General features: G+C 45.5%; 6 protein-coding genes across 11 annotated transcripts; 5 read left to right on the top strand and 1 right to left on the bottom strand.

The window, feature by feature from the left end:
- Positions 1-423: 423 nt before the first annotated feature.
- On the bottom strand, positions 424-13,404 carry LOC118085939 (uncharacterized). The gene is made up of 8 exons (XM_035117073.3): positions 13,170-13,404; positions 12,112-12,278; positions 10,536-10,633; positions 9,330-9,495; positions 8,314-8,437; positions 6,116-6,191; positions 2,921-3,917; positions 424-1,046 (listed from the first exon to the last, which is right to left on the bottom strand). Exons 1-8 carry the CDS (start codon positions 13,397-13,399, stop codon positions 877-879), a joined length of 2,028 nt encoding a protein of 675 aa, XP_034972964.2. The 5' UTR covers positions 13,400-13,404; the 3' UTR covers positions 424-876.
- Positions 13,405-21,028: 7,624 nt separating this feature from the next.
- On the top strand, positions 21,029-37,835 carry LOC118087558 (guanylate-binding protein 1-like). Its single transcript, XM_035120324.3, has 11 exons — positions 21,029-21,415; positions 22,509-22,734; positions 22,926-23,053; positions 23,571-23,680; positions 24,371-24,570; positions 24,721-24,954; positions 26,905-27,185; positions 28,351-28,563; positions 29,687-29,789; positions 30,573-30,766; positions 37,240-37,835. Exons 2-11 carry the CDS (start codon positions 22,560-22,562, stop codon positions 37,363-37,365), a joined length of 1,764 nt encoding a protein of 587 aa, XP_034976215.1. The 5' UTR covers positions 21,029-21,415; positions 22,509-22,559; the 3' UTR covers positions 37,366-37,835.
- Positions 37,836-41,793: 3,958 nt separating this feature from the next.
- Positions 41,794-56,080, top strand: LOC118087597 (guanylate-binding protein 1-like). 2 transcript variants are annotated; one of them, XM_088672599.1, is made up of 12 exons: positions 41,794-42,049; positions 45,378-45,611; positions 45,770-45,897; positions 48,160-48,269; positions 48,546-48,754; positions 50,197-50,430; positions 50,689-50,969; positions 52,491-52,703; positions 53,046-53,148; positions 53,565-53,758; positions 55,254-55,429; positions 55,939-56,080. In XM_088672599.1, the coding sequence occupies exons 2-11, from the start codon at positions 45,407-45,409 to the stop codon at positions 55,389-55,391; spliced, it is 1,815 nt and encodes a 604-aa protein (XP_088528725.1). In that variant the 5' UTR covers positions 41,794-42,049; positions 45,378-45,406; the 3' UTR covers positions 55,392-55,429; positions 55,939-56,080. The 2 variants fall into 2 exon arrangements, with proteins under 2 accessions (XP_088528725.1, XP_034976287.3); XM_035120396.3 differs by lacking the exon at positions 41,794-42,049 and adding an exon at positions 42,133-42,151 and having other exon boundaries at positions 55,254-56,080.
- Positions 56,081-59,133: 3,053 nt separating this feature from the next.
- Positions 59,134-73,541, top strand: LOC118087430 (guanylate-binding protein 7-like). Its single transcript, XM_088672598.1, has 11 exons — positions 59,134-59,355; positions 60,773-61,018; positions 62,705-62,832; positions 64,026-64,135; positions 65,890-66,095; positions 66,697-66,940; positions 68,046-68,316; positions 69,179-69,391; positions 69,892-69,994; positions 71,812-72,005; positions 73,279-73,541. Exons 2-11 carry the CDS (start codon positions 60,841-60,843, stop codon positions 73,411-73,413), a joined length of 1,782 nt encoding a protein of 593 aa, XP_088528724.1. The 5' UTR covers positions 59,134-59,355; positions 60,773-60,840; the 3' UTR covers positions 73,414-73,541.
- A 4,845-nt stretch (positions 73,542-78,386) lies between these two features.
- Positions 78,387-94,461, top strand: LOC118087049 (guanylate-binding protein 3). Of its 4 annotated transcripts, none has more exons than XM_035119318.3 (11): positions 78,387-79,129; positions 81,806-82,014; positions 83,031-83,158; positions 84,757-84,866; positions 86,144-86,346; positions 88,163-88,405; positions 88,627-88,907; positions 89,217-89,429; positions 91,198-91,300; positions 92,824-93,017; positions 93,459-94,461. In XM_035119318.3, the coding sequence occupies exons 1-11, from the start codon at positions 78,996-78,998 to the stop codon at positions 93,672-93,674; spliced, it is 2,034 nt and encodes a 677-aa protein (XP_034975209.2). In that variant the 5' UTR covers positions 78,387-78,995; the 3' UTR covers positions 93,675-94,461. The 4 variants fall into 4 exon arrangements, with proteins under 4 accessions (XP_034975209.2, XP_034975212.2, XP_034975210.2 ...); XM_035119321.3 differs by having other exon boundaries at positions 78,538-78,758; XM_035119319.3 differs by having other exon boundaries at positions 78,540-78,758; positions 81,741-82,014.
- Positions 94,462-115,711: 21,250 nt separating this feature from the next.
- Positions 115,712-127,983, top strand: LOC118087552 (guanylate-binding protein 1). Of its 2 annotated transcripts, XM_088672597.1 has the most exons (12): positions 115,712-115,988; positions 117,522-117,736; positions 118,405-118,532; positions 118,988-119,097; positions 120,769-120,968; positions 121,346-121,588; positions 122,820-123,100; positions 123,710-123,922; positions 124,507-124,605; positions 125,755-125,758; positions 126,125-126,318; positions 127,284-127,971. In XM_088672597.1, the coding sequence occupies exons 2-12, from the start codon at positions 117,538-117,540 to the stop codon at positions 127,353-127,355; spliced, it is 1,743 nt and encodes a 580-aa protein (XP_088528723.1). In that variant the 5' UTR covers positions 115,712-115,988; positions 117,522-117,537; the 3' UTR covers positions 127,356-127,971. The 2 variants fall into 2 exon arrangements, 1 of the variants encoding a protein (XP_088528723.1); XR_015950690.1 differs by lacking the exon at positions 125,755-125,758 and having other exon boundaries at positions 127,284-127,983.
- Positions 127,984-128,905: the final 922 nt, after the last annotated feature.

Genomic DNA, 128,905 nt, shown 5'->3' with positions numbered 1-128,905 from the left:
ACAGCTGCTTGATATTTGCTGCAGAGGCTCTCTGTTACTGTATATTTATATGGGAATATGTACATGTACACATCACAGAATTTTGAGAACTTTTTTGTTTAAGAAATACTTACAGTTCTTGTTGTGGATATAAGTTTGAAAATATATAGAAGTGTTTGTAAAAGAATTCAGCATGCAAAGGAGAAATTATCTGTGACACATGGTTTTCTCATCTTACCTTGTGGTTTTCACTCCTGGTGTTCTTGCATACCCTCAAAAACCAACATAAGCTTACAAATGCAACCCCATTAATATATTCTGAGTGCAGAATTTCAGTATAGCTCTGATTTAGAAAACTTGAATCCTTCTTGAAATAGCACTAGATAAAGCAAAGTGAAAAATCTTTCAAACTTCAGCCTGGGGATAAAAACCAAAACAACTGCTGCTGTGTCTCAACATTTTATTGGCAGCAGTCGGGAACGTAACACATGTCTTGTTCATTAATCATTTCAGTGTGATTTATTTTTAAATGGTAGAAATCCATTACAATACCCCATTTCTTCAAGAAGGAACATTAACTGCTTACACTATTTGTTAGAAAGCTACTCCAACATGCTATTTAAAAATCGTAACATTTTCTCAAAACCCTTTCAAAAACTGCCTGTTGCCTGGCACTGAACTAGTTAAAATGAATTGAATGTGTTAAGTGATGCTGACTTTGTCTTGCCACAATAAAGTGGTTGCAATAACTCAGCTGGGAATCTGAAGGAAAGAAATGCAAAGGCTGTGCCCCTAGCCATGCCCTGTTAAAAGATCAGGAGAGAAGGGCTTTACCCAACTGTAGCCCTTCTTTTCACAAAGTATTATATATCCAGGCACCCTCCCACTGTCAGAAGCCTAGGTGGGGAGCGAGATGGAGCCCATCTGGCCAATGCTTAGGGAAACAGAGGGGGAGGTGTTGGCCTGGTGGAGGTGGCTCGGCTGTTGTTGGCTTGGTGAGGCTTGCTGAACAGACTGGCTGCATGCTTGCTTAGATGCGAGGAAGTCAGGCGCTGCTTCTGTAGAACCTACACAGAACAGAGAAATCCTGTTAGATCTCTAACACTGCAGCTCAGTGGATTCTTTCCCTATTCCTACCTATAAAGTAGTGCCTCGACTTACGAATTTAATCCGTTCTGAAGGCACCTTCATAGGTCGAAAAATTTGTAAGTCGAAAAGCGCCATTGGAAACGCGGTTTCCCATAGGAATACAGTGGAAACGGAAAAATTCATAAGTCGAAGCAACCCTATCTAAAAATTCGTAAGTAGAAAAATCCCTATCTAAAACCGCTGCGGTTTCCTTTCGGATGTCGAGACATTCGTAAGCGCGTGGCATTTGCCCCATTCGTAAGTCGAAAAATTCGGTTGTCTAGTTGTTTGTAAGTCGAGGAACCACTGTAGAAATCACACTGATCTTGTGACAGCCATTCAGACAGGCCTCCCGCAGGGTATCAGCCTGCTATTTGTAAATACCATGTGGCTGACCTGGGTTTGTTCCAGGTCAGCTAGAAGGTAACATGATTGGAATTGCATTGCCTTCTGCCTGATCCGGTGTGAACCCAGGTCATCTACAAGCAGTAAGTTGACACACTGCAGGAGCCCTGTATGAATAGTTCCTAAGTGGCAACACCGTAATTGCCCCTTCTGAATTCTTTCTCTCAGACACTCTGGGTACTCTGCACATCATTATGACCATGATCCTTAAATCCCATGATTCTCAAGTTGACTGCAATACGACTAATCCAGAATAAGTGATTTGAATATTTCTGTCTGTGTTCTGAGGAGCCCAGCTGTATGACCTCCTGTGTAACCTCTTGATACAAAGGTGATGGTGTTTAAACAAAGGAGTTCCAGAAGCTATATGAGATGTCCAGAGCAGGTTTCTTATTTGCACCATTGACACTGCCACTTGGTACTTCCTTGTATATGGGAAGAGCAGCAGAAGATTCTCAGTTTAGGAGAAAAGCAATATGGGTGTAGGTATGTCTTGGTCACTGAAATCAGGTTTCCTGATAAAGGAGAAACCTGCTGAAGCTAGTTTGCGTTCATTCCTAACAATTTCTCTGCAAGGACTGTTCTTGCTAACGGTAGGAATGTTCCTATACATCAACAGTTCAAATCCTTTTTTAAAAAAACCACAAGATCCCAGCATTAATATCTACAAAGAGAATTAAAGATCCCCTCGTTCCAGATTCCATGTCTGTCTGTACATGTGCTTAACATTTTGTGCAAATTCCTATGAAAGCAAATAAATTGCTACAGGTAGCAGTGCTGCATCATGGAAGGGCATTTCCAAAATTTAAAATACTTCAGTTTTGTATAGTGAGTTTTTCTAAAAGCTCAAATGCACATATTTGCGTACATTCTTTCAATAACCCTTACAACAGCCCTGAAACGTTTACCAATATTATTATCAAAACTGTTATCCTCTAGGAAAACAGTTTTTCAGATACAGTGTACTGTATCTGAAGAAGTGTGCATGTACACGAAAGCTCATACCAAAATAAAAACTTAGTTGGTCTTTAAAAGGTGCTACTGAATGAATTTTTTTATTTTGCTCTAGGAAAAAAAACTAATGATTTTTTTTTAAAAAAAGTCTAGTGGTTATCACAACATTCTGCAGTCAATTCCATGTTGATTGTGCAGTGTGAAGTATTTTTGTTGTTACCGTAGTCCTGATCCTACTGCCAATCACTTTCCTTAAGCTAGTGTGTTGTGTATGAGGGGAAAAAAAATCAAAACTCTATATTCCTTTTCTATATATAGCCCACAGTTAGATTTTGGGTACAGGGGTGCTTTCTGCACATGTCATTGCTCTTTCGGAGACACTGTTTTCAAAAACAGTTGATAACACATATTAGTCATTCTGGTATCGATTGCAGCTGCATTGTCTATAGTGTACCTTCTGGATCCTTGCTCCCTGGCACATTGTGGCTTCTGCCATGTTCTTCTCCTTCCTGTCCCGTATTTGAATGCTTTCCTTCTTGGCTCTGCTGCTGATGGCATTGTTTTGATTTCTGCCCTGGGGGGGAAACTGGCTCTGGGAAACCTTCCTGAGCTATAATGTAGGGCGTAGGATTCAACAGTGACAGCCTGGGAAGCATGTGCAGTTCCATCCCAAATGGAGTGCATGGGATGCCAGTTTGTAGGGGCACTGAAGTGACAGAGACATCCATTGGTGGGACACAGAAGGGCAGAATTTGAGGGCCACTGTGAGTGGAGCCAGATGGAGCAAGGACTTCAACATTTGTCTCTGAAATCCAACCACTGTCTACGGTTTGTGGCATGCAGATGGTATGTGGCATGGAGCCTGAGGCTGTGTGGTAGGCTGCCAAATTTGGGGCAAAATGGTGGTGGCTGACACTGGAAGTCCCTCTGAGGCTGGGTTTGACAGCTTGGATGCTGGAAACCATTACAGAAGTAGCCACTTGGGGTGCCCGGGATGGAGCAATTGAGAATAGATGGACATTTTTGTACTGCTGGGGAAGAGCACTTCCATGGAGTAAAGGAAGGAAAAGAGGCCCTGGGGCCTGTTCTCCATGAGCACTAACTGACTCTGGGGACGGCTGGGTTCCTTTCAAAGCTATGTCCTTGGAAGCCTTTACAGGCTGAATGTCACATGGAGGCATGAAGTATGAGGGATGCTGCTGGAAGGGACTGGCCACCCCAGGATTGTGAAACGTTGCTGAGGGGCGTGTGAAAGCTGATGAGGCCAACAGAGCAGGTGCAGAGCTGGGAGGGGGCAGAAGACTGGAAGTGGCCAAAATGGGACCTGGCTGGGGAGCATTTCTCAGCACCATCAGGGCTTCAGCAGCCTCTTTCTGCAGCTGTTGTTCAGAAAGGGGGGAGAAGATAAACCCCCTGGTGGGCCAGACCGAAACATGAGCAGAAGAGGTTGGCTGAAGAGAGAGGGGGAGAGACTATTAACCTCATGATTAACAAACAGACATGAACTAGATTAATGAAATGTACAGATTCTGCTTGTTCCTTTTGCAGAGCTTGTGAAACAGAATACCGTGTTTCTCATAAAATAAGACGTACCTATAAAATAAGCCATGGCAGGATTTTCATGCGTTGACAAAATAGAAGACATACCCCGAAAATAAGCCGTAGTGCTAGGTGCAGTTCTGGAGGGCGCCAAGGAAGAGGAAGAGACCTGTCGGGTTGGGGCCTGGAACCGGATGCTGCCACTGCTGCAGCCCCGCCCAAACACCCAAGCGCATGCCGAGTGGAGCCCCGAGCCAGCGGGACCCAGTAACGTGCCCCGCTGAAGCGCCCAGCAGCGCCACGCGGAGTGCCCCGAGCCAGCGGGACCCAGCAGTGCTCTGTAGCACTTTGAATCCTCCTCCTGCTGCAGCTCGGGGTGCTCTGCGCGGCGCTGCTGGGCGCTTTGTCGGCACTTCAGCTGGGTCCCGCTGGCTCGGGGCTCCACGTGGCGCGCGCTGCTGGGTGCTTTGTCGGCGCTGCAGCAGCAACAACCAGTTCCGGGCGCTGAGCCGCAGCAGGAAGAGGAGGATTCAAAGTGCTACAGAGCACTGCTGAGTCCCGCTGGCTCGGGGTGCTCCGCTGCTGGGTGCTTCAGCGGGGTGCGTTGCTGGAACAAGACCGCCGAGTGACCCGAGCCAGTGGGACCCTGCTGCTGAAGTGCCGACAAAGTGCCTAGCAGCGCCGCGCGGAGTGCTCAGAGCCTCCCGGAGCCAGCAGGAGGAGGAGGACGCCTGCCGGGTCGGCGCCCAGCAGCGGAGCACCCCGAGCCTCCGGGAGCTGGCAGGAGGAGGAGGAGGCCTGCCGGGTCGGCGCCCGGCAGCACCACGCGCCCCGAGCCAGCGGGACCCAGCAGCAGCAACGCCGGCCGCCACAGGAGGAGGCAGGCACCCAGAACCATATGGTACGCATCGGTAATTAAAATAAATATAAGACAGTGTCTTATTTTAGGAGAAACACGGGTAAGAGCAGGGTAAATCTTGCATCTTTCTTTGCTGGTGGGAAAGAACAAAGAGACCTGCAACACCTTAAAAGACTTAACCATTGTATTATAGTATAAGCTTTTGTTGGTTACATCCACTTCATCAGAAGCATGAAGTGTTACTCTGATGAGAAGGTGCTAGCTGAAGCTTCACCCATGCAGGTAACCAGCTCATAGCTCTCCTTTTCCTCGCCAGAATTAAGAAGAAAAAAAGAAAAGTGGTAGCAGCAATAAGAATGACACACAACCGGCCTCTGCTGCAAGACAGTTGTAGATCCTCAATTTTAATCTAGCCCCAGGTTGGCTTGTGGTATGGGCACTTGCAACATGGAATATTTTAATAAAGGTTTCCAATTAGAATAGGGTGGAGATGCAACTCTGGCTGCTTTCCACGTATACAGAGTGAAACATAGACCAGTTATTAGTCATTTTACCAATTGCCTGTGCCAAATAACGATTCTTTGATTGAATGGATATCATTTAGCCTTGCCAATCATTGCTTGTGTTCTCCCCAGCTGTGCATTCTACTTAGTCCAATTTAAAGGGCCGGAAAGGAATAGGAGTTGTTTCACTTTCCAAGGGATAATGTTTACTGTTTCCAAAGCAGTTCCTCTTTTGCAGCTAAAGCTCTGGCATTTCATAACACAACATTAGACCAAAGAGGATGACTGGCTGACTGTCCCACTTTTACCCTCTCCCACTAAACCACTGGACCAGCCCATGAAAGCCCCCCACCAATATAAGGTTCTGGCAAGTTGGGGCCTTCTTATGGCAGAGAAGCAATCACCTACAAAATGGATCGTGGGACTTTTATAGGGGAAACATAAGTTCTACTATTAGTAAAGAGGTTGCCCATTCCAAGACCCTGAACTACTCTCCATTTCTCTGTGACAAGCTAACACACCTGTGAGCCACCAACTGGAGAGACATCAGGAGAGAATCCTTACCATACATTGGCATGTGTGTATTCACCCTCCCACAGAACAGGGCAGACTAAATAATTCCAACTGCCAGCTTCGCTACCTCCTGCAACATCACTGAAATGTGTGTTCCCATCTTTCAGGAAGGAGGGAGAAGAAGGTAATTCCAGCTCATGGGCAATTTTTGTGCAAGACACAAGGACCAAAATACCTGACCTCCCAAAGGTGCAGCCTTTGGACGTCTGCTGAAATCCATGTTGCCACTCAGGGGATTCAGGGCCATGCGGCTGGAAGAGGGTGGATGGGAGGGAGAAGAGAGAGAAAGACAGAGAGCACATTCAATCCTGTTTATAAAGTTCCTTACTGGCAGCTTGTCTCCCACTCGCCTTCTGTCCTTGCTAAACCACAAACTGTTGAGGGGGAAGAGGGGCTTCTGCATCTGCCATTCTCCCAAGTTCACTTTACATTTCCACCCACAACTTGCTGTTTGCAGTAAATGTTTGTTAGTATAGACAGCTGTTGCTGTCCCAGTGCCAGAAAATAAAAGATAAATAATAGATTAGGTAGTGTCTTCCACTGGAGCAATTTCTGATTATTCATTATACAGGACCTGAAGTTACATGGAACTGTTAAAATTGTTCTTTAAATAATTTGTGCAAATACATTATTCTAGCAGTAAAGGCATATGCCACCCTTTGGTTTCACTCATAACAAGACAATTATTATAGCACTGTCTTTGCTATGTCTGCTTCATATCTGTGACTTTGTGCTTCCACTAGATTCTTCTGGATCAGGGATAGGAATGTTTTTCAGCCTGAGGGCCACTTTCCCTTGTGAATAACTATCTGGGGGGCGCATGTATGTCCAAAAGTGGGTGGAGCAATGGATGTGATGCTTACTTTGTAATAGGCCAAGCAAAAGTCAGATGTTTCCCCTCTCCACCCTCTATCCAGGCAAGGAAAGAACATATTCCAACCAAACAAAAAATCTTGGGTGCAGAACAGGGCTAATGAGGTGTGTTGCCTGGGGAGAATTCTGAGGGCCACATTCAGTCCCTGAGTCTGAAGTTCCCCACTTCTGCTCTAGATTAAGACTTTTGTGTAACTGGAAAGTTTGATTATTTCTTTTAGCAACATAAATTGGCCAAAAGGGTCATCAGCTTATCTGCTTTGTATCTCATAAATTTCTATAGCAAACTCTACCTTTTATACTTCCTTTTGACTTCACTGTAATTACTTTAGTAACTTTACCTTCTACTTAAAATATATTTTACACAGAGAAGTAGATCACTTAATAACTAACCCATCTTAAATCATGGGCATTGTGTCTAGTGGAGACTTATTCCTCAACAGCCCTGACATTAGCTGGATTAGCCCTTTCTTGGGATTAGTGAGCTAATATACACCCTGATACTGTAAATATTGTGGCAGAAGTCAGTCCTATTGACATTAATTGAACATTTATGCTAAGTGCACTTAGGATCGTAGCCAAAAGGCATGTTCATTCCCACATGTGGGAAGCACTACCTGATGGCTAAATTAACCATGTGATCTGGGTATTAGAGGTACCATTACAAACTGTTTGCTCTCTGTCTTGTCCTGGCTTCTCGTTTTTGAATCCTCAGCAGAGCAGGGAGATGGAACATTACAGCAGCCATACTTTCTTTAGGGTGTTTACCCAACTGCCATGTGCATAAACATTTTGGACAAGAAAATATTTCAGAGAGCAAAAATTTCATCATATAGTATGGGCAAAATGTGAGTGGACAGGTGGTAGAATTGCCAGCTCAAAAGTTCAAACTTACTCTGGAGCTATGTTACTTTTTACAGACCTCATCCAACATGTTATGCTTGGCAATATGATATGACCAGGGCCACCTCTTTAAAGATCAAGCAACTCTAGTGAATGTCCACATTCTTTTTACTATATAACTGCAAGGACTCCTGATCATTGTGATAGGATTCCCTTATTTTCACCATAAATGTGTTCTCATATGCAAAATAAGCAGTCATTAAATTTATTTTGCATATGGAAATATTCATACTGACCTATATTAATTTTTTACAACTATAATAACCAAAGATTTCAGTCACCCACAGTTAGTCTTCATGGCTGATCCCTAGATTAGCTGTTATAGAGACATATTCCTGTTTTTAAATTTTCAGGCACAGACCATTAAAAGGTAAAGGTACCCCTGACCGTTAGGTCCAGTCACAGACGACTCTGGGGTTGCACGCTCATCTCGCTCTATAGGCCAAGGGAGCTGGCGTTTGTCCACAGACAGCTTCTGGGTCATGTGGCCAGCATGACGAAGCCGCTTCTGGCGAACCAGAGCAGCGCATGGAAATGCATGGAAACCATTACTTAGCTTTAAATATTCCCGATGCTGGAACGCCATACATAAAATACCTGGGCAGATCGGCAGGTGAAGGTACCGGTAAGCACCAGGAAGTGCCAGGGGTCTGGTGAAACATCTGTCCTGGAGGTGTCATATAACTATCTGGCATGTATAATGCTTCATTACCATTACAACCTGCAGGGGGTGGAAAACAAGCTCAGTGATCAGACCCTGAAAACGGAGGCCAACATCTGAATACGGAGGCCAACATGGTGTTTACAATATAAGAAACCAGAACTAGGGCTAGCCTTTCTGAAGCAACAACTCGTTCCTCAGAACAAAGAACACAAGGATGCTGGAAAGGTCACATTAAGTTCTTATATAATTGCTGCTATTATAGTATAAGACAGGCATGTCCAAAGTCCATTTTGGGGGCCTAATCTGGCCCGCCGGTCAGTTTAATCCGGCCCCTGTGGCAGTGTTTATTTCCTGGGGTAAAATCCTTAAAAAAAATCTGAACAACTTCAATCCTAAAAAAAGGTTAACAACTTTGGTCAGCCCTCACGGCCCTTCACTTCATCAAATCTGGCCCTCTTTGAAAAAAGTTTGGAACCACTGGTATAAGAAGTGCAATATATATTTCATAGCATGTGCTATGATCATGTAGGTTTTCTTAATTACATGCAACTAAAATATTAGCCATCAAATCAAAGGGTCAGATCTGTGGGGTCAGAGTGGGGCCCTCTTGTATGAGAGACAGAGGGGGACTGCGTGGGCTTCTATATGTGAAAGAGGGAGTAGGAACTCTTTCTAAGACCGTTGGTTGTCTAAAACGTTTGACTATCTTGTGTTTATTTTTTACCATGGTATTTGGTTTTTGTAGTTTTGCTTTTTTTCCTTGTGACAGAATTGTTGTCGGGTTGTTGTTTTTTATAATTTTTGTATGCTGTTGTTTTTACTTTGTTTAATTTTATTAGTTGTTCCCTGCTCTGTGACTGAAAATGTTCAATGAAGAGCAGACTACTAAATGCAACAAAATAAATAAATAGATTTGTTACTAGAGAAATTGGTCACCCACCTACCATACCTTGAAATTGAAAAGAATGTTCCTGAGGCAAGAATGGGCAGAAGGGTGCAGGGGGCATAGGAAGCGGAGGTGGGAACCAAGCAGTATGAGGTGGTTGATGTCCTCTAAGGGTCCACGGCAGTTCTCTCACTTTAGAGCAGTGAGGGAGAGGCAACCAAGAACATTCCTAGAGAACAATGCACAATGCAAATGCAATACAAATACAGCTTATAAATATTGCAAACATCATATAAATTATTTCATCATACAAAAGAAGCAATTTTTTAAAAGTTTCTGCTCAAATCATCAATTGACATGAAACATATTAATTATCTATGGGAAATGCTCATAGCATCATAGGGGACATTCTCTGTGAGGTTATAGCCAGAGAATCAGTCAAGTCTCCTAGATCTTAAATGAGTGAAGGAAACAAAGGGAGACATCACAGGCTACACCTAGATTCCAGAGCAGTTTTGCCAGGGAGGACACCTTTCCACTCTCTGGCACTGCCCACGCCTGCCAAGCCTACTGTTGCAGGGAGTTCCACAGGCTCAGGTTGGATATATAAGGGGAAGCAGCCATTACCAAAAAAACACCCCTAAATGCTAATAGTGACTCCAGTGTTATGCTGGCAAACGTATATGTGGCTGGCTACTTTATGTTTAAATTGATGAATAATAATAATAATAATAATAATATATTATTATTATTATTATTTATACCCCGCCCATCTGGCTGGGTTTCCCCAGCCACTCTGGGCGGCTTACAACAGAAGATAAAAAACACAATAATCTACTAAACATTAAAAGCCTCCCTAAACAGGGCTGCCTTCAGATGTCTTCTAAAAATCTGATAGCTGTTTTTCTCTTTGACATCTGATGGGAGGGCGTTCCACAGGACAGGCGCCACCACCGAGAAGGCCCTCTGCTTGGTTCCCTGCAACTTGGCTTCTCGCAACGAGGGAACCGTCAGAAGGCCCTCGGTACTGGACCTCAGTGTCCGGGCAGAACGATGGGGGTGGAGACGCTCCTTCAGGTATACTGGACCGAGGCCATTTAGGGCTTTAAAGGTCAGCACCAAGACTTTGAACTGTGCTTCCAGCTTTATTTCATTTCTCATTTCCTGGCCATTTGCTAACAACTCTATGACAACAAAGCTGAGTTTAGCTTTGGAAAAGGCATATTGTTGCCAGTATAAAGAGAAGACCGGAAATCTCTTTTTCCTCACCTTCCTGGCTGCTCTTCGCCTTTGTCGTCGTAGGAGTCCTGGAACCCCTCTGAGTCCATCCTCTGAATCTTTCAAGGGTTCTTCATTCTCTTTCCTGCCTGTACAACAAAAGAGAAGAAGCTTGTGGGTCACTTTGCTGTGAACTGGAATGTTGCCTGAATTTTGAAAAAGTCATGTAATGGTAGTTCATTTGGTGTCTGTCATGCTGCACAGCAAAGGGAAGCAGGGCTATTTCATTGCAGGCCCATGCAGAGCTTGTCTGAAACTCAGGGCCTGAGGCTTGTTCTTGGCATGACAGCATAGGTAAAGCAGGCCCCTGGCAGGGCACCCTGGCTATCTTAGCCTTCCAAGGTCTGTGGCAAGTGTACCCGGCTGCTCCCCACTCTACAAAGGCCTGCTCTTAACACCTTCGACCCTCCCTGAGCTGTCCCCTAGCAGCACTGTTCCATCAGATTATTTTAAATTGGTTGTTTAAGAACTGAAACTTTAAGAACTGATGCCTGAGTTTGCTTCCCATCTCCCTCCCCACTTTCCCCTTGTTTGCCACAACATTTAGATTGTAAGCTTGAGGGCAAAGACCGTCTTACAAAAATAGTAAGAGGCTCCAAGAGCCTTTTCAGTGAAAAATAATGAGAGTAAAAATACTTAAAATAAATAATTGTATTTATTACTTAAAATCTGGCAAGCAGCCAATTTACCTCCTATGATACGGTATTTATTTATTTAAGACATTTTTACTCAGTCTTCAGCCAAAAAAGATTCCTAGAGCGACTTACAAATGTCAGTAGTGCAACAGTCCCTGCCCACAGTCTTGCAACCTACAAGACATGACAAACAAAAGAAAAAAGGAAATGGGAAGAAGAATTTAAAAAAGCAAACACAGACACAGAATTCTTCTAAATACCAGCCTGAATGGATTTTTTTCAAGGAGAGAAAGAGCCAAAGGTTGCTGGACTTGCTGCAGTCCTTGAGCCCCTGATCCTAAGGACAAAACTACATACACATTTTAATAATCCCACAAACAGGTTTTTTTTTGGGGGGGGAGAAATGCAGTTTCAGGAGGAGAATTTTGGAGCATGAAAAACTGTGGGGAGAACACACTTAACTCTCTTAACACTCGTTAGTTTTTGTGTGTACTCCTAATAATCTTTTCCCTCTAAGTTCAAAGCATCTGTTTGCAAGGGCTCATGGAGCTGAATTTGCAAAAATCATTCTTTGCCAGCATGAATCCTCATTTATTTCATGGCAGCCATTCATATCAGACATATATTTTCTGCTCCCCTATTGTTTGGCAGCCTGTGTTATTATTGTTATATATTTATTTATTTATACCCCACCTTTTTCTGACGGGGCTCTTTTGTTTTAGAACTCAGAGGCAATTGAGAAAGTCAGTTGCTCCTATATAAACTGATGGGATTGTATATACATATAATTAATGCCAAATGCTATAATCCTAAACACATTTAGGACTGGAAGCAAATTCAGATCAATGAGGAGTACGGTTCAGCCCTTTGCATTTTTATTTATTTATATAATTCAATGTAGGTTTTCCTGTTCTCATAGCATAGCAACTTACCTATGTCTCCCCTGCATGGTTTGATCCCTTTTGGTTGTTTGGGCGCGTGGAGAGAGCTTGATGTAGGGCTGTCCTGAAGCTGCAGCAAACCACTGGTCAGCTTCCTCAGCTCCATCTCCTGCTGCCTGCGCAAGGCCACCTGGGCAGCCATGACCCGGCGTCTCTGCCTGGGAGGAGAAACCATTAAATAAATAAAGAATTAAAGTGGTAGAGTGGGTAGATACAAATCACACACAAACAAAGAGTTATTGGCCTTTTCCCTATGATGTAAAAAAAAAAACCCTGCTTTTCTCCCTTTGCAGCCCTTGGCAACATTTGACACCCCCCACTCCCGGGCTAGGCTTTGGGAAGAAGGTGTGAGGGCTCTCTGGCAGGGTCCTAAGGTCCTACCGCCTCCTCCTTCCCAAAGCCTAGTTAGTGCTTCCTCAGCTTTGGGAAGGGAGTGAGAGGGATCTAGAACCCTGCTGGAGCCTAGCACCTCCTTCCTAAACATGGCACCTCGCTAGCCAGCTTTGGAAAGGCAGTGCTAAGGTTTGGGGTGGGGGCATCAAGTCTTGGCCTTGCTTTCCTCCTCCCATGTGACAAGGCAGTGTGTAGCCTGTGGGCTCCATGTTGAAGTACTCTTGCGGCCTACTTGGTATGAAAACTTGGACGGCCCGGCTTTGGGTTTCAGATGCATATTTAACCTTCCTGGTTCTCTAGTCGTACCCTCCCAAGATGGCATTTTTCCAGTTTTCTAAGCCATCCATGCACATTTGCATACAACACACAGATTCTTCCTTTAGGATACCGAGCAGGGAGCTGCAAGGAGTGTGCTTTAAAAAGAAAAACATTGTGCCGTACATCACTGGAAGTATTAATGGGCGTGCTGCGGAGCTAGCAAGCCTCAAGCAAAGCACAAAGGGGAGAGGTAGTGCTTGCAGCTTAATATGACGAAGGCCTTATTCATAAGGGAACAGTGCCACCTACTGAGACCAGCACCGTGCTACGTTCAACACAAATCCCCACAATGTCAGGGGCCAGCACCCACTTCCATCTTGCTTTCCCACAAGACGTACAGGATAAGGATACATTTTTCACACTGGCACCCCTGGAACTGGCAAGTGTTCTTGTGGCCTTTCAGTGGGACCCGGATGCCATGATTGCGGCAGCGGGCACAGGTTGGAGAGCGTACGATGGCGGGGAGCGCATAATCATCTTGGGTGCTGCTGTCGTCTGTGGTGGAGTCTGAGGGGGAGCACTGCATGCTTGGTGCTGCAGCAGCGTCAGGATCCTCATTGTCTCCCATGGTGTGGGAACCTGAAAGGGAGGGGAGAAACATCATGTCTCCTCAAGGGAATGTGAGGCCATTTCCTTGATTCAAACAGAGCCGCCCATCCTAAATGTTGACTAGAACCAGCTTTGAAGAATTCCTGATGCACACCTTGACCACTTCAAATGTATACCCGCCCGTCTCAATCTTGCAATATACCTGAAAAGATACATTATCTTGGCCTCTAAAATGGCATATTTCCCATTTTAGATAGTTGCACCCTGCTGCTGGTGGAGCAGGATTACCCAGAGGGTAATAAATGTGTGAGGTCAAAGGTGTGATTGCCTGTGCTGGCCTTTGACGTCTTTGCTCCCAGTATGAAAATTGAAAATGACCCTAAGGCAATTGGCTGATTTTATTTTATGTTATTTTATTTTGGATTGCAGCCACAGAGATGAAGATTAGAGGCGGGAAAATGGCAACCCCTCTGAAATTTGATGCACAAAACAACTGCTTCATGCGAAGGCCTGCTCTGGTTACTGTCACCTGGACCACCCAAATTACCATTTGCTTCTGGAGAAATATGAAACAGACCCTTGGAGGAGATTATGCTGCTTTTAAAATGCTGGGGTGTGTTTGAAGCCAGGTTGCTGTTGGGGAAGTATTGGAAGGGCACTTCATGCACGGTGTCCAAATGAAGTGAAGTTAAGGCACAGCAGTTGTGGGAAAGCCAGGACACTGTGGGTTTATGAGGGAATCGTGTCACTAGATAGCCAAGTTAATTAACTGAGTGTGACTACAGTACAGGTAACAGTGAAACCATCTTGTTTTTGACAGGATGGCGGGATCTTTTGGGATGGTTGCTAGTGATGCCCTCACAATGAAGGTGTGTCAATACTATGAAAAAATTGTTGGGCGAGGAGAATGCAGATTTTATTTCCGAAGGTTAATTAAGCTTCTGAGGCAACATTTTTATAGCATTACCATGTCACTTTGAAACAGATATATATACTTTTGTGGACCGGCGTGACAATAAAAAAGGAGAACTGAAGAGTATTTCAGAACGCTATAAAAGGCAAGCAAGCATTCATGCACATAAAACGGTTCCTAGAGCACTCGCTTTAACTCCGACATCAAACAACCAATCACAGCAATCCTATCATTCGCTGCTTGGACGGCGAGCCAATGAAGAGTGGCCTTTTATTACTCCCTTAGCCCCCGTGACAAGACAAAAATCATTCGTTCGCCCCCGCTCTTCGTCAGGTTGCTACTTTGCATGCTTTCTGCTAAACTGTCGCTCTTCGCTCCCAACTGCAAAAAAAGAGAGAGCCAATGAGCGACGAGAGCGTCTCGGGCTCGAGCGGTGTGGGGTGATAGTTAGGGGAAGTCCGCTCAAACTATTGAGGGGGAGGAAGCTGGCAACAGTTGGGCTGAACCATTGTGGGGGAAATAGGGGGAGAAGGGGAGAATCACTGTGTTTCCAAAACAGTGCTGGTGAAAAAAGTTGGCAAAGGGATGCCTTAAAAAGCAGAATAATATGCTCGGGGCAGATCAGTGGAAGATACAGTGCCCACAGAATGCTCTGGTTCCCTCCAAAATTTTGGGTGGTTTGGCCTGAACCAATGAGTAATGAAGAATATACTGTACATATATAGATAAGATAGAATGAGCAAGAAAGGGATCCAGCCCCTCAGCTAAACCTGGCTTGTCTTGACTTGGATGGAATAAAGGCCATTACAACAAAAATGAAAAACCCAATGGCAATAATGATGGTTTTTAAAAGTGCATCAGCCACCAAAAGGCCTCTTTTTCCTCAGTGTGATAGTATTGTAAGCCAACTACCACAATAGGAGTCTTTTTGAAACAAAGTTACAATTATTATTTTTTGCTTGTTTGTTAGCTTATTAAATTAAATGCAGCTTGAATCAGTACTGGTAGCTGGGATTTGTGCACCTCTGTGCTGCAAAATAAAGGGCATCATCCCAAACTGAATTGTCACTGCATTTATGTTCCATCTTCCCTTCAAAGAAGTTAGCGTGCCATGCATCTTTTTCTCTTCATCCATTTTACCCTCAGAACAACCCTGTGAGGTAAATTACACAGAGATGGCCCAAGGTCACTCAGCACGTGCTTCATGGCTGACGGGATTTCAAAGTACTCTGCTCTTGTTATTTATTTTATTTACTTATTTACATTCATCAGGTCTATCAACCAAATATTTTTTTTATCATGATAGAGCTAAAACCAAAATTTAAAATACCAGGATTTCTCCAACATTGTTCTAATCACATTTACAATTTCTCTTCTTTTTTTGCCTGTCAGTTAGCTACCAAAATAAACTTGAGATTGATAGATATGAAAGAGGGACATGGAATAAAAATGCAATTATATTCTTTAGTACAAGCTTGTAAATAAATCCACACAAGTTACTAGCCTGCAATGCTATTAAAATAGCCCACTAAGAATTATACATTTCCTTGCTAGTTACAGAGGAGGCAAACCATAGAAATGCAGGCTGTTAATGCCGATTTCAAGCTATTCCACTGAAAGGGCAGTGGGAGCTGCAGAGAGACTTAGGGGCTAGTTGATTATGTATTAGTCATACTGTTTCAGGGCAAATCTGCTGTCTCACTAGTACCATTAATTACTGGTGAGTCGGGTTGAAGAAAGAGTCCAAAGGTTTATTCACTGCAGTAAATAGGTTCAGCGCGGTCACTTCCACAAAGGCTGAATGTGGGGGAGGGTGTTACCCCCCTGGACCATTTACAGTAGTACCTTTATTCTCAAACTTAATCTGTTCCAAAAGTCTGTTCCAAAACCAAAATCAAAAACCAAGCTGTGCTTTCCCATAGAAAGTAATGCAAAATGGATTAATATATTCCACTTTTAAAAACAACCCCTAAAACAGCAATTTAACATGAATTTTACTATCGAATGAGACCATTGCTCCATAAAATGAAAGCAATAAACAATGTACTGCAGTCACACAATCAATCAATCAATCAATCAGTAGCTGAACTGGGTTCCACACAGCCGCAAAAACAAACAAAAACGCAAAATAAATAGCAAAAACAGACAGACCTCAGCGTAACACTCAAATTGGAAGCATGGCACTCAAAACGGAGCATGTTCGGCTTTCGGAAAAAGTTCGCAAACTGGAACACTTACTTCCAAGTTTGCAGTATTTGGGTTCCAAGTTGTTTGAGAACCAAGGTACCACTGTATAGGTTTTAGAGATAACATCCAATCAAAATGCTGTAGACATTTGCAGAAGGTAGCTGGCAGAACACTCATTGGATACAACCTTCTAGATGTCCAGCCTGCAACTTGACGTGTGTCGAGCCCTTCTAGGGCCCCTTGCTTCTAAAGTTTTGAAGCCTACATAGATACAAGCCTACACACTAAAGAAAGGAGAATTGTAGTCTGAGATTTATGTTTACCTAAATAACAAGCCTACATAAGGGGAATCATCCTTGGTAAGCTAGCACAGCCAGACTCCCATAATTTTACTCTTCAGAAGTTCACTCCCCAAATGCCTTATTTTTGGAATTTTCAGCAACTGGGCTAATGTGTCTTTTATAAACAAAAGGAAACTATAATGAACCAAGGATTTTAACAGAACTCCAATATAATAATAATAATAATAATAATAATAATAATAATAATAATAAATTTTTATTTATACCCCGCCCTCCCCAGTCAAAAACCGGGCTCAGGGCGGCTGACACCAACAGAACCACAATAAAACATAAAAACAATTAATTAAAATACAGATTAAAATACAGTATTAAAATTTAAAGTGCAGCCTCATTTCAAGTAGGCCATAAATCCAAGCCATGAGGGAGAAAAACACAGGGGTCAGGCTGAGTGTAACCCAAAGGCCATGCGGAACAGCTCTGTCTTGCAGGCCCTGCGGAAAGATGACAAATCCCGCAGGGCCCTGGTCTCCTGGGAAAGAGCGTTCCACCAGGTTGGGGCCAGTACTGAAAAGGCCCTGGCTCTAGTAGAGGCCAATCTAGCCATCTTATGACTCGGGATCTCCAGAATATTATTATTTGTGGACCTTAAGGTCCTCTGCGGGGCATACCAGGAGAGGCGGTCCCGTAGGTACGAGGGTCCCAAGTCGCATAGGGCTTTAAAGGTCAAAACCAGCACCTTAAACCTGATCCTGTACTCCACCGGGAGCCAGTGCAGCTGGTAAAGCACTGGATGAATGTGATCCCGCGGCCGGGACCCTGTAAGGAGCCTCGCCGCGGCATTCTGCACCCGCTGGAGTTTCTGGGTCAGCTTTAAGGGCAACCCTGCGTAGAGCGAGTTACAATAGTCAAGCCTGGAGGTGATCGTCGCATGGATCACTGTGGCCAGATCGGGGCGAGAGAGGTAAGGGACCAACTGCTTGATGCGGCGGAGATGGAAAAATGCCACCTTTGCTGTGGATGCAACCTGCGCCTCCATGGAAAGGGAGGCGTCAAAGGTTACACCCAAACTCTTGACAGAAGGCGCTGGTACCAATTGAGCCCCTGCAAAAGATGGGAGTTGGCCCCCCAACCCCATGTCGCCCCGACCTAGCCAGAGGACCTCTGTCTTCGAAGGATTTAGCTTCAGTCGGCTCCCACGTAGCCATCCAGCCACAGCTTCCAAGCACCTGGTGAGTGTGTCCGGGGCCGAGGCAGGGCAGCCGTCCATCAACAGATAGATCTGGGTGTCATCAGCATATTGATGACAACCCAGCCCAAAACTCCGGACAATCTGGGCAAGGGGGCGCATAAAGATATTTAAAAGCATTGGGGAAAGGATTGCGCCTTGCGGGACTCCACACACCAAGGGGTGCCACGGCGACAACTCCCTCCCTAGCGCCACTCTCTGTCCCCGACCTGAGATGAAGGAACGCAGCCATTGTTGGACTGTGCCCTGAATCCCCACGTCGGCAAGGCGGTGGTCTAAAAGTTCATGATCGACCATATCGAAGGCTGCTGACAGATCTAAAAGAATCAGCAGTCCCGACCCACCTCGATCCAGCTGTCTACGGAGATCATCTGTTAAGGCGACCAGAGCTGTCTCGGTCCCATGACCAGGGCGAAAGCCGGACTGAAATGGATCTAGAGCCGATGTTTCATCCAGAAACCTACCAAGCTGTTCGGCAACCACTCTCTCAATTATCTTACCCAGGTACGGAAGATTCGAAACCGGGCGATAATTGGATAGATCTAAAGGATCTAGAGATGTTTTCTTTAAGAGTGGACGCACCACTGCCTCCTTCAACTCCTCTGGGAAAGTTGGGGCTTTTTAAAGGTTTCTCACACAAAACATATTTTGGGGGCCCTTGGGGTCCCCCCACAATACCATCGGCCAATGCTACCAGTTAAGAATGAAGACAGGAATGGATATTTTTGTGTAAGCTCATGGTTATTTTGATGGGGCCTGATTTCAACATACCTTTCTGATATGCCTAATGTTGGGGTGGGAATTAATTGCATATAGAAGTTAATTTGTCTCACTGATGGTTTTACCTTCGTGGATGCGTACGTCAGGGGTGGGTCTGATCTGATCAGAGCATCAGTCCCCTCTGTCATCCACCAAAAGCAACACCAACAACTTGACAAGGATAAACGTCTGGAGGAATAATCTACTACTGACAGACTATCACAACACGCAATAACAAGGGCTCATTTGCTTCCTCGTCTTCCAGTTGTCACTTGCCAGCAATGGCCTTCTGCTTTCTATAAGCGACAAACAGACCAGTCCCTGAGAGTAAATCAGTGAAGGGAAACCCTCAGCTCACAGGCCAAATTAGGCCCACCAGGGATCCTAATTTCAGAAATGAGGCCATTTCACTCAAACCATGTCCACCTGCTCCACATCTGGCTTTGTATGTGACACCTGGTGTGGGTCAGATAAAGATGCATCTGCAAAGGGACAATCGGAATAGATAAAGTGTGTGCCTGATTGCTCTTTGATTAGCAAGGTTGACATGGCTGGGGAGGAGGGAGCTTGCAATAGCAGGGCTGAACCGCTGTGAAAAATAGATGCAGAATGATAAATAGAATGAAAGGGCAGAAATCACTGTGTTAAAAGCAGAGCAGAGAGAAAAGGATGGGTAGAGGATTCCTTTAAAAGTGGAGTAAAGAATGAAGTATAAATGATATTTTTGGTATGTTCCTGAACGGAGGAGTGGAGCCATATATATTTATTTTGATTCCTCAGATTCCCCCAAAACCAGAAAACAGCACAAACAAACAACATTAAATTTTTTTGTGCTTATGCACACTTCCTGGGCAGGGGAATTAAAACAGGACAAAACAAGAAAACAAGAATGAGGTGCACCTGCAAAAATATGCTTATGTGCCCTACCAGTACATAACTGGTGTAACAGAATTAATAAATTAGAAGGTGGGGACAAACATAAAAGGCAACACCTACTGGTATGAATTGTAAATTACTCCCCAGATACAAATTCAAATACATATGGGTCTCAACTAGTCTAATTCAATTTGAATGGTGGGGTGGGGAGTAGATTAACAGCTAAACAATGCTTACATGTGGACAAGCCTTATGAGAACACCTTCTCACAGACCATCCTGCCTGCACCTTAAGGTCAGTGAATGAGGCCTGACTGGTGGTCCCTGTGCAGGATGAAGTCCATACCTCTGGGACCAACTGAAGGGCCTTTTTAGTGGTGGCTCCATGTCTCTGGAATGTTCTCACTAAGGTGTGCCTAGCCACATTATCATTTTGTTTTAGAAAGTGGGTGAAGGCACACCTATTCCAGCAGGTTTCTGGACAAGGGGAATTGTGACTGAAGTAATTTGAAAATAGTTGGATGCTGTTGCTTTTGTTTGCAAGTTCTTGTGTGGCTTATTCTTATGTTCTGGTTACAGGTAGGTAGCCGTGTTGGTCTGGATCGAAGTAAAATAAAAAAATTCCTTCAGTAGCACCTTAAAGACCAACTAAGTTTTTATTTTGGTATGAGCTTTCGTGTGCATGCACACTTCTTCAGATACAGTATCTGTATCTGAAGAAGTGTGCATGCACACGAAAGCTCATACCAAAATAAAAACTTAGTTGGTCTTTAAGGTGCTACTGAAGGAATTTTTTTATTATTCTTATGTTGTTGTTGTAAAGCACCATGTGGCCTGTTGGCAACATTTATTTTTAAGCACAAGGACAAATCAGCATCTGTGTTGGCTACCCCTTGTCATAGACTGTGCTTTTTGTATTGCATTGCCATTTGAAAAAAAATGTGGGGCAACTGATCTGTTTCAGACCAGAATTCCTCCAGTCCCATCCCCACCTGGAGACTGAACCTGGGACCTTCTGCATGCAAAACAGATGCTGTACCACTGAGCTGCATTCCTTTCTTCTCGTACATCTCTATCTTTGGAAATTGCTACCCTATTTTCCAGGAACTGCTGATGCTCATTCTGAGAAAGAGGCATAAGAGCAACATTGTTTTGGAGAACACAGGCAGAAGTCTTTCATTGTGGAAACATCAGTTAGTGCCAGCACTGAAAAAGCTTTCTGTGCTGAATTAGCAAAGATCAAGGTGTCAAAAACAGTGTTCCCATTGTGGGTTTATGGGTTCCACTTTCTTCCCTCCTCACAGCACCAAGAATTTCATATTGACTTAAGCACTGACGTTGACCGGAAATGCCGTTGCTGTGGGCTGAGTCACCAAGTGCTGGGAGCCAAGCAGCTACAGGGCAGCACATCACGTTTCAAATTTAGGGCTTTGTGAAGGGATTGTGCAGTTTGCCCTGCTCAAACAGTGGGATCTTCCAGCCTCCAGCACCTTCCCTCACCCCTCCTTCTATGGTCAGCTGAGAACAAGCAGTCCTGCTGGCTGGTTAAGACAGGAAACCAAAAGGGAAACTGAAACCTTTCCTTAAGCAATTCTACAATTCCAGTCAAAGCATCTAGTGAGGGGAAGTCATGTGAGCCCTACCATAAACAGCCACTGGAGTTTGCAGTCAGAGCAGAAGTGCTGTGAACTGCCCCAAGCATTCATCCTTTCCTCGACTGCTGCCAAGCCAGACCAGCCAGAAAATTCACTATGTGAGTACCACTTTTTCTCTCCACAGTCCTGCCCAGCTGTTAGCTTGAGAGAAACAGCCACAAGCCCTGGATTTCAGACTTTCAGGCTGGGGAAGGAATGCCTTGGGCCAAATCAAGGCAGGACTGGCAGGATACATCTTGCTGAGTATGGTGAAGCAGCAAATGCTTTCCATTCCTACCCCTTCTTGCTGGCTATGTAAGGGATTGAGCAAGTAGTCAAGTGATTCTGGCACCTGAGGCAGAAAATCCCAGAAAATGTCTGTTTTCCTCCCTGGCAGTGAAAACACAGTAAGAATAAATAAAAAATTTGCAGCCTTTTCCTGATGCACAAAAACAGCTGCCCTCCCCTCTACCTAATGATAGGGCTCATCCTGGAGTGAATGAATAGTTTCATAGTTCTTGAAGAAAAGCATTCAAAGATCCTATGGGCAGCCCTTCCTTTATCTAGCTAAAGGATGGGGAATCTCGGGTTCAGGTGCCAATGTTACCCTGTAGGCCAGGGGTCAGCAAACCTTTTCAGCAGGGGGCCGGTCTACTGTCCCTCAGATCTTGTGAGGGGCCGGACTATATTTTGAAAAAAATATCTGAACGAATTCCTATGCCCCACAAATAACCCAGAGATGCATTTTAAATAAAAGGACACATTCTACTCATGTAAAAACACCATGCAGGCCCCACAAATAACCCAGAGATGCATTTTAAATAAAAGGACACATTCTACTCATGTAAAAACATGCTGATTCCTGGGCCATCCGCGGGCCAGATTTAGAAGGCGATTAGGCCGCATCCGGCCCCCGGGCCTTGGTTTGGGGACCCTGCAGTAGGCCTTGGGACCACACCTCCTCTCCCCATGTTACACCTCTCACCAGCCCTGCTCTGCACTCTCCTCAAGATATTTTGCCTAACTGAAATATGTCCTTTCATTTTGATATTTTAAAATGGTAGGAGTCACTCACATTCACTGCTCCGGACCAGAAGCTTGCCCAAGAGGAAATGCCCTTGGGGAAAATGTTTCCCAACCTTGACCCAGCCTTTCCAGGGGAAATAACCTGAGTGCAGAAGCAGAGCTTGGAATTTCATTTTGTCTGTTTAGATTCCTCAGCTTCTTTCCTGGGCTGCCTTCTGAACTGCTCAGCCAAGCATCATGGAAGAGCCAATGTGCCTGATCGAGAACAACCCCAATGAAGAGCTGCGGGTCAACCAGGAAGCCCTGAAGATCTTGCAGAGCATCCAGCAGCCCGTGGTGGTGGTGGCCATTGTGGGACTGTACCGCACTGGCAAGTCCTACCTCATGAACAAGCTGGCAGAAAAGAAGAAAGGTGAGTCTGCAGAAGGAATAGGTGTTGGTGGGTAGAGACTTCGGGCTGGATGGGGCAAGCAAGGTACATTCAGATGTTACTTCATTTAGGTAACTGCTTTTTCAGATATTGGAGAATTCCACACTAAGAGGACCAGATTCTGAGGTTACTGCTGATCCCCTCCTTATTCCTGTCTCATTTGATCCCTATAGGCTTCTCTCTGGGGGCCACGATACAAGCACAAACCATGGGCATCTGGATGTGGTGTCTTCCTCACCCCAAAAAGCCTGACCACACCTTGGTGCTTTTGGACACAGAGGGGCTAGGCGATGTGGAGAAGGTAAGTTGGAGACACAGAGCAGCTATTGTATGGGGAAAGGGCCCTAGCTTAGTGCTAGGGCAGCTGCCTTGCATGCAGAAGGTCCTAAGTTCAATCCCTGATATCTCCAGGTAGGGCTTGCCGTTTGTGCCTCACACCTTCATTGTATACCTTTAGGTACCAGGCAAAAACATTCCTTTTCAACTAGGCTTTGGCTGATTAATATTCTACAGCCTTTTAAAAGTGTTTGGGGGTATTGTTTTGTTCTCTTTAACTATTTACTTTTGTTTTTACCTTTTATCCTAAGATCTTGTGATGAAGGGTGGTATATAAATCTTAATTAACAACAACAACTATACGACAGGAGAACAAGGCTAATCAGGAGCACTTTAACAGCTCTCAGGTGAGGAAGGTGAGGTAGTGCGAGCAGAAAGGGATCAGCCAGGCAGAGTTATTTACTGTGTGTGGGGATGCAGCCTAGGTGCAGATAAAGTGTGTAACAGGATTCTGCACTAATTACTTATATCCCACCCTACAGAGCAATACTGCGAATGACTCCTGGATTTTTGCTTTGTCCATTCTGTTAAGCAGCACCTTTGTATACAACAGCATGGGCACCATTGACCAATATGCTCTGGAGAAACTGCAGTATCCTTTGTACAAATGGTGTCAGGAAGTTCACTGCCAGTTTTCCTGCTTTGCAGTCAGAATAGATGGTGTAGATGCTTTTGGTAGCAATGTAGCTGTGTGTGCACACTGGGAAATGCCTCTTTGTACAGTACATACATTTATTTTCACAATACTGGATGGCGCAATGTAGGTCACAGTTAGTGGGGACACTGCACTGGTTTCCAGGAAGCACGAATGGACAAATTCAAACGAAGATGAACGAAAATGTGATAATAAATAAGACAGCAATTTTTAATCAGTTAGCTGGTTAGATTTCTTTGGGAGGGAAACAGCACTAAAAAAGACACCTCTCCAATCAGGCAGCAAAAATCTGTTAATTCATTTAAATGCAAGTCCTATTGATTTTTATCAATAGAGGGCAACTGCCTTCTTAAGAGAGTCATTCTGCCTTCTCGCACAAGGAATGCCTCTTCTAGTACTGTGTCTGCTATGTCGCATGCATACATCATCTGAAAATGAAGGAATTGTGCTTTTTGATTTGGATCTACTGTTTTTATCTAGAAGCAAGATTTATTTAACTGGGTGACATTTCTAATAAGGGGCTTAGGAATAGTGAGGAGGGATAGAGGAGGAAAGGTGAGAGGTGTTTGAGAGATTACTGCCCTGTGAAGTGGAAGAGGCATTGTAATTTCCTTAGTGTGATCCCAGGTATGTGACAGAGCTGACTAAGCGCATTAAGGTGAAGAGCACACCTGCAAAGGAGGGTGAAGAGGAAGATTCAGGTGACTTTCTCAGGTTCTTCCCAGCTTTCATCTGGGCTGTGCGTGACTTTTCGTTACTGCTGAAGCTGAATGGGAAACCTATCACCGAAGACGAATATCTGGAGAATGCCCTGAAGAGGAAGAAAGGTACTGAGAGTTGGAGGGCTCCTAGCCTGGATGAGTGCCGTATTTAGGACAGTGTGGGACGTTCCCCCTCACAGGGTGCCAAGCCAAGGGGGCACTAAATAATAGCAGCAGCAACAACAATAATCTTATCTGTGATTCTCTCTGTCTTAGACAACCCAGAGAAGTTGGACCTTGCCAAGAAATGCATACGCCAGTATTTCCCCAGCCGCAAGTGCTTTGTCTTTGACCGCCCGGCTTCAAGGCGAGATTTAGAGGAATTGGAGGACCTACCTGAATCTAAACTGAATCCTGACTTTCTGGTGCAGGTTCAGCATTTCTGCCGCTATATTCATGAGCAAGCTCAGGCAAAAGTCATCCAGGGAGGGCACACAGTGACAGGGACATGTGAGTAGAGGCAAAGGGCGTGGGTTGAGTGGCTCATGGGGAACCCTGGGTGGAGAGGATGGGGTTTCACCATGAACTTCAGTATGCAGCAGAAGGGTTTATGGACTGGAATACATTTTTGTTTATGGACCAGAATACTTTTTACCGTGTTTCCCCTTTTTTAAGACACCGTCTTATTACTTTTTTTTCTCAAAAAACCACAGGGTGGCTTATTTTTGGTGGGATGTCTTACTGGTATTTATTATGAGTGAGGGACGGGAGGTGTGTGCGTCCCTGGCCCAGCCCTCTCTCCCCAGCACTGGGATGTTCGCAAAGGGCTGCTCTCTCTCTCCTCTGATGTGGGGACTCACTTAATAGCAATTTGCTACACTGGAGCTTCTTAAATCTAAACCAGTATAATGGAATCTATCTGTGTGATACAGTCCTAGCAGTAGCCTATACGTAAAAGCAAATAAGGATCTCTACTAGCCAGCTGCCCAAGACTTAAGTTCCAACAGTCTGAAGTTCCAACAATGTACATAGCTGCCAAGTTATCCCTTTTTTAAAGGGATTTTCCCTTATGCTGAATAGGCTTCCTCGCGAGAAAAGGGAAAACTTGGCAGCTATGACAATGTAACACTTTGTAGTGCTATCACTGATAGCAAAGAAGGTACCTGCTGAGAACAAAGAAGCCAGCTAAACAGCAATTAAGATTGCTGACTTGGTAAATGGTAGCAATTAAGAAGCAATTGAGCTAGCGAGGTGAGTTAAATTTTTGTGGGTAAAGGAAGCTAGGACCGGCAGTTTAACTTTTGTGCTCGCAAACAGCAAGACGGAAAAAGTCCTTGATTTAAAAAAAAAGTCCCCAAGGCAAGGACTGCGATCCAGACTACTTACAAATCCTTAAAGGGGCAGCTCCACAGACAAGCAAGCATAAGGTAGAAAGGAAGGCTGCTTTATTCCATTCGGTAAAAGCAAGGAGACAACAATCAGACACAGGAGACTGCCGTCAAGAGGAAATCAACAGGCAACTCATGGGTGGGCGCATAGAATGGAAGGGAAAGGTGGAGGGAAGCGAGAGGTGGGTTCTGTGTGTGTGTGTGTGTGTGTGTGTGTGAGAGAGAGAGAGAGAGAGAGAGAGAGAGAGAGAGAGAGAGAGAGAGAGAGAGAGAGAGACACGCACACACACGGAGATCGTCCTTAAAGGGAAAACAGCCTTTGCATTCGCGAGGCAGCGGCTTCAAAAGCTCCTCTCCCGTCAAGAGGAAATCAACAGCCAACTCATGGGTGGGCGCATAGAATGGAAGGGAAAGGTGGGGGGAAGTGAGAGGTGGGCTCTGTGTGTGTGTGTGAGAGAGAGAGAGAGAGAGAGAGAGAGACGCGGGGGTGTGTGTGGAGAGACAGAGAGACGCTCACACGTAGATCTCTTCCTTAAAGGGAAACAGCCTCTGCATTCACGAGGCAACGGCTTCAATCGCCCCTCTTTTCTTCCTCGTGCCTTCATCTCCTCCCCACCCCACTTTTCTCCTCTTCACCAAGTACAGCTTACACAGGGGGTTATTGCTACTGGGTGAAGGGTCTATCAGTATGTCTTATTTTCGGGGTATGGCTTGTATCGCGCAATTGCTTAGAAATCCTGCTATGGCTTATATAATGACTACGTCTTAAAATAGGGGAAAGACGGTAGTTGTTTTTTCTACAAGAGACTAAGGGTCTGTCCACACTTCCACTTGCCCCAGACTTTTGTACAATTTGTGCTGGACCATTACCACTTATCTGAGAGCTTTTTCATATATCCTGAACTATCTCTTAATTATAATAATAAATAATATTTATACCCAGACCTTCAGGCTATGTTTCCCCAGACACTCTGGGCCATTAGTTCATCATTTATCCAGTTTTACTCATATCATATTCAATCACATTAATACCTTATTAAACCATATTTCTCTCCCTTCCTACCCCTTGCAGCATTGGGGCACCTGGTGGTGACCTATGTGGACGCCATCTGCAGTGGGTCCATACCCTGCATAGAGAACGCGGTGGTAGCCTTGGCGCAGATTGAGAACACAGCTGCTGTGCACGAAGCCATTACATACTATGAAGCTGAGATGGAGAAACAGTTGAAGCTGCCCACTGAGACTATTGAGGAGCTGCTGGAAGTGCATGCCCAATATGAGAAGGAGGCTATTAAAGTGTTCTTGGCACGAGCCTTCAAGGATGTCAATCATGAGTACCAGAAAGAACTTGGGGTATGGGGATAAACTCACCAGTGGGCATGAGATAAGGGGCTCTCCATATCTGATATGGGGAAAACAAGAAGGATTTTGTGTTGGTTGGAAAGTTGGATACTCAGAAATGGGAGGTTCCTTTCTACAGGGCAGTGTATTCATTCCTGTCCTAGTTCAGAGACTGAGTAGCCAAGATGTCAAGGGATGAGATCCAGCTCCTTAGCACGGTTGTGTTGGCCATTGATTGGAGCTAGTTGAGTTGAGCTAAGATGCCCTCAGGAACACTGAACATCTGGCAGCCACTTGGTTTTGTTGGAATGAAAAAGTAACCCTGTTGCCAAGGGAGGTGCTTAGAATGAGGAACTAACTGTGGGAGAACCAGTTTGAGGAGAGGACAGAGGGTAGTAGAAGGGCCACCTTTTTCAGGCAAAGTAGACTTGCAGCAGGTCCTGTTATTTGAGGCCTTATCCACACACCTTTTGCCCTGCTCTTTCTGAGCTTTAAAGCACTGATTGTGCCTGGAAAGAGCAGAGGAAAGGTAAATGTGAATAACCCCTGGGTATTTTAGCCCTTCCATGCATCACTTCTCCTTCTGGGTTGACAAATGGGAAGCCAGCTGGCACTCAGCAGATTGGACTTTCTGATCTGTATCTAAGAGTCAGTTTTTCTCATGGATTTCAAGGGCATTGCAGCCTTCCTCCTGGGTCTCCACGTGCAAGATGCAAGCTTCTTTCTACCTTCCCCCGCCCAGTGGTATTTATGATAAGTCTAAAAAGCAGAACAAAAATAATAATAAAAATCCTTCCAGTAGCACCTTAGAGACCAACTAAGTTTGTCATAGGTATGAGCTTTTGTGTGCATGCACACTTCTTCAGATACTGGGGATATTCGGCATTCTGGGGGCTAACTTGCTTATTTGGTTGATGGGGCTGGGAGAGTAAGTAGAGCAACAGCCAACTTTTGGAATAAAGTCATTTTATTTCATACACTGACACACTTTGGAACCATGTTATCCGTTGCTTTCCCTTTGCACTGGTGCACTGGGGCTAGTGCCTGCAACAAGAGGGAACCCTGAAATCCCTGTAATAGGGAATATAGGACTGTTCTCCATTAGGAAGCACCATTTGCATCTCACCCTGTGTCCCCTTCTCTCTTCCCCTCCACTCTTCCCTCTGGTTTCTTTCAGACCCAGCTGCATGCCAAGCTTCTAGAGTTCTGTTCTCACAATGAGCAGGCCTCATCAGATCGCTGCCAGGCTGTGCTTACACAGCTGTTCGAGGACCTGGAAGAGGAGATTTGCAAGGGGAGCTATTCTGTGGCTGGGGGCTACCAGCACTTTCTGGATGACCAGAAGGAAAAGGTGGATCAGTATTACCTGGTGCCTGGGAAAGGACTCATGGTGAGTCAGACTTGTAGGCACAGGGATAAGAGGACATGCAACACACCCACAAACCACGTTTAGCTTCCCCCAGGGATAAATCCTCTCCTTATAACTATTTCACTGTTCCTTTGCTATAATAGGTTTCTCCAGAGCTGTCGCTCCATCCCAGTCAGCATCACTGTAAGAGCCACTGTGGTGCAATGGTTAGAGTGCTGATCTAGGATCTGGGAGACCAGGGTTCATAGCCCTACAAACCCGCTGGGTGATCCTGGCCCAGTCACTGCTCCCTTGCTATCTTGCCTCACAGCTTTGTTGCAAGCATAAAATAGGGAGGGCGAGAGCCAAGTACGTCACCTTCAGCTCTATGGAGGAAAGGTGGGATATAAATGTAACCCCTGCCTCACTCCCCTGCCTTGCCTGCACTTTGCTCAGCACAATAACCACATTTCTCCCAGCACAGCTCTGATCCTGAAGTGAGTCAGGGTGGGAGAGGATTGCTTAAAAGGACAGTATGCCTTGGGGTAAAGCAGAGGAGGAAATGTCTTTTTTTGGATAAATTACATCTTGCTTTAATTGATTAATGAATATCCTGCCTTTTCTTCAAGGAACACAAGGCAGTGTGAGTTGTGTTCCCCCTACCTTTTTCTTACAGCAACCCTGTGGGATAGGCTGCTAGGGAGAGAAAGAGAGAGAGACTCCAAGATCGCTTCATGGCTGTGTGGGGGACCTGGACCTGGACCTCCACAGTCTTAGTTATACACTTGAAGTAATACACCTCACTGTCTCTCACAGACCCAGCTTAGCTCCAGATGTGATTGGGCCATTAATCTAGATAAAGTACAAATGGCTACCCTGCCATATCTAGTCTGGCCTTCAGATTTTTGCAGTGTCTTCTTTACTGTAAAAATAAAATAAAATCCTTACAGTAGCACCTTAAAGACCAACTAAGTTTGTCATTGGTATGAGCTATGACAGACTTGGTTGGTCTCTAAGGTGCTACTGGAAGGAATTTTTTAATTTTGTTTCGACTACGGCAGACCACCACGGCTACCTACCTGTAACTAATTCTTTACTGCATATAGCTTTGCATGAAAGCACAAAGCCAAACAATGCCTCAATCTACCCCTCTTCTCCTCTTTAGGCTTCCCAGGCCCTGCAAGACTTCCTGAAATCCAAGGAGGCAGCAGCCCAATCCATTTTGCAGGCTGACCGGACCCTCACAGACAAACAGAAGGAGGTTGAAGGTGAGCCCCAGTTCAGAGACCGTACAGACCCATAACAATCTTGGCTGGGATAGTTTTAGCCTCCTCCGTCTGAGGTGGGAGTCCCCACTTCCTATTACTTTTGTTAGTTCCTGATTCCTACCAATTCCCAGACCTCAGAATGAAAGCCAAACTAGGAACATATTGGAGGGTACAATGATCAGACCTGCCATTTAACAAAACAAAAAAAAATTGTAGTGGCCATTGTGGAGGGGTGACTTTGACCGAGACCACAGGATGGAAGAGGAAAATGTTGCTGGGAAGATTCTTGTCATCTGATCAAGGGAAGTGGGAAAGGCCCACTAGACTGAAGTTCATTAAAATAACGATGTGACTTTCAATGATATGATAATTTGTAAAAGCTGGTTTTTTTAATATAAAAAAGCCCTGATACTGAGCTCTCACAGTAGCCCAGCTGAAATGTGATGCAGCCAAAAAAAAAGAACTGATGGTGCTGTATACTGTTAAGTACACAACACCAATAATAATAATAATAATAATAATAATAATAATAATAATGCTACATGCATACCACTCGTAAAGCACATTCCCTTCCCTAAGAATCTTGGGAACTTAGTTTGTTAAAGGCGCTGGGAATTGTAGGTCTGTGAAGGGTAAACTAAAGTTCCCAGAATTATTTAGAGGAAGCTGTGTTTTTAAATTTGATTTCAATGTATGTACACAGCCTCCAAATACGCTAATGCAGCCTTTGCCAACCTGTGTCTTAATGTACAATTCACATTCACCATCTCTCTTTCCCTCTAGTGGAGCGAGTCAAGGCTGAAGCCTCTGCCCGGGAAGCAGAGTTGCACGAGAAGATGAAAGATGAGGCTGTCCGGAGGGCCCAGCAGCAGGAAAAGAGTTTCGAGGAGCACAAAAGGCAGCTAGAAACAAAAATGGTGGAGGACAGGAGGAAGCTACTGGCAGAGCATGAGACGGTGATGAATGCAAAGCTCCAGGTAACAATATCCATAGTATTGTAAGCCTGATCATTTGTGCAGTCTTGCCGATCAGAAGGTCGGTGGTTCGAATCTCCACGACGGGGTGAGCTCCCGTTGCTCGGTCCAAGCTCCTGCCAACCTAGCAGTTCAAAAGCACATCAAAGTGCAAGTAGATAAATAGGTACCGCGACAGCGGGAAGATAAACAGCGTTTCCGTGTGCTGCCCTGGTTCGCCAGAAGTGGCTTTGTCATGCTGGCCACATGACCTGGAAGCTGTACACCAGCTCCCTCGGCCAATAATGCGAGATGAGTGCCGCAACCCCAGAGTCGGTCACGACTGGACCTCATGGTCAGGGGTACCTTTACCTTTTACCAGCTTTCACTAAAGAGGCCAGAGTCCCATAAGACACTATCTATGCATGCAATTTCTATGCATGTATTTTTACCCCACTCTTTAGCCAAAGAATGCCTCCTGAGCAGCTCACAACAATCAGTAATACAGGTGAAACCTGGAAAATTAGAATATCGTCAAAAAGTGCATTTATTTCAGTAATGCAACTTATTATTTTTTATTTCTATATTTATTTTTACAAATGCTTTCTTTTGGAAATTCCACAGTAATAAAACAAATAGTTACAATAATACAAAAATAAACATCACTATTACATTTCATTAATTACATTCCATTTATAATTGACCCGCCTAACGACAAATAATTACAATCACAACAAATAAAGGCTTGACATATCTTGCTTTGCATGTCATGCATCTATCTCATATATTGGTTTCACCTTTTAAGTTGCATTACTTAAATAAATGCACTTTTCGATAATATTCTAATCTTCTGAGTTTCACCTGTAAGCATTCAGGCTTACAATCTAAAAGATACAGCACAAAAAGAAAAGGGATTGGGAGGGAAGACAAAAAAAAGCAACCCCAGGCACTACTACTTACTCACAACGTTCTTTTGAGTCTTCTTTCTGGCAGAGAAGAAGGAAGGAAGCTTGCTGCTGCTGCTACTGCTACTGCTACTGTCTCTTTGGATGGTGGATGGGGTCTGGTTTGTCTCTCTTGCCATGGTTATTTTTTCTGGAGACATGTGACCATTGGGGAGCTCTATAACATACAGTGGTACCTCGGTTTACAAACACAATTGGTTCCGGAAGTATGTACTTAACCAGATGCGTACTTAATCTGAAGCGAACCTTGTTAGGGTTAAAAGCAAAGTCAGCAGAAACTGGTTGAGAAACTTACACATAGAGACCAAGGCTTAAACAAATGCTTGGTTTAATGGAGAAAGAAAAATAACAAAAATTAAATTAGGCTTGCACAAAATACCCACACAACCAAACCACCCACCAAGAGCACACTGGGAAAACGCCCAGCACAGAGGCAACACACAACACCCCTGATATACCCTGCATCATCAGCTTCACAGCAACACCTGTAGAGCTGCTCCACAGCTGCAGAGCCCCAGTCATTAAATCTTTCCTGACTCTTAAAGGTACAGTGAAACAATAATGACACTTTTACACAATCATTCAACATATCCCCTGCAGTTCATTATTGTGAAACAGAGACAAACTTTGTACATGTCTTTCATGCGCAACTTTTGGAAGTGCTTTAGTAAAGATGTCTGCAACTTGTCTGTCACCGGGGACATATTCAAAAACAATTGTTTTGTCAGCAATCAAATTCTTTACAAATTGTAAACGTAATCTCAACACTCTAGTGCGCTGTGTGTTGGTTTCTGAGCACAGGATAGCAAGTCCACTCTGGGAATCGAGATAAACTTTTACTGGGAGTGATGCTGGCATCTTTAAGTCTTCAAATATTTGTAAATACCACTCTATATCACGAATGGCCTGAGTACAGGCATATAACTCACTTTCAGTTGAAGAAAGACAATTAATCGTTTGATTCTGTGCTTTCCATTCAAAAGGACACCCATTATAAAAATAAACCATACCAGATGTACCTTTGTAATTATTTTGCTCTACAGCATGAGATGCATCACAATATATTTCAAAACCTTTGTCAATAGATGGTGTAAATTCCAACCTATAATGTTTTGTGTGTTTGAGGTACATCACCACTCTCTTAAGAGCTTTGAAGCATTGGGTAGTGGGTTTTTCTACAAATTCTGCCAGAAAATGAAAAGCATAAGTTACATCTGGCCTTGAAACTCTTTGAATAAAATTGAGCTTGCCTATGGCAGAGCGATACAAAGTTTTGTCAGAGAACGTGTTATTGCCATCTGTAAAAGTGAAACCACATACCATAGGCGTTTCTTTCCCATTTGCATTCTTTAAACATAACATTTCAACAAGATCATCTATTTTTGCATTTTGATGAATCAGATAAGAACCATTTTTGCCTTCTTCAATTTGCATGGATATATAGTTTTTAGCTTTGCCTAATTCTACCACATCAAATTTTTCTTGTAACAGTGACACTATCTGTGTATATTCATGTTTAGTTCTTGTAGAAATTAATATATCATCTACAAACACACATAATTTGGTCACAGAATTTCCATTTTCTTTTGTAAATACACAGTTATCTGCCTTGCCTTGTGTAAAACCAAAATTCAGCAATTCCTTCACTAAAGTCTGATGCCAGTTTTTACCACTCTGATGCAAACCATAAAGAGATTTATTTAGTTTGCACACTACTCCTTTAGTGGTGATTACGCCATCAGGGACACGCATAAAAATTTGTTCTTCTAAATCTGCAAACAAATAGGCAGTTTTTATATCTACATGATAGACAGAATGTCCACGCTGGGATGCATCTTTTAACAAAAGCTTAACAGATTCATATTTTACGCTCGGTGAGTAACACAAATCATAGTCTTCACCTGGGATTTGCTGGAAACCTCTGGCTACTAACCTAGCCTTGTACCTTACAACTTCGTTTTTATCATTCATTTTCACTTTATAAACCCATTTTGAATCAATAACTCTCATGTCTGGAGTTTGTGGTACAAGAGACCAAGTGTTATGCTCTTTTAAAGAAGCTATTTCAGCATCCATAGCTTTGTACCAATTTACAGCTTCATGCAAAGGTAATTTTTGAACATCGTTGTAGCATTTTGGCTCAAAAACTGCTTTATTGGCATACACAGTATATAACTGCTCTTTTGAAAACCGTCTTGGTTCCTGTCTCTTTCTGTCTGAACGTCTTAGTCCTGAAGAAGAGCTAGGCCCTTCAGAATCAGTAGAACTATTTGGACTTCTAGCTTCAGACTGTAAATTGCTATCATCAGACTGTTGAGACTCTTGTGGGCTTTTCTTACTCTCAGAAAACTCAGAAGAACTTAACCTTTCTTTAGGTGTCTGTGTCTTTAAATTTTCAAACAAATCACCAGACACAACAGGCTTTTCGTCTTCAGATTCACTAGTATCCCCTGCTCCAGCTTCTCCCTCTTCTACTTCTACTTCCTCCTCATCAGCATTATCTAAACCATCACTATCTTGAAAAATAGCAACTCTATTCCAATTTACAGTTTCAATCATGCTTCTGGTAATATGAAATTTGCCAGTTGCTGGTACATAAACTCTGTACGCCCCCTGCTGGTAGCCCATAAACTTTCCTTGAACACTACGCTCATCCAACTTGTGTCTAGCAGGGTAGTGAATAATAACGTCTGAACCCCAAATTCGCAGGTATTTCAAATTAGGGCGTTTTTTAAACAACATTTCATAGGGTGTAACATTTAAACTAGAATGATAGGATCTGTTTTTAACAAAAAGATAGGCATGAAGAGATTCCGCCCAATATTCTTTCCCCAAATTAGCATCATGCAAGTAAGTTTTAACACCTGCCTGCAAATCACGTTGCACTACTTCTACAATCCCATTCTGCCAAGGACTTCTAGGGCAGGACAACTCGTGAACAGTCCCCTGCGCTTCCAGGAAATGTGAAAATTCCTCAGAAACAAACTCTCCCCCCCTGTCAGAAAACAAATGCTTTATAGGTTTGTTAAAGTGGGTTTTTACCCAGTTGCAAAAAATCTTGTACTTCTCAAGTGCTTGTGACTTTTCAGCAATGGTGTAAACAAAACAATATCTGCTGTACTGATCAATAAGAGTAAGCCAATATTTTGAATTTCCTAAAGAAGGAGGGAGTGGCCCTACTAAATCACAATGCACGCGTTCAAATGGCTCTGTTACTTTCCTGCCTGAGCATTTACCCTTTCTTGCAACTTTTATCTTATTCTTACAACAAGATACACATTGCATATAGTATTTACATGGCTTTAAGTTTAGTCCATCAACAATCTTCTCTGTCTTTATCACATCTGTGAAATTTAAATGTCCCAAAAGTCTATGCGCCTCATGAATACATCCGGAGTGAGGCTTTACATTTCTCAGCCCCTGACTTGGCTGGGTTACTCTACAGTTCACAGGTGGCTGTGAATGCTTTTTAAAATATAGTCTATATAAACCTTCAGACTCTCTGGCATACAATACACGTTTTCCCCCTTTGTAGAACTCACATAGTGATTTTGTGAAGCACACAGTTACTCCTTGGCGTGCAAAGCAACTTACTGATAATAAATTGTCCACTGATGGGCAGTAAGTGCAATTTGCTATTGTGATGTTCAAGGAGTCAAGTTTCACAGTACCTCTGCCAAGCGACTGTAGAACGTCGGAGTTGGCCAGATGAATGGTGCCAATTTCCTCTTCGAAAGAAACAAACAGACTTCGGTCGTTACAAAGATGAATTGACGCCCCGGAATCTACTACAAACGATTTCCACGTGTCATCTTTAATTACTTTACGACCTAATTCACGAACATGGAATGCTCGCGGCTCACGTCCATCTTTACGATGTGCTGCCGACTGCTGGGTTGCTGTCTGTGATTTACGAAATGGAACAGACCCTGAAGCATTTTGCTTTTTAAATCTGCAGTCCCTCGCAAGGTGCCCCTGCTTTTTACAAAACCAGCAATGCTTGGAAGTTTTGAAAGCAGATGAATCACCACAGACTTGCATACGGCGTTCCTCATTATTTTTAGAAATAGGAGTGCTAATCCCACAAGCCTCCCTTCTGTCCAGCTCGCCCATCAATCTTGCTGTTACCCCTTCCACAGTTAATTTTGCTGGAGGTACAGCAGATATCTGACTAGCTATGGCATCATAGTCTTCACCAAGAGAACAAAGAATAATAAACACATATTGAATGTCAGTTATATCTACGTCTCTTTGAATTAGTTCGCCGCGTATCGCCTCCAGATGTCTTAAATGTGCTGCCAGGTCGCCTCCAGGCTGCAGCCTTGTCTGGTACAGGCGTTTAAAAAATGTTAGAGCAGACGCTGACTCCTTTCTAATGTGCACTGCCGTAAGACTGTCCCACATTTCTTTGGCAGTCTTCTTATTTCTTATATACACAACTTGCTGATCACTAACAGACAAGTTAATTAATGCCCTTGCTTTAGCATCACCTTTCGACCAGGCATCGGTCACAGGAGCAGGAGGGTCCTCGGTCACGTACTTCCACACATCACGGGAAGTTAGAAGTGCTTCCATGCGAAAGGACCATAAACTGTAGTTCTCGGCCGTTAGTTGCGGGAATGTTAAAGCCTTCTCAGCCTCAGCAACACGGTCTGCCATGCTGGAACTTTTCAACCACCAGCCCACAAAACCGTTGCAGCAAAAAGAAGGAAAACACCTTTCTAAACCTTTCTCCAAAAACTAACATGTGCAGTTCCACGCTCAACCACTGGGCCCATAACCAAGATGTTAGGGTTAAAAGCAAAGTCAGCAGAAACTGGTTGAGAAACTTACACATAGAGACCAAGGCTTAAACAAATGCTTGGTTTAATGGAGAAAGAAAAATAACAAAAATTAAATTAGGCTTGCACAAAATACCCACACAACCAAAACACCCACCAAGAGCACACTGGGAAAACGCCCAGCACAGAGGCAACACACAACACCCCTGATATACCCTGCATCATCAGCTTCACAGCAACACCTGTAGAGCTGCTCCACAGCTGCAGAGCCCCAGTCATTAAATCTTTCCTGACTCTTAAAGGTACAGTGAAACAATAATGACACTTTTACACAATCATTCAACAAACCTTCCCATTGAAAGTAATGGAAAGTGGATTTATCCGTTCCAGACGGTTCGTGGAGTACTTAAACTGAAAATACTCAAACCGAGGCGTACTTAAACCGAGGTATGACTGTACATCCTTCAGGAATCACAGGGCCAGTTTGTGCAAGATGGCAGTCATGGCCCCATTCTAGTTGACTGAGGATGCCTGTGTCATCTTGAGAGAGTCTTCAGGGACCTAACATTAGGGGAAAGAAGCAGTTGGATTGGGGGCATATGGAGAAGGGAGGAGGAAGCAATTGCTCACCTGTCTCAATTCACCACCTGAATTGGCCTAGCTCTGTCCCCATCTCTTCTATTGCAGTCTCCATCTTTGCTCTGTGGTGAACTGGCATTGACTTTATTCTTTATCCCTGCCATTTCCTTAGGAGCAGAGGCGGCTTCAGGAAGAAGGGTTCCAGCGAGAAGTCAACAGGCTTCAGGGCGAGATCCAGCGCTTGAACTCTGTGATGAGACAACAGTCGAGTGGGGGCTCTGGATGTGTGATCCTTTGAAGCTGCTGGGATTTCCAAAAGGCCCTAAATGGATGAGGGATGGGATGGAGAGGAGAGATCTACTTTGTATCTGGGCTCACTGAGTACGTAGGTGTTTTTGGTGTGACTTTTTTGTGTGCAAATGAGAAAAATGATGGCATTTAAAGACAAAATGGGTGAAATTTAACAAGAAGGAAAATCTGATAGTTGATTGTATTTCATTGGTATAATAGGGTTCATGCCTGGTAACCTTGTCTTAACTGTTATGTTTATGTTACAAATGGTTCTAGCTGCTGCCTTCCAAGCATTTGCATACCTGTGGATTATTTATTTTGATTTTATTTTACGTCTGTATTTCTTCGACAGTGATTTATGATTGTATATGGACCATGTATATTGCCACTAGATCCTGTTTAATAACAGTGCATTTTGCAGCACCTTATATAGCACTTTTTGGAAAATTAATAAAAAATATGAAAAATAAATCAGAATCGGCCTTGGGTGGAGGCTTCTCTGTAAAGGTAAAGTGTCTCAGCTTGAAACAATCTAAAGACAAGACAGTGTGTGGAAATTTTATTGGGCTTGGATGTGGGGAAATCGTGTTCAGGCTATGAAGCTCCCATGGATGGGTTTTAGGAAGTGTGGAGGGAATCGCCCCCATATACATTTCAGATGACATTATTCACTAGAAGCACCTTTATTTCAGGCAAATCTGCTGCATCTTTGCATTGACTGGCTGTTGTGAACAATTCCTCCAAAGTTCTTGATTGCCATTAGTCATAGGCAAACCACACCAAGTATGGACATCATATTTTCCCCAGGGGAATCAGACTTCTGCCGCTTCTCTCTCATACACAAACACACCTTTGCTGCTGGAGAGCACACTTCAGCTGTGGATATTTGCAGGCATAGCTGCTTCCCATCATCTCACTGACTGCTAAAAAGGTGATCTGTTCATTGTTTTTCAGACAATTAACACTTCCACACTAAGGTCTGCCAGTGCTGTCCAGACATGGGTATTCCACGGTCAGGTAGAAGCAGAATTATAAATGTCCTCATAATCAAATTGACCCCAAATTATGACCCCCAAGGCCTCAGTCCTGGTCTGTCGTTGCCAGTTTTGACCCCATGAATTTTGACCCCATTTTATATGTGAAATGAAGAGGGCTTTTTTGTCCCAACGTGAATAATTTTACACTTGAATTGCATTTGCCATTCCACCACCTCACTTTGAAGAGGTCCTTTTGGAACTCTTTTGTTCAGATTTGTTGAAACAAAAAAAGATTGCAATGATGTATCATCAGCAAACTTGGCCACCTCATTGTTTACCTCTTAACTCTAGATAATTTATGAACAAGTTAAAAAGCACAATCTTTGGGATAATATCAATCTTTGGGAGACTCCCATTTTCTTCTCCATTTGGAGAACTGTCCACTTATTCCTACCCTTTGCTTCAATGAACTTAACCAATTCCTGATCCACAAGAGGACCTCGTATGTTTATTCCTTGACTCCTAATAGCTCAGGAGTCTTTGGTTAGCCCCCAAAATCTAGCAGCTTATTGGATGACCTTGAGCAAATAATGTGCCCATTCTCAGCCCCTGTCAGCTCTGTGTGAGTATGAGAGAGAGAGAGAGAGGCCAGGCAGGCAGGCACCTTTTATCCATACCCCACTCCTCTGCTTTTGTATTCAAGCTGGTCCAACCCAGAGAACACAATCATCAGGTGAAGTGGAGAGGATCAGGAAGATCTCTCCTCTTCAGGGAGGGGAGACTTTGCGGGCGGGACCCGCTCTACGTGCCAAGCAGGGGGGGGGCGTGTCCGGCCCCCTGCTTCACCTCTACCTGCTGCTGCGCTCTCAGGCCCCTGGCTGGCCAATAGGGCCGGCCCGTGGGCGGGGTTTACCTGCTTTAAAACAGCGCGGCAGTATCCGAATCCCCCTTCTGCTGCTGCTCCTCAACGGATCTCCCGCCCACCCTCCCTTTAGGTCTTCCCTTAGTGTGTTTGCTTTGACCCTGCTATGGACTTCGGTTGGTCTCCTTTGGTTGCCCAAGGGGCCTGGTAGGAGTTTTTTTATCCAATTGGCTAATTGGCACCGGCCTCTTGGTTTTCTCGCCTACCTCGTAGTAATTCGTCACAACTTGTTTCGGTATTTGGTGGTAGGCATTGGAATATGGAGTTGTCTGGTGTGTTCGAGGACTGGTTGTGGCCATCATCCAACCCTCCTCTTATAGGGGTATCCCCTTAAGGGATCCGGCGGTCGTGGATCCTGTCCGATGCCCTGCTGGGGGCTAGGGCCATGGCAAGACCCCGGTGACACCAGGGGGAGCTTTCAGTTGTATTTGCATCAACAGGCTCCTACCTCAGGGTGTTAACCTGATATGACCCCCCGCGGAGCAGGGTTGAGTCATGCTTGCTAGGGTGTCCAATGCCTAAGCCAATACCTCTCACTTGCTCTAACCAATAAAGTTGTGGCCTTATTTTACCCATTAACCCAAATACCATGTGTCCCTGTGTCTTTATTTCTCGCGGGGGGCGGGTCCTCGAACCGCAAGTAGCAGAGCTCCACTCACACTTCTCTAAATTCAGGTTGCTCTTTTGTTAGCCTACTCTTTCTCTTCAAATCGGGTGGCGGTACTATGCATGGTGAATCCAGCTGAATCTATTCTTGTGATGCACAGGATCTGGCTGCTCCTGGGACAAGCCCTGTTGGAACAGACTAATGGCCCACGTAGCCCAATATTCTGGTCTCACTGTGGCCCAGCAGATGACTTTGAGAAGCCCACAAGCAGGACTTGAGCACAACAGCATTCTCCCCTCCTGTGGTTTCCAGCAACCGGTGTTCAGAAGCCATAAATTTGTCCAGTCCTCTTTTAGAACTATCCAAGTTGGTGGCCATCGCTACCTCTTGTTGGAGCGAGTTCCATAGCTCAACTACGAGCTGCGCTGAATCTTCCAATATTCAGCTTCAGTGGGTGCCTCTGAGTTCTAGTGTTATGAGAAAAGGAGAAATTATGCACACACTAGTGGGGACATTATAAAGTGTATAAATTATGCATACTTTTCTACACCTTTATAGTAGGGTTGGTGTATTTCAAAAAGTAAAAACCAGGACGCCCTGAGAGTTGTAGAGCTTTTTTTTTTAGGAAGACCCCAAGGACTGATTTTTTGATGGACTTGTCTAACATCTAGGACAAATCCCCCTCCCCCCGGACGTCGATTCTGCCTTTGAAATCCCAGTAATATCCAGGAAAATTGGGATGTATGGTAGCCTTACTTTATAGTGTTTCCACTTACTTGCCTTTTTATTGGGGTTTTTTTATTTGAAATTTTTTTTTATTAAAAATTCTTGGTTTACAAAAGTATGTGCAATGTCTCTTTTTTCAAGCTGTGTTTTCTACAGATCAGTTTCATTTGTTGTGAGACATTAGTGTTACATTAGGAAGTAAAGGGGAATGGTAACTGGGGTGGGGTCAGGTGTTACTTGTCTTTTTTTCTAAGCTACAAAGACTCAAACATAATATTTCCTCATAGGGACACTTGATCATGTTGCATTTGCTTACATTGCATCACATTTGCCATTTTGCTGTCCGTTTGTCCAGTTGGGATAAATTGTTTTGCAGCTTCTCAAAATCCTTGCTTCTTTTAGCAACCTCTGGGAGTATAGAACACCAGTCCTAAAATATCTACATTGGCTCCCAGTACATTTCCAAACACAATTCAGAGTGTTGGTGCTGACCTTTAAAGCCCTAAATGGCTTTCACACTGTATACCTGAAGGAGAGTCTCCACCCCCATCGTTCTGCCCGGACACAGAGGTCCAGCTCCGAGAGCCTTCTGGCAGTTCCCTCACTGTGAGAAGTGAGGTTACAGGGAACCAGGCAGAGGGCCTTCTCGGTAGTGGAAACCCTCCCAGCAGATGTCAAAAAGATAAATAATTAGGTGACTTTTAAAAGGCATCTGTAAGCAACCCTGTTCAGGGAAGTTTTTAGTGCCTGATGCTACATTGTGTTAGACTTCCCCCAGTCTAACACACAACATCTGGTTGTGAACTAGAAGTTTGGTGGTTCAAAGATTGTGGGAAGTATTCCTGCATTGCAGGGGGTTGGACTAGATGAGCCTTGGTGCCCCCTCCAACTCCACAATTCTATGATTCTTTGATTCTATGGCTCACCACCACCACCACCACCACCTTGGAAATTGAGCCATGTCTCTTCTGCAGGCTTTTGTCGCAAACAGAGCCTTGAAGCAGAAGAAACAACCCGAATTACAGTTACTGAGGAGGATTCATGAGCCGGGAGTGAGCGAATTACACAACTCAAGCCTGTTGCCTGCAGAGCAATAATCCCACTTCTCCTAATCACCCACCCTCTGCTTCCAAGGCTGCAAGAGTTGTTTGTTCAAAGGACAAAGGCAGTTTCCTTGAAAGGAAAAAGTGAAACTAGAAGTAGACATTTCTCATGCAATGCTGAAAGAAGGAAGATTCCAGGCAAGGAAATCCCCAGGGTCAGCAGGGAAATCCAGGAAGCATCCACCGCACCGCCATAAAAAACCAGGCGAAGTTCAGTGAAAGGAGAAGAGGTGTGCATGGCTCCAGGAAGAGAAGAACCACAGCAACCTCTTGCCTTTGGCAGAAGCTCTGTCCACAGGCAGTGAGACTCAGCAGCAACCCAGAGCATCAGCTGCTGCTCCCAGCAAATTAACTCTGTAAGTACCATTCTCCTTCCTCCTGTCCCTCCTGTTGGCTTGAGAGAGACAGGCATAAGCTTCGGAGGCCAGACTTCTCAGAGCAGGGAAGGGACTGCTTGGGTGAGTGGAAGGATACTGGCAGCTAGGGATGGAAGCAGCCACCAATTTTAGCTCTCTCAGCTTCTCTTTCTTCCAGTCTTAAATTTGATTATTTTCATTTCTGCAGCAATCTGCAGTCCCCCTAAAATCTGCCACCTGAGGCAGCTGCCTCACTCTGTCTGATGGAAGGACCGGTGCTGCATTTGTCTGCGGTTTGCTTGCTTGCTTGCTTTAATGGTTGTGTCGTTCTCACTGTTACGATATATTGGATTTTCGTTGTCATTGTACACACATACATACTCTGGGATCTGCTTGGATGTTTCTGACCTTTTTAATAATGATAATGATAATGATAATGATAATGATAATAATAAATTAGTTCCTCAGATCTTACAGAAAAGAGTCTGAAGAAGCCACAGGCAGGCTTTTCAAAGAATGGTTCTCATTTTCCCTTACTCGTGCCTCAGCCGATGACAGCCAATTAATTGCTTGTCCCTGAGCTTGCCTTGCTCAGTAGGCAGAAAATACAGAGATAATTCAAATAGGCAGAGAATACAGAGATAATTCAAACTAGAGAGAAATTCAGAAATTCAAGTAGGCAGAGAATACAGAGATAATTCAAACTAGAGAGGGTAGGATGGAATGGAGCTATCCTGGAAAAGGGCACAAGTGGCTGGCTAGCACTATAGAGCACACTGCACAGCGTTTTGTTGCAGTTTTCACTTGTGGGACTAGAGATTTCTCTGGAAGTTGATCTTCAAGCAATTAAGCAGTGGATCCAGACTTATTACAGGTAGGTAGCCGTGTTGGTCTGACATAGTCGAAACAAAAAATAAAAAAAATTCCTTCCAGTAGCACCTTAGAGACCAACTAAGTTTGTCATAGGTATGAGCTTTCGTGTGCATGCACACTTAGTTAGACTTAGAGTAGACCCATCAGGTAAATGGGACAATCTCATTGCTTGCAATGGATCTGCACACCATACAGAGAAAGCACATTCCCGCCCCCTAAGAATCCTGGGAGCTGTGGTTTATGCCTCACAGATCTACAATTTCAGCACCTTTTACAAACTACAATTCCCAGGATTCTTTGGGGGGAGGTTTGCTTTAAATATATGTGGCGTGCACAACCCAAATGTGAACCCAACCCTTACACTCTGCTCAGATTCATCAGCTGTGCATGTTTGGGCTACAAAGAGGCAAAGTTTCAGACGCTGCAAACAACTGTGGCTTGGAACAGCTGGACACAGAACCAACTAAAGGGGAGGTGACCTTGGTCATAGTCCTGTTTGGTACTGTGCCCTATAACTGACCAGGAACACTGACCACAGTGCTATCAAATCCATTAACTTGGGGTCCTTTCCAACTCTAAGATTCTATGAACTATCTAAACAGTTGCGGGGAAAGTCCAGCTCTTGATTTCAAAAGAGGAAATTCTTTTAAAAACAAGGGAGTTCTGGTAAAAAAAAAAGAGAGGAGGAAGCTGAAAAAAGAGCATTTCCAGAAACAGCTTGAAAGCAAAGCGGACAGTGAGTTTCATAATGCTTTTACGAATACCCTTTAGCAGTGCAGAAATAAAAGGGGCCAGGCTATCTGTTTGTGCATCAAACTTGGATGTCTGCAAAAGAGGTGCATATGTTTGAGAAGGTACATCTGCATAAGCCCTCTTCGCAATTCAGTATCTGTACTTTCTAGGGTCCTGATACCATGGAACACCTGAAACCTTTGTTGATGTGCAGAATAGTAGTGAAATACGACATCTACTCTTAGGAAAACGGAGCAGCTATTCTGCTGAGTTTTTAAAAAGCCAGATTTTCTGAACTTGGGGTGGGTGGGGGAGCATAGGACGTAGAAGATGAACAGGGAAAACAAGAGGGGGGGATGTGTTGTTCATGACATTGTTGAGATAACTTTGTAAAATGTAAACAAACATAGTATAGCTATTCCACAGTAAAAGCCCAGTGCCCTCGTTTGCACATCACAAAAAGCTACTGTTTGTTATAAACCATGGCTTAATCATAAATGTGTCCCCTGGGTCCCCACCCACTATCCAGTTCTCTGCACAGCTCCTCTCCCATGCATGCCATCCATGTGGCTTACTACATTAGGTGTTTTTGTGTTTTTACATTGAAACCTCCCCTGTGATTCTCAGATGAAGAGATGGCAAAGAAATGTAACTAACTAACCAAGTGATAAAACTATACTATGGTTTGTTTGTTTCAAACAAACCATGAGCACCAGATCAAAAACAAGCTGAGAACAAACCTTGGCTTATGTTTGACTTACCACTTGAGGGTTGTTTGTTTAGTTTTTATGTTTGTTTTTAAACGAAGAAGCCACTATCTGGGTTCAGCCAACTTGCCAAGAAGTACCAGGGGTTTTATGTATGCGACGACTACCCCACAGATGTTGCTAGCTCGGAAATAGAAAGAAGACAAAGTCCCTACCAGGGAGGAATGACAAACTAAGCTATTGGACTATGCCAAAATGGCAAAACTGACTGGAAAGCTCAGGAACTAAGAAGACAAAAATGCATAATTTATTTAGGAGACCACTGTAAGCAGATGAAAACATTAGCAGGATTCTAATAACACTTGTCATGTAGCAAATATCATGGAAAGTATTGAAAGATACAAAATATGGATTATGAAATAATATGCAGTCAAAAAAGTTGACAATAGGACCCATGGAAAGGATGGTGGGAAGTCTGGAGATTCAGAGAAATCTCTAGATATGGATATGTATCTTGTATTGTTAGGGACACGGGTGGCGCTGTGGTCAAAACCACGGAGCCTTGGGCTTGCCGATCAGAAGGTCGGCGGTTCGAATCCCCGCGACGGGGTGAGCTCCCATTGCTCTGTCCCTGCTCCTGCCAACCTAGCAGTTCGAAAGCACGTCAAAGTGCAAGTAGATAAATCGGTACCATTCCGGCGGGAAGGTAAACGGCGTTTCCGTGTGCTGCTCTGGTTTGCCAGAAGCTGCTTAGTCATGCTGGCCACATGACCCGGAAGCTGTACACTGGCTCCCTCGGCCAGTAAAGCGAGATGAGCGCCGCAATCCCAGAGTCGTCCATGAATGAACGTAACGGTCAGGGGTCCATTTATCTATCTTGTATTGTTATAACTCTACACTTGTAAAATCAGATAAAAATTATTTCAATAAGAGAGAGAAGTACCTGGGTTTTTCTTTTCACCAGCAATATAGTGAGAGCAGAACTGGATAGTGCAGTACTTTACTTTTTCTCCCAGGAGGTTCTTCGTCCTGATCCGTCCCTCTCATGGGCTCTCCGCGGCCTCCGTCGGTGAACATGGAAGGGCCAATGTGCCTGATCGAGAACAACCCCAATGAACAGCTGCGGGTCAACCAGGAAGCCCTGAAGATCTTGCAGAGCATCCAACAGCCAGTGGTGGTGGTGGCCATTGTGGGACTGTACCGCACTGGCAAGTCCTACCTCATGAACAAGTTGGCAGGAAAGAAGAAAGGTGAGTCTGCAGGAAGAATCTGTTTGCAAAAGGTGGAAGCCCTTCATTTTAAGAATTGGAGTGAGTACTATTGAGAGTTGGAAAACAGCGCCTCCGCCCACAACAAACACACAGGTGATCCCCTCAAACCTGATCTCTTTCCACTTTGTACCCTACAGGCTTCTCTCTGGGTGCCACCATACAAGCAGAGACCATGGGTATCTGGATGTGGTGCCTTCCTCACCCTGAAAATCCTGACCACACCTTGGTGCTTTTGGACACGGAAGGACTGGATGATGTGGAGAAGGTAACCTGGAGGTCAGGGCTGGAACCAGTGTGATGCAGGGGTTAGGATGTTGGGCTGAGACTTGGGAGGCCAGGGTTCGAATCCCCACTCAGCCACAAAGCTTGCTGGGTGGCCTTGGGTCAGTCACTGCCTTTCAGCCTAATATACCTCACAGGGTTGTTGTGGGGAGAAATGTGTCACACTTATTAAGATCCCCATGACATCATCATCATCATCAACAACATCATTTATTATTTATAACCCACCCATCTGGCTGGGTTTCCCCAGGCACTCTGGGCGGCTTCCAACAGAACATTAAAATACAATAATCTATTAAATATTAAAAGTTTCCCTAAACAGGGCTGCCTTCATATGTCTCCTAAACGTCTGGTAGTTGTTGTTCCTCTTTGACATCTGGTGGGAGGGCATTCCACAGGGTGGGTGCCACTACTGAGAAAGCCCTCTGCCTGGTTCTCTGTAACTTCGCTTCCCCCAGCAAGGGAACTGCCAGAAGGCCCTCGGCACTAGACCTCAGTGTCCGGGCAGAATGATGGGGGTGGAGACGCTCCTTCAGGTATACTAGGTCTCAGGTTTTGACCTTGAAATCTCAGGGTCTGGGATGCTCCTGAGCTGGCAGTCCTAAGAGCTGGGCTTATCTGGAGCACTCCCAAAGCTTTTGGACATGGATTGGCTGGGCGATGTGCAAACATTTGGAAGCAGGGAGTTGATGCTTTGGAGAGTTTCCTTTTTTAAAATAATAATTTTTTATTCATTTTTAGCTTTAACAATTAGCGTCACACATAAATCATAATCATATACATATAGGATTCTCTGAATCCTTGGAATTCCCTTCACCCTTCCATGGTTTCCATAGTTATTCTTTTCCAACTGCATCATATAATGTTCTCCATATTTTCTTTAACCTCAGTTCTCACCATAGTTCTCGTTACATTGCAAGTGGGTTTTTTTTTTAAAATCCTGCCAATGTTTTTAATTGTTTGCAGTGTTATTTTAAGTAACTTATAAATTTCCCCCATTCTTTATCAAATTTATTATCCTCTTGAACTCTGATCTTCCTGGTCATTTTTGCCATTTCCACATAGTCCATCATTTTTGTCAGCCATTCTTCTCTTGTAGGTACTTTATCTTCCTTCCATCTTTAGGATAATAACATCCGTGCAGCTGCCATAGCATACATAAACAGTCTTTTCCTCTCCATTGGTATATCTGGACCTAGAATTCCTAATAAAAAAGTTGCTGGTTTTTTAACAAAAGTTATTTTAAACATTTTTTCCAACTCATTATAAATCATTTGCCTTAGACGGTTTTCTACAAAGTCCTTATGCACAACAGGAAAACTAGACTAAGACCAGCCCCAGAGCTCTTGAAAGTCACCACAGTGTGAGGCAGTGGGAACAGAAAATACCCACCAAAGCAGTGTCCCTAACTCTAGTGAGTGCAACAACTCGGGAAGGCACCATCATTGTACAATTTCCTGAAAGAAATTAAAACTTTTTAAGGTAAACCTAGCAAATATGTTGATATGCTTTTAATCTCTCTTACTGTAGATTTTCTTAAATTAAAAAATTGCATTGCCGGGGGTTGGACTAGATGACCCCTGGGGTACCTTCCAACTCTTTGTTGTTGTTTAGTCGTTTAGTCATGTCCGACTCTTCGTGACCCCATGGACCAGAGCACACCAGGCACTCCTGTCTTCCACTGCCTCCCGCAGTTTGGTCAAACTCATGTTCGTAGCTTCGAGAACACTGTCCAACCATCTCATCCTCTTCTCCTAGTGCCCTCAATTTTCCCCAACATCAGGATCTTTTCCAGGGAGTCTTCTCTTCTCATGAGGTGGCCAAAGTATTGGAGCCTCAGCTTCAGGATCTGTCCTTCCAGTGAGCACTCAGGGCTGATTTCCTTCAGAATGGATAGGTTTGATCTTCTTGCAGTCCATGGGACTCTCAAGAGTCTCCTCCAGCACCATAATTCAAAAGCATCAATTCTTCGGCGATCAGCCTTCTTTATGGTCCAGCTCTCACTTCCATACATCACTACTGGGAAAACCATAGCTTTAACTATACAGACCTTTGTTGGCTATTCTATGTTTTCCAATGTTTTCAGCTTTTTTATTGATTTTTTTTAAACAAATTTATTGCAAACTGCTTACAGGCTTTGCCGCAATTGAGCGGTCTAGAAATGGCGTCAGATGCAAATAAATAAAACAGGTGGAAGCCCAGTGTGTGAGGGTTTCGTGCCAATTATTCCTATCCCTCCCTACAGAGCAACATCGAGAACGACGCGTGGATCTTTGCCTTGTCCATTCTGCTTAGCAGCACCTTGGTCTACAACAGCATGGGTACCATCGACCAGTTTGCCTTGGAAAAACAGCAGTATCCTTCCATGCAAACTCCATTTCACCTCCAGCTCCCTGATTTGCAGCCAGAGTAGATGGGGCAGGGACTTTGGTTTGTGTGGTATCTCCATGAACATTATGGGATATCCCCCATGCAATTCTTTGCAGGATACTAGATGGCGCCCGCAAGCCTACAGCACCACCTTTCTCTCTGGACTCTTGTGTTATTTAAGTTATTTAAGGGTCACTTGAGAGATTGTTGCCTCACTAGGCTACAAGAGTCATCTCCATAAATTCCTTAGTGTAATCCCAGGTATGTGACAGAGCTGACTAAGCGAATCAAGGTAAAAGCCACAACCACAAAGACCTCTGAGGATGGAGAGGAGGAAAACAGTGACGAATTTCTCAGGTTCTTTCCAGCCTTCGTTTGGGCTGTGCGTGATTTCACGCTACAGCTGAAGCTGAACGGAAGCCCTATCTCTTCTGACAAATATCTGGAGAATGCCTTGAGGAGGAAGAAAGGTACAGCAAAGGGGGCTGATGGGATCCCACCCAGGCATAGGGTTGGGTCTTGCGTCACCGATTTGAGGCTGTGGCAAGGACTGACTCTATCAGGGGTGGGGAACCTTTATAATTCAAGGGGCCGCATTCCCTTCTGAGCAAACTTATGGGGGCCACAGGGCATCTGTAGAATTGACCTTAGTACGGCAGGTTGTCATATTTTCCACCCACACAAGCAAAAAGCCTTATTGGAGGTCAGGGACACAGTTCAGCTGGGCAAAAGCTCTCAAGGAGGCTGCAAGGCAGAGCCATTGAGAGCCAGTGTGGTGTAGTGGGTAAGCGGTAGACTCGTAATCTGGGGAACCGGGTTCGCGTCTCCGCTCCTCCACATGCAGCTGCTGGGTGACCTTGGGCTAGTCACACTTCTCTGAAGTCTCTCAGCCCCACTCACCTCACAGGGTGTCTGTTGTGGGGGAGAAAAGGAAAGGAGAATGTTAGCCGCTTTGAGACTCCTTAGGGTAGTGATAAAGCGGGATATCAAATCCAAACTCTTCTTCTTCTTCTTCTTCTTCTTCTTCTTCTTCTTCTTCTTCTTCTTCTTCTTCTTCTTCTTCTTCTTCTTCTTCTTCTTCCCTGAAGAGAAGGGGTATGGACTGGGGAGTCCTGAGGGCCACCCAGAGAGACCTGCAGGGCTGTTTTTGGCCCACAGGCCTGAGATTCCCCCATCCCTGAATGACATTCTTGTTAGCTTTTTATAACATCTGCGTCAGTGGGAAGTCGAAATTCTATAGACATGATGAAAAATGGGAGAGTCTTTCTGTGAAATGGGGCCTTTGAACAGAAGAACCCCAAAAGAGCCCTGCTGGCAGGCAAGAACTGTATGGCCCCCAATTCTGTCATTTTACTCCACAATTTTCTGGGTTAATGGGGTTGCAAACAGATGTTTGTTTCTGGAAGCAATTAACGTGGAATTGAGTGCTAAACCTCCTCTGTATTCTGCTAGATTTCTGGAGGTAATAATAATAATAATAATAAGTATTAGTATTATTTCCCCAGCCACTCTAGGCAGCTCCAAACAAAATATTAAAAACACAGTAAAACACCAAACATTAATAACTTCCCTAAACAGGGCTGCCTTCATATATCTTCTAAAAGTCAGATAGTTATTATTATCCTTGACAGAATCCGCTGGCAAAACGAACAGGAAAACAGGATGAGCTAGAATTTTCCTCCCTGGTTCATCAGCTTTCTGCAGGTGGGAAGATTTTGGCATAGGGGTGTTTTCACAGAAGCCATGACAAATGTGCATTCCAAAATGGTAGAGTTGACATGAAGGATTGCACCTCTTGGCCAGCTGAATTTGAGCTGAGGCAGGCATGACGTCTGGAGCAAAGATGGAATGCAGCAGCCCAGGTACCGGTAGACTGATGGCTTTGAATTTTCTTGCAATTCTCCCTCTCCAGGACAACCTGAGAAGCTGGATCTTGCCAAGAAATGCATCCGCCAATACTTCCCCAGCCGCAAGTGCTTTGTCTTTGACTGCCCAGCCAGAAGCCATGACTTATCGGAACTGGACGACCTGTCTGAAAAGATGCTAAGCCCCAACTTTGTGGTGCAAGCACACCGTTTCCGCCAGCACATATATGAGAGCGCTCAGCCCAAAATGATCCAAGGAGGACACCTGGTGACCGGGACATGTGAGTAGAAGGGAAGGGACCAGAAAAAATGGATGTGTTAACCAAGTCACTTAAGTAACACAGACGGAGTCCAGAGGGAGAAAAGGAATCGTCGTAATGCTTCACAGGAGAGAGGGGAAAGTCCCATTGCGCAAGTGGTAACCCCTGGCAGATACCCACAACTTAATATAATTGAAATAGGAATACAGCATGTGTCACCATAGAAATCCAACTAGCTAGCTAAAATAAATAAACTGGCTTTCTTCCCTCCCTTTGCAGTGCTGGGTCACCTGGTGGTGACCTACGTGGATACAATCTCCAGTGGGTCCATACCCTGCATAGAGAACGCGGTGGTAGCCTTGGCGCAGATTGAGAACACAGCTGCAGTGCACGATGCCATTACACACTATGAAGCGGAGATAGAGAAACAGTTGAAGCTGCCCACCGAGACTATTGAGGAGCTGCTGAAAGTGCACGCCCAATATGAGAAGGAGGCCATTAAAGTGTTCTTGGCTCGGGCCTTCAAGGATGACGATCACGACTATCAGAAAGAACTTGGGGTATGGGGATTAACTCACTGGTGGGCATGAGATATGGGGCTCTCTATATCTGATATGGGGAAAACTAGAAGGATTTTGTGTTGGATGGAAAATTGGCTACTCAGAAATGGGAGGTTCCTTTCAATGGGGCAATGTATTCATTCCTGTCCTAGTTCAGAGACTGAGTAGCCAAGATGTCAAGGGATGAGATCCAGCTCCTTAGCAAGGTTGTGTTGGCCATTGATTGGATGCCATTGGAGCTAGTTGAGTTGAGCTAAGATGCCCCTAGGAACACGGAACATCTGGCAGCCACTTGGTTTTGTTGGGATGAAAAAGTGACCCTGTTGCCAAGGGAGGTGCTTAGAATGAGGAACTAACTGTGGGAGGACCAGTTTGAGGTGAGGACAGAGGGTAGTAGACGGGCCTCCTTTTTCAGGCAAAGTAGACTTGCAGCAGGTCCTCTTATTTGAGGCCTTATCCACACACCTTTTGCCCTGCTCTTTCTGAGCTTCCCCACTCAAGCAAGTGGCCATTCCTATACTGGGAAAACTGAAGATTTGTTGTTGGATGGAACGTTTGAGACTCAAAAGTGTTTCTTTCCTTTTCCACAGAGGGTAGCAGGTTGATTCTTGCCCTAGTTCAGGGACTGACTGGCCAGGATGTCGAGGAATGACACCTGGATTCTTGGCATGTGCCATGAATACATCGGCTCTCAGGGAAGAAGTGCAGGCAGAGGGAGAGGGCAGACAAGAAGAGAGAAGGTTAAACACAGAGCAATCCGCACAGGCAGGAGTACGCTTAGGAAGGGGAGGGAGTTGACCCCATTAGCCCCATTGTGCAGGGACAAGAAGTTGATCCGGTTCCCAGGGAGGTGTTTCGAGTAAGCAACTAATAGTGGGAGTACCATTTTTTGGAGTGGAACAGAGGTTTGTGGACCAGCTGATCTCTTCTTCAGGCAAAGTGGACTAGCAGCAGTCCTGTTATCCAAGTCCGCTAGTTCTTCTATGCATTTCTTCTCCCTCTCAGTTGGCAAATGGGAAGCCAACTGATGACAACCAGATTTGGTTCTGGGGTTCCCAGTTGTTGATCTGTGGCTAAAACCACTTCTCACATCAAGGGCACCTCGGTCACCCCCCTGGGTCCCCAAATGTGCTTTTTGCACTAGCCCACCTGGTTTTATACACAAATGGACAAGAAGGTTGAATTAGGGGACCTCCAGCCTCTTACTCCAAATAAGCTAATCTTACATTGCATGTTTGAGTTACATCCTGCTCTCCTTTGTTGATATTGCTGGGAGGGGTGGCCCAATGAAAGTTTGTGCTTTCCTGGAGACACAATGAATCTTTTGACTCTAGTGATCCCATTGTTTTCCTTTTCCTTTGGCCTTCCGCCTGGGAAAAGAGTGAACCGTGCCAACAGATTTGTCCTTGTTTTTAGGATGCTTAGAGTTTCCAGACTCTCTGGAATGGGGAATATAGGACCATCCTCTACTGCTGAGCATCTGTTCCCATCTGACGCTATCTGTTTCTTGCCCAACCCCAGGAACGGCTGCAATCCAAACTTTCCGAGTTGTGTTCTCGCAATGAGCAGGCGTCGTCAGATCGTTGCCAGGCGGTGCTCCTGGAGCTATTCCAGGACCTGGAGGAGAAGTTCAGCAAGGGGAGCTACTCTGTGGCTGGTGGTTACCTGAAGTTCCTGGATGACCAGAAGGAAAAATTGGAACAGTATCACCTACTGCCTGGGAAAGGGATCATGGTGAGTCAGACTCAGTGGGAGAGCAATTGGGGGGGGCAAGGGCCAGAAGGATACCCCTGAGAAAAATAACTCCCCCTTTAGCAGCCTCAGAATGTTATTATTAGTTATATAATGCCAGATATGTACACAGGGCTGTATCCAACAAAGTGATAATGTAAGATCCCATTTGTGCAAGGATTATTGATAGCACAGTGGGGCTCAATGACCCCCATCTCCTTCCCCTGCATCCCCCCTAAATCTAGGGGTCCCTCTGATCCTTTGGAGTAAATTTGGGGAGAGTGTGGGATGTGTAGGGGGGGGGGAGTTGAATAGAAACAAACAAATGACTCCACTCTTTCTCAGGCTTCCAAGGCCCTGGAAGAATTCTTGAAATCCAAGGAGGCAGCAGCACAGTCCATTCTGCAGGCTGACCGGACCCTCACAGAAAAAGAAAAGGAGCTTGAAGGTGAATCTGTTCAGGGACAGCTTGTTACGACTCACAGACACTTAGGCTGCTTCCACACTGGCCATTTAATGTGGAATCGCCACTTTTTGCTCACAGCCTTTTTATGAGATCTCTGCAGGTGGTCACGAAGAAAACATCCCCCTCTCATGCCTTTCTGGTTTATCGTCAGTTCTTTTCTGCCCTCCCCCCCCCCACACACCAGAAAAAGATAAGAGAATCTACAGAAGAAGAGCTGTGTTATTTCCTATCCCCATGTAATGAATGTGGGGTGCCCCTGCAGGGCAGATTCATGACATCTCCTCTGGAGTCCTCCCAGTAGATGGTGACTGGAGGTAGACTGGAATAAATCTGCAGCTTCTTTTGGAAATTAAAAAAAAATACCGGCATGAACTCACTGCTTGTCTCTTTCTGTGCAGCGGAGCGAGCCCGGGCCGAGGCTTCTGCACGAGAAGCTAAGCTGCAGGAACAAAGGAAAGAGGAGGCCATCAAGATGGCCCAGGAGAAAGAGCGGAGTTATAAGCAGCATGAAGCACAGTTAGTGGCCAAGATGGAAGAAGACAGGAAGAAGATGCAGGCTGAGCATGAGATGATGATGAACAGGAAGCTTGAGGTAATCGAACAGCGCCCTCTATGGGCAGCCTTGGTCATCTACACCAGCGGTGGGGAGACTTAGGCCTTGGGGGACAGGTGTGGCCCCCAAGGCTCTCAGGCTCTTTGGAATCACCTCAGGCCTCTGTAGCTACATTTTTTTTTTCATTTCACTTTTAATTTGTATACCACCTTTCTATATTACTATGCACAAGGCGGTTTACAGCAACAAAACATACAAAAAAGAACACGGGCCTTGTAATAATCTGATCCAATACAACATATCTTTAAAATGGAACGGCTTATATCAAATGAAGCAATATCCAGTAATCTAGTAGAATGTAATAGTACACAATGAAATCAACTCTCAAAATATCAGCAAATAATAATTGGCAATTACAATAAAAAAATTACTAAACTATGACCAATAAAAATAACTGCAGGCCACAATGCATAAAATGCCACAATACATACCAAACCATGTAAAAGGATCAAATTGAGAAACAAAGGACACACCACTGATAACATTACTATTATTTAAATCCCTAAATTCCTCTCCTCCCTTCCTACCTGTTACGGACCCTGCATTGCATTCCCCCCTTGAGGGTTTTTGCCTGACTAGAATGTGCCCTTGAACTCTGATGACGCCACTTGCATAAGATTTCCATATGTTAATTTACACGGACAGCACCACGTTTAGAAATAACAACTGCAGTAGAAATACAATACATCTTGCTCCAGTGAGCACATAGCACATAACAAATAATAATAGTTGTTATTATTATTATTATTATTATTATTATTATTATTATTATTATTATTACCCCGCACATCTGGCTGAGTTTCCCCAGCCACTCTGTGTGGCTCCCAACAGATTGTTATTATTATTAGTGATAAAACATCAAATATTAAAAACTTCCCTAAACAGGGCTGCCTTCAGACATCTTCTAAAAGTCAGATAGTTGTTTATTTCCTTGACATCTGATGGGAGGGTATTCCACAGGGCGGGTGCCACTACCGAGAAGGCCCTCTGCCTGTTTCCCTGTAACCTCGCTTCTCACTGTGAGGGAACCGCCAGAAGGCCCTCGGAGCTGGACCTCAGTGTCCGGGCTGAACGATGGGGGTGGAGACTCTCCTTCAGGTATACCTGCTAATCTCCATGACCACTCTTTTGCCTAAACTTCACCCTTCCATTATATAGTTCCATGTTTCAGACATCATGATATATCACTATATCCCAGTGTTTATCTGGGGATACCTCGCAATGTCGAAAACCAGATATCACCCAGCCCTTCAGCCCAGGTGTTGCTGATGAGCCTCTGCTCTCCCTTCTTAGGGTTCTTTATCTTCCCAATGGATTTGCACTGGGCAGCCTTTAAACAGAGGACTATCCTCTCTATAGCATAACACACATGGGCACTCTAGACAGCCCTTTGTCCTTTTATTCATTCCTCTCATTCCACCTGCTTTGTGAGGAACTGGGGCTGACTTCCATCTTCATCCTTGCCACTTCCTAGGAGCAGAAGCGCCTTCAGAAGGAAGGGTTTGAGCAAGAAGTCGCAAAGCTTCAACTTCAGATCCAGGCACTGCAGGAGACGGTGGAGATGCAGAGAACTACGTGTGGCCCCCCGCATCATCGTTGTGTAATTCAATGAAAACAGCATCCCTGGAAGTGTCGATGGGTTGAATAAAGGTGTCTAGATTGGCCTCAGGACCGTGGATGGGAGTGCAGCTAGGAAGCCAGGGGATGAACGGAGATCTACCTTATGTTACCATTTAGTTGGTGTTTGCAGTCTGTTTGCGCACAAAGGAACCCACAAGTCTATTTCTAAGGGGTCATCTACACTTCCACTTGATCTGTGCCTCTAAAGTACAGGTCTGAGTGGTTTTCCATTTGCCCCACTCCTTTCCCAAGGAAAACCTGCTCTTTAGTTCTCAACTGAAGCAAACAAACCCGAATTGCTGTTTGCACCGATCGAGCACTAAAGAGCAGTTTTCCCCTGCCCCCAGGACAAGGTGAAGTGTGGATAAGCCCTAACAGAAGAGCAACATGAAACAGACTGTGACATGAAGACTCAGCCTTGGGCCAGTCAGTCAGTCAGCCTAACCCCAAGAGCGTAGCCAGGATTTTTGCTGGGGGGGGGGCAGGACCAACATGATTGGTCTGGTAGTTAAGTATTTCTACTCTTTTACTTGTTCTAGGGCGAGGGGCAGCTGCCTCCCTTCCCCCCTTGGATATGCCCCTGGCCTAACCTACATCACAGGGTTGTCATGAAGATTAAATCCGGATGCTACCATGAAGGAAAAGTGGGAAATTAATGCAATATATATCATCATCTATTTTTTTTAAAATAAATGCATATTATTGGTTTTCCAGTGAAGTTGTACAGTTGAAAAAAGGAAGAAATAAATAAACTACAGTTGAACAAAAAGAGATATCACATCGTTTTTCCTGTGGAGTAAGATATGGGGAGAGAGGGTATAAAGCCAGTATAGATAATACGGAGCAATAAAAACAGCAGCCATTCATGTTAATTCACAGAGCCAACCCCCCCCCCCCCCAAAGCCAATGTATGGAACAGAGGGCTTTAAATGTTTTGGAGGTGGAATTAATAAGAGTCAGAAATGGAAACCACACGTCTGCAAGTGCCTCTGTTTTAGCTCACTTGCCCTTTGGTTGGCCTCAAATTATGATAAAGCTTCTCCATCAAAGCCAGATGCCAGGTATTATGACTGTACCATATTATGACTGTACCAGTTTTCAGTGGAGAAGTCTAAGGGTGTTTTCCTCCCTCCTGCTACTGCCCCCCCAATAAAGCTAATGAGATCCCTGTGAAATAGTTTAGGACCAACAAAAGATGAAATGAGAGTTAGTGAGGGAGACTTTGGGGCTGGGTACTTTTAGAGACATGGTTAAATACAAGGCCCCCAAACCCAGCCACGTGAAGTCAATGCTGCTACTACAGTGGTACCTCTGGATAAGAACTTACGGTAATTCATTCTGGAGGTCTGTTCTTAACCTGAAACTGTTCTTAACCTGAAGCACCACTTTAGCTAATGGGGGCCCCCACTGCCGCCGTGCCGACGCTGTTCTCATCCTGAAGCAAAGTTCTTAACCCGAGGTACTATTTCTGGGTTAGCAGAGTTTGTAACCTGAAGCGTTTGTAACCTGAAGCGTTTGTAACCCGAGGTACCACAATAGATAATAAAGTTGGAGCCCTGAATGGACCACCCACTCCAGCAATTAGGGGAGAAAGTGGGGCTCATATAGCTCATGGATATCATCTTCTTGATACAATTGGAATGCAACTCTGCGTGGTGTGGCAGTTTTGGGTTTAAATGCGGGGAAGCTGAGCTGCAAATGCATGCTCCACTGCGAAGCTCCCTTGAACAGGTTTAAGAGATGGTGGTGTAACAGGGAGTCCTTGGAGCACTCCACAATCGCCTAACCTTGACTCCCATAGGTTCAGGTCGGGGTCACAAGCAAGAGACTTCAGCCTGGAGATAGAAGCAAAACAGCAGCCACTTGGCCTGATCTTTAGTGTTGCAACAAGACTTCCCGCTACCACGAAGATGAAGCAGCCAGAAGCCCTGGTCGATGGTTACATCTGTATTTTAAAGTTTCCCAAAGTTTCCCATAATACAACTCGGGATGCATCATCAAGATATCATAGATATGTCACAGAAAAGGTGTGATCTCAGGCATGCCCCTGTCAATCAAATATAGTTCTTTCACACTTACCCCATCACAATACAAATAAAGGTACCGTATTTTCATTATTGTCATTGCCATGATCCTACACTTTGTTGAAGTGAAACTCCCCTCTGGAGTAGAAATCATATATCAAAGAAATGGAAAGCTCTTTTATCTGAGTAGGCTGAAAGCAAAGAGTAAGGTTACTGTAACTTCTGTCACAGAGCTTCAGTATGCTGATGACAACATTGGGTGGGCACACTCAGAGGATGACCTCCAAACCATCCTAAATATCTTCGCAGAAGCTTATGAAAAGCTTGGCCTATTGTTCAACATCCAAAAAACCAAAGTGCTGCACCAACAAGCACAAAACAACCCATCTGTAGCGCCACAAATCCAACTCATTGGTGTAATGTTGGAAAATGTTGATCACTTCTCCTACCTGGGAAGTTATCTTTCCACAAGGGCCAACACTGATGCCGAAATCCAGTATCGCCTGAACTCTGCGAGTGCAGCTTTCTCCCGATTGAAGTGCAGTGTTTGAGGACTATATAAGGGTCTGGTGACTTCTGTTTCAGTGTATCTGAAGAAGTGTGCATGCACATGAAAGCTCATACCAATGACAAACTTAGTTGGGCTCTAGGGTGCTACTGAAAGGAATTTTTTTATTTTGTTTCGACTACAGCAGACCAACGCGGCTCCCTACCTGTAATGAGGATTGGGACATTCGCAGGGAAACCAAAATGCTTGTTTACAAAGCTATTGTACTACCAATGTTACTGTATGCTTGTGAAACTTAGAACTGAGAAGATTGATAAAATGAGTGATTTCTGATGACTTTATAAAGTTTCCCCATTGAGCCAGTACATAGATACGTTTAACAGTGAATTGCTACATTTGGTATTGACACTTTCCCTGTTTTCCTTTGTTGGAGACCTGGGTTTCAGAGAGGAGTCGTCAGCTCCTGAGCTGAGCTTCCCTTGCAGATGCAATGCCTTTGCAGATATGTTGCTGTTATTTTCTCTTGACACTAGAAGATTTGTTTTGAAGGGTGAAAAGGCAGCGAAATACCTCTGCGTAGTATGTGTGCGATTGAATGGTTTGGTAATGTGCAGCGGAGACTCTTTGGCTTTGCCTCGTAGTGTGGACAGGCAAGACTCACGGTGGTGGTGGGGAGGTCTCTCACCCCCCCTTCCAATTTCCCGGTAGCAGTGGGTGCAGACGTTTCACTGCGCACACGTGTAGGCAGCAGGTGGAGCCTGTTGCCCCGCCCCTCCTACAGTTCCTAGAGAACGTCTGGAAGCCCTGCAGGTTCCACTCGGATGTGTGGCGCGCTCAGATTTCCACGTCACTTATTCCCATCACCGCTTTCCTCCGAGGAGCAAGAGGCGGCGGCAGACCCGGGTCTTCCTCGCCCGTTTCATCCTCACAGCCCTGTGAGATCCAGCGCCTTTTCCCATGGGGGAAAAGCTGAGGGTGGACGAGAGAGATACAGAGGCCAAAAAAAAAGCCGTCTAGGATAATGACTCGGGAAAGCTGATCTGGCCTTTCCCACGACCGTGGCAGTGGCAAGAGGAGGACCAGGCAGGCTCCAGAGATGGGAATTTCCCCCTGAGAGGGCGAGGCGAGATCGCGTCCCGTAAAAAAACGCCCCTCCCAGCAGCAAGCGAAACCGAAAGGACAGCTGCGTGTCGGCGAAGCTTGAGAGACAGGGTCTTTAGGCGGCAGCTCTTTCGTTGGGTTGTTTCCTCGTCTTCCTGGGGAAAATCCTACGGCTCCCTTGCGCTGCTTTCCGCACCAGGACGCGCCTGCGGCGCGCGCCGGATCATCGTCCCACGACCAGGATTGCGTGCCGGGTTCCCCCACTTTCTCTCCTCCCTAAACTTCCAAGAAAGGATTGTGTAGCGGCCGGGACGGAGGAAGGGGTGAGTTTGCGCGGAGGAGTGAAGGGGGCTGGGGAGGGAGTCTTTTTTCTATTCTTTAAAAAAAAACTTTTTAAACAAATAAAACAACACACTGCAACAACCAATAACGATAAACCACCATCTCTTCTATAATGCATTTGTATCCGGAGAGGGGGTGGTCAAAGTATTTGGAAAACCAAGCAAGCTATGATCCAGCCAGTCCCTCCCAAACAAAGCCAGGCACAGAGCTGTTTGTTATTGTAGCGAAATGTTTTGGGAGGCAGCCAACGTTTATTTTTAGTTCTGTTCTGCAGGTCCTCTGCTGGGAGCTGTAGTTCTCTGAGGAGGAAAGGAGTCTTCTAACAGAAGCCAGCCCCCTCTCTCTAACAGGCTACAGCTGTTTGGGAAGTCGTGACTGTTCAAAAGTGCTTTCATGTATGGTGTAGGAGTGGTGTCCAAACTTTTTTCAAAGGGGGCCAGATTTCATGAAGTGAAGGACACTGAGGGCCAACCAAAGTTGTTAACCTTTTTTTTAGGATTGAAGCTGTTAAGCTTATTTTAGGTACAGTAGAGCCCTTAATTGGCCCCAAAGCAGTGTGGTATACCATTTGCACTTGGGGAAATGGCACAGCTATTCCACCAAATGAAGGAAGGCAGGTTTTCTGAGCCCTGAAAGAATAAAAGGTAGCTGATCAGGGAAAACAAGAGAGGGAGATGTGTTGCTCTATGAAGTACAGATGCCCCTTGAACAGTGAGTAAAATATGGCTGTTTCACAGCGAATGTCCAGTGTGGAAGTGGAATGTATTAACCTTGAAAATGCCCCAACCTCTAAACAGCTACCTGGAGTCCTGGACCATCACTCCAGCCATCTTTGGCAGCAGCATCTTGAAGTATTCTCCTTCCTGTTCTTGACATTCAGTCCCCCGTGCTAGAGTTTGGGAGCGGAAATCCCTGATCAGGACCTTGTGCAGAGTAGGAATCAACAAGGTCTCCACAACAAGAAAGCGTTCCAAAGTTCTACTGCAGACAGTCTCTAAACTTGTTACAAAAAAGTTTCAAATATAAATCAACACATTGCTCTTAAACAACTAGTAATGCAGTCCTTTTTTTTAGGTTCTTACTTGTTAATACAGTTAAAGAACTACGTATTCTCTCTCTTGTCCCAGAGAGAGATTCAGATAAGCAAGTTGCTTCTCAATAAGCTGGCAGTTTCTGAGAGAGATCCAGACTCCCAGGGATGAGTCGCCAATTAAAATAAACACTGAAAATAATTTTCCATCCCCTTGTTGCAGCTTTAGCTGCAAAAACACTTATTTTCATCGCACTTGTACAATTCTCTGCAAAACAAACATCCTGCAAATGCAGACCACTAAGTTTCATACGCAATGCACAAAACATAGCATCTTGTGAGTGTTAAACTTAGTATATCCTTTGCAGCATACAGATTCCTCAGTGTCCCCAGTCTCCTTCCTGGCCTGGTTTTGACCAGAGCTCACCCAAGCATCATGGAAGAGCCAATGTGCCTGATCGAGAACAACCCCAATGAACAGCTGCAGGTCAACCAGGAAGCCCTGAAGATCTTGCAGAGCATCCAGCAGCCCGTGGTGGTGGTGGCCATCGTGGGACTGTACCGCACTGGCAAGTCCTACCTCATGAACAAGCTGGCAGGAAAGGACAAAGGAGGTAGGAACGTAAGACATACTTTTGTGGGGCTGGCCTGCGGCATTTTGCTGCCTGAGTCGGTAAAGCAAATGGTTCCCCACCCCACCCCCAAGTTAAATTATGTAATGCTCAAGTCTAGTCAAGTGATTTTGGTATTTGAAGCAGATACTCCTCAAAGCACATCTCCCCTTCTCTGGAAGTAAGAATACAACAAAATCAAGCTGAGTAGCAGGAACCACTGCCTGTTCATGACACCCAAAATCTGCTGCCCAAGGTGACGTTCTCTACCTAACAGTAGGACTGGCCTGTATATTTGCTCTGTGAGCTGGCACTCAGGTCCTCCTTGCAGACTAGCAGGAGAGTTGCTCTTGTGCTTGGGTCCTGCTCAGGGGCTTAGGAAGGAAGGGGCGATGGGGGCGCTCTGTTCCAGGCAGCGCGATCCCGAGGGTGCCCTGCCTGCACTGGGTGCCCCGCCCCCAGAACGTGCACCACGCCCCCAGAACGTGCGCCAGAGCATGAAGCTCCACCAGTGGTCCTGCTTGCAGGTTTCTAACAGGTATCTGGTTGACCAATGTGAGACTAGAATGCTGGACTAAATGGGCCAGGCTTTCCTTGTGTTATTCAGTGTGAAGCCTCTCCCAGTGACTCTCATCTTTCTTTTATTCTCAGTGCAGGAGGAGCTCACACTCTTGACCGATTATTTATTTTATTTCAGCCATTTGTATGCCACTTAGCATGGTAGTTTGTAAGCGGTGTAGAAGGGATGTTACAAAAAGATACAATCAAATCAGTTTAAAATAACCCCAGATCATTCTGCTGGAATAAGAGGCATTGTCACCGAGTGCCAGAAGTTCAACAGGGAGGGGGGATTGTCTGCCCTCAGCCTGAAGGAAGTTCCATATAACTGAGCCAATGATACTGAACACACAGTTCCCAGCGGATAGGAGCAGTGTGTCTGAGCCATTGGGGGAACCACTCACAGTAAGTCCAGCAAAGATCTCAATGATCAGGCAGGGATATAAGGAATTGCGTGGTCATTAAGGGATTCTGGAGCATGTTACCATAATTGAGTCTTGTGCCACCACCGAGAAGGCCCTCTGCCTGGTTCCCTGTAGCTTCACTTCTCGCAGGGAGGGAACCACCAGAAGGCCCTCGGAGCTGGACCTCAGTGTCTAGGCAGAATGATGGGGGTGGAGATGCTCCTTCAGGTATACTGGGCCGAGGCCGTTTAGGGCTTTAAAGGTCAGCACCAACACTTTTGAATTGTGCTTGGCAATATGCTTTGCTTTGAAGACGGACATCTATGTGTGAGCAGATACTCCTGTTTTCTGTACTACTAGGATTCCCGTGCTATCTGGGCTTGTGATGTCACCTATACCCTCAGTGCATGTGTGGACATCCCTGATTGGGTTTGTGCACTGTGGGCTCTGGGACCAAGAGGCATCGTATTGCTCTGACCTCCACATCCTCGTCTATAGGCATGGAAGACTGCTCTAAAAAGGCCTTAAAAGTGTACCCGAAACAGTTAAGGCAATTTCACGCCACCCAGAAACCTGAGACTTGATACGCACAATGCCTAAGACACCTTGATTTACCAGCAGGTCAGAAGTGTTGACATTGTATGTTTTCATTGGCAGCAGTTGAGAAATTGCCGAGCTGCATTTCTTACCACTTCCGCCCTTCCCATTTCTACGCTGCCCACTACAGGTTTCTCTCTGGGACCCACAGTGCAAGCAGCCACCAGAGGTATCTGGATGTGGTGTTGCTCGCATCCCCTGAAGCCTGACCACACCCTGGTGCTATTGGACACGGAAGGGCTGGGTGATGTCGAGAAGGTGAGCTGGGGGTGGGGGCAGCCAGGATAGATCACCATGGAGCCTTTATCTGCAAGAGAACTTCAGAGATCAGGGCCACTCCCTAGGCAGCAGGAGGCACGCTAGGATGCAGTGGGGGAAGGAAGGCCCCCCGGCCCCCCCCAAAGGCGGAGAGATTTCCAACAGATCTGAGATTTCAGACAAAAAAATTGCCAATGTTCGCATTCTACCTGAAGGAGCGTCTCCACCCCCATCGTTCTGCCCGGACACTGAGGTCCAGCTCCGAGGGCCTTCTGGCGGTTCCCTCACTACGAGAAGCCAAGTTACAGGGAACCAGGCAGAGGGCCTTCTCGGTAGTGGCACCCACCCTGTGGAATGCCCTCCCACTAGAGGTCAAAGAGAACAACAATTACCAGACCTTTAGAAGGCATCTCAAGGCAGCCCTGTTTAGGGAAGCTTTTAATGTTTGATGGATTTCTGTATTTTAATGTTTGATGGATTTCTGTATTTTAGAATTTCTGTTTTGTTGGAAGCCGCCCAGAGTGGCTGGGGGAACCCGGCCAGATGGGCGGGGTATAAATAATAAATTATTATTATTATTCTTGTCCCATGCCAGGAGTGGAAATCAGTGGATATGACCCATATTGAAATGAATGGGGTGCGATAACATAGTGACAATGCAACTTACTTGACGCAATTTCCATAATCAAGCACATAAATTGTGTAAGTTGCGGAATTTTGCTGCAGCAGACAGCCAGACAAATACAGTGGTGCCTTGACTTATGAATTTAATCCGTTCCGAAGGTACCTTCGTAAGTCGAAAAATTCGTATGTCGAAGAACGCCATTGGAAACGCGATTTCCCATAGGAATGCATTGAAAACAGAAAAATTCATAAGTCGAAGCAACCCTATCAAAAAATTTGTAAATTGAAAAATCCTTATCTAAAACCGCCGCGGTTTTCCCCCCGGATGTCGAGACATTCATAAGCGCGTGGCCATTACCCCCATTCGTAAGTCGAAAAATTCGGTTGTCAAGTCATTCGTAAGTCGAGGTACCACTGTAACAGTGTTTGGCAAAAGATGAACCGCAGTGGAATGGAAACAGTGCTGCGTATGACATGTATCATTTATGATGCCATCTTACACCCCTAGTGGAGACCTCAGTCCAATTCTTATTGCCCCAGAGTTTTATGCTCCCCATCCTCCTTTGCAGAGCAACCCTGAGAACGATGCATGGATATTTGCCCTCTCCATTCTGCTTAGCAGCACCTTTGTCTACAACAGTATGCACACCATCGACCAGTATGCTCTGGAGAAACTGCAGTATCTTTTTGTAAGAGTGCTCCCTGGCAGAAACACGTGTTAGTGAACTGTGTGGGAATCCTAATGCTGTGATGTCTCACCAGGCCCTTGGCAGGTGTGACAGTGAGGGCTCCAGGGTCCTTAAATGAGGGGCAGGAATATTTTTAAGTGAAGTCTGAAAGGGCTTCAAATGAAGGAGCTGGAGGGGAAGAGAGCAGACTTCTCAGAATGAAGCAGTACCTTGTAGAGGGGCATTTGTAGAATAAGAATTTGTTGAGCTTTATGGAATTGGGAATGTCTGTTAGAGGGATTAAGAGACTCTTAAATTATACCAGTTCTGTTTGTACAGCCAGTGTGGTGTAGTGCTTAAGAGCAGTAGACTCATAATCTGGGGAACTGGTTTCGGGTCTCCGCTCCTCCACATGCAGCTGCTGGGTGACCTTGGGCTAGTCACACTTCTCTGAAGTCTCTCAGCCCCACTCACCTCATGTGAGTGTTTGTTGTGGGGGAGGAAGGGAAAGAAGAATGTTAGCTGCTCTGAGACTCCTTAGGGTAGTGATAAAGCGGGATATGAAATCCAAACTCCTCCTCCTCCTCCTCCTCTTCCTCCTCCTCCTCCTCCTCTTCTTCTTCTTCTTCTTCTTCTTCTTCTTCTTCTTCTTCTTCTCCTTCTCCTTCTCCTTCTCCTTCCTTCCTTCCTTCCTTCCTTCCTTCCTTCCTTCCTTCCTTCCTTCCTTCCTTCCTTCCTTCCTTCCTCTCCAGTTTGCCAAGCAACTTTATGTAAGGTGTAGCAGTAAGTTAATAACCATTCTTAAAATATGGGAGAAATGGAAAAATGAGATATAGGAAAGATCCATCAAAAGGAAAAAAGACTGGGGTCCTATTTTGCTGCATGTTTTGATGGTGTGAGGATTCCTTGCATACCCACTTTAGCATTTTTATTTTTTAATTTAGCATTTTTTAAAACAAAACACGTAGGGAATTGGGAAGCTTAGTGTGGTAAGTGAAAATGCAAAGCCATTCCAAGTCAGGGTGATTTCAATTTCTATGAGGGCAAATCCAAGTTTAAAAGAAAGGCACATTTCACTGCACAACTAAATGAGAAGTAAAATGACTTGCACCAGAGAACCCTGGGAAATGTAGTTTGGTGTGTGTGGGGGAATTAGACTTCTCCCTTGACACAGGCTTGGCCAGCCTGTGGTCCTCTAGATGTGGCTGGACTACAACTCCCACATCTCTGACCACTGGCCTGAATCCCCATCCCTGAATAAAAACCGAAAGAGAGAGAGTCAGCTGAGATTCTCAAGGAAGGACGTTACACAGCCTTGGTGCTGCTACTGAGAAGGCCCTGTCTGGTGCCCCAGTCCATTGTGTCTCTGAAGGGCAAGGGAAACAGAACCTGACTTCTGGTGAGGGTCACAAAAAGGTAGGCAGAGGATACCAGTACAGTCATACCTTGGTTTGCAACCGCATCCGTTTGCAACCAATCGGTTAGCGACCGCTGCAGACCCAGAAGTGTTTACATCTGGGTTCCGCGGCACGCAGATGTGCAGAAGCGATCTGTGCAGCACGCACATGTGCAGAAGAGCCCCTCAGTTTACGAGGAACTTGGGGAGCGGTCGGCTCCCTGGAACGAATTGCAGTCGCAAACCGAGGTATGACTGTATAGATATCACAGACCTAAAACATTGTAAGGAGGGACTGTTGGGAAACTATTATTCTATTCTGGGGTGGGGGTGGGCAAACATGACTCATTTCCTTAACTCAGTCCCCAGCTACGTGTCTGAATTAACTGAGCATATCAAGGTGAAAACATCGGCCGGGCAGAGCAGTAACAGATATTATGGGATGCCTGATGACTTCGCCTTCTTCTTCCCAACCTTCGTCTGGACTGTGCGGGATTTCACACTGCAGCTGGAGCTGGATGGGTGCCCTATTTCAGAGGACGAGTATCTGGAGCACGCCTTGAAGATGAAGAAAGGTGCTGTGGGGAGCTGGTGGGATTCCTTGCTGGAAAAGATTGGGCCTTGCTGCTTTTGAAGCGGAGGCCTAGTATATACAGCTTGCTTGTAAAAACAAAACCTGAAAGTGGTTTACAAAAAGAATGAAACAGTGACATTACCAGTACAATTAAGGTAAACAATTTAAAGCTGTATTGCAGGCGGTTGAACTAGATGCCTTCCAATTCTATGATTCTAAAACAGTTTCCTCATATGTTTTTTTTAAGTATTTAAAATCCACGATAAGATAAAAACCAGATCTTTTTTTTAAATGTCAACGTTCTGCAGGTCTGGGTAGGCTAGTCCAAGGAAAAAATGTTTTTTAGCAGGTGCCGAAGAGAGTGTAGGGAAGGCAATTATCTGATGTCAGTAAGCAAGGAGTTTCAAAGTATGGGTTCTGCCAAACTAAGAGTGATTTCTTGCAAATGCGGACTTGGCATTACATGGCAGCTGTGCCAGTTATGCAGATCGAAGCAGTCAAGTGAGCAAATATATGGGGTAAGGCAGCCTTGCAGGCAAATGGTCCCAAGCTGTTGAAACACTTTATACTAATAGTATTATGTGTATTTGATTCTATATTAGATGCCCCCGAAAAGCAAGATCTTCCTAAGAAATTCCTGCGGCAGTATTTCCCCAACCGCAAGTGCTTTGCCTTTGAATGCCCAGCCTCGCGGAAAGACTTGGCCGTCTTGGAGGACCTCCCGGAATCGAGACTGAGCGCAGAGTTCGTGAAGCAAACACACTGCTTCTGCAGCTACATTTATGAGAACGCCCAGGCCAAAGTGATCCAGGGAGGGCACTTGGTGACTGGGACATGTGAGTGGAAGCCGGGGGGGGGGGAATATACTGAAAAGGCTCCTGGAATACTCCAGATGGGGCAGGGGTTGGGCATCGAAGGCCCATCAGGTTCCATTTTTTCCAAAAACCATAACCACCTGTCTATATCAGCTAATATCGGTCCAATGCATGTGTGACATCAGCTGTTGGGGGGGGGCAATTCTATGTTGGCTGCTCATACTAGTTCTCCACACAACAACAACAACAACAACAACAACAACAGCTGGCCCACGCAGCCAGTGAAGCAGGATTAGGGCTAATCCTGCTCCGTTTTTCTCTGGGGAACTCACACATGTAGCCAGAGCAAGGAGGATTTTACCCCCATTGATCAGGGGATGAGTGGGGAGTTAAATCCTGCTCGGTTTGGCAGGATGACAGCTTCCATTAAAACAAAGTCCCCCTGTCCCCTCGTTTTAGCAGTGCCTTTCTTCCCACAATACCCTGTTTCTCATATTTTAAGACGTACGCATAAAATAAGCCATAGCAGGATTTTTAAGCATTCAAGGAATATAAGCCATACCCCGAAAATAAGACATAGTGATAGGTGCAGCAGCAATGCCGGCCGCAGCAGGAGAAGGAAGAAAAAAATAAGACATCCCTTGAAAATAAGCCATAGTGTGTTTTTTTGAGGAAAAAATAAATATAAGACATGTCTTATAATATGAGAAACACGGTACACTTTGAAGTCTGAACTTCAGAGCACCAAATCGACTGATGTTATTGTGACGCCAGGTGATGGTCGAGTGGGTTGTCCTGACCACTTCTCACATTTGATACCAGAGGTCAGTCCTCATAAGAACCTGGCCCATGAAGCCAAACAAAATTCCCAGTCCAAATACAGGTCTACTCAGAAGCAAGTCCCATTAGATTTGAGGGAATTACTCTCAAGTATATAGAGGATTTTTAAAAACCTTTTTATTTAGTGCAAAATTTAGACATTAGTTCTTTGGAGAAGAGTCTGATGTTCTGTTAAAAAAAAACACCTCTGGATTTTATGAAATAAAACAGTTCCCTGGATGAAGAAAGACAGAAAGTTAATGAAATAAAATAGACAACTGAGTTAGCCTGCCCTCCTCTTCCTCTCCCTTTTGGAGCCTAGTGGAGACTTATGTGGACTCCATCCGCAACGGATGCATGCCTTGCATCGAGAATGCTGTGGTTGCCTTGGCTCAGATCGAGAACCAGGCTGCCATGAAGGATGCTCTGAACCGCTATGAGGCAATGGTGGACCTCATGTTGATGCCTCCCACTGAGGACGTCGCAGAGGTTCTGAAAGTGCACGCTGTTTGCGAAGAGGAGGCCATTCGAGTGTTCCTGGCCCGTGCCTTCAAGGACGAAGACCAAGCGCACCAGAGAGAACTAGGGGTACAGGATTCTATGTCTCTCGTGAGAATAGGATGTTGGCCCTATTGGTTGGTTTCCTAAGTTCAAAGAGCCCTTTCCATCTGCTGCAGAACTCCTGTGCATCCCAGCAAATCCTGGAGCACGTTCTAAGGCAAGGACAGCCAATGTGGTAGCCTTCAGATATTTTGGACTCTTAGTTCCCACCATTCCTGACCATCTCCCATGCTGGCTAAGGATGATGGTAGGTTTGGAGTCCAGCAACATCTGGAAGGAAGCATATTGGCTGTCCTGGTTCTAAGCATAGGATGCTGCTCAGGCCTTTTGGACCACATCCTTGCCCTGAGTAAACGGAGGGGGTATCTTGGACAACACTGAAAACTCTTCTGTGACTTCAAGTTACAGGGGAAGATTGGCAGTGGTGGAGAAGCAGTATTTTAGGGAAGCTTGTCCCCCCATTGATCTTTTTAAAAATAAAATAAAATACTTTTTTGATATTTCCCCCATTTTTAACAAAAGGAGAAATAGTATCCTAATCCGATTTGTCAGTTGTTCGTTTTCCCAATCTTAAATGGGAAAATCTCATTGAGTTTCGAAGGAACAGCAGGGTTGCCCGGAATATCATCTGAAATTACTCCAATTAATATCTGAGCCCAATTCAGAAAGATTGGTTGGAGATTTTTGCCCAAGTTTAGGATGAACTAGCTTAGATGGCAGACGATGAAGTTCTGGGTTGTTGGAAGGAGTGGATAACCTATGAACTGCCTTGGTCAGCTGGACCAGCAAAGAGGCTCAGGGTTGGAGAACTCCTGGAACAGAGGATAACAGGCCTTTCTTTATTAGGGAACATCTGCTTTATCTGACTCTGCCCACCTCTCTCCTCCAGAGGCAACTGCAAGAAAAACTTCAAGAGTTGTGCACTCGCAACGAGCAGGCATCATCAGACCGATGCCTGGCTGTGCTTCTGGAGCTATTCCAAGAAATGGAGGAGAGGATTAGCAATGGGGGATATGCAGTGCCTGGTGGCTATCAAAGGTTCCTCGAGGACCAGAAGAAAGTAGTGGAGAAATATCACCTGGCGCCTGAGAAGGGAGTAATGGTATGTTGGTCAGCAACCTTGGCTTCTTGGGTTAAAGTCAGACCCTGCTCTTGCATGGCGATTCCTATTTTCAGTGGGTGCTTCCAGATGGGAACTTAATATTACAAGTGGGTCATTTGGATATTGCAAACAAGTCACTGGCAATAGGATTTTAGTTAAGTTTTGCTTATGGTAAATCCAGATTAAGGGGGTAGGGGGGTATGGACTTGCTTTTTGATGGCAGTAACACCAGTCACGTGACCTGCCCCATATATTTAAAGCGCCCAGCTTCATCCAAGGAATCATAGGGATTGCAGTAATACAGTTCCCAGGATTCCTTGGGGAAAGCTGTGTGGTTTAAATGTGTGGTGTGGATCATGTGACTTGTGAGGTCACTGCGGAAATTGTGTATGCATGAGGATTACCAGTTCACAATAGATACCCATCTGGAAATGCCCAGAGCTGTCTTTTGTGATTCTTCTCCAAGTTTCAAATGAGCCACCTCACACTCTCCTCTTTAGGCTTCCCAGGCCCTGCAAGATTTCCTGGAATCCAAGGAGACAGCAGCCCAGTCCATTCTGCAGGCTGACCAGACCCTGACGGACAAACAGAAGGAGCTTGAAGGTGAGCTCCTGTCCAGTAGGCTTTGCTTGCCTTGAAGACATACTGGCCCCAACAGGCCATTGTAGCTGCGAAAATATGATAACACAGTAAACAATGGATTGTATCTAATGCTGGTCCTACAGAGTGCACCCAGTGAAGTTAATGAACCTAAGTTAGTCATGTCTGTTAAGTTCATTTGGTCTACTCTGAGTAGGACCAGCATTGGACACAACCCACTAAGACTCTGTGTAGGCATGGTGGTAGGTGCTCATTATCCCAGACATTCTTGTCCTAAGAAGTTGTGTGAAACAACCTGTGTTGCTGTATCAAGCATCTCCCCAATAGTCTGTCGCCTCTTGAGTCGTTCCACCTCAGGTGATGCCAGTGCTGCATTTTTGGACTACACCAGCCCTGAATGCAACTGCCCTGAATTCGCAGCTACTCCTCCTACTGTGCTGTTCTCCATCTGGGAGCAGGTTCTGCACCTGGCAAAAGTGCAAACTGCAAGGCTCCACCCCCTTGAGGTGCAAAAGACAGCAGGACTCCTGCACCGTAGGCAGTTCTGCAGAACCTGCTCTCAGGTGGAGAACAGAGCGGTTAGAGGCATAGCTGGGAACCTCCGCTGGCAGAGGCAATATGTTTCTGAATACCAGCTGTTGGGGATCACAGGTCGGGAAAGTGCTGTTGCAGTCAAACCCTGCTTGTGGGCTTTGTATAAGCATCTGGCTGGCCCTCGTGAAAAGAGTTTGCTGGACTAGGTGGGCCACTGACCTAAAAGAGTTTGCTGGACTAGGTGGGCCACTGACCTGGCTGAAGCACCCTGCAGAGTTGGAGGAGGGCTCCCAGGCTCGGGCATGCAGGAATTCCAAAGAAAGATGCCCAAACCATCAGAAGGATCAGGTGTAACAATTTATTAAAGAAGGGTTCAAACCTATAGCAAACATCTGACAGCTCTCTCCTTTCCCCTGCTCACATCATTCCATGGGATGGACTGCAGCAAGGAGATGGCTTGTCCACACCCAAGTAAAGATACACACAATCTTCATGGGCTCATGGGCTCAGTGGTCTAAACCACTGAGCCTCTTGGGCTTGCTGATTGGAAGGTTGGCAGTTCGAATCCCAGTGACGGAGTGAGCTCCCGTTGCTCTGTCCCAACTCCTGCCAACCTAGCAGTTTGAAAGCACATCAGTGCAAGTAGATAAATAGGCACCACTGTGGCAGGAAGGTAAGCAGCGTTTCCGTGCATTCTGGTTTCTGTCACGGTGTCCCGTTGCGCCAGAAGCGGTTTAGTCATGCTGGCCACATGACCCGGAAAGCTGTCTGGAGACAAACTCCCTCGGCCTGAAAGTGAGATGAGCGCCACAACACCATAGTCGCCTTTGACTGGACTTAACCATCCAGGGGTCCTTTACCGTTTACCTTTACATCACATGGAACACAGGTGGCTGGTATTAACCATTACCTCCCCCTCTAGCTATGCCTGGGGCCTGTGGATACATCAAAGCATGTAAAGCGCACATGAGCTCAGTGCTGCAGCTGCTATCGATTAGGCAGGGGTTATCTTGACCATCAGTATGCTAAGTTTCCAGACCAGCTTGCCTTTCAGTTCAACACACCAGGCCTGATCCAGGAGGCTCATTGCAGGGCAGGGAATGGGATGGCTGTGACCACCTGGAGGTAGCTGGACTGCATCTCCCATCCCTCACTAAAGGTCTCACGTTGGCTGAGACATGCTGAAGACCCAACAATATCTGAAAGGCCTGCTCTATTCTACAACTCAAAAAACACCACCGGTGGGAGGAGACATTTCTTCTGATAGTGTTCCTCCCCCGCTATAGTGGAGAAAGCCCGGGCTGAGGCCGCCAGGCGGGAAGCTGAGGTCCAAAGACGGATGCAAGAACAGGCCGAGCAGATGATGCGGGAAAAGGATCGGAGCTATGAGGAGCACAAGCGCCAGTTGTTGGCCAAGATGGATGAAGACAGGAGGGCCCTCCTGGCTGCAAATGAGAGGTTGTTGAACCAGAAGCTCCAGGTAACAGCCCTTCTCTGCTCCCATATTGTTTGCTTTTCTTAAAAAAGATGTTTCAATACATGCAGTTCCTTATGTGTAGGTCTCAAGATCAGCAAGGGCACACCAATAAGTGGAGCTTAAGGGGCCTTCCAGAACTGGTGTTTCATTGTATTCTGCAACATGTTATTGGCACAATGGTTAGTGCACTAGGAATGGGTATATTATTGTACAGGCCACATTCACACCATACATCGAAAGCCTCTGTGATACCACTTTGAACAGCTGCGGAGCTGTCGTTTGGTTAAGGATGCTGAGAGTTCTTTTGGAGGCCCCCTATTCCCCACCCCAGAGCTATAATACTCAAAAGTTCCCTGTGAAAGGGATGATTGTTGAACCCCTCTGGAACCACCCTTCCTCTTGCTTCCTTGGAGGGAGGCTAGAGAGTGGAGCATGTGTAGAAGCTAGCCTATGGTCAGGCGCAGGTCTCCATTGTCGGTGAAGTTGATTCTTTCTTCAAGGAAACAAGCATGCAACTTGGCCTTGTTGTCTCAGCAACACTCCCCAGTAGGTCTTGCCCCATGGAAGGATTGCCAGGACTGAAGGTCCCTGTCTTCCACCCTCTCTAAGGCTCCTCCTCCTCCCAGGTGTTTCCCAAGCAGTCTCAAAATGCATTGGCATGTCTCTGGCCTCTGCTTAGCCCATCTCGGAGACCACTGGTTCAGAGGCAAGTGGAGAGGCGAGTTTGAGGGAGACTTCCTGGGTTGTTAAGCAGTCCCTTGACCTGCTTAACAACCTGAAGCTCCTCTGCTTCAGGTTGACCTGAACTTGACCTGAAGCTCCTCTGCTTCATCCTCAGAGTCTGAACTGCTCCCTGTCAGGTTCTTCCTGCTCACTAAATCCTGTGCCCCTTCAGCTTCTGACACCTTCTCCTGTCCCGCCAGTCCCTGACACCAACTATACAAGGCTACAAAATTTACATGAATTGCTCCAACCACTTTTGCTTCTTCCCCCTCCCATCAATGACATGCGCTCTCTGGAAGATGGTCCAGAAGGAAATGTGGCACATTTTTGTTTGTTCCTTGAAAACTTCCATGGATCCTGGGATCTGCTGGGAGCTGGCAGCTCTGGGTTCTGTTGTAGCCCAGTTCCATCTGTTTTGTGATCATCTATGCTTCCTTCTCTCTCTCTCTCACACACACACACACTCACACACACACACACTCACACACAAAATGTGTTACAATTAACGGATGCTGACTTTATTATGCATCTCTCCACCCCCTTCCTCTAACAGGAGCAGAGGCGTCTTCAGCAAGAAGGGTACCAGCAGGAATTCTCAAAGCTTCAGTCTCAGGTCCAGAGCTTGGAGTCTCAGATACAGCAACAGAGGAGCCAGAGAAGAAGCTCTAGAGGATGTGTGATCGCTTGAGGACTGCATCTCTGAACAGCCCCGATGGACTGAGTGAACGAAGGGGAATTCTGGCCTGGCCTCAGGGCTGTGGATGAGGTTCAGCTGGATGGGAAAAGGAGAGAGCTCTACTTTGTACCACTTTTTTTTTTAAATTTTAATTAAATTTTCCGAATTAACAATTCAATCAAATCACATTAAATACTCCAAATTATACATATACATATCCAAATATTCTGCCAAATTATATATTTTTTCTTCTCGGAACTCCCCACGCGTCAAGGTTTGGAATCACTGCATTTTCTGATTCACCAATGTCGCTCTATTTCATTCTGTTGTTCTCCTCCATTCTTTCACAGCCTCTGAGTTGTTTCCACAAACGAGTTGAAGCCAATAATATGTTTCTCTGAGTATTTTATATCAATCTGAGTCCCTTCCATAAATTTGCAGTATCTTTCCACACACCAGTATTTCTGCCGCATCAGTCTTTTCATTGTTGGCAGCCGCCATCTTACATAGTTCCAATAACTCCAATCTAAGCATCTGCTCCATAATTTCTCTGAGCCGGTTACATCAAACATTAGCCTTTCCAGGGGAGATTTGCCAAATCACGTAAGGGTATAGGTATAATCACATATTATACTTTGTACCACTTTTAATAGATGTTTGCAGTATGCCTATGTACGTGTACATGGTAAAAAAATGCTGCATTTTCAAAAGAGCCGGGATAGGTCCCGGAATGGAGGTTTCTGTGCAAAGATTAAGAGTACAGCAGTACCTCTGGTTACGAACTTAATTCGTTCTGGAGGTCTGTTCTTAATCTGAAACAGTTCTTAACCTGAGGTACCACTTTAGCTAATGGGGCCTCCCACTACCACCACCGCGCGATTTCTGTTCTCATCCTGAGGTAAAGTTCTTAACCTGAAGTACTACTTCCGGGTTAGCAGAGTCTGCAACCCGAAGTGTTTGTAAACCTAAAGTGTTTGTAACCCGAGGTACCACTGTATTGCATCCAGGCTTACAATGCAGTCCTAATCATATTTACTCCAAAGTAAGTCCTGTTGCATTTAGTGGGGCTTCCTCCAAAGCAGTTAGGATTGAAGTCTGAGACATGTTTAGAGTAGGTGAAGCCAGTGGGACTTAGACTAACATGATTTCAACAAGTTTACTCTAAGGCTCTAGTTGTAATCTCATTGACTTTAAAAGGACCTGCTTTTGAGTAGGCCTAGTTAGGGTTGCATCCTAAGCTAGGCTCTAACCCAAAGTTTTCAGCTTAAAATTATCTGAAGGCAAGTTAAGTGTGTGGAAAACTTATTTGGTTTAGATGTTAGGAGCTGAGCACTGATTTTTCCATCTGTCCATGAAACTCAGATGGATGGGTTTTAGGGAATGGGAAATAGGGGTCATCCACCACCATCCCACTCGTTTATTTCAGTATGTGTGCCATTATTCCTGAAGGGCATCCTTTATCTCGCGCAAATTCACTGCACCTGTGTACTGACTTCTGTTCTAAACAATTACCTGTGTCCATGTTGAATGAATCTTCAGGGGGTGTTTACAGTGTTGCCTATGGTTGTACACTTAACTGCATTTTGATATGGATGGTGCTAATATAAAACCAGATGGTTGGATCCATCTCTTAGGAAGAAGGTAGGAAGCTGCCTGATAGTCAGATCACTGGTCCATTTGATTTTGTCTGCACTGACTGGCAGCAGCTCTCTGGGGTTTCAGATAGGGACATTCCCAGCCCTATCTGGAGATGCTAGGAATTGAACCAGCGACCTTCTGCATGCTAAGCAGCTCCTATATCACTGAGCTGCTTTGCCTGCCCCTCTCCCACGTTGCTAATAACACTCAGAATCAGCTGTGTGATGGGGCTGTTGCTGCCCAGTCCACATGTACGAAGCAGCTAAGGTGGAGAAATCCCTCATATTTGTCTCGTGGTGCTGTGTGCTATGAACTGGTCTGCAGCCAAAGATGGGTAAATGTGTAGCTGCTGTGCTTTTGCAACCTCTGAATTCCTCACCCCCAAACCCAGATTCCTGGCATCCCTCCACCCACCAGTGATCTGCACTATTGACAAGGGAAGGAATCTATTCAGTTGCAGTCAGTTTGCTCGTCTCGGGCTGCTGCCATGTCTTTTGAGCTGAACCCCCTCTCCCCTTGTGCAGAATAATTGGGGGGGGGGTCTTATTCATGCTTATTCTCAAAGTATTGCAATGTTACAATGAAAATTGTAATGAAAGTGCATGAAGTGCTTGTGTGTTTCAGTATTTGTTTAAATAAAAAATAAAAGCTGTCTTTGAGTACGCCTGCTTTATTTCTAGTCTCTTCAACTAACAACTTCTTTTTTAAATGTTTTTATTTTGGAGAGCTGTTGTACCAGCTAGCGTTGCCAATTCTATCCCATTCCAGGAAATTGGGCAATCGACACTCTTGCTAAGGGAAGAGGGGGAAAGAGTCCAGTGATCTCAGTAATGCTGACAGGTTTTGTGTAGGGAGCCATTATTTCCCAAGGTTAGGATACCATGTTAAATCTTAAAACTAAGACTAGGAACTAGTCGGTTCTCAATATGACAGTTGAGCAAGCAGACACAATTGCCTTATTTGTTTGTGAAGCAATTTCTCCCTTGAGAAAGACTTGCGGTCACAGCTAATTGCAGCTAAAAGGTCACCTTTTTGGGTCTACTCAGTTTGGACTGTCATGGCTTTCCCCATCAAATGCAGGCCCTGAAATTTGCTTACAGAGTCAAGTTAATGGAAGGTGGGAAGTTACAAGTATGGTTGGATGGGGAAATAGTAAAAAAAGTAAGGTCAGAAAGAAATGAAATGCAGAAATGTACAGGATTGCGACAATTCCGAGGACGCAAGGCAAGAGACAGGCAGAGGGGTGCAAAAAGGCAAGGGGGAAATGGGTGGCTGCTGGTAGCTGCCCCATCAGGGCAACATTTGTGGAGCAGACGTCCAGGGCTCCCAGGGCCAGGCTCGCTACTGCAAAAGACCCAGGGTGTGTGTTCGCATTACTGCCTCAAAGTGTAGTGAAGTTGTTGAGGGATTTTTGTGTGTGTGCATTTCTCATCTCTCTCTCCCCCTGCTCCTTTTCAGGGGCGTACCCAGGATCAAAACTAGGGGCAAGGGGGGCAAGGGGCAGGGCCAAGGCACAGGAGGGAAGGGAAGGGAGGAAGCGCGCACGGCAGGGCGGGGGAGGAGCCGGAGTGCAGTGGCTGCCGGGCGAGGGGGTCGCCGGTGGCAGCAGCAGGATCGGCGGCAGCGGGGGAGTCTCCAGAGGCAGGCGGCGGAGGAGAAGCACAGCCCAGTGGAGCGTGAGTTCGGCGTTCCCGCCCGTCGTGCCACACCCTCCAGCTTCCCGTCGCACTCTCTGGTTCCCCGCTGCACTCGGCCTTGCCGGAGGGCGCGACGGGGAGCTGAAGGGAGGGCGCGGCGCGGTGGGTGGGTGGGAACGCCGAACTCTCGCTCTGCCGGGCTGTGCTCCGCCTCCACCTCTGCCCATCGGCTCCGCCGGCAGTGCCGCTCTTCTGCGCCAGCCCTGCTTCTAGGGGGGCAGCTGCCCTCCCGCCCCGCGCTGGGTACGCCCATGCTCCTTTTTACCCATAAAAGAAAATAACAAGCATTTGAAACATTCAGAAATAATAGTTAAAATCAACCATAATCTAAAACCAGATTAAAACATGACAGGTTGAATATTCGATGTGTTCGTAGGCCCCCTTCCCAGGTTGGTCACCCCTGCTGTTGCATGACACCTCAATCTGAGGTGCAGGGTTCAATTTCTATGGAATGAGGGTCAGTGGTGACTGTGGTGTCTTTATGATATATGGTTTACTTGCATACAGTATATAAGGTAAAGGACCCCTGGACAGTTAAGTCCAGTCAAAGGTGACTATGGGGTTGGGACGACGGTCATCTTGCTTTCAGGCAGAGGGAGCTGGCGTTTGTCCACAGGCAGCTTTCCGGGTCATGTGGCCAACACGACTAAACCACTTCTGGTGCAACGGGGCGATATGACAGAAACCGGAGCGTACGGAAATGCCGCTTCCCTTCCCTTCACCTTCCCTTCTACTTGCACTTGCTTTCGAACTGCTAGGTTGGCAGGAGCTGGTACAGAGCAACGGGAGCTCACCCTGTCATGGGGATTCGAACCGCCAACCTTCCAATCAGCAAGCCCAAGAGGCTCGGTGGTTTAACTTTAGACCACAACGCCATCCCTATTTGCATATTTACCTATTTGCACACACACACACCCTGACAACAGAAATCAAGCACGGCTCTCGTTCCCTGACTTCTACCTGAAGGCTGCTTCAAACTCTCTCACATAACTCTGCTGCCCCTACCAGCCAGGTGAGGGAGGGGGGGAGTACCCATTTGGCTCAAAGCTACTTCCCTTTTGTTATACTCAAGCCCAGTAAGTCACCAAGAAGATGGCCTGGTTAGTTCATACCAGATTTTAACCTTTGCTGTGGGTCTAGGTGCTCAGGAATTGGGACTTGGGCATTATACAGACTACTAGGTAAAGGTAAAGGGACCCCTGACCATTAGGTCCAGTCATGACCGAGTCGACTCTGGGATTGCGGTGCTCATCTCTGTTATTGGCTGAGGGAGCCAATGTACAGCTTCCAGGTCATGTTCCCGCCGGAGCAGTACCTATTTATCTACTGGCACTTTGACGTGCTTTCGAACTGCTAGGTTGGCAGGAGCTGGGACCGAGCAACGGGAGCTCACCCCGTCGCGGGGATTCTGATCGACAAGCCCTAGGCCAGGCATCACCAAACTTTGGCCCTCCAGATGTTTTGGACTACAATTCCCATCTTCCCGGACCACTGATCCTGTTAGCTAGGGATCATGGGAGTTGTAGGCCAAAACATCTGGAGGGCCAGTTTGGGGGTGCCTGCCCTAGGCTCTGTGGTTTAACCCACAGCACCACCCGCGTCCCATATACTCTCCCCCCCAAAAAAAATCACAACACTAAAATCCCACTGAAGCTAGGCATATTTATCAAGTTCATAAGTAGCCGAAGTCCACAACAAACTGGTGTTAGGCAATAGTATTAATAAAATAATACTGAACATACGTCCATAAAAGGGCATGCATAACTGGTTACAGTTCAGAAACGCCCAGATCCGTGCGTGAAGGCAGATAAAAACTCAGAAATGGAGGAGCGGGTGGCGCTGCCGCGAACTCTCAGCTCTTCCCGGAATCCTGCGCTTACAATCAGGGGCCGCTTTCACTTTCACTTCCTCGTCGCGAACAAAAGTCCAGCTGAGCAGGCAAGGAGCCGAAGTTAGTGCGGTCAGCAGGAGAGCGTGCGGGAAGACTGGGAGCCGGAGGCCGCCGCTGCTGCTGCCGGGACGGTAAGGAGAGCGCCCTTGCCATGTTTTGGGCGGACCCCGCCGCGATCGGCAGTTGCGCCGCGATCCCCGTTGCTGAACAGCCGCGGAGGCGGAGCTTGGAGAGCCTCCTCCTCGTTTGCCTGCTGCGAGAATCCACACGTGCAATCCCAGCCCTCTTTTCCCTGGAGTCATCCTCGCGGCATAGGTGCCAACTCCCTGGGGCCCTGGCTGGGTGCGCCATCGCCCACAAAATTCCCCATGAAGGGAGCCGGGCGGGGCACCCACAAATTTCGGTGCCAGGGCCATGCACGCTGCGTGGCACCCACGGCCCCGGACAGGCGGACACCCACGGTCACGGGGCCAAGTTGGCACTCCTGCCCCGTGCGGTTAAAGTAAGGCTTACTTCTGTGTAGACGTTGCACTGGAAAGTTGGGAACAGCCGCGCTCCTGCGAGAGAGGGGTGGGGCCGAGGGGGAGGAGCCGGCGCCGTCTGGTTTACTACCAAGTAGACGCGCGGAGGATCGGCTTGCAGGTGCACATGCGAAAGGAGAGCAGCGGCGTTCACGGGGCAGCAAAAGGCCGGTTGTTTATTCTTGGATCCCCACCCGAGCTAGTTTTAGCCAAGTACTGTATTTGGAGCGGCACCGCAGCGAAGCTCTTTTTGCTTACGAGCTGCTGCCAAATGTCCCCGCGCGTCTGAAGCTGGTTTAGCGCCAACCCGGGGGGGGGGGCGATGAGCTAAGGGAAGAGGTTCTAGCCAGGGGTGTCAACTTGAATAAAATGGGGGGGGGAGCCCTGCACCACATAATCGATCACATGACACGGCGCACGCACATCGTTTGAATGTCAATGCGGAGGGGGGGCGACCCCTTCAAACATTTTATTGCGGGGGGGGGGGCGAAGGGACCTCGGCCCCCTAGGAGTTGGCTCCTATGATGGGTTTTGTGCATTTGGCACCATTACCCCTTTGGTGCGTGTCTCGTGAGAATCGGCCTGGGGATTCCCACACGAACCCTGTGCGGTTTGTGGTTTTGCGCTATAAGATGGAGGAGGTTGCTTTGCACCCTGCAAAGAGGCCAGTCAACCTTCCGGGCCCTCTGTGTGTCTCTGGGCAAGGCAGGCCTCGATCCGGAAACCAAAGCAAGTTTTAACTGCCCCAGTAATTATCATTACTGGTGGTTTTGAAACGGTGTTCCTCGAAACACGGGGCTTCCCAGAGATTCTTCGGTGAGAAGTTTGCTCATTGCAGATAAACTGCTCAGAACATAGTTTCTTCCTAATAATAACAGTAACAAACAGTAACAATTTTTTTTCTAAATTGTACGCCACCTTTCATTTCCAATAAATGCCAATATTAAAACAGTAGCCCGTTGTTGTTGTTGTTGTTGTTGTAACTTTAATATGTGTGGTGTTTTGCAAAAGGTTAGTTCCTTGCCTTGAGAACCTTACTGTCTAAAATATGACACAAGAAAAATGAAGGAAGAGGAGAGAGGTGAAGGCAGATTTTAAAGGGAGAATGCTATTTTAATTATTTCAGTTCCACAAATGCAGGGATGGGGGACCTGTGACCTTTTAGATCAGGGGTCAGCAAACTTTTTCAGCAGGGAGCCGGTCCACTGTCCCTCAGACTTTGTGGGGGGCCGGACTGTATTTTGAAGAAGAAAAAATGAATGAATTCCTATGCCCCACAAATAACCCAGAAATGCATTTTAAATAAAAGGACACATTTGACTCATGTAAAAACACACTGATTCCCAGACCGTCCATGGGCCAGATTTAGAAGGTGATTGGGCTGGATCTGGCCCCCGGACCTTAGCTTGTCTTCCCATGTTCTAGATCAGGGGTGGCCAACTCCCAAGAGACTGCAATCTACTCACAGAGTTAAAAACTGGCAGTGATTGGGGTCAAAGTTGTTGAGCTTTTTCAGGGAGGAGATAAAATGTTGAACTTTTTAAAGGGGAGCCACAGTTGTTCAGCTTCTTTGGGGGGAGCCAATGATCTACCAGTAATCTATCGCAGACATCCAAAATCACAATCTACCTGTTGGACATGCCTGTTCTAGATGACAGAATCATAGAGTCAGAGAATTGTAGATTTGAATGGAACCCTGGGGGTCAATGCAGGAATCTCAACAGGTGGTTCCCATCCAAATTGAAACCATTCCTGGCCCTGCTTTGCTTTGCAAATGCACCAGCAGTTTTATTGCTCTGCCACAGTAAGGCAATAAACCATCAAGTTGTTCAAATAGTAATAAAGATAATATCTTGGCCGTGTACCATAAAATCATTTAAACATCCAGAAATTATAAATTAATAGCATACAGAACAAATGGTCAACACTGAATCAAATTCATTCCCTAATTTTTTAAGCTGTCTTTTATTAATGGATTTATTTGCACATTGCTTGTGCACATCTTTATAAATCATCTATCTTCACTGGTGGTGGTGGTGGTGTAAATATGTACAATTTTTTTGGCAAAGGGGGTTTAAGGAGATAACAGAAATCACTGGGTTAAAGCTGACTGAAAGTCCAGAGGTAGCATTATTATCTATTTACAATGGGGTGGAAGGTTCAAAGGCTATGAAGGACTTGCTCACAAATTTATTAACAACTGCACAAATTTTATAGCTACGGTAGGAAGTGGAAGGGTCAAGCAGAATATAAAATGGAAGAATGGTATAAAGAGGGGTGGGGTATAGCTATTAATGATAAAGTAATATGTGCCATTAAGGTAAGACGGGGAATATGTAGGGGAAATTATTTTGAGGAGATAGAGAGAGTGTTTGTAGAATTTATACTGTTAAAATGGAAAGGGATCAAACCATCGCAAGACGTGTTGACATTTTGGGAGGTTAGATAGTTACAATGGAATGGTCTCAGTGGTGGGGTGCACATTTTAATTCTTATATATTTGTGATTATTACTTTGTCAAAATAAATAATCTATCTAAATATAAATAATAGCATCTTTCTGATTCTTCTGGCTCATATTTTTTATACATAGGTGTACATGAAATATATCCAGTGGTGACTCTTCCTGGTTTTCCATCTGTCTCCTACCCCAAACAGTACTTTAAGGTTTAGAGCAATGGCGCCCAAAAGCCACATGTCTGAGCCCATCTGCCTGATCCAGAACAGGGACAGGAAGCTCTTTGTCTGTGAAAAGGCCCTTCACCTGCTCTCTGAAATTCGCCAGCCGGTGGTGGTGGTTGCCATTGTGGGACTCTACCGAACGGGCAAGTCCTACCTCATGAACAAACTAGCTGGCAGAAACTCAGGTGAGAGAGAAAATTGCGGTGAACCCTGGAGATGGAGGGGAGCAAACTCTACATTTAAGTGTTTTATGCTCAAATGGGGTGTGTATGTGGACCACAGAGTGCCCTTCTGTGCAGAGAGAATCCTGTAGTGACTTATTCCAAGCACAATTCAAAGTGTTGGTGCTGACCTTTAAAGCCCTAAACAGCCTCGGCCCAATATACCTGAAGGAGCGTCTCCACCTTCATCGTTTTGCCCGGACACTGAGGTCCAGCGCCGAGGGCCTTCTGGCGGTTCCCTCACTGCGAGAAGTGAGGATACAGGGAACCAGGCAGAGGGCCTTCTCGGTGGTGGCGCCCGCCCTGTGGAACGCACTCCCATCAGATGTCAAGGAAATAAACAACTATTTGACTTTTAGAAGACATCTGAATGCAGCCCTGTTTAGGGGAGTTTTTATGTTTGATGTTTTATCGTGTTTTTAATATTCTGTTGGGAGCCGCCCAGAGTGGCTGGCAAAACCCAGCCAGATGGTGGGGTATTTATTATTATTATTATTATTATTATTATTATTATTATTATTATTCAAGGCCAGTTAATGTGTTCCAAGGCAACAATTTGGACACAACTTCCACAGGAGTCCAGCATGCCTCTAATCCTAGTTTTCCTGATACATCTCTTAGGAAAATGTAGAACATTAGTAGAGTATCTGATCTGCATGTATAAGTTCCCAGGTTGAATGTTCCTAGTCTGAAAACCCTGGTGAATTGCTGTCAGTCAGGGTAGAGTGACAATACTGGGTTAGATGGGCTAATTCAGTGTCAGGAAGCTTTCTAGTTTTCTAAAAAGAAGCCCACTTTTCCTACCACCCCATCCCCCTGTGTGGGAGAGGGAACTACACCCTTCAAATGTTGCCTCTTATCATCTGTGTAAGACGTAAGAGCCTTCCAAGAGAAAGGGCGTCAGCCCCGTTCCCTGATCTTACTAGCTTGCATGTTTCCAGTTTCCTAAATCCTGAAAATTTGATTATCTCCATGGTTAGGTTTCCCCCTGGGTTCTACGGTGCAGTCAAAGACCAAGGGAATCTGGATGTGGTGCGTCCCCTACCCCGGCCGGCCTGGTCAAACCCTTGTGCTTCTGGATACAGAGGGACTCGGCGATGTGGAAAAGGTAATTCTGAACTCTTGGATGGTGCACCTGCTGAATTTCTGCCTAGCATGTACGGGCATAGGACATAATACCGTAGCATTTGTGACAGGGCCAGGCGCAACATATCTGCCACCGTACCCAGCTGCTGAAGGATCATTGCCAGGTATTTGTCTGCAGAACCAGAAAATGCACACATCAACAGAGATAAATGTTTTATACATTTAAAGTGTGACTCAGAGGCTGAAACCTCTGTGAAGGGACTGTGAAAACAAGCTGGTGTGAGGGTGCCAACCTCTTTGTAAACTACAGGAAAGCCCCAAGTATGACTAAATATTTTGGCTGCTGGGATTTTGATGGCACAGCACAACTTACGTAATTTTTGGAATTTCCAGTCAGTTGAAGTTGAGAGCTGGAGGAAGGTCTGTATAGTGTGAACCTGGTGCTGATTGCCTTTCCATTCGCAATGGTATGTGATAGCAAAGGGCAAGCTCAAGCCTACATGAGCAAACATCGCTACACCAATGGCATTTCTCAACTTCCTTGCACGCTTGTGCTTTAGAGTTGCTACTTTGTTTCTGGCTCTGCTCACACAACAATAGCATCAGCCTGAGGAACAGAAACTGTTTAGGGAAGTTTTTAATGTTTGATGTTTTGTCGTATTTTTAATATTCTGTTGGGAGCCTCCTAGAGTGGCTGGGGAAAGCCAGCCAGATGGGTGGGGTATAAATAATAATAATAATAATAATAATAATAATAATAATAATAATTTATTATTATTATTACTTACCTTGGGAAGCTTTTCTCTGGCATGGGAACAAGTGTTGGGCAAAGCTTTTCCTGCTTTATTTTAATGGGGCTAGCTGCTGTTAAAAACCCAGAATTGGGGCTCAAAGGAAGGGAGTTTAGGTATAGCCCAGCACCAACAGCACTTTGGTTCTCAGTAGTGCAACTGCATCAGCGTCAGTCCTTAGCCCACTGCGCCAGCTTTCCCAGGGCCAAGTAAAAGCAACAAATAACTTGAGAATGAATCAGTACGTATGTATTGCGCAGCTCAGTTGGTTAGAGCATGGAGCTGATAATGTGAAGGTTGCAGGTTTGAACCCCCTATGGGACAGCTGCATTGTATTCCTGCATCGCAGGGGGTTGGGCCAGATTGACCCTCAGGGTCTCTTCCAACTCTACAGTTCTATGATTCTATGAACAGTACTTCTAGCAACACTCTGGTGGAAGGAGAGAAGCAGAGCCAGTGTGGTGTAGTGGTTAAGAGCCGTGGACTCGTAATCTGGGGAACCAGGTTCGCTTCCCCGCTCCTCCACATGCAGCTGCTGGGTGACAGTGGGCTAGTCACACTTCTCTGAAGTCTCTCAGCCTCACTTACCTCACAGGGTGTTTGTTGTGGGGGAGGAAGGGAAAGGAGATTGTTAGCCGCTTTGAGACTCCTTAGGTAGTGATAAAGCGGGATATCAAATCCAAACTCCTCATCATCATCCTCCTCCTGCTCTTCTTCTTCTTCTTCTTCTTCTTCTTCTTCTTCTTCTTCTTCTTCTTCTTCTTCTTCTTCTTCTTCTTCTTCTTCTTCTTCTTCTTCTTCTTCAATGGCTTTCTTCCTCCTTTCTTAGGGCGATACTCAAAACGACACCTGGATCTTCGCTTTGGCTGTACTCCTGAGCAGCACCCTGGTCTACAACAGTTTTGGTGCCATTGACCAGCAAGCTATGGATCAGCTTCAGTATCCTTCCCAAGCACTAACTCTGATTTTCATTTGCTGGAGGGAGTTTGAGGAAGTCCTGTATTGGCTCTCTCTCCTTAGGACATTGCCTCTTGTTACGTCTGGAGTGGTAGGAAATCTTTTCCAGCCCAGGGGCCACATTATTTTATGTGCAACCTTCCAGGGGCCATGTGTCAGTGGTGGGTGGGGCCAGAGACAAGAGTGTGCAGAACAACTGGTGCAACTCTATGAGTTTTGATGGATGCAATAATGGTGAACTGATTGGTATAGGTTTTTTTTTTCTAAAATATGCAGGGATTTAAGATATGTAAAATGAACCGTGGAAAGAGAAGAAGAGAAGTCATTGATATCTTAAGGATGTAAAATGAGAATTTGAAATTGTAAAAGAGAAGGTTTAATAAAATTTATGTACATTTTTTTTAAAAAAACAGAAGATGAGGAGGTAACAGGGTTTAGTGAGCAGGAAGAATCTGTGGCAGAGAGCAGTCCACAATCAAAGGCAGAGGCTAAAGCCGGCGAGTGGGAGGAGGCCAAGAGGAAGATGAGTCAGGTCGATGAAAAGTCACAGGAGTCTCCCTGCCCTGCTGCTACAATCTTCCCTCCCCACTTGTCTCCCAGAACCAGAAGAGGGCTGAAATGGGCAGAGCAGTGGCAAGTTGCATGCAGGTGCAGTCTCTGATTGTTTGGGGAAAGCCTTGGAGAGGAGGGACTTAGACTGCTATGGGGAGGCGGCGACTTTCAATCTCAGCAATGGATTCATGGGGCAAGACCTACTGGAGGTGAGCTGCTGTGCTCCTTAGGCCTGACACTCAACCAAGTCCGTAAAGATCCTGCTTTTGCTAATAAAGAGTTAACTCGCAACTTTGAACGTCTTTGACATCATTTTTCTACAACTGCCATCCACATGCCACATAAAATTGAAGGGATTTTCTCTCCTGTTGTAACTTTGTTTTCCTGTGGCAATAATTTCAAAGCAGGCCACCCTTGGGGGCGGGATGGGGGGGGGGGGAAGAGGCATGGAAAGGGCACATTGTGAGGACATCATCGCCACAAATGCAGCTGCATGAGGATTTGTTCTGCACATGCAATGGAAACGGTTAATGAGATACCGGTAGCTCTCCAAAATATGCAGCAGTTTAAAGGTACAGGACCTTTCTCATTTGCATTGAACTATCTGTTCTGTATTACATGGCTATGCGGTGGGGGTATTTCGAGGGGGTGCTTGTTGTCCCCCTGTGCAGGCAACTAGTCTCTTGATTCCTAAACCTGGCCAACAGCTATGTGACAGAGCTCACGGAGCGCATCAAATCCAAATCGTCCCCCGGGGGCGGCAGTGGGGGACTGGAAGACTCTGCTGAGTTTGTCCGCTTCTTCCCAAGTTTCGTCTGGGCCTTGCGGGATTTCACCTTGCAGCTGGAGCTGAATGGGCACCCCATCACTGAAGACGAGTATCTGGAACATTCCTTGAGATTAAGGAAAGGTACTAACAGTGGCTTACAAATTCAATGGTTTCCCCTAAAGAATTCCAGGAGCTGCTGTTTGTTAAAGGTGCTGAGAAGTGTTGGGAAACTACTCTTCCCCTTCCCAGACTACAGAGTTCCTTGGGAAGGAGTATTGATTGTTAAACCACTCTGGGAATTGTAGCTTTTGGGGGAGATTAGGGGTCTCCTAACAACTCTTCGCATGCTTAACCGACTCCAGTTCCCGGAATTCTCTGGGGGAAGCCATGACTGGTCAAAATGGTATCATAGTGCTTTGAAGTATTGTGTGAATGTGGCCTTAGTTTAATACCAGTCTAGGTGTGTTAACGTTGTGTCTATACTACCTAGCAGAGTTGTGTTTCAAAGCACGTTTGATGTGTTTACACATCACATTTATTGGAAACAGTTGCAGCTTTCCTCTGCACAAAATTCCTCCCAACAAACCACAATAAAATACAGTATATAAACTGTTTCAAAGGGGTAGCCAAGTTACTCTGCTGCAGCAAACACAACGGAACCTTGCTAACTTACCAACAGCCAGCTCTGGTAGGCCCAGTCAGCATGGACGTTGCTTAGGGATGATGGGAGTTGCGGTCCCATGATACCTAGAGGGCACTAGGCTGGCTAACCCAGCTTTGTAACTTGCATGTGTGTATATCTGCCAACTTAGGATAACATTCCATGCACCTGAGAGAGTAAGCCTATGCCATAACACACTTGCTAGTCTTTAAATTGCATGAGACTGTCGTTTTTAGTATATATATTTAAAAACACTCAGAATTCATAATGCATCTGAAATTACTAGCTGTTGCTTAAAACGTAGAAATGGTACCACCCCTGCCTATAGGCTTGCCATCTGCAGTTAGATCTAAGAGCCAGAAGGGAGGGAAAGTTAGCATAGCTGCCAAGTTATCCCCTTTTTTAAGGGAAATTCCCTTATGCTGAATAGGCTTCCTCGTGAGAAAAGGGAAAACTTGGCAGCTATGAAGTTAGGAACAGGGGAAAGGGTTGTGTGTCTATGTACTTAATAAGGATAACCATGAAGTATAGTATGCCTTCTCTTCTATAGTATGAAATATCCGCCTTGCTCAAATCCCAGTTTTCCTCTTCCATGTTCCAACCCACTGGTATATTTGCATTTCTATGTACCATTTCAGATTTACCCACAAGCTCTCCACCACCTGTTAATATTTGTTAATAATTAGAAACTGCATTTCATAAAGAATGAATTGTACTCAGGGGGGGGGGGAGAAAACCTATGTAATGTAACAGCTGCAGAATCTTGTGACTACAATTAAGGTCACAGAAATGCTGACTCATCGACTTTTTAATTTGTTAACTCCCTTTAAAAGTGAGTGTGTTTCTTATATAGGAGGGGAGGGTGTTGGAGGTTGTCTTGTTGTTTCATTCTTCAACAACAACAACAACAACATGGGAGTGTGGAAACTTCAAGCAGATGCTGTGTCTGGAGGAGTTTGTGAGGACAGACAAACCGGGCACTGATATCTTACACACTGCTATGAAAGAGTTTTTGAAGCAAGAAGCATGAACATCCTCTCTTGGGCTCAAATGCATTGTATTGGACTTGATATGCACAAGTAATACTGCTTGTGTTTAGATGTTTTAATTTTTGTATGGATAAATGTTTATTTCTGACTGACGGTCGAATAAAATCTGATTGATTGAATACAGCTTGTTAACAGTTGCCATCCTGCAAGTAAAGAGTCATCTTCAGAGTCCTGTGTCTGGAGCCTACTTCATCACGAAGGCTTTGACTCAGAAAAATAGCTAACATCTCCATCTTCTTCCTTCCAGGTGATGCCTCTGATGTTCAGCTGTACAACCTGCCTCGCAAATGTATCCGGATGTTCTTCCCCACTCGCAAGTGTTTCATTTTCGACCGCCCCACTACTAGGAAGAACCTGCCCCGGCTGGAGTCGATGCAGGAGAGCCAGTTGGAGCCTGACTTTGTGGAACAAGCTGGCCAGTTCTGCCGTTACATCTATATAACATCCAAGGAAAAGACCATCCCAGGAGGACACCTTGTCAATGGCCGCTGTGAGTTCTGGTAACTCTGTAGTCCTCCTCAGATCAGCAGGTTGACAGCTGGGTGGCCCTGTGCACCTGTCAAAATTGCCCCAGGGAGGAGCTCGGGATCTGGCTCACCATCCTAGCTACTTGATTTTGCATTGCAATGGGCCACTCTGAGCACAGGCAGTTCAGTGTGCCCTCCCATAAGTGCTGCCACAACCAGCTCCTTTGCTTTCCCCCCCTGGTAGTGCTGGCGAACCTAGTGACGACCTATGTGGACACCATTCGCAGTGGGCAGGTGCCTTGCATGGAGAGCGCAGTGCTGGCCTTGGCTGAGATTGAGAACTCGGCTGCTATCCATGATGCTACTGTGCGCTACGGGGAGCTGATGGATCAAAAGCTGAAGCTTCCTACGGAGACGGTCCAGGAGCTGCTGGGGATCCATGCCGAGTGTGAGAAGGAAGCCCTGCAGGTGTTCCTGGCTCGTGCCTTCAAGGATGACCAACAACGGTTCCAGGTGGAACTCATGGTAGGTTGTCCCTTGATATCTTCATGTTAAGAGGTGGTACATTGAGAGTGTCGGTCTGGTTGCAAAACAAACATGAAGCAAGCATGTTAAACCTGGACAGTTTTTCCCATGCTGCAAACTGTATATTATACCCAAATATTCAGATTTTTGTCCACCAGACTGGAATCTTTTGGTGGAGGGTGGTTAAGAAATGTCTTGAACAATTTTATTCTAAAAATAAATCTGTAGCACACAAAGTCTGTTCTCCCAGAATAGAAATGTTTTGAAGTGCTTAGCTATGTCTCAGCTTTTTTTTCTTTGTGTTGCCAGAAAACCATGGACCAGATGAAGGAGGGCTTCTGCCAAAAGAATGAGCAGGAATCTTCAAAACTCTGTTGGGCTGTGTTGATGTCCTTGTCTGGGGAGCTGGAGGAAAACATCAAACAGGGGGTTTACTCCTGTCCTGGGGGTCACAAGCTGTTTTCGGATGACCTGAAGGAAATGGAACGGAGATACCACCAAGAACAGAAAAAAGGAGTGATGGTGAGGAAGGGTGAGGGCTGCTGAATGAACATCTTAAAGGGACATTGTAATGTTTCTGGGGAGCTCGGCTGATTGGAGGGTTGGAGTGCACTCCAAATCAAGGTTTTCTTAAAATTCAAATGGCCAAAATCTGAAACACATTTTATAGGTGTGGTTGAAATAGGTGCAAAGTTCATAATTGAGTACCAGATCTGGTGATTGGGTACTGAAATTGTAACTGGGGAAATCCAGCCAGATGGGCAGGATAATAATAATAATAATAATAATAATAATAATAATAATAATAAATTACTCTTGCTATACAATTGCACCATTTTTAAAATTCTGAACATGAAAAATTAAGGCTTGTCTGACATTGTTCAACCCGGTAGCAAACAGAAAAGCATACAGCTGAAACAAGCTCAGATTCCTGGTCCAGTCGTGAGACATATAAAAAATAGACTGGGAGAGAGATTGTGGGAGGTTGTTCTGCTTCCCCTAGCAATCATAGCTGCCAAGTCTCCCATTTTTCACGGGAAACCTCCATATTTTAAACCATTTCCCACTGGCAGCCCGGATTGGAAAAAATCCTGTAAATCCCCCGGATTTCCTACCTGCCAGGGAGGCTCCATTTTGTGTGCTGCTCTGCCCATGTCTGGGCACCAGAAATCGGGCAGAGCGGCACCGGAAGTCGCTTCTATGCATGTCCTGACATGCGTAGAAGTGACTTCCGGTGCCGCGCCGCTGCTGATCCCGCATTTTTCAGCGGGAGACTTGGCAGCTATGCTAGCAATGTGCCTGAGCTTCCCAATTTAGGACCTGTACAGATGTGACACAGGAAGTCTGCAGTGTTTTGAATTTTACTTAAAATTAATTGCTAGAGATTGCAGATCAGACTAGAACACAGTGGCACTGGGAGATCCTTGCATTATCGGATATTCAGGGTGCTGTTTAGATCAGAAAAGCAGATGATCTTTTCTTCCATCCTGGCTGCTCTGATGTGATGTGATGTGATGTGATGTGCAGTCCCCAGCAGTGTTAAGTAACATTCAGAATGCTAGCAGATCCAGTCACAGGCACCCCTCAACATATCTGCTTAGGCTCTCAGAGGGCCACAATACAGAGGACGCAGGTGGTGCTCTGGTCTAAACCACTGAGCCTCTTGGGCTTGCTGATCAGAAGGTTGGCGGTTCGAATCCCCATGACGAGTTGAGCTCCCATTGCTCTGTCCCAGCTCCTGCCAGCCTAGCAGTTCAAAAGCACGCCAGTGCAAGTAGATAAATAGGTACCACTGTGGCAGGAAGGTAAACGCCGTTTCTGTGGGCTCTGGTTTCCGTCATGGTGTTCTGTTGTGCCAGAAGCGATTTAGTCATGCTGGCCACATGACCCAGAAAGCTGTCTGTGGGCAAACACCAGCTCCCTCGGTCTGAAAGCGAGATGACTTTGACTGGATTTAACCATCCAGGGATCCGTTACCTTTTAAATACAGAGGTAATAGAAGAAGCAAGTCCACAGCCCTCAGCTGCAGGATGAGATCTACTTTGTGCCTGAAATGAAAGGGGTGCTTGCCAGGGAGTCAAATGCCACTGGGCCATCCATCTTCTCAAAGTCCATGCTTCAGACAGTCTTCCTTCCTCTTTATTTTTAACATCACTGCAGAAACGTTCGTGCATTTGTATGTCTCCTTTCTCATCTTATTAAGCAAAAATAGGAAGCTTGAAGCAGGCAGGGACCAAATCTGATTTTAGCCGGCCTCTCTTCATTCACTCTGCTGACTCTTCTATCACAGGCAGAGACAGTCCTACAGCAGTTCCTCAAGGAGAAGGAGAATGTCAGCAGAGCCATACTTCTAAGTGATCAAGCTCTGTCAGAGAAAGAGAAGGAAATGGCAGGTAAAGTAGAATGCATGTGACAGTGGTCAACAATGTGGCTCTCTGGAGGTCTTCCCCTGGGGCCCATGAAGACTCTGGGCCTCCCCACATGCCGTCCACTTGGTTATGAGGTTGCAGGTGTGGTTATATTTTTAGTCCTTGAAAATGGCATGTTGGAAGTATGTTGGAAAAGAGACATTTTCTCCTCCTTCCTCTTTCAGCCCTATGTGCTTTTCAAGGCTCAGAACTCTACTGGATGAAACTTTTACCAGATCCCTCCGGGAAATGACACTTTTTTTCATGCACATTCTCTCATTCTGCCTCTCTGAGGGAGAGGGCTGATTTGAAAGAAGCCTGCTGAAAGTGCTTTTTGGTCAGCAGCTCATCTCTCTCTTCCCTGTCTCTGTCATCCTTATTTTTGCCCCCTTCCAAAGCTTCTGTTGTTCCCTGACACACCCACCTAGTCACCTCCCCCTTTCAGCGGAACAGCTGTCACTAAAGCAGATGACGCATACCAGGGGAGTATCCAGCTGTTTCCTAAGACTCCAGCAGACAGCCTATATATTAAGAATCCATCCTGGGACCTGATGGTCTTGGGTGGTGTTTAAAATTAATTAATTAATTAATAATAATGATCTGCTTGCAGAAAGCTTTTGCAGAGGTTTGATTCGATCCAATGCTTGTTGAGCATTCATTGTGATTTGTTTACGGGGATGTAGTATGACAATGAATGCTCATCCTGACTTGCTTGTAGGGTGCTTACACATTTTCCCTTTTAGTCATTCACCTCCCACAATTTCCAGTTCAATTGCCTGTCACTTTCCTAACAGCAAAAAAAGGTTTTTTTTAAAGTGGAATTTTTGCACTAGGGCAGGGGTCCCCAAACTTACCTCGCCGAGGGCCAGTGCCAATCGTGCTGCGGGCTGGAGCGCGTGCCCGTATGCGTGCACACACACAATTTCCGGCGCACTTCCGGGTTGCCGGACCACCGGAAATCGCTTGTGCACATGGGCCTCCTGCAGCCCGGAAGTGCGCCGGAAATGACGCTTGCGCATGCACGCAAGCTATTTCTGACGCTCCCGGTGATCTGGAAGTGGGGAGCCACGCTGGTAAGAGCGGGCAATGGTGGTTGCCAGGGGGCGCATAAATGAGCCTTGTGGGCCGCATCTGGCCCCCGGGCCTTAGTTTGGGGAACCCTGCACTAGGGCAACAGAATTCATTAACTGACTTGAATGTGCAAACCTAAATTTCCTAGTATTCACTTGAATCCGTCCCGCAAACTACTGCTCTGGAGTATTTACTTCTGCTACTGCTTTTCTATTTTCTAGTTGCTTTGGCGCTTCTTACTTTCTCCAAATACAGGTATGAATGGTATGCAGGGCCACTGAGCACTAACAAACTTCAAGCAGTAATTCTGGCCCCTTTAACCCTATTTTAGCCAAGCCCAAACTCCATAGCAGTCAATACCCATAGAACAATATCTTGTGACTCTGCACAAACACCTGCAGTTATTCGTTCCTCCTTTTTTCCCATTCCCGGGACAGAGGCAAAGGCAAAGGCTGAAGCTGCACAGCGAGAGCAGGAGATCCAGAAGCAGAAGCAAGCTGAGCTGGAGCAGAAGATGGAGGATCAGAAACGGAGCTACGAGCTGAACATCCAGCAGCTGGAGGAGAAGATGGTGAAAGAAAGGGACAATCTACTGAAAGAGCAGAATATGATGATGGAGAGTAAACTCAGGGTAACTGTCACAGGCCCATCTTGGGCCTCTTCTCAATTTGCAACAAGCAAACACAAGAACACTAGTTTGGGTGGTTCCTTACAAAATGGATCAAGTCAGGCCCAGGGAAGTATTAGCCCTCTTCTTCACAATCGCAGGGCCTCTATCTAATTTAGTTACCGGTAGCAATGTTTTTTCTGGTCAGGCATCCTTCTGAGACACACTCAGCTGTGGAGGGAAGCTCCTGGGGTTGGAGTTAATCATGATCTGAGCCATCTCTTTGACTGAGTGTCAAGTGGCAGACAATGACGTGAAAAACTTAAATTCCATTCAATTAGATGCCTCCTTTAGAGCACCAGAAGAAAGCTTTTGCCTTTCAGTTTAGCTGGAAATATTCTTAAGCACACCAGAAGCCGAATCACACCCCTTTGCTTTTGATGTTAATGCCCTCTCTTCTTGCAGGAGCAAGAGGCTTTGCTGAAGGATGGATTCCAGAAAGAAGCGAATCGACTAAATGGGGAGATTAATCAGCTGAGAGAACAGACTGGAAATATCAAGAAGCCATCTTGGATTGGCGGGGTGTTGGGTGGTCTGGCAGATGCTGTCACATTATTTTTGCCTGGTATTGTCCCCAGAATTGCTGGATCGCTGGTTTCTAACTTTATAAAGCGCTTGTGATCAAGCAGGATAAGGCCTTTTTTGGAACCTGTCCTGTCCTGTCTGTGGACACAATGCATGCATTCTTGCTTGGCATATCTCTCTCCTCTCTCTCTCTCTCTTAAAAATTTCCCTCATTTACAAAAGCCACATGCATTGTCACTTTCTTTGGGTTGTGTTTTCTATAGATCAGTTACATTTGTCGTGAGACACTGGTGTTCTATGAAGTAAAGCAGGCATGTCCAAAGTCCATTTTGGGGGCCTAATCCGGCCCCTGTGGCAGTGTATTTCCTGGGGTAAAACCGTAAAAAAACTCAACAACCTCAATCCTTAAAAAAAGCTCAACAAATTTGGTCAGCCCTCACGCATGTTCACTTCAAATCTGGCCCTCTTTGAAAAGAGTTTGGGCACCCCTGCAGTAGTAAAGGGTTGGGAAGAAAAGGAGGGGGTGGTGGTAGGGATGGGTGGGAAAGCTTATGTTCTTTTACTTAGTGTATGTGTGGGGTTTTTGTGTCAGTGTCACTTGGGTAGGTTCTCTTTCTATTAGCTTGTTCTGTTTCCTTGGTGGTGAGAGAGGTTGGGGTGGCCTAGGGTGTGGTTGATTGTCTTTGGTTAGCTGCAGTGGGATTTGTTTGTGCGTGGGGGGTGGTGGTTGTTGGGTTAAGTTAGCCATATTGAATTGTATGCTGTCGGTGGGTTTTTGTTGTCATGCTGTGTATGTGATTAAGGGGAGCCATACCGAAGTGAAGGTGCCCTCTTCTATTTCTCCCCGTGTCAGTTTCAGACTATTGGTTAGCTTTTCTACCCTGTTTCCCCTTTTTTAATACATAGTCATAAAGTAAGCCATGGCAGGGTTTTTAAGGATTTGAGAAATATAAGACATACCCCGAAAATAAGCCATACTTCTGCGCCGCGGAAACCAACCCCACAGGCACCTCCACTCACAGAGTCACTCCATGCTGCCGGCACTGCAGGAGCGCGATCAGCTGTGAAGCGGCGCTCCAAGAGCGTCGCTTAACAGCTGATCGCGCTCCCGCCTTGCTGGCTGCATCCCCGCGCTCCGCCTTCTCATCCACCGCCGTCCCTACTGCTTCCGTGCTTGCCACCACCGCTGGGCTCACTGCTTCTTCCTTGCCTGGCCCAGTCAAGGAGCTTGGAGCACCCTGCAGCAGCGGGCGGAGTGCCTGAGCCAGCGGCCTCCGCCTGGCCTGGTTAAGGACGCCTGCCGCCCCGCCACCTGGAACCAGTGGCTGCTGCAGCACCGAGCACTCAAGAGAGCCCAGCGGCGCCCTGAGCCATAAATACCATACCGGCAATAAAAAAAAATAAGACACCCCACCGAAAGTAAGCCACCCTGTGTTTTTTTGAGGAAAAAAAGTTATAAGACGGTGTCTTAAAAAGGGGGAAACACGGTAGTAAGGATGTTTCCCATACTACTTGATACCAGTGTTCCATGTTTATTCCTGACAGGTCTCTCCAGTGTCTGGCTGTTGAGAGTAGGTGGCTCTTTATAGTGTGAGTGGGCATTGCTATCTTGGAAGATGTTTAGTAGGGCCAGTTCTGGGGAGACTTCTAGTACCTGTTTAGTTATTTTGCTTCTTGTATGACTGTTGTCCAGAAGACTTGGGTTTTGAGGTATTCCCACCACATGTGGAGGTATGTGCCTGTGGAGATGCAGCCTCTCCAGCATTTTGGCGAGGTTCCTGGGTGTATCAGCACCAGTTTCCATGGTGTTAGGTACCATTTGTATATTGTGGATACCATCCCCTTGCTATGTCCTGTTGTTTTTAGGAGAAGGTTTTCGAAGGTGGTCAAGGGCCTAGTAGCTGTTGATTTTACTACTGGATTGTTTAAGAAGGCGTGTAGTTGGTGGTGTGTTAGCCAGGGCATTTTGGTGTCCCCTAGTTTAGCTTCTGTTGTTCCCTGACACACCCATCTACCGTATTAATATATTTGCCAGGATTCCCCCCCCCATCAGAACTGACACTTCCTTTTGCTTCTTCTCTGACATTTGTTAATAAGCAAAAAGGAAGCTGTAAAAAAAATTCCACTTGCCTTCCAAGATTGTATTGAAAATGCAGGTTGTGTGCAGATTTCCTTGAACACCTTAAAATGGTGCTATATTTGTCAAAGGCCACCTCTTTACAAAGCCAGTTAGCTACTTGCATGCCTGTTGCCTATGAAGAACTTTTTGCCATATAGTGCCTCAGGTGACACCAAAGCCACTATCACGAAGAAAGCTGCTGTGTTGATGCAGCCTGAGTGCCCATATTGCAGTATTAGCAGAGTGATGCTTACCACAGACTTGACCTGATAATGGTGTTGGGTGCAGATTGTGAGCACTTGGAAGCTTACAAATTTAACCGTCACATTTGAGGGTAGGTTTAATTGCTGGATTTGAAATATATTGTTTGCTTTGATATTGTACTGTACACTTTTTTTTTTTACATGAATAAATGTCTGGCGAAATAATAAAATAATTCTGGAGTTCACAACATTGCATTTTTAATTGTGTGTTTCATTAAATTTTCTTGTGGTGTGGAAGAAGAGGTGGCTTATTTATTTATTATTTATTTAACATTTTTCTCCCAAGGAATTCAAGGTGACATGGTCTTCATTGAATCCCCACAACAGCCCTGTGAGGTTGGCTAGGCTGTGGGAGGTTTTGAATGCCCCATGGTCACCAAAGTGTCATGGTCATGTGGGGATTCAAACCCGGGTCTCCCAGGTCCTTGTCCAAAACTCTCTTAACCACTATACCACCCTGGCCAAAGATGTACAATATCCTCAAAATTGTTATGTTACAACAGCTTAATTTGCTTTGTTTGTAACAGCCGTGTGCCCCAGATCCTACTTATGGGCCCTAGCCCCTTTTTTCCAGTCTGTCAGAAGCACAGAGTTGGCTGGAGAAACCCTGGCCTGGTAGAAAGTCTCAAATTTCACATGCAATGGGTCCAGGGTTGACTTCTGCTCTGCAAAAGGTGGGGAGGAGTTTCTGCAGCGAGGCGAAGTTGAGATACCAGGAGCAGCAAAATGGGAGGATAAGACATAGGGCTTGTCCACAGCAGAGCAAAAATTCATAATATGAAAAACGACTGCCAAGTTCATGAGCGTTAAAGCATAGTTTCCCTTGTGCATCTCTGACAGCTCAAATTCTGATATTATTTCGCCTTTTTAAGATTCAGTTTGCCAACATCCATGATGTAGGAGAGAGAAGTTAGAGCAAAATGTGGATTTGCACGCCCACTTCTCATTAATGTAGAGGCCTCCCAATGATATCTTCGCCATCTCAGTCTCATCCCAGACCCTGTGTCTCCCCCCACCCTGTTCTGACCCATTACGTATCCCTGCTCCTTATTCGTCGTCCCCCCGCATCCCCTCCAGGCAGGCCCCTACCTCCACTTGGCAATGTTGGTTATTTGGTGGGTTGAAAATGACCGCCTTGGTGGTTTCAGTTGCTTGGTTGATGGTGTCATTTGGTTTGTGGGTATGGCTTAGATTTCACAGGAAGGGAGGGGGTGGAGGAGGGCATTACGCCACTCGAGGGCGCTGTTTGAGTTGATGGAAAACCAGGTCTATACCTGCCCAGGTGTGTGATTTGAGGGATTTTTGTCCACAACAACGCTCGGGGAGTGGCGTGGATCGTTGTGTCAAAATTTCAGGACGATCGGTCAAGCGGTTACGGAGAAAAGTGGAAAACGCAGTTTCACGATTTTTACATTTATATATATAGACTAGTGTAATTCAGCCCGTTGAGTAAACTGGCGTCAGAACATCCCGGGGTTCGGAGAAGCGCTTGCGCAGTGCTTCTCCGAACCCCGGGACCTGTCCTTGTTGTCGGCGGCAGTGGGACAGAAACGAAGGAGGCGAAAGCAGCCCTTTCTCCTCCTTCCTTCCTCTCCCCCAGCCGCCAATAGGAAGGAGACATCCCGGGGTTCCGAGAAGCGCTTGCGCAGCGCTTCTCCAAACCCCGGGACCTGTCCTTGCTGGACACACACGCGCGTGCTTCCCCCCCCCCGCCGCCAACACTCAGTCCGGCTGGGAGCAGCAGTTGGCGGCCGCAGGGAAACTGTAGGTGGGGGGTGGGGAGAGCGTGTGTGCGTGCAGTCTCTGCATCCAATCCCTGTGTCCGTGGGGCACATGTGCAGTAGCGTGGACACAGGGACACAGGGAATCTGGACGCAGAGACACCTGCACTTTATTATATAGGATACTGTATAGGATACTGTAGAATCATAGAGGGTATTAGGTACTCCACTTAGGTATTCCAGATACAGTACCTTGGTTTAAAGAACAGCTTAGTTTATGAACAACTTAGATTAAGAACGCTGCAAACCTGGAAGTAGGTGTTTTGGTTTGTGAACTTTGCCTTGGAAGCAGAACATGTTCCACTTCCTGTTGAGTTGTAATTTGTAAATTGAGTCCCCCGCTGCTATGGGATAGCACACATTGGTTTAAGAAAGCTTTGGTTTAAGAATGGACTTCCGTAACGGGTTAAGTTCATAAACCAAGGTACCACTGTATGTCAGCCAAGTTCACCCTCAATTACCAAATGTTCTGGAAAACTCAAGTTCACATACCCTTTTGTGACATTTGGGCTAGCTTAATAAAAATATTTCCAGGTACATATTTTGGCATTTTTCAGATCAGGTATTTGGGCATTTTCCACAAACGGTCTCCAGAACCGTTTCTCAGACCTCTGGACTCTCCTTCCTTGGAGTTTTATAAGGAGCGCCATCTGCCATGGCTGCTTTAGCTGAGATTTCTGCATTTTTTGGGGGGGGTTGAACTAGATGACCCTCAGGTTCCCCTCCAACTCTACGATTGGATTATTCTTACACACACTCAAAGCCAATCTGCCCAAGTGTCGCTGCCTGAAGTGGGACTGCAAATGGTGCCTTTCCACCACTGACCAACGGCCAATCAAGTTCACTTGATTCCTGAGGCAGAAAAATCTCACAAGTGCCTTTCCCCCTCCATGGCGAGGGGAAAAAAAGAATTAAAACGAAATAACCACTCGATTGGGGACACGGGTGGCGCTGTGGGTTAAACCACTGAGCCTAGGGCTTGCCAACCAGAAGGTCAGTGGTTTGAATCCCCGTGACGGGGTGAGCTCCCGTTGCTCGGTCCCAGCTCCTGCCAACCTAGCAGTTCAAAATCATGTCAAAGTGCAAGTAGATAAATAGGTACCGCTACAGTGGGAAGGTAAACGGTGTTTCCGTGTGCTGCTCTGGTTCGCCAGAAGTGGCTTTGTCATGCTGGCCACGTGACCTGGAAGCTGTACGCCGGCTCCCTCGGCCAATAACACAAGATGAGCGCTGCAACCCCAGAGTCGGTCACGACTGGACCTAATGGTCAGGGGTCCCTTTACCTTTACCTTTAACCACTCGATTAAGGAAATCAGCCCTGAATGCTCACTGGAAGGACAGATCCTGAAGCTGAGGCTCCAATACTTTGGCCACCTTATGAGAAGAGAAGACTCCCTGGAAAAGACCCTGATGTTGGGAAAGTTTGAGGGCACAAGGAGAAGGGGACGACAGAGGACGAGATGGTCATAGCTGCCAAGTTATCCCTTTTTTTTAAGGGATTTTCCCTTATGTGGAATAGGCTTCCTCGTGAGAAAAGGGAAAACTTGGCAGCTATGGAGATGGTTGGACAGTGTTCTTGAAGCTACCAACATTAGTTTGACCAAACTGTGGGAGGCAGTGGAACACAGAGCTTGGTGAGCTCTGGTCCAAGGGGTCACAAAGAATTGGACATGACTAAACGACTAAACAACAACAACCACTCGATGCCCACCCCCACTCCCGGGGCAACGCACACAAACGAGTAATTTTGCGCATGAATTTATTCGGTTTGGGATCAAAGTGCTGCAAGGGGAATTCAGAAAAAAGTTCCTATTTTTGTCTGCAGATTGGGGAGGATTCTTCATGGTTGCCAGGGAGATATTTATCCAGCCGGGCGTGAGAAGCGCTGATTTCCTGGAACCGCTCGCCTTTGAAGGAAAGAGGCAGCCGGATGCCTGCTTTCACTTTCGATCATCCGCTATCTCGCCACCCAGAGGAGAATCTCACGTTATAGCCTAACCCGCCCCCTTGGCCAGGAAGCGGGGCATTGGTGGCGACGCCTATGAGGCTGGATGCAGCATCCTGTTCTCAGGACAGAGACGGAACAGTTCCAGGCAGCTGGGATTCAGAAACATTTTGCCCTTCTACGTGGTTTTGTCTCGTCCTCGTTTAAAGCCATCCAAATCGGTGGTCGTTCTTGCCTCCAGCGGCAGTGAATTCCAGAGTTTATCTATGCGCTGCCCGAAGAAGCATTTCCTTTTATCCATTCTGAATCTTCCAACTTTCAGCTTCGTTGGAATGTCCACGAGTTCTGGGGTTGTGAGAGAGGGTGGAAAACTTGCCTCTATCCGCTCTCTCCATGCCATGCATAATTTTGCAAACTTTTAGCACATCACCCCTCACCCGCCCTTTGTCTAAAGCCGTGGTTCCCAACGTGTGGCACACGTCCCACAGGGGGGCAATTTGTTTTTTGGGGGGGAGGGCAATTCCTCTAGGTCAGTGGTGTCCAAACTTTTTTCAATGAGGGCCAGATTTGATGAAGTGGTCATGTGTAAGGGTAGTTGATCTTTTTTTTTAATGATTTTGCCCCAAAGTTGTTGAGCTTTTTTAAAAGAAATAAATAAACTGCCACAGGGGCCGGATCCGGATTAAGCCCCCGAAATGGACTTTGGACATGCCTGCTCTACTTGAAGAGACGTTCACTTTTTGGATAATACGAATTATATGTCACGGGGGGGGGGGGCAATCTGGATTTTTGAGATGCTTAGGTGGGCATGGCCAAAAAAGGTTGGGAACCACTGGTCTAAAGTAAAAACAAAACAAAACATGCAAGGGAGTTACAGGTAGGTAGCCGTGTTGGTCTGTGTCGAAGCAAAATAATAATAATAAAAATAATCCTTCAGCAGCACCTTAAAGACCAACTAAGTTTTTATTTTGGTATGAGCTTTCGTGTGCATGAAGAAGTGTGCATGCACACGAAAGCTCATACCATGCAAGGGAGGTTTGCAATGCCTGAACTTTGCTCCCTAGCAGGCAACTGAAGAATAGTGAAATAGTTAGGTTGTAACCAGAAGTGGATTAGGGGGGGGGGGCTCAAATGATTTCTGAATGTGACTCTGTCCAGATTTTGCTAGGCTCCTGCCTGTCCCAGCCAGGATAACTAACTGTAAGGGGGGGGAATGAACCTCCGAATCCTAAACGTTGGGGGGGGGGTGCTGGGTTGCCGAGCTCTGTCTCAGAAGCGGAGTGGGGCAGAGAGGTTCACAAACCCCTTCGACCCTCTCCAAGTAACAAGTAACATGTCATAAGGTATTGATGACAAAACTGGGTTTGTGGGTTTAGTGAATGTATGCTTTGTTTCTGTTGAGGTTTTGGTAATTAAGAAACAGAATGGGCATCACGGCAGTGGTGTAGTAATAGGAGGGGCGGGGGGAGCGCCGCCCTAGGCAGCAGGCTGGACGGGGCTGACCACCTCCAATGGCTGCCGCCATGGAGGAGAAGCCCCAAGGCAAGCAAGACTGCATCACTCTGCGGCTTGCTCGCGGGGTTTGCCACGTCACCGTGTCACATGCCTCCTGTGCATGCACCGCACGCCACGTCGCATGTGCCATGCGTCATGACGTGTGCATCATGCGCCGTGGCACGCGACGGACACCCCGGTGTGGTGCCTTCGTGTTTGCCGCCCCAGGCGGCTAGCTCCGCCACTGCATCACGGTTTAAAAATTAGCTGCTGTTTCTTTAATTCAAAAAGGAACTAAGTCAGCAGCCTACAATGAATTGGAAAAGCCTGCATGACTCATATAACCTTTCACTCAATTATGCTTCTGTATATATATATACCGGATGATCTGTTTGGGTGTTTGTGGTGGTTGGTTGGATGGTAGAAAGCTGGTTGTGTTTGATGTGTAAAGCTGTTGATCGTGGTTGGAGAAGTTTTTGTTTTTGTAATACAGTAAAAGCATCATTCTGCAAAGTACTCTCCTTCAAGGACTCTTTGTGCCGATTAGGTCCGAGGACCAGGCAAAGGAGGCAAAGGAGGTCATAAACTTTTTCCTTTTCAAACACTGACATGACTTTACCATTTCATCTAACATTTCCCCATAAAGCAAATTATACATTTTTCCAAGTAATTTCGTAGCACTCTCAACTATCTCTTTTTGAAAGTTTGAAACTATGTTATGTAACCGAAACCTTTCTTATTGTCTTCCTTAAACAGTTAGTTAAATTGTCTATGATGTAACCAGATTTGTATAAAGATATTCAGTTCCTCATATTCTTTCAACCAAAACCCTTTTTCTGCCTCTATTAGTAATTCACTATATATCAGCCAATTTCCTACCTTGCTAAGTTGTTTTTCATGCTAATGCTTCCACCGACAAAAGCCACCATGGGGGTTTTGGTTCTAGAAAATCTTTATATTTATTCCATACTTTTATAAACATTTATCTTTGTCATGAGTGTACGACAATAGAGTAGAAACTTTGGTTCATGTAACCGTGGGGTATTGGGGGAGAAGGAGAAGCTCCATGTTTTAGGAATGCAAGCTGGTCTCTAAAACGACCTCTCCCCTCTTGCCCCCTCATCCTGCCTGTAATAAGGTGATTTAATTGAGAGGCTGTATAAAGGCCAGAGCTGTTATCTGATTACCACTGATTTACACAAGAGAGACCTGGGATAATTAGGGAGGATGTGGAATGGGTTAGAAAAGATCTCCACCCATTGTTGTTGTTGTTAGTCGTGTCCGACTCTTCGTGACCCCATGGACCATAGCATGCCATGGTTCCCATGGACCATAGCATGCCAGCTGTCAACTTCTCCCTTTTTTAAAGGGAAATTCCCTTATGCTGAATAGGCTTCCTTGAGAGAAAAGGGAAAACTTGACAGCTATGTCTCCACCTCTCCACCTCAGATGCCTTGTACATGTTAATCAGACATGGGGGAAACTCCCTATTTTCCCCTCAATCATTTCAAGGTCCACTTAGATGTCAAAATACAGACAGCTGTGTGTGATCAGGGAGTTATGCTTCACCCATAATATTATTGGTGGGTTTAAAATAGAGTAATAATGGGATTTGTTGATTCTCGGAACCCTGTGGTAAAAATTAGGATAAGAATAGCTGACTTGCAGATGGAATCCTTTGCAATCTGCAACTTGCCAAAGACACAGCTCACCATGTTATCTGCCAAGGAGAAGGGCCTGCGGGCACTTGGCATTTGAAACCAACTTCTGACTTCTTGTGATTCCTGCTGTGTTTCTGAAATGTTAATGGTTCGTATGTACCTAGATAGAAATATTACATACCTTTTTATTTTCTGTTTGTAACTTTTAAAGGAATGGGCACTGTTTTAAGCTATCTTGTTTTATTTTAAAATAAATCCTGAAAAAGGAATCTCGCCTTTCTGTTTTCTGGGTTTTGCTTAGGGGTGGAAATAAACCCAGTTCCTAAGCCTACCCTTTTGATTGATCTTCTGTTGGCATCAAGGTAAAGTGAGCCAGAGTTTTGTAACTGAAAAACCTTACCTGTTGAATTTATGTCTGTGGTATGATAAAGTACGCAGTGCTAAGTGTACCTGGTAAAGGGGGGAGTGGATGTCCTTAGCTCCTGCCCTAGGGTCTCTTAGGGCATAAGGATGTGGTGGCAGAACTACCATCTTGATTTCTGTGGTTTGTACGCGGGTCTGCATTCCCATCCCGCTCACACAGTTCCTGTCTGGATAGAGAGGGACAAGGTGCGAGGGGCGGGGAGTGCAGGATCCTGACAATATTGTTATTTTATTATGAAAACTTGTATGTTTTTTATCTTTCCCGTACCATAAATATGAATGCCAATCAAATCTATTATCATGTCCCTCCAAGTCCAGTATTTAATCTCTTTCTAATTTAATCCAATCCCGAATCCATGTAATGCAAGCTACTTCAGAGTATAATTTCAATTCTATAAGGGAGAAGCCTCTTCTGTCTTTTATATCTATAAGTATTTTATATTTTATTGTAGGCCTTTTCCCATTCCAAACAAACTTAGAGATATATTTTTGCCAGTTTCAGAAGCAGAAACAAGGTTGCTTATTATCGCTATTGACTGAAATAAAAATATCATATTTGGTAGTGCATTCATCTTTATTGCTGCTATCCTTCCCATCAAGGAGAGATTCATTCTGTTCCAAATTTCCAAATCTATCTTAATCTCATTCCAAACTTTCTCATAGTTGTCATTATATAAATATAAATTTTTATTATTAAGCCAAATTCCTAAATATTTGACTTTTTAAAATGAATTTCTATTTTTGTAATCTGCAGCTCCTTTTTCTCCAGTTCCGTCATTTTTTTGTTAGTATTTTTGTCTTTCCTTTATTTAATTGAAATCCTGCCACTCGCCCAAACTTATATTTTTTCAAAAGCTTTAGGGAGACATAGTTTTGTTTCCTCAACTGCAATTACCAAGTCAACAGCAAATGCTTTCAACTTAAATTCCTTCCCCCCCCCCAATTCTTATTCCCACAATCTATCGGCTCTTATGTTTCTGTTCAAAACCTTCAGGACCAAAATGAATAATAAAGGTGATAACGGACATCCTTGTCTTGTTCCTTTTTCTATTTTGAATTCATTCATTATCACCTGGTTAATAATTAGTTTTGCACTCTGTTCTGTATATACAGCTTGTATCCCTTTTATAAACTTTTCTCCATATTCCATTTCTTCCATCACTTTCCTTATAAAGTCCCAAGATATATTGTCAAAAACTTTTTCCGCATCGATAAACATCACTGCTGCTTTTTTCTTATTTCTTACTTCTAAATACTCTATTACACTTAAAATATTATATTATCTTTCATCTGCCTACCTGGAAGGAATCCCGCTTGGTCTGGGTGTATTTAAACATTTAAGACCTTTTTCAATCTATTAGCTAAAATATTAGCAAAAATCTTGTTCAAAAATGAAATAGGTCTATAGTTTTTGACCAAGGTCAAATCTGTATCTTGTTTTGGAATTAAGGTAATATAAACTTCCTTCCATGTTTCTGGAATTTCCCATTTTGTTAATTAATTATATCTCTCACTAGTATCTTGAAGCCCGTTAAAATAACGGGTGCTAGAACAGTGAGCTAAGGAAGGAAGGAAGGAAGAAAGAAAAGAGGGAGTAGGAGGGAGAGAGGAATGAAAGAGGGGAGAGAAAGAAGAGTAGGAAAGAAGGAAGGGAATAAAGAAGGAAAGAAATGAAAGAGGGAGAGAAGACAGAAAGGGAGAAAGAAGGAAGGAAGGAGAGGGAAAGAAAGAATAAGAATGAGGAAGAGGAAGAAAGATGGGAAGGAGGAAGGTAGGAAGGAAGGAGGGAGCAGGAGGGAGAGAGGAAGGAAAAAGGGGAGAGAAAGAAGAGTAGGAAAGAAGGAAGGGAATAAAGAAAGAAAGAATAAGAAAGAGGGAGAGAAGACAGAAAGGGAGAAAGAAAGAAAGAAAGAAAGAAAGAAAGAAAGAAAGAAAGAAAGAAAGAAAGGGAAGCAGGGGGGGGTGCCGCCTTGATTCGGCGCCAGAAAAGAGCGGGAAGGGACCCAGGGGCAAAAAGCATTTCCCGCGCAGGGTGAGGAGAGGTGCGTAAAGCCTCCTCAGAGTTGTGCGTTAGCGGGGAGGGTGCTGAGCCGCGGCAGGAGGAGGAGGTGGCGGCTTGCCGGGTCGGCGAGTCCTGAGCCTCTGGGACGCAGCAGTGCTCTGTAGCACTTTGAATCCTCCTCCTCCTGCCGTGCACGCGGCGCTGCTGGGTGCTTTGTCGGTGCTTCAGCAGCAGCAGCAGCAGCAGCAGCCAGTTCCAAGCTCCGAGCCACGGCAGCAGGAGGAGGATTCAAAGTCCTACAGAGCACTGCTGCATCCCAGAGGCTCGGGACTCTCCGTGGCCCACGGCGCTCTAGGCTGTTTCTGTGCCTGCGTCCGTTGTGTGCTTCCCCCAACGTCGTCGCGTCTCCCGCCCGCCTTTCCCAACCACCTAGAGCCAAGCCCGCCTTGCCTCATTCTTTTTACGGCTATCTGAACCGCCGGGTGGCGCGCTCGCGTCACAATCCCTCGCGGTCCCTTTCCCTCTTCCCCTCGCGCCGTTAGTCGGGAGGCGAGGCACGGAACAGCAGTTTGGAGGGGAAGCCGTTGAGGAAGAGAGAACCGCATTCCCCCCCCCCCCGCTCGAGGGCGCGAGTGAGTGTGCGGGGATTGGGCTCTGTGTACGTCCAGTCCCTGTGTCCGTGGGGCACATGCGCAGTAGCGCGGACACAGGGACACAGGGACTGGACGCAGAGACACTTACACTTTATTATATAGGATTGGATTTATAAGCTGTTCTTTAAAAGATTTTTATAATATTTTCCTGATAAGCCATCTATTCCTGGTGATTTGCCCACCTTTATTTGACTTATTGCATCAGAGATTTCTTTGTCTGTTACTTGTGTATTTAAGAATACTATCTCATCTTGTTTTATCTTTGGCAGATTACTCTTTTTTTAGATATTCCTGTATGTTGGTTGCCTTTTCGTTTCCTCTTTGGTATAAATTCTGAAAATATTTTTTAAAGGCTCCCCTTATTTCTTTTGTTTTATCTAGAAATTTTCCATTGGAATTAATTTTACTTATATATATAATTCATCTGTTGATTTCTCCTTAATTGCCATGCTAACAACTTTCCAGGTTTGTTTGCATGCTCAAAGAATTTCGGCTTCATTTTTTTTAACTTTCCATGCTATTTCTTCATTGATTATCGTTGAATGCTGTGATTCTAATAATTTTATTGCCTGTTTTATTGATTGTTTATTTGAGTTTTTTCCTAATTCGTTTCCTTTCTTTGATAGGGCATCCCAAATTTCTTTTTTCCTTGCTTCCCTGGCTTTTTTAAAAAATTTATTTACAGCATTTTATTGTATGAAATGACCTCTCATGACTACTTTACAAGCATCCCATACAATTTTGATTTTTGTTTCCTTAGGTAAGAAACAAACTTAAACTTGAAAGACAACGTACACAAATCAGCCATGATGATTTGTACAGTGTTTTTGAATTAACAGAACTTCTTGAAGGCTTCATCCATGATATCTCTCTGTGTCCTACAGTGATTGTTGTTATCGGCCTACAAGATATTTAATCTGAAATTGGGAAATTAATATCACTGAAGACAGATTTACCTATGCTTTTTTCATATGACACAACTTGGAAACTTGGAGACGTCAACCTAACTACTTAATTTTTTTCAAAATGTGCTTTTTGCTGAATCACCACTGATTCCTTTAACATTCATGATACATGACAGCAGACAAGAGGACAATCACAGGATATTTTTGGAAACCCTTTCAAAGCAGTGTCCATTGCTCAATTCAGATAAACTTGTCACAGTGTCTGACAGAGAAAAGGGAATTGAAAAAGCTTTGGATCATGTTTTGCTAAAGAGCCACAGCGCGGTATGCTGGAATCACATCCACAGAGACATCGTGGTTTGGTTGAAAAAACATGGAGCCATGCTGACTTTTTTGATCTTCTGAAGTCAAATTCTGAGCAAGACTACAGATTCAAATTTGATAAACTCAGAACAAATTGGAGCAAAGCGTTCTTGGACTACTTTAAGGAAGACCTGCACCAAGCAATAAAAAAATCATGCCGGGGCCTGGATTCTAAAGAGACTGGACATATATAATGAAAAAAGTGGAAACACCACAAATGTCTCTGAGAGTTTTCATGCAGCTCTAAAAAGACTTTCCCAATGGAAAGAAATGAGGATGGAAGTGTTATCCTTATATGCAATGCAAAAATTTTACTGGAGAGAAACTTTGTGTGGGCTATGTAACACTGGAAACTTTCATTCGTGGCCTCGGTTTATCAGACACTCAAGATTACCAGAACATACAGTATTTCCTCATATAGCTTGTGATCTATCACAAATCATGGATCTTGTACAAAGGGGAGAACTTCTGCGGCCTAAGAATGTGAAAGCTATGAGAAGGCACCATCAGTTTGTCAAATGGTGCTAGCTGACTTTATGGTACTGAACAATTTAATAGATGTTTGCAGGGGCGTAGCCAGGATCAAAACTAGGGGGGGGAGTCATGGTCATTCAGGGGCGGGGCCAAGGCATGGGAGGGGAGGGACCACGAAGTGGGAATGTGGGTGGAGCTACAGGGCCAGTGGGCCCGGTGACATCATGGCTGCAGCGACAGCGGCCACCTTGTGCTTCTGGGGCTGGCAGCGTTGGCGGCTACCCTGCTTGGCTGGAGAGGACGGGAGGGTCGGGCAGGCGAGAGGGGGTGGCAGGGTGGGCGAGGGCAAGTCAAGGCACGGCCGCAGTCACAACGGCTCCGAGGCATTGCTGCATATCAGCATAATATTTCAACCATGTCGTGGGTTCAAGCCCCACCTTGGGAAAAAATTCCTGCATTGCAGGGGGTTGGACTAGATGACCCTTGTGGTCCCTTCCAACTACAATTCTATGATTCTGTTGATATATTACCATAGCATATGCACCATTCTGCTTTCTTGAATTGCCCTACTCCTAGGCATAGCAGCCAACTCCTAGAGGCCTAGGTGCCTCTCCCCCCCAAAAAAATTACTGGTAAATACCGTATTTGAAAGAGCCATCCCCCCATGTTGATGGGCTTTCTATGTGGGGCTTATCTGCCCCCCATATTTTATTAAGGGTGGAAGAGGGAGGGAAGGAAGGAAGAAATAGAGAGAGAGGTAACTCATATTTGTGGGTGCCTCTGGGTGACGCTGTGATGCTGAAACTCTGCAGCAAGAAGAAGATACCGGTACGCCTGTTGAACTATGACCTGAACCCCCGAAACAAAAGTGGGCCTCCCTCCCTCCTAAAAGAAGCTCAACAAGTTTGACCTAAACCCCAAAAAACAGGGCTTCCCTTCCTTAAAAAAACTCAACAGCTTTGACCTGAACCCCCCAAAAGGGGGTAGATCACTCCCAGTTTTAAACTGTGAGTATATCAGAGTCTATTGAGAGGTGGCCACCCCTGATTTACAGTATACAGATGCAGGAGGAGGGGCAGACTGGAACACCACTGCTTTTTATAAACATCATTGTGTCTGTTAAAGCTACAGCCCCCCCTTCTTATTCCCTTCCTTTTAGCCTTGCAGAGCCACCTTAGTCAAATTGAATCCTCTGCACCCTCATTAAATCGCCAATAGAACTCTTAATGCGATTCCTGAATGCTCATTAACAACCCTCACTGAAGAACAATAGGGTGAAATGGTCATCTATCGAATCTTCCCTGGGGATATGTGCTCCATTGTCTTAACTGCTTAACTACTGGTAGCCCTTTCCACTTCAGTTTTTGGAGGGGAAAAGTGCTGGTTATGGTCTGTAAAATAAATTAATTTTTTGCTTCTGGGGGGGGGCAGCTGCCCCCTCCTGCCCCCCCCGCCTACGCCCATGGCTGTTTGTCCACAGCTTGGTGTATTTGTGGTAAGGGGTAGTAAGGAAAAGCATTATGTTGTCAGCCTTTCCCCCAAAGAGAGCTACTCTTGCCCATCATCTAGGACTTGCTACCATATTACAGCTGCCAAAAAATCTATCGGCATGCCACCAGAACCAGGGAAGCCTTGCCGGTTGCAGCTCACACAGTTGAAGCAAAAAAAGGCAGAAGAGTAGATCAGGAAGAAAGTTCCCCAGACTGATGGAAAAGATAACATTTGATTCAGTGCAGGCTGCTGAGGAGATGGACTCCTTAAAAACAGATCACCGACTATGAGACACCTGGAAAGCACTCAACCTCAGATGACCTCCACTCCCCTTAAGGAGTCTCAAAGCACCTAACAATCTCCTTTCCCTTCCTCCCCCACAACAGACACTCTGTGAGGTGAGTGAGGCTGAGAGACTTCAGAGAAGTGTGACTAGTCCAAGGTCAACCAGCAACTGCATGTGGAGGAGCGGGGAAGCGAACCTGGTTCACCAGATTATGAGTCCGCCCACTGGCAGAGGAAGGGGTGCGGAGTGAGCGCACCGCCCCCAGCATCACCATTCTGTTGAGGTGCCATTGTGGCCGCCCCAGACATGCGCCGTGCTCCCTTCGCGTACCAGGCGTCACGTCCCCACTGGTGGCACACCACAGTCCAGATGCTCGCCATGCCCCCGGGATACGCACCACACCCCCACGGGCGGCACGCCAGCCCCCAGGAAACACTCTATGCCTTCCGTGGTGCACACAAGCCATGCCCCCACCTGCTCTCTGCCCCCAGTGCCAGAGCTTGCAGCTTTACCACTGAGTCCACCACTCATAACAACCACACCACACCTTTTCCAGTTGTCAATAATGCCCTGTTGTTATCATTTTTGAAACATAAGTGTTATGATAGCTCCTAAAGCATGAAATATCTTCCTAAAAGATGAGACAAATGTTTAGGAAAAGTTGTTATGAAAGGAGGAATGAAGAATGTAAGTTCAGCATATAATTCTCTGCATTATGCTTTCAGGTTTCCATGTGATGAGCATGTGGAGAGACAGATGGGAAGGCTGCGTGTTAATTCCAGGATGACCTCTGCAAAAGAAAGTTGTGCATATTTGATCTTTGTGACTGTTAAGCAAATGCTTAAATTATAGTTTTTAAATATCCAACCCAAGCTCTGATTGTCTCAGTTCTCCCTCCACCTGTGTGTTTCCTGCTAGTTCTATCCATTTCGCCTTTCTCTTGACACAAATGTATATAAAATTATACAGGAAAATGTTAAATGTATTTTAATTTTTTGTTGGAAGCCGCCCAGAGTGGCTGGGGGAACCCAGCCAGATGAGTGGGGTACAAATGATAAATTATTATTATTATTAAATGATCAGCTTTAATGCAGTCTCTCTGTCTCTACCTTTCTGTGCAATTGCTCTCAAAAATGCCACTAAGAAAACTCTATATATTGGAGTGGTCTCTTTTATTGGAATAATTTCCCAAAGTTAATTCTAAAGGGATGCATAAGATCAGAATTTTTGTCCCAAAAATATTTTTTATTTTTTCCCTGTGGCCATCACCAAATCTTCATGCAGTTAACTCCACATTTTAATCTCTCATGGAGTAAAGAGTTCTTCCTTTCGCTGGGTGCCCCTGAGGTCAGTATTATGGGAGAGGGACGAAAAGTTCTCTCTAACCACTTTCTCTTCTTTAATTTTCTAACCTCTATCATGTCTGCTACCCACTTATAGACCTTTTATAGACTGAATATTTCCAAACTCTTCAGCCTTTTCTCAAAGGAAAAGCACTGTAACCCCTTAATCGTTTGGTTGCCCAATTCTAGATGTAAGAGCAATCTGGTTGCCACATCTATCACCCTGTTGATCACCAGGATTGATTTGGCTGATCAGACTGGCAAGGAATGTGTCTGTCGTCCCCATCACTGTGCATCCCTCCCTAAACCACACACTCCATGGAAGAGAATGACCATCCCACACAGAGAGAGAACACCCTCTTCTGCAATTTTTCCAGCTATACCATATTCGTTTTAGAGATATGGCACCCAAAACTGTACACAGTATTCCAAATGGGACCACACTATAGAAGTGTACATTACAATACTGACCATTTCATTTTCAGTTCCTTTTTCAATAGTCTCTAGCATGGAATTTGGTTTGATAACATAGGCACTATACTGCTCAGCACTAATTCCAGATCATACATGAATAAATGAAATAATACCGGTTCTGATCCTCATGGGACCCAACTGCTCGCTGTCTTTAACTGAGAGAACTGCCCATTTGTTCCAACTTCCTCTCACTTGACCAATTTGTAATCTCCCAATGGGCCCAATCTTTGGTCCCATGGCTGGTAAGATTAATCAGTAGTCTGGGGAGGTTTCTAATCCAAAACCCCTTAGGAAGTCCAAGCATATCATGTCTAACAGCTCACCCTCATGCAGGTGCTTGTAACCCTTCTCAAGGAACTCCAAAATGTTGGCGAGCAGGACTTCCTTTTGCGGGGAAGCTATGGAATGCACATGATATTTCAAACATTGGCTCATTACGCACTCACTCTTGGACTTAGAAATCTGGACAAATTTGAAATTGTCTTTGTTGGGCCGTATTGCAACTGTCAAGATGAATGTATTGCCAAAGATGTTATTTTTGTTTCAATCTGTGCCAATAATTGATAAGTTAGAATGTTTTAAAGAATGGCAAAAGGTGATATCGAAATTTATATGGCAAGGGAAAAAGCCAAGAATTAAATCCAAGATACTTACTGATGATAAACAAAGAGGAGGCTTTCCCCTGCCTGATCTAAAGATTTACTATGAAGCAGCTGCCTTTTGCTGGATGAAAGATTGGTTTTGCTGGATGAAAGATTGGAAAACACGGATGTATTGGACTTAGAAGGCTATGATAATGTGTATGGTTGGCATGCATACTTATGGTATGATAAAGTAAAGGCCCACAAAGGTTTTAAAAGCCATATAATTAGAAAATCATTGTATAATGTCTGGAGCAGATATAAAGATGTGTTAAAAAGAAAAACACCTAAATGGATTTCACCTTTGGAGACCAAGGTCCGTAAAAGGTTAAACATGGAAACCAGCTGGCCAAAATATAGAGATTTATTGATTCAAGAAGGAGACCAATTTAAGCTAAAAACTTATGACGAATTGAAACACAAATTAGATGATTGGCTCCAATACCATCAGATTAATGAAGTATTTAAAATGGATAGAATATTTGGTTTTCAATCTGAGAAGTCAAAGTTGGAAACAGAATTGTTAGAACCTAAGACGAAATTACTTTCCAGAATGTATAAATTGCTGCTTGAGTGGCATACGAAAGATGAACAAACAAAAAATGTTATGATTTTGTGGGCAAAGGATGTTGGTCATAATATCATGATAGAGGAATGGGAAAAACTATGGCAAGAGAACATCAAATTTACTGCGTGTAGTTTACTAAGAGAAAACATAATGAAAATGATGTATAGATGGTACCTTACACCAGTAAAATTAGCTAAGATTTACCACAATCATGATAATAAATAGTTACAGGTAGGTAGCCGTGTTGGTCTGAGTCGAAGCAAAATAAAAAAATTCCTTCAGTAGCACCTTAAAGACCAACTAAGTTTATATTTTGGTATGAGCTTTCGTGTGCATGCACACTTCTTCAGATACACATGTGTATCTGAAGAAGTGTGCATGCACACGAAAGCTCATACCAAAATATAAACTTAGTTGGTCTTTAAGGTGCTACTGAAGGAATTTTTTTATGATAATAAATGTTGGAGATGCAAGAAAGAAGAGGGTTCCTTTTAACACATGTGGTGGACGTGTCCACTAGTAAGTGACTTCTGGGATAAGATTTATAATGAACTCAAGAAAGTGTTGAAAAACACATTTGTTAAGAAACCAGAAGCATTTCTAGTGGGCATTGTCGGTAAGGAGATTCCTAAGAAAAAATGTATCCTTTTTTATGTATGCCACGACGGCGGCAAGAATTCTATTAGCCAAGAACTGGAAATTACCAACGATCGACGACTGGCAGATGAAGATGATGGAGTTTATGGAATTGGCTGAGATGACCGGAAGAATCTGCAACCAGGGAGAGGAAACGATAGAAGAAGAATGGAAAGATTTTAAGTTATATTTTAAAAAATATGCAAAAGCAATATATTAAGATCATAATTAGGCTGTAAACATACTGTGGAAATTATGGTTACAGGTAGGTAGCCGTGTTGGTCTGGGTCGAAGTAAAATAAAAAAATTCTTTCAGTAGCACCTTAAAGACCAACTAAGTTTTTATTTTGGTATGAGCTTTCGTGTGCATGCACACTTCATCAGATACAGTGAAATAGAAGTCCCCAGGCACTTATGTAGAGAAGGGGTGGGGAGGGGTGGGGATGGGGAGGGGAGATCACTCAGAAGGGTGGTGGAAGTGGGTGATTGACTGACTGATAGCTGTTGATGACCGAAAACGACTGCAAATGGTTTTGCATGAAAAAGCAAGGGTTGAGATGGCTGAAGATCGCTTATCATGTATAATGAGATAAGAATCCGATATCTCTGTTCAAACCAGGTCCCTCCATGGTTTTGAGCTTGGTGATAAGTTGTAATTCAGCAACTTCTCTTTCCAGTCTATTTCTGAAATTCTTTTGTAGTAAGACAGCTACTTTGAGATCTTGTATAGAATGTCCTGGGAGATTGAAGTGTTCTCCTACTGGTTTTTCTGTCTTCTGGTTCCTGATGTCAGATTTATGTCCATTTATCCATTTATGTGGAAACTAGTGGATTTTAGCCCGTTTAAAAACGGGCGCTAGAGGAAGCGGCCTGCCGGGACTGGCTTGGCGGTGGCGGGTCTTCCCGCCACCACCAAGCCAGTTCGCAGCGGGGGCTTTTCGCCGTTTGCCTTCCCCTGAGGGGGAGGCAAACGGCGAAAAACCCCGCCGCGCCGCAAATCGGCTCCGGGACTGGCTTGGCGGTGGCGGGTCTTCCCGCCACCGCCAAGCCAGTCCGCAGTGGGGGTTTTTCGCCGTTTGCCTTCCCCTGGGGGAGGCAAACGGCGAAAAACCCCGCCGCGCCGCAAATCGGCTCCGGGACTGGCTTGGCGGTGGCGGGTCTTCCCGCCACCGCCAAGCCAGTCCGCAGCGGGGGGTTTTCGCCGTTTGCCTTCCCCTGGGGGAGGCAAACAGCGAAAAACCCCGCCGCGCCGCAATTCGGCTCCGGGACTGGCTTGGCGGTGGCGGGATGTTCCCGCCACCGCCAAGCCAGTCCGCAGCGGGGGCTTTTCGCCGTTTGCCTTCCCCTGGGGGAGGCAAACAGCGAAAAACCCCGCCGCGCCGCAATTCGGCTCCGGGACTGGCTTGGCGGTGGCGGGATGTTCCCGCCACCGCCAAGCCAGTCCGCAGCGGGGGGTTTTCGCCGTTTGCCTTCCCCTGGGGGAGGCAAACAGCGAAAAACCCCGCCGCGCCGCAATTCGGCTCCGGGACTGGCTTGGCGGTGGCGGGAAAAAGGGGAGGAATTCCTCCCCTTCTTCCCGCCGCTGCCAAGCCAAAGCGGGCCTCCCTCCGCGCCCGCTGCCGCTTCGGCTTCCTCGGGTTCCCCGAGGAAGCGCCGTCCCATGCCGGAGGTGTGCGGCAAGGCTGCCGGGGGGGGGAGCGCTTCTCTCCCCCGCCGCCTCACCGCGCACCTCCAGCATGAGACTGGGCTTCGGAGCGGCGGTTGGCGGAGCGGCAGTTGGCTGTTCCCTGTGTCCCGAGAGCACGGGTCCAATCCCTGTGTCCCTGGTTGTCCCTCCGTCCAATCCCTGTGTCTCTGGGGGACATGCGCAGTACCCCAGGGACACACGGGACATCTGGACGCAGGGACAACATGGACATTATTATATAGGATTATGAATATGTTAAGTGATAGGAGTAAAATAAGATTATACAAGGTGATTAAAATGGTTTAGAAATTGCTAAAGTATAAGTTTGCCAAAGAACCACAGGGGAAGGGAACCCGAGGGGGTCCCCATATATAATGTGAATGAACAAAGGAATAAGTAATTTTAATTGTGTGTTTTTTTCTCTTTTTTCTTCTTTTTCTCTTTTTTCTGTATAGTGTTATTGTTGTAGTTTTGTCTTCTTGTGTCTTCTTTTTTGTATTTTGAAATTTTTTAATAAAAATTATTATTAAAAAATTGCGCACTCACCCTTGCGGTGGGTGAGTGGGCGTCCTCTACACCCTCCCATCGCAGACAAAAAGGGACAAGAGGAAGTGCAAGGATTGTTGATGGAAGGGGATCTCTTCTGATTAAGTACAGTATTTGCAAGAAGACGCCTGGAGACCTACCGCTGGTGAGCGGAAAAGACTCCGATATATGTCTGGGCTCGGCGTTCTTTAATGCCAAGTGCCTAGTCTTTTTAATGTTTATTTGCACCAGGTTCGTATTGACAGATTTTGGGGCTTCTAACAAAACAAAAACGGGGGGAGGCACCCCAATCCTGCTCCAGGAAGTCTCTGGGCGTCTCTGCCTTGACTTTGGAGTCTCGCCCTCCGCTCCGCCCTCCCGGTGCCACCCATTAGGCTCGGGCTGGTGCTCGTCACCATCCGAGGCTGAGCTCCTGCGCCGTCCTCCAGCCCGATTTCGATTTTGATTTCGAGGTTTTGCTTGCAGTTGTCTTGCTGCTGCTGCTGCTGCTGCTGCTGCTGCTGCTGCTGCTGCTGCTGCTGCTGCTGCTGCTGCTGCTAGCGCTGGATATTTGCCTAGGTGAAATCGCCAGGCAGAGAATAAAGTTCGGGAAGAGAGAGGGGCACTTTCCAAAAAGGAGATCCAGAGCAAGTAACCCGAGCCTTCCGGGAAGAAGGTAGGAAATCGGTCGGTTCATTGCTGTCAAGGCGCTGGACGGGGGTGATTGTGTGGGAAAGCAGCTGGCAGGCAGGGGAAGGGTTAAGTCAGCCTTTCCGCGCACCCCCCCCCAATCTTTGCAAGGGCGAAATCGGAAGTGTGCGTTCTTTAGAAAAGGGTTTAAGGTGAACTTTGCTCTCCCATGCTAATACCGTACGTACAGTAAATCTATCATAGCACCCTGAAATGAGCCCCACTGTATTCAGCGGGACTTACTCCCGTGTAAATGTATTTGGGAGTAATGTGTAAGCAATCTATACAATCCTTACTTCTAAATACAGTACAGATACAGTATATATATATATATATATATATATATATATATATATATATATATATATATATATATATATATATATATATACACACATATACAGGATTGCACTGGAAGGCTGCAAGCCTGAACACACTTTGTACACCCTCCTTGAAGGCAGTGGGCCTGACTTCTGAGTAAGCTTTGCAAGGTTCCTGCTGTCGATCTGCAAATCTGATTCACTGGTAGAATTGTATTGGAAGGAAAACCCGGACTCATTTTTTAAATAAACAAATGTTTCTGTGTTATGACAGCACATGCCTCTGATAAAGATCTTAAAATTCCTTCCCTTTTTCTAGCTTGATTTTGTAACATATATCAGACTGGAAGAGTGTATTTTATTGTATTAATATGGAAATTAATAAAAAAAATATATGTTTGACTCATGTACTTAAAAAAATGGCCTGCATATTGGATCAATTTCCTCTCAAAATCAGTTTAAAATGTTGGAATTCTATATACAGCCCTCCCACTAATAGATCAGCAATGTGGAAAAAAAATGTTAATTATTTTTAGTGTCAGTACATAAAATAAAAGGTGGCATTCACCTTCAAGAAATAGGCATTTACTCTTCTGTCTCTTCTGCTACAATAAAAAGAAAGGAATTTACACTACTCGGCATGGTGCATGGCAAGTAAACACACACACCCCCCCAGCACCACCTGTGGCTTTCACTGTAAGCATCTGATCCCCAGTACCTCAACCCTCTAGAACAGGTGTAGATTGGTCACAGCTACTGTGTTTCTCCGAAAATAAGCCATGCCCCGAAAACAAGCAATAGTGATAGGCTTAATAAAAAAAATAAGACTTGCCCTGAAAATAAGCCACCATGTGTTTTTTTGAGGTAAAATAAATATAAGACGGTGTCTTATTTTTGGAGAAACATGGTATCCTGAGAATGGCCATCTGGGCTACGTGATCTGTGCTGTTCCTAAAGTCTTGCCCTGCCAAGTCAGGTTTCACTCATTCACTCACTCACTCACTCACTCCAGGGTTTCCAGCTGTTGTTAGACTACAATTCCCATCATCCCTAGCTCGGAGGACCAGTGGCCAGGAATGATGGGAACTGTAGTCTAAAAACAGCTGGAGACCCAAGTTTGGGAAGCACTGACTCACTTATAGACAGAGACACAATTGAGTTTCCACTGTGTTGTGAGCTCCTCTGTTTTCCTTTTGCAGACCCATCTTCTCTTGCATGATGGCCCCAGGGCAGGTCCACATGGCGGCTCCTATTTGCCTAATTGAGAACATGCCGGACGGGAAGCTTGTGGTGAATCGGGAGGCTGCAGAGGTGCTTGCCGGGATCCGCCAGCCGGTGGTGGTGGTGGCCATTGTGGGGTTGTACCGCACGGGCAAGTCCTACCTCATGAACAGGCTTGCCGGCAAGAGAAAAGGTGACTGGCTTCATGAATATTCCTTGTTACTCAAGGGAAGGGCTCGCGTCTAGTAGCTTCGCATGAGGCCTCTTTGGAGCAGAGGCAGACTTTGGTAATATTTTGGCCTCCCTGAGTAAGCCCAAAATTTGGCGCCTCAGCATGGATCTTCTCAATTATGGATCTTCACAATTTTGCACCCCTTTGGCTCTGTGCAGGGGAACCTTAACACAGCACTGTTTGGAGCAAGGCGATTACATCTGCTACAGCTGGAACTGGGTTTCAGGGCTCCTGGGTTTTCTGCCTAGCCTAGCATGGAGACAGAGGAGTAATGGCTGTCATGGTGCATCAACGTGCATGGTGTATTTCAGATAAAATCGCCAATAGGTCCCTGCCCTGGGGAGCTTCCAATCTTCATTTCAACAGGCGAGAGTTAGGAGCATAAATATGAGTAAATGGGGCTACACACACTTGGCTTCTTTCCCAACATATCTACTTTGTTTCTTGTGGGATAGGTATTCTGGGTTTAAGCCAAAATAGCCTAGGAATTAAAGTGATCTTGCAGCCGGATCCTCAGAAGTAAGCCTCATTGGGTTCAGTGAGGCTAACTCCCAAGGAACTGTGCAAAGAACCAAAGCCCTGGGAGCTCTCATTTTCATGATGTCTGTCATTGTCTGCTCCTTCCTCAGGTTTCTGTCTGGGTACCACAGTGCAGGCGCAGACCAAGGGCATCTGGATGTGGTGCCTCCCTCACCCCCACAAGCCTGATCTCACACTGGTGTTACTGGACACAGAAGGGTTGGGTGATGTGCAGAAGGTGAGCTGGGGGAGACGGCAGCTGGGGGGGCGGGGGGGGGGGGCTGCGGAGGACTAGCACTTTCAAAAGAGCCTTGTGACAAAATATGTTGGGGGCTGTGTGCAGGGTTGAGTGGCACTATGTTACGCAGTAATATAAAATAAATAAATATGCTTTAGCTCTTCCTGGGGCACATGCCCACAATTATGAAATGCACACAACTGCTAAGCACCACAAGGCTTCCAAACGCAGTCTGGACAACTGCAAGCAAGTCACAGTTTGCTTACATTTCAGACGACGACTTCGCCTAGTGCAACAGAAGCAGGGGAAATGCAACAACAAAGCAGCTGCTTTGCACATGCAGGTCCCAGAAGAAAGAGCTGCAGATGAGAATGTGGCATCAGGATTTCGGGTATCAGAGGCGTGGGATGAGAAGACCTTTTTTTCAAAAAAAAATATGCCTGTATCTGTTTCAGGGAGGCATGGAGAATGATTCATGGATCTTTGCCCTCGCCATTCTTCTCAGCAGCACCCTGGTGTATAACAGCATGGGCACCATTGATGAAACGGCCGTGGAAAAGCTCCAGTATCCTTTTTTTGGGCACCATCAGTTCCAACCAGCCCCACAAGATTGGGAAGGCAGAACCATGTGGCAGCTGTATTTCTGCATAGGGCAGCACTTCCTGGGGGGACAAAGCTTTTGGTGTAGTAGCAAGTCGAGCAAACCTTTCCTTTCCAGGTCTGCCTTGGAACACAAAGTGCTGGGGGAGTGCAGGGGGGGCAAGGAAACATGCAGGGCATGTAGCTGATGGGGTGGGGCAGGCAGCCTGCCAAGGATCAGGTGAGCAGGTCACTGGGGCAGAGCAGGGATGGGGAGCCTGTGGGTCTTCCAGGTGTTGTTGGACTCCAACTCCCATCAGCCCCAGGGTGGGAGTTGTAGCTCAGCCACACCTGGAGAGACAAATGTCCACCCATCCCTGGGTTTGTGCTTTTGGAATGAATAGATGAGGGTCAGACCACCCATGAACTCAACTGCATAGTTGAGTATAAGGTCCTCATTCTCTACAAAAAAAGAAAGCAAACACCTGCCTGGTGTCCCAATCCAGAACAGGACTTCAGTATGGAGGAGCCAAGGGCTTTAAGCAGTTACCCCTGCTGTGGTCCTGATTCTGATTGGTACGTATAGCCTGGAAAAGAGGAGACGAGAGGAGATACGATAGCCATCTTCAAATCTCTTAAGGGCTGTCACAAAGAAGAGGGAACAAGCTTGTTTTCTCCGGCTCCAGAGGCTAGGACCCGATCTAATAGATTCAGGTTACAAGAAAGGAGATTCCGACTTGACACCAGGAAGAACTTTCTGTCAGTCAGAGCTGTCCGACAGCAGAATGGTCTCCCTCAGGAGGTTGTGGACTCTCCTTCCTTGGATGTTTTTAAGTATCTGTCAAGGATGCTTTAGCTGAGTTTCCTGCATTGCAGGGGCTTGGACTAGATGACCCTTGGGGTCCCTTCCAGCTCAACAATTCTATGATATATCACAATTTGCATAGCAAAAAGGCACCATTGAAATGACTTGGATCTTTGCCCCACTTTATTTCGCAGTGCTTATTGCAGGTACAAGGCTCCTGGTCAAGACTGGGATTTAACCCCTTGCAGGGAGAGCAAGGGGTTAAATGTCTCCTATTCCAGGATCCTGATCTGTATCTCTCACACTGCACTGACAATTTGTTTGTGAGTGGGGCACCTTGCATTAAATGGAAGGGCTACACAGTTAAGGCCATGTAGTTCCACCTTCAGCTGCAGTTCCTGTTGGGAACTCCCTGAAGTGTGCTTCACTGGTAGGCAGCGAAAGAGGGGCAACTAGGAACCCTGGAAGCAAGCAGGAATGGGAATGGGCCCTAATGTGTAAAGCAAGATATGCCAGGAGGGGTTAGGGCCAGGTTCTGCCACAAAGCCTTTCCCAGACCACCACTGCTTTTTAATTTTAAATTAATTTTGATGTATGTAGTCTTGTTGTTGAGTTGTATTTTAACCAGTTGTTTTATATTTGGTGTTAGCCGCTCTGAGCCCAGCTTTGGCTGGGGAGGGCGGGGTATAAATAAAAATTTATTATTATTTATCGTTGTTACTGTGTGCTTACCCACCGTGAGGAAATCACAGGAAGAGACACAAACCGTTCCAGCCAATGCATGATTTGGGAGAAGTTCAGATTGCAAAGCCCAACAACAGCCTTGCAGTCCTGTTCCTTAGCAAGCCCCAGCTATGTCACTGAGCTGGCAAAAGCAATCAGAGCAAAATATCCTTCCGGGGATGGCCAAGAAGAGAAGAATTTCACCGAATTTGGCCGATTCTTCCCAGATTTTGTCTGGGCCCTGCGGGACTTCACACTGCAGCTGCAGCTAGATGGACGCCATATCAGCGCAGACAAGTACCTGGAGAATGCCTTGAGATTTCTGCAAGGTGCGGTAGCCGAAACCAATGGCAACATCAGGACAAATCCTTCCTTGATCCTTCTTGTTTCCACTTATCTCCTGCTAATCGATTGAGTTTTCTGCTCAGCGGGGAGATTTTGTTTTATTTTGAAAGGTGTTTTGGGCATCACTTCCCGCTGATGACAGAGGATGCTTTCCAGGGTTGATGGGAGTTGTAGTTCCACAACAGCTGGAAGGCCATAGATTCCTTACACCTGGATTAGAGAAACCAAATGACACCTGCAGATTGTCACTATTTTGCAAGAGGATTTCAAGTGCATTCTGGAACTTTAGATCGGCACAATACTAACAAAGAACGGCTCCCCCACCCCCATACCCACACCCTTTCTTCGTCTTCTCTCCTAGGTGATGCTGAGCACATCCAGAAGCACAACATGGCCAGATCATGCATCCACAGTTTCTTTCCTTCACGGAAATGTTTCATATTTGACCGTCCAACTAGCAGGAGGAAGTTGCATCGGCTGGAGGAACTGAAAGAAGAGGATTTGGAGGAAGATTTCTTGGAACCAATGGCTCATTTCTGCCAACACATCTGGGAGACATCGCGGCCCAAGATGATCCCAGGAGACCGAGTTGTGACTGGAACGAGTAAGGAAGCTCCAGCAAAATTGTAGGCTTGGGGGGATATAGGAAGCTTTTTTTCATTGAAGCCATAAGGAGCAGTGTATTGACTGTGCTGTAGAAAGTCGCAGAGGTCTTCATGTGTGCTCTTCAACCCTTTCGTGTTGGTCAATTACCTGTGTTGCACTTTGAATCAAGCCCAATATAGCTTTGCCCAGCTTGGTTATGGTACCAATAACAGCTGTGAAACTGGTGGAGGAGGGACCCTTTGTCACCAGAGCAACATGAAGGTGTAAGGAGCTGTTGGCCTGACCATTGTAGATGGCTGAAGTTAGCAGTCCAGCAGGGATCAGGTGACATCAAAAACCAATGGGGTTCCCCCCCTCCAACCATATGAAATTGCTGATTCTGCCCTGGCCCACTTGATTGCCTGCTGAAAGCACCTCTGCCAGCAGGTGCAAAAAGAGTGGAGAGGTGAGAAACAAAGGAAAATTGAAATGGAGAGATTCGCTAATCCCAAACGATGAGTTGTTTTGTTATACTGTTGCCCTGTCATTTGGAAATGGTCAGCCTGCTGCAGCGCCCTCCAACCTGCTCTTTGTTCCGAAGGCAGGGATGAGGAATCTGTGGCTCTCCCAAATCCTCAGTCAGCATGGCCAATGGCCAAGCGTGATGGAGTTTCAGTCCAGCAATACCTAGAGGGTCACAGATTTCCCATTCTGCAACAAGAACACGCAAATTCTGTTGCATAAATTATGCAAATAGAATGAATTGGTTTGTTTTTCATTATTTATTCTGCTTTCAGTGTAGGTTTTTTTTTTTAAAAAAAATAATAGGAGAAAAACAAAGGGCAAGCACAGAGGGATCGAATTAAGACTGAAATTTACAGGGGGCGGAGAGTAGAGCAGATAAAAGTAAGTATGAGAGAGGGCAATTGGATGGTGGTCCTCATCCCTCTCCTCTCCTTTTTCACATCTTCAAGCTCTTATTTGCAGCTACCGGTATGAAGGCTAGAACCCTTCTTCTGAAAACAAATCGCTTCATACTACGGGTATGTTAGGTGCAAGATCCTGATCCTGTTCTTGTATGACACAAGAGATACAGAATAATTGGTCCTCACTCTCTTGCTGATGTGGGCGGACACTTCAAGGCAGTTTGGGTCTGCAAATCCTTTCTCAACATAAGGAGGTTAATCAAGCCGTGCATTCCACTTCTATTATCTCTGATTCTTTGGCTTCAACAATCTTTCCCTTTTCAGTGCTCACAAGCCTGGCAAAGACCTATGTCGATGCTATCAACAGTGGGGATGTGCCCTGCTTGCAAAATGCAGTGCTGGCCTTGTCCAAGATCGAGAATTTGGCTGCTGTGAATGACGCTGTTTCCTGTTATGAAGAACGGATGCAGCAGCTGCTGCTGCTGCCGACCGACACACTTGAAGAGCTGCTGAGGGCACACGCCAAGTGTGAGAGGGAGGCCATTGGCGTCTTCATAGCCCGTGCCTTTGGGGACAATGTTAAACAATTTCAAGAGGAGCTTGAGGTGTGTTCTCTTTAGTGCCTTATCAGCTGCCTGCATGTTTAGCCCATGTCCATTTATTTATTTAATATGCTTATATATCACTTTTGGTCACACGCGACCTCGAAACAGTTTACATAAAAATAAAGAGTTATCATTAAAAACACAGATTAAAAGTCACAACAGAAGATCAGTGACACAAACAGTAAAACCACAGAAATCGATGCTATAAAGCAAATGTTTAATGTTTTACTGTGGCTTCCTAATTGTTGGAAGCTGCCCAGAGTGGTTACTGTAGATGGGTGGCATATAAGTAATAAATTATTATTTATTGCAGTTGCAGACAGTTCTCACATTTTTGGAGTGTGTGTGTCTTGACGTTACCAATTTCAGTTATGTCAATTTCACACTGATTGAATTTTGTAGTGTAAACAAAACAACAACAACAACAACACCCCCCCTCCCATCTGACCAGGTTGCCCTGACCACTCTGGGCACCTTCTAACAAATATGAAAACATTTTAGTATGTGGCCTTAGTATGTCTTCCCATTGTATAGTACACTGGGGAGGAAACTTTTCATCATTGCTAATGTGTCATCTTTCTGGTGCTTTGTTCCATTTTTGTCCTGTAGAATAAGTTGAATCAGAAAAAGAAGGCATTCTGCGAAAGAAATGAGAAGATGTCTTATGACCGCTGCCGTTGTGTGCTGCACTTTCTTTCCCGGGACCTGGTATCTGAGATCCAGCAGGGGATTTACGCAGTGCCTGAAGGCTATAAGTGCTTCCTTGCCAAGATGAATGAAATAAAGGAGAAATACTATGCATTTCATGGAAAAGGGGTTCAGGTAGGACAGGAGGAGAAGCACTTCTGTGACACTCGGAGAGGTGGGGATCCTGTTGCTGACTGAGGGCAGACTTACAGTGCAATCTAATGCATGGTTACTTGGGAGTATGTCCCACTGAATTCACCAGTTGGGGGTAAAGATGCAAAGGTACTAAATTGGTTGAAGAGGAATCCTCCCATTGCAGGATAGAGATCACAAACATGTCTGAAAATTGTCCCCTTCTTAGTGAGTTTTACAAATACTTCCAAACATTTCTAATGCTGATCCACATTTTATTAACTTTTATCCATTGTTGTATCACTGGTGGGTTGTTGGTTTTTTTTAAAAAAAAACTGTTCTTTTCTGGCTCATTTTAAGGGATATAGTTGTTTTTAGTTGTGATGATTTCTCTCCATTACCTTGTGAGGACTTTGGTTCTAAAAGGCTGGATATTTATCTTTCAATGAGTAAATAACATCGATTTCTCAGCGTGTCAATAAACTACTCACTTACTACCTTTGGGTCTTTAATCCCAACAGGACAGCATATTCAGTTTCCTCATCTTTTGGCAAAATTAATAACTTTTGCTCCTAATGTATTATCAGGCAGACAGAGCTCTTGAAGAATTCCTGAAATCCAAGGAGACAGTGGCAAAATCTATCCTTCACATGGACAATGCCTTGAGTGGCAAAAAGAAATTGAAGGTACAGATTTGGACAAACAGACACTCTATATATTATAACTAGCTGGCCCGAGTACACGTTGCTGTGCCTGACTCAGGGTCCTTGTTTCCCAGGAAAGGGGGAGGATGTGTTTGTCCCCCCTGGACTATGTGTCCCCCCCCTGTTGTTGTGTCTCATCCCTGTGATTACTCCTATTCTGTAGTGACCCATGAGGTATCCCGTCCCCCCTCCCCCGGGTCATCCCTGTGACTCCCCCCACCCTGGGTGAGCCGATGACCTATTCGGACCCCTCCTCCCCCACCCGCCACCCAGGGCTCCACTCGGCCTAGTCTGTAGGCTGTAGAGCCGAGGTCTAGTCTGTAGGCCTTGGCTGGCCTAGTATGTAAATGCAAGCCGAGGCCTCCGCCCTGTATCTCCATTCCTTGGCCCCCACCCTTGGAAAAGGAACTGTTAGCTTCTGGGTTCTATTTCCCAGCATGCACTTTTGGGTGAGTTGTGTGTTCTGAAACACGGGGTTTTAGGGGTTTTACGTGGCCCAGGTGTGACATCTGTGTACGGAAAGTGTCTTAGGTTACTCTCTTATTCGCATGTGGCGTTGTTTCCAAATTTCAACGCTATCGGTCAAGCGGTTTCGTTGAACATTAGAGAGGAACCGACATGTCCAGTTTACATTTTTATATATAGAGATTTATGAATGCCACAGATTAAATGCTCCTGTAAGTGTGGGGACACTAAAGGTTTTAATTGGTGCCCAGAAGATAACAGCATGGTGGTGTTCTAAAGCAGGGTTTCCCAAACTTGGGTCTCCAGCTGTTTTTGGACTACAACTCCCATCATCCCTAGTTAGCAGGACCAATTGTCACAATTATGGGAATTGTAGTCCAAAACCAGCTGGAAACCCAAGTTTGGGACCCTGTTCTAAAGTCCAGATCAGGGTTTCCCCAAACCCTGAGTTCATTGACACCTTGATGAGTTTATAAAGTTGTAATTGACTGCTTCTTAGGAATGTCAATGAAGGGAAAGAGCAGTGTGGGGATTATTTTTTTCGAAGCTGCAAAAAGTGAAACACTGCACCTATGCATCACTTTTTAGCAATAAAGCAGCGTGTTCTGAGAATACTATTGCATTGTGGAACCATCTTATTAAATTCGGCGGTTCCTCACTGCCAAGGAAGGTGAATCCTGTACCCATGCCCTTTATTTCTAGGGATAATAGTAGTTCCTATTAATTTTTTTCTATACCTTGTAAACCTCTTGTGTTTTCCTAGACCCTTTTCTACCCCCTTTCTGCCCCTTGGTCTTTATTTACCTGCTGCACATTTCTGTCGATCCCAGGGGATTAACATCTGCCACTTGGGAAAATCTTGGCCTAGATCCACCAGTGCAATGGCAGGCCCCAGAGGGAGGCCTGAGCAGAAGATTATAGCGCACAGAGAGAGCCAGGTTCATATAAGCGTAGGGGGTTCCTCCAGATTATTCACCTTGGATGCTTGATCTGACTGCCAGCAAATCCCTGCCTCTTTTTCTTCCCTGGACCCCAGCCCAGCGTGCTATGGTTGAAGCAGCCCAGCTGCAACAGAAGATTTTGGAGCAGGAGCTGGCCAACCTGGAACAAATGATGGAGGATAAGAGGCAACATAATGAGGAAGGCATCCAGCGGCTGAAAGAGAAGTGGGAGGAAGAGATGAAGAAGATGAAAGAGGAGGCTGAAAGGAGAATGGGGCATTTCCGCAAGGTAATGTGAGCCAGCCAGATTGTGTGGTCACACACAGTCACACTTTCTAAATCTATACTGTCTTATTACGAAAGAATTTCAGAAATAGACTGGAAAGAGAAGTTGTTGAATTGCAACTGATTACAAGTTGGACACAACTAAACAATAACCAAACTTAAAACCATGGAGAAACCTGGTCTGAATAGAGACATTGGGTTCTTATCTCATTTTAGCCATCTCACCCCTTGCTTTTTCCTTTAAGACCAATTACAGTCAGCCAATCACCCATTCCCACCACCCTTCTGAGTAATACCTCTCCCCCCCCCTCACTATATACAAGGGTCTGGTGACTTCTGTTTCAGTATATCTGAAGAAGTGTGCATGCACATGAAAGCTCATACCAAGAACAAACTTAAGTTGGTCTCTAGGTTGTTCCAATATTGGTTCCTCTGTTTTGTTTTGTCAGGTTGATATTGGTTAAATGTTTAGTTGGGGTTGGTGGTTATTTTAATTTGGGTATAACTGTAAACTGTCTATTGTTGTTGTTGTTGTTGTTGTTGTTATTGATTTATTGGTTTGTTTGTTGCTCGTACAGGATATTTTGTTTTTAATTTGATGGTGTTTTGTGTTTTTATATATGTTGTAAGCCACACAGAGTGGCTGAGGAAACACAGCAAGATGGGCGGGATATAAAATTTATAATAATAATAATCTCTGAATAATAATCTCTGAAAACACTTTCTCCTAGCTGGAAATAATAATAATAATAATAATAATAATAATAATAATAATAATATCTCCAGCTAGGAGAAAGTGTTTTCAGAGAGCCCCTCTCCAGCATGCTGGAAAATGCATGTTTATTGTGTAACCAAAGACAACGTGGGCCTTGTGACCCAAGAGAGGCCTGATTCCACTGTGAGTTCGTATCTGTTGCCCTCATCTGTTTTCTCAGTCGAACAATGACTGTGTGCTCCTTGTCTCTCTAGGAGCTGCTAAGACAGCGGTTTTTGCTGATGGCCATGGAAACAGAAGTGGAGCTCCTATGTTTGAGGGCATAAAGGAACAATACCTCAGGGCTTACGCTTACTACAGAAGCTGTCCACAGTGGAGTTTTGAGGACCAAATAAAGAGGCCTGGAAGTCAGGACATAACCACAAGGCTGGACAATTGGAAACTTCAAACTAGGGCAGATTATGGCAGCCTGTTTGTTGACTGGCACAAGCTGTTGAATACTACATTGCCTGTTTTGAACCATCTGCACTGGTTGAAGTATCATTTCTGCAATCACTTTGAAGTGCTGATTATTACCGTACTTTTAAAACATGATATAAGCCTGGTTCAAGGGATGTCTCCTCCCATATGAGCCTCCCTCATAGGAAGAACTTACGACGATGGCTTGGTCCAGCTTCTGTCTAATGAGGAAGTCATAAGAGGAACTGCTTTCCAAGAAATGGTTCTACCATCACCCCTTCCTGCTGGCTAAATCAGAAAAGAAAAACAATAACCCTTGTTTATTTTCAGCTGGCCTGTGCTGTTTTGTGTTTCTTTCTCTTTTTGTCCGGCTTCAATGGGGCATTGTTTTATTATTTTTATTGTATTTTAAATCTGTAAATCACTGTGATATAGTTTATGAACAGATACATGTAAATTTCAAATAAATAAATAAAAATAAATGTGCAATCCTTAGTGTGTCTATTCTGAAGTCGTATTACTTTCAGCAGAGTTACTCTCAAGTAAGTGTGCATAGGACAGGCTGCAGTCTTACACCATATCTCATAACACTGAATTCATACCATGGTTGGCTAAGGGAGCGTTCACACAATACATATATCATCTGCACCGCCGGAGCACAATTTCTGTTCTCATCCTGAAACAAAGTTCTTAACCCGAGGTACTATTTCTGGGTTAGCGGAGTCTGTAACCTGAAACGTTTGTAACCCGAGGTACCACTGTAATAACCATTGGGGAAAGTTTGAATGGGTTAATGGAAAGCGAGGGAGAGGAGAGTGCTTGGTGCTACAGTCAAACCTTGGTTGTCAAACGCAATCCATTCTGGAAGACTATTTGACTTCCCGAAACATTCAACAATTGAAAACTGAAAGCGGAAGCCTCAATACAATAGGGAAACTCAAAACAGAAGCCGCATAGCACATTCGGCTTCTGGAAATTGTTCGAAAACTGGAGCAGTTACTTCCAGGTTTTCGATGTTCGAGAGCCAAAACGTTCCAAAGCATAGGCATTTGAGAACCAAGGTTTAACTGTATCCTTCCCTTAAGGATGTGGCAAATATTACAACCAAGCAAAGAATCAACCACATCCCATGCCCAGCAAAGTGGAAACATAGAAAACCACCAGCCATTTAACGTCATCTCATTCATGTCCACTGAGCTCTCAACTGTGGAGTTAGCACTTTTGCAAGCGCCTCACATGATGATGTTCTGGTCTTGCAAGGGATGTAGGTTGGAGGACCTTCTGTTGACAGGATGATGCCTCTGTCTGCACTAGATAGGGAGGGTCCCCGACTATGGCTCTGTTCAGATCTTTTCTCTTGTGAAAACCACCTTTATTTTGAGTTTGTGTGTTTCCCCTCATTTTCTAGTTTCCCCCT

The sequence above is a fragment of the Zootoca vivipara genome, chromosome 6 (genome assembly GCF_965207765.1).
Source record: "Zootoca vivipara chromosome 6, rZooViv2.hap1.1, whole genome shotgun sequence".
Classification (NCBI taxonomy): Eukaryota; Metazoa; Chordata; class Lepidosauria; order Squamata; family Lacertidae; genus Zootoca; species Zootoca vivipara.
This window is presented reverse-complemented; position numbering and strand designations above follow the sequence as displayed.

Excerpts from the sequence above, each read along its gene's own strand:
- LOC118085939 (XM_035117073.3), bottom strand. The coding sequence starts at position 13,399 with ATGGGAGACAATGAGGATCCTGACGCTGCTGCAGCACCAAGCATGCAG. Across the intron at positions 12,279-13,169 it reads GAAAAATGTATCCTTATCCT|GCAGAGACGCCGGGTCATGG; the intron begins GTACGTCTTGTG and ends TTCTCCTCCCAG. Across the intron at positions 8,438-9,329 it reads ACATTCTTTTCAATTTCAAG|GTTGTAATGGTAATGAAGCA; the intron begins GTATGGTAGGTG and ends CACCCCCTGCAG.
- LOC118087049 (XM_035119318.3), top strand. The coding sequence starts at position 78,996 with ATGAAGGGAGCCGGGCGGGGCACCCACAAATTTCGGTGCCAGGGCCAT. Across the intron at positions 79,130-81,805 it reads TCCTGCCCCGTGCGGTTAAA|TACTTTAAGGTTTAGAGCAA; the intron begins GTAAGGCTTACT and ends TACCCCAAACAG. Across the intron at positions 82,015-83,030 it reads ACTAGCTGGCAGAAACTCAG|GTTTCCCCCTGGGTTCTACG; the intron begins GTGAGAGAGAAA and ends CTCCATGGTTAG.
- LOC118087552 (XM_088672597.1), top strand. The coding sequence starts at position 117,538 with ATGATGGCCCCAGGGCAGGTCCACATGGCGGCTCCTATTTGCCTAATT. Across the intron at positions 117,737-118,404 it reads GCTTGCCGGCAAGAGAAAAG|GTTTCTGTCTGGGTACCACA; the intron begins GTGACTGGCTTC and ends CTCCTTCCTCAG. Across the intron at positions 119,098-120,768 it reads ACGGCCGTGGAAAAGCTCCA|CTATGTCACTGAGCTGGCAA; the intron begins GTATCCTTTTTT and ends AGCAAGCCCCAG.
- LOC118087558 (XM_035120324.3), top strand. The coding sequence starts at position 22,560 with ATGGAAGAGCCAATGTGCCTGATCGAGAACAACCCCAATGAAGAGCTG. Across the intron at positions 23,681-24,370 it reads TATGCTCTGGAGAAACTGCA|GTATGTGACAGAGCTGACTA; the intron begins GTATCCTTTGTA and ends GTGTGATCCCAG. Across the intron at positions 29,790-30,572 it reads CAAACAGAAGGAGGTTGAAG|TGGAGCGAGTCAAGGCTGAA; the intron begins GTGAGCCCCAGT and ends CTTTCCCTCTAG.
- LOC118087430 (XM_088672598.1), top strand. The coding sequence starts at position 60,841 with ATGGAAGAGCCAATGTGCCTGATCGAGAACAACCCCAATGAACAGCTG. Across the intron at positions 61,019-62,704 it reads GGCAGGAAAGGACAAAGGAG|GTTTCTCTCTGGGACCCACA; the intron begins GTAGGAACGTAA and ends TGCCCACTACAG. Across the intron at positions 62,833-64,025 it reads GGCTGGGTGATGTCGAGAAG|AGCAACCCTGAGAACGATGC; the intron begins GTGAGCTGGGGG and ends CCTCCTTTGCAG.
- LOC118087597 (XM_088672599.1), top strand. The coding sequence starts at position 45,407 with ATGGGCTCTCCGCGGCCTCCGTCGGTGAACATGGAAGGGCCAATGTGC. Across the intron at positions 50,431-50,688 it reads ACACCTGGTGACCGGGACAT|TGCTGGGTCACCTGGTGGTG; the intron begins GTGAGTAGAAGG and ends CTCCCTTTGCAG. Across the intron at positions 50,970-52,490 it reads ACTATCAGAAAGAACTTGGG|GAACGGCTGCAATCCAAACT; the intron begins GTATGGGGATTA and ends GCCCAACCCCAG.